The sequence below is a fragment of the Mustela nigripes genome, chromosome 13, assembly GCF_022355385.1.
Source record: "Mustela nigripes isolate SB6536 chromosome 13, MUSNIG.SB6536, whole genome shotgun sequence".
Classification (NCBI taxonomy): Eukaryota; Metazoa; Chordata; class Mammalia; order Carnivora; family Mustelidae; genus Mustela; species Mustela nigripes.
In genome coordinates, this window is record NC_081569.1 from 39,357,164 (window position 1) to 39,494,644 (window position 137,481).

Here is a 137,481-nt window from a genome sequence, read left to right on the forward strand (position 1 = left end):
TTTTTCATCTGTAAAATGGGGATGAGACTAGCCTTCTGCCTTATAGTGCTGAAGATTAAGAGAAATAATGTATATCGAGCATATAGCCCTGGTCAGTGGGCACTAGCCATTATCATCTAGTGGGCTTCAAGTCCCTGAAAGCAGGGACCCCATTTTTTTAATCACATTGTATCCCTAGTAGCTACTGTAGTGCCTGATACATAGTAAGCACCCCTCCCCCATCCCAAAGTGTTTGATCCACATTAAGCCACTGTGTGGGGACCTTGAGTGACATGAGTCCTTAATGGGATCCTCCTTCAAGTATAACCCTACCCTCCTGGAGGCTGTGTTTAAAGGAGAGCCCTGCCACATCGGTCACAGTGTGATTCCTGGAGCCAGGTGCGTAGAAGGGTATCGACCTGAGCAATATGTTCACCCTCAGTGGCAAGAGGAAGGGAAGCCTTTGTGTATTGTAAGGGAGAGAAGTCATTTTATTTGGGCTCCCGCAACATTGTTATTTTGACTTTCACTTATTTACATGAATTCTCTGATGACTGGGCATTAATAGATATTGCCAAGTCGGATTCTCTGACCTCTGTGGGAGAGGCTAACTTGCGCAAACCCTCGTGGACGCACCCTGGGGAGTGAGGCTACTTTGCGGAATCCTTTGGCAGCAGCTCTGGACTAGGGATTCTTTCTTGTTCCAAGCTGTGGCATGTGACTGTGGGCTCAGAGCTGGAAAGGGAGAATCAGATGAAATGTTACATGGTGAATGAACCAGTCATTTTAATTATTAAACTTTGTTCCTCCAGTAAGAGTAACTATTGCAGCTTCTGTTGGTTTAAGACCATCAAAGTCCAAAACTCCAGGATAACTGTTCTATTTTCACTTTTGTCCAGACATTTGGACAGTATTTTATGGGTAATGTGTAATTATTTCTTTTTAAGATTTTTATTTATTTGTTTGACAGACAGAGATCACAAGTAGGCAGAGAGGCAGGCAGAGAGAGAGAGAGGAGGAAGCAGGCTCCCTGCCGAGCAGAGAGCCCAATGTGGGGCTCGATCCCAGGACCCTTGGATCATGACCTGAGCCGAAAGCAGAGGCTTTAACCCACTGAGCCACCCAGGTGCCCCTGTAATTATTTTTCTTTCAGACTTCTGAGGTATTGTCTGGGTTTTGTGCCTCAATCTATCTCTTGACCGCTCTGACTTTTGCTTATACTATGAAGCCTTTATCCATTACAGATGATCCAATGAAAGCAGAAATGGTGGTGCAAAGGTGTAAAACCCCATCACACAGGGTTTGACCTCTGAAAGGCTCTGAGGGAAGAAAGGTGAATTAATCAGCACAGACTCTTTGCGAGAATCTGTTAGGGTATCACCGAAACTCACAAATGCTGCGACAGGCGAGCCGGTGTGCCCAGATACGCTCACTCCTTGGAGCCTCCTAAAATCCACGCTGGCAATCTGTTTCTGCAGCTAGCGATGACGACCCAAATGCTGGCTATCGGGCTTTTCCAGATTGCTTTCAGTGCTCCAAATGCCAAACCGTCAGAGTTTTAAAAATTACTTTTGATTTGACAAATACCACACCATCAGGGCATGTAGACTAGGAAAATGCCAGTTAGAAGATATTTTTGTGCGTGCATTTTTTTTTTTTTGGCCTTGTTGTTTTCTGTGGGTTTGTTGGTGGTCTTATCTGACTGAGTGGTGTGAGAAATTGTGCTGGAGGAGAAATGGACACAGTCTGAACCATGGCATCAGGCAGAGGCTCGAAACCCTGCGACTGTAAGGCTGCGTTTGGTGTGGTTCCACAGCATCATCACCTTTGGGTACCAGGCCAGCTTTCTAGTTATACTGGCAGTTGTGGGAGTAGTTGGTTAGGTTAAGTGGGGGCAACTTTGGAGCCCTCCACATAAGAAAAGTATAAACTCAGGGCAGATTTTGTTTCACTCCGGTGCATAACTACAGTGCTAATGCAGGCTGTGTTTTCCTAGGAATAAACACAGGGGAAGGACATAGGATAAATGAGGATTTCAATCTGGCTGCATGAGACCCAGACCCCAGCATACCAGTACCTTGAGCAGGCTGGAGATTTATTTCTCTTTTACATAAACAAGAGCAGGAAGTAGGCAGTGCAGAAGGTATATTAGCTCCAGGAGGTCACTGGGAATCTCTTTGCAGTTCAAGGCTCCAGCATCCCCAAGGTTGGCCTGTGTCCTCATGGTCCAAGTTGGTGGCTAGAGAGTCAGCCTTCATGTTCAAATGGAGGAAGGAGAAGAAAGGCATGTCCTCCCCACCGAAGAGCACATCACAGAAGTTGCAAGCATTTCTACTTCCATATTGTGGCCAGACCTTAGCCAGACGGCCACGCCTAACTGCGAAAGATACCGGGATGCAAAAGATGTAGTCTTTGTTGCAGACACCATAAGCTCAGCTAAAAATTGGGGGTTCTGAAAGAAAGAGTATGGGTGTTGGGTGTCGGCTATTAGCAGTCTCTGCCGCAGACACTGAACCCAGCCATGAACATCAGAAAGGGCCTCCCGAAAGAAGGGATGTCTAAGCTAAGAAGGAAATATTAGGGACCTGTTCAGATGAAAGAGATGTAGGAGAGGGGGAAGAAAAGAGTGCTTCAAGGGAGGGGGCAGCGCACGTGATGCCATGAGGAAGAGGAAGCAAGACATGTTGGAGGAACTGACAGGTGCTCGTTCTGGCTGAATTATGGAGTGGGAGCAGGAGGAGTTCCTCCCTAGACAGGGCTCAGGCCAGTTCTCAATGTCCAGTGATGTTCTCAGGGGTCTGGCGCTCTTTCTCCCTTGTCTCTTGTTTTATCTGGGTCTCCAAGTTTAGAGTGAGTGGCCATTCCTCCAGGAATGGGAAGAACAGTTAGAACACTCACATCCTTGTTTTTTCTCAGAATAGGAGAATGGAGTTGTTTTTCATTTGGTTGGTTGGTTTGTTGGTTTTTTATTTGTTTGTTTGTTTATTTTTTCAACCAGAAGGAAAAACACAAGCACCTACAGTGGACTTTTTGGAGAGGCACCAGGGTGGGTGGGGGAAGGGGAGGGAGAACATCACCAAGAGGTACCCTCTGTCCATTACTATGGCGAACTTTATAGGTGGGAATCTGTGAACTGGGAAACCGGGGGTCACTTGGAGATGCAAAGGCACCTCTCAATCAACTTGGCCAAAACTGACTAATGCTCTTACCCACAATGCATTCCTCTTCCAGTGTCCCCTATCTCCTGAATGTACCTCCACCCACCCCAACGTTCAAATGAGAAGGCCAAGGGCTAGCTGAGCATCTCCCTCTCCCTCACCTCTCATTCTACCCCTTATACCTCTAGTGATCGTGCTTCCTCGATAGCTCTCATGTCTGCCTCCTCCTCTCCATCCATGGCCCCTAAGCTATTACTCTCTTGTCTTAAGGCAGTGGTTGTCAGTTCAGCTGCCTGTGCCCACTCAGACCCCTCCACTGTCTGATCATGCCACAGCCAGCGTCCTCATTTCCCAGCATCAGAGATGACTGTGATCCCCCTCCCTGAGCACTTACAACCCCATTGGAGCTTTCTCTGTGCCAGTACAGTGCTGAGTTGTTAGGTCTACACTTCTGTTTCATCAGGTGTCATTGTGCCTCCAATCCAGCCCCCCTGGTCAACTTTCACCTCTGCCAGCACTCTGCTCTCCCTCGACTCAGGGCTCTCCTGTATGTTTCAATGCTCCTTCCTTCCGCTGGTGACTGCTGGTCATCTTTCCACTCTCGGCTCCCACCACTGGCCTGGGGAGATTGTTCTGAGACTCTCAGCCAGCTAGGAATCCTCCCCGCACACATTTCCTGTGGTTCTTTCCTTTAATGCACATGCTGCCTTGCAAATTCATGGTCGCTGATTAATGTCTCCCTGGCTGGATCACCCATGGGGTCCACACGTTCCCTGTGCTCTGTAGAGAACCAGAAGCACAAGCAAGCACTTAGGACAAGGGGGGCAGGACTCATTACTGCACTCTGTACTACTGGTCAAATATAACGTGATTCTGGTTCCTTTTCTTATGAAACCCTAAAATCAGGGACTATTTCCTCTCATATCCTTTTTCCCTAAGCAGTTTCCTATGTCGTGATTTGTACCCAGAATAAAAAATGGAAATACTATGGGAGGCAGTAGTGTGCTCGCTTCGGCAGCATGTATACTTGGGAGGCACTAGTGGGGATTGACTATCTGAAAGACAGAGATGGACCTCAAAAGCCTAAAGAGGTCTGCTTCTTTTAAGAAAGACACATCTCCACCCCTAACCTTAGCCAGACAATGAAGGCTTCTACACTGGGTCTCATGGGCCAGTTAAGCACTATTCTCAGGGGTGGGTCCAGATATCAGGGCCCTTGATCCTCTGGCAGATCTCTGGCCTCCAGTTTTGTCTTTAAGGTCTGTGATGTCAAATGTAATGAAGGAATTTTAGTCAGTGCTCCAACTACACTGGTTTCTTTCTGCTCCTTAAACATACAGATCTCACATGTAGCACAGGGCCTTTGCACATTCTCTTCCCTCTGCCAGGAATACCCTCTTCTAGACTTTTGCTTCTTTTGATCCCTCAAGACTTTGTTAAATTGTCGCTTCCTCAGAGAGGTCTTCTCTGACCTCCCGATCTAAACCAGCTGCCCCGGCCTCCTGCATACCCTACCCTCATTAGCATTTAGAGATAGAATCATTCCCTTCCTTGCTCATTGTCTGTGTCTCCCACTAGGATATAAGCTTTCTGAGGACAAAGAGAGAACAGCCCTGGCAAATAGCAGAAGCTCCATAGATGTATGTTGGATGAATGAATGAGTAGGTCAGCCCGTCAAGGACAGGGTGGAAATGGGGTTTGTGAGGGTGTTAAGTATGTAATGGTATGCCTCTTTCCTGCCAGGATGACTACTACTTCATTTTGTCCTTACCTGGTTTCTAAAAACTTCACGATTAAGTGTCTTTCACACACAAGGAGAGAATAAGCCCTCTCAATGGAGTCTTGGGACCAGCCCCTCCTCCCACTTGACCTTTTTCCAGAGGAAATTCCAATTATCCCATTCTGCTCCCATGGTCAGACCTGACTTTTCCGGGCTCATTTGGACATCTCTCAGTAGACAGGAACCTATGTGCACGTCTAGTTGCCCAGATCATACCTACCTTAGAGCATCTCCTATGAGACCCAGCCTGGGATAAGTCACCAAGGGACCTGGAGCATCTGCAGCCGCCTGCTCTTTTCACGTGATTGATAACAAATTGCACTCCTTGTGTTCTCACAAACTTGACCCATGGGGAGGTGCAATTCAATGTCCAGAGACCCCTGGAAAGGGAAGGTAGAACTGTGGAACCATTGGACACAGGGACATTGGTGAGCCTGAGAGGTGGGAAACAATATTACAGCATGTTCATCTTCATTGAAAAACCCAGAATGAACTTTCCCCCACAAGTCAAGAATGATCAACGCTCACTCTCCCTGTAGGGTATCCCCACATTCCTCCCTCGAGGATGAAGTATAGGGCCTGAAGAAGGGTGGCTTTGTACTAGTTATCTCACTGAACTGGCATTCAGCTTTAGAGATATGCATTATGATCTCCAACTTGATAAAGGGAGCGATTGGGGTGAGGAATGCAAAGTGAATTTCTCGGATTCACATGGTTTACAAGTGCTCCGGGCTATAAAGGCAGGTACTAACCATGATACTGTTTGGCACACCTGTTTAAACTGATCACCTACACTACCTGTGTTGGTCAAATCCAGTCTCCTTGAGGCATAATTTATATACCATAAAATTCACCCACTCTAAGCTGGTAAGGCAATGATTTTAGTACACTTGTAGAGTTGTGTAGCTCTCACCACAATCCAGTTTTAGAACCTTTCCACTACCCCAAAATGTTTCCTCATGCCCATTTGCAATTAACCCCCACTCCCACCCTCAGTCCTAGGCAACCGCTGATCTATTTTCTGCCTGTATAAATGAAATCATCCTGCATTATCTTTTATCTCATGAAAAGTTGCATTTGTTTTGTGAAAACGGCTTAGCTCAATCCTCAACCCTCGGTTCCCCGGTTCCCCGGTGTGGTATTAGACCTCCACTTCCGCAAGAGGCCTGGAGGGAAAGTAGTTTGTTTGTGAATTCACATTCCTGGCTTCTGAGGACACAGAGACGCACTGCCAGTCTGAAGGTGAAGAACCAAGGTTGGCGAATCCTACATGTTGATTTCTCTGTTCTTTTGCTTCTTAAAACATATGAAGATGGTTCATCTTAATTCATGGGCATCTAGTCCAAATAGTTGCAGAAAGGGCTTTTTTTTTTTTTTTTTTTTTTTTAAGATTTATTTATTTGAGAGCAAGGGAGCTTGAGAACAAGCAGGTGTGGGGGCAGAGTGAGAGAGAGAATCCTCATGAAGACCCCGGCTGAGCACAAAGCCTGATACAGGGCTCTGTCCCAAGACCCTCAGGTCATGACCTGAGCCCGAATCAAGAGTCAGCTGCTTAATCAACTGAACCAGTCAGCCTCCCCGGAAGGACTTTAATTAATTAGTTTAATTAAATAACTTAATTTATTGGACTGGTTCCATTTTAAATAAAATACAGAGAACAAAATAGTCCAAATTGGGGCGCCTGGGTGGCTCAGGGGGTTGGGCCACTGCCTTCGGCTCAGGTCATGATCTCGGGGTCCTGGGATCGAGTCCCACATTGGGCTCTCTGCTCAGCAGGCAGCCTGCTTCCCCCCTTCTCTCTGCCTGCCTGTCTGCCTACTTGTGATCTCTCTCTCTGTCAAATAAATAAATAAAATCTTAAAAAAAAAAAAAAGTCCAAATTGAAAAATACATAATCCAAAGGGCCAACCTAAAGCCCCATCAGCCTCCTTCTATCCAGTGCGGAAGCTCCTCCCTGAAACAGGAAGTGAGGAAGACAATAGCGAAAGGGTCAGTTCCTCTTCACACCTACCCTCAAATACCACCCTTCATGGCCATGCAAGGCTTGAAATTCTTCTCTGCCCCATACCTGGGAACAGTGCAGTTCACGCCCCCTGCCTTTGGCCTCTCCGTGACCACTGAGACACCTTTCTCTGTGACAAAGTCTAAAGTTATCTCCCTGAGGTAAAGAGGCAAAGGGGGAAGCTCAGTCCCTTTGTTCCTCCTGACCATGCCTCTTGTCCCTCGAGTGAAATTCCCATTCCACCCAGAGAGATAACAAAACCCATTCTTCAGGACTATGTGGTCCGTTTCAGCCCCCTCACACCTCTCTCTCTTCTTACCAGGAATACATTCTGTACACAGGTGGAAAGGTAGCAGCAGGCCCAGGAAGAGGCCCCAGGGCAGGGCGAGGCTCTCCTACAGGTCAGATCACCCTGGGAGACTGTCTTGACCAAGGCAAATCTGAAAACAAGCCGGTTTTGAGGCACCTGACTGGCTCCGTTCCTAAAGCTTACCACGCTTTATCTTCTGATCATGAGTTCGAGCCCCATGCTGGGGGGGTGAGAGTTTAATTTTAAAATTAAATAAATAATTAATGTAAAAAAAAAAAAAGAAAGAAAGAAAGGGGGCGCCTGGGTGGCTCAGTGGGTTAAAGCCTCTGCCTTCGGCTCGGGTCATGATCCAGGGTCCTGGGATCAGCCCGCATCAGGCTCTCTGCTCAGCAGGGAGCCTGCTTCCTCCTCTCTCTCTGCCTGCCTCTCTGCCTGCTTGTGATCTCTGTCTGTCAAATAAATAAATAAAATCTTTAAAAAAAAAAAAAAAGAAAAAGAAAAAGAACGAGTCAGTTTTAAGTTTTATTTACAAATTCCTCTGGTGCAAGGGCTGGGGTGAGGGAGAGAGACTGACTAGGAGCCTAACAACATCAGCAGCAGCAGCAATAACAATAATTATAACTTACTTTTTTTTTTTTAAGACTTTATTTATTTGACAGAGAGAGAGAGAGAGATCACAGGTCCCAGGTAGGCAGAGAGGCAGGCAGAGAGAGAGGGGGAAGCATGCTTCCCACCGAGCAGAGAGCCCGATGCAGGGCTTGATCCCAGGACCCTGAGATCATGACCTGAGCTGAAGGCAAAGGCTTTAACCCACTGAGCCACCCAGGTGCCCCATAACTTATAGTTATTGAGCACGAACTATATGCCACAGTTATATGTATGCTTTATCTGTTTTTTTCTCATATAGTGCTCAAAATAACTCTATAGATTAACGGTATTATAAGCTTCATTTTGCAGAAAACTATTTTACTAGCTTACTTATTAGTTTATTATTAGTACAGATATTATTAGCATAGATATTATATAGAATTATTTTCATTATTAAATTATTAGTAGCGGAGACTTTTTATTGTAACTGTATTATTAGCATAGATATTATCCAGGTGTAGAAATTATTAGTAAAGGAAATAGTATCAGTACCACTATTATGTGCAGAAATTATTTCTGTAGTACAGAAATGTGTATAAAAGTGGTATCATACTATTATGGTATAGAAATTATTAGTACAGAAATTAGTATCAGGACAATTACTATAGTACGGAAATTAATTCTTATTATGGTTCAGAAATTATGAGTACAAACACAATACCCGTACTGTCATTACACTGTAGAGATTATTAGTATGGAAAAGAGCATCGGTACTATTACGTTGGTCCCTTGTTCAGAAAGGAGGTCAGGCAGAGAGCGGGTAGGTAAACTTCTCTAAACTGACAGAGTTAGCTTTGGGCCTAGTTGAATGCACACAGCTCTTAATCCTGAAGCAATCCTCACACCCAGCTTCCCCCCCAAGGACAGAGAGGAGGGTGAGGAGGGACAAACAATCAAACTGCACAGAGAAGAAAGAGCTCCAGACACATTCCGCAGGAAAATGGGTAACTAATTCACCAGGAAAATGGTCCCAAAGCCTGTGTTTGGAAAAAAGAAATCATTTTAAAAGCTAGGAGTGAGGGGTCCCCTGGTTGGCTTAGTTGGTAGAGCAGAAAACTCTTGATCTCAGGGTTGGGAGTTCAAGCCCCACCTTGGGTACAAGAGCTTGCTTAGGGGGGAAAAAATGAAAGAAAGGAAGTTAGAAATGAGTTGAAACAATATTGCATTTAAGTTCAAGCAGCAGGTGTTTCTTGAGTGTGGATTTTACACTTCATTCATATTTTACATTTATAGTTTACAGTACATTCATACAAATATTCATGTTCAATTCATACATATTCATTTTGCTTTTGACAGTTATGTGAATGATATTAGCTTTACAGTTACTTTATTCGTGGGTTTTGCTCAATGAATGAGTTCAGACCTCAGTCCCACAGGTCAGGGAGGAGCGTGGACAGAGCATGGGCTGAGATTTGCTTTGGCTATAGTCGCCGGGATTGCAGACATACTGGTGGGGGTGTTTCGTAACACCTGAGGCTGTGGCGAGCCCAGAGCTGGACTCCGAGAACTGGAAGGAGAAACGGGGTGGACCTCGACCCTCAGCAGAAACAAAGTGGCACGTGTGGCTTTTCTAGCAGAGACCAGTGGGCTTCCCACTAAGAAAAAAGTGTGCGAATGAGTCAGCTGGGGAGCACAGCTGGAGAAGAAAAGCGCTCCGAGTATTAATAAGAGTCTCTCCAGCAGTCCTCAAACTCGACAGACTCAACGCAACTGCGCCAGTTTGGAAGAGGACTTCAACTATGCCATTTTGACCTCAGTCGGTGCTTTCTAATAGAGTTCTTCTTTCCCGCTTATCTTTTTATATTTATTTTCTTTTTTTTAATAAACATGTAATTATTTTTACTCCCAGGGATACAGGTCTGTGAATTGCCAGGTTTACACACTTCACAGGACTCAGCATTAGCACATACCTTCCCCGATGTCCATAACCCCACCACCCTCTCCCGATCCCCCTCCCCCCAGCAACCCTCAGTTTGTTTTGTGAGATTAAGAGTCTCTTATGGTTTGTCTCCCTCCCGATCCCATCTTACTTCATTTATTCTTTTGCTACCCCCCTAACCCCCCATGTTGCATCTCCACTTCCTCATATCAGGGAGGTCATATAATAGTTGTCTTTCTCCGATTGACTTATTTTGCTCAGCATACTACCCTCTAGTTCCATCCACATTGTTGCAAATAGCAAGATTTCATTTCTTTTGATGGCTGCATAGTATTCCATTATAGATATATAGCACTGTTCTTTATCTTTTTATTTTATTTTATTTTTTAAGATTTTATTTATTTATTTGACAGAGAGAGACCAAGCAGGCAGAGAGAGAGAGAGAGAGAGGAGGTAGCAGGCTCCCTGCCAAGCAGAGAGCCCGATGCGGGCCTCAATCCCAGGACCCTGGGATCATGACCTGAGCCGAAGGCAGAGGCTTAACCCACTGAGCCACCCAGGCGCCCCTATCTTTTTATTTTTTAAAGGTAAGCTCTAGGCCCAACATGAAGCTTGAACTCACGATCCGGAGATCAAGGGGCTCATGCTCTATGACTCAGCCAGCCAGGTGGTGCCAGCTCATCTCTGAACTCAGGCAAAGACCCCGCAGGCAAAGCATCCCCTGAGGGGAACCGAAACTACCCCCTCAAGCAATAACGACTGTCCTGAGCCAGCAAGACCCCACAAAATTGTCGCCAAGACAGGGATCGACCTGACCTGTACTGCCCATCTGCACGTACCCACCAGCCTCTGTTCCACATTCTTCTTACATAAGCCTCGACGTTTTCAGAACTTTGGAGATGGTCTTCTAGACCCACACCACTGTCTTCCTGGTGCCGGCCTTGGTGAAACAGATTACTTTCTGGTTTCACAGTCGCTCGTTGCTCTGCTTCTGGATTTTGTCTGGTCTGGTTGGGACGGCCGGAGCCAGGTGCTCTTGGGCCCCTGTGTCCCAGCTACAATTTCTCCTTCAGTGCAGGCGACAGACCCGGGTGGACTCGGGTTGCTCCCCTCTACCCCTCACAGAGGGGGGATCACCTCCCCCCACCAGAGGACTACAGCAGTTTGTCTGTATTTTTCATGCCCTGGATAGAATCTGCTGCAGCCTTCAGGGGAGTGACTAGGAAGCAAATGGAGGAAGAGGGACCATCCCCAGGATAGGAAAGGGGGAGATGGGGAAGAGTGAAATAGGAGAGGAAGGAGGGAGCCGAGAGGGAGAGGACTTCCAATCCGTGCGCTGGTGGTCTGAAAGCACATGTGGGTCCAGCTTCTCTGGTCTTCCCTGAGAGTGCGGACCAGGCAGGAGAGAGTCAGGGCTCGTGAGTAGAAAGGGGACCGCAGTTTGGAAGATGATGCGATGAGGCTGGACGTTCAGAGCAGATGAGGTGGCATTTATGAGGGTGAAGGAGATTCAGAAGTTTTGTTGGAAACAAAAAAGACAGGCCGCAGCATCATGGACCTGAGAAGCAGGTGAGCGGTATTTGTGAAAGGGAAGCTGTTTCTTCCGGTCTGAATTCAGGTTCCCATCCCTGAGGCTGGTTTCCAGACCAAACAAGAGACAGTTCCAAAGACACTTCCCCTTTGTTACGGGGTTACCCTTCCTCAAACTTTCTCTGCTGCCACCTCTCTCACAATGGCCCCACAAGGAGGGGGTCTCTGGGCATCCTAGGGGTGCCCTCAGCAGAATCACCTGGGGCCTTTCTGGACCTTCCTCTGTTGTCATTAAAATTAGTTTTGAAAAAATAAAAAAAATTTAAAAAAATTATACTTACAAAAAAAAAAAACAAACTAAATTTCGTTCTACATCATATTTCTCCAAATATTCCATTCAAATAGATTAAATTCATTTTAAGAAACAAGACAAATTTGAATTTCTTTATGTGTGCATATACAAAATACTGTGTTATACTGCTGATTAAGAAGTTATTTAACTTCGTATATTTAAGATTTTTCAATAAATTAACATTTGGGGGAAAATAAAATAAAATAAAATTAGTTTTGAACTTGTTGAGAAGGTCCTTCCCTGAGCCCTTTGCAGAGAGAAAAAACAATAAAAAATTCAAAAGAAAGAAAAACCAACTAAACACGCTTACCCTGTGTTTGAACCATATTACCCTGGGTGAGGTGAGGTTAGACTCAGACCAAGAGAGAGCAACCAGAACAACCCACAGCTCCCGAGGGGAGAAACAGCTCGTGTCCCAGGGCCACTCAGGGGAAGCACCAGGTTCAGTCACGAGGGAGAAGGGGGAACGGTAGGCAGTCACCTTGTCGTGGTTTCCACAGGAAGGGGCAGGTGACGTAGGGTAAGAAAGTTAGGATTGGTTAGTTTAGATAATTTCAGGCAGCTGTGGAGCATAGGGGCTGTCCCTCCTTGTCTGGTAGTTGGCGTCAGGGCAACGAGGGAGATCAGACAGCGATCTGGAGTGTGAGAATCCGGTAAGGGAGGTGGTTCGGGGGTGGACGTAATTGTCTGCTCAAGAAGGGGAACGGACTGGCCTCTAGCCAGGTGCTCAGAATGGAGTCGAAATGGCATTTTTTTTAAAGATTTTATTTATTTATTTGACAGACAGAGATCACAAGTAAGCAGAGAGGCAGGCAGAGAGAGAGATTGAGAGAGGAGGAAGCAGGCTCCCTGCTGAGCAGAGAGCCTGATGCGGGGCTTGATCCCAGGACTCTGAGATCATGACCTGAGCCGAAGGCAGCGGCTTAACCCACTGAGCCACCCAGGCGCCCCAAGATGGCATTTTTAAAGACCTGTATTATACCTTGTGAACCTGGGAATGAATATGTAATTTCCTTATTTTAGGGGACATAAATGTGGGAACAGAGAAAAGTCTTGCCACTAAAGTCTAAACTGACAAAGTTCTAAGCCATTGCTAGCTGTCCTTTATCTGCATGTAAGAGTTCCTGTTTAAGGGGCGCCTGGGTGGCTCAGTTGGTTAACCATCTGCCTTCGGCTCAGGTCATGATCTCAGGATCCTGGGATGGAGTCCCACATCAGGGCTCCCTGCTCAGTGGGGAGTCTGCTTCTCCCTCTTCCTCTGCTGTCCCCCTGCTTGTGTGCTCGCTCTCTCTCTCTGTGTAAAATAAATAAATAAAATCTTAAAAAAAAATTCTGTTTAAGTCATTGGTAGACAGTTATCTCTACTCATCAGGACATAGCCTGCAAACAACTTCTTTCCAGGTGTTTCTATTACGGAGAGAAGGGAGAGATGGGGGTCAGTCTTTGTAAGGCTCTGACAGGTAGAATAATGGCTTTCCCAAAGATGTCCCTATCCTGATGTAGACCTTGTGACCATGTTACCTCACGTGGCAAAGGGGGTCACAGGTGCAGATGCAATTAAGTTTGCCAAACAGGTGATCGTGAGAGGGGTCCTGTCTAATCATAGGAGTCCTTCGAGATGGCAGAAGAAGGCAGAGAGGATCATAGAGATGCCTCTGAATGGGACCTGACCCGTGATTGCTGGCTTTGCGGATGGAGGAAGGGGCTACATGCCCGAGACTGCAGGCAGTATCTCAAAGCTGAAGAAGAAAAGGAAAAGGAGACTTTTCTGGAGCCTCCCAAGAGAGACACAGACCTGCTAACACCTTCTTTTTAGCTCCGTGAGACCAATATTGGAATTTTGAACAACAGAACTTTAAGATAATAAATTTGTGCCATTATAAGCCACCTAATTCGTGGTAATTGTTTTATGGCAGCAATAATAGTAATAATAGAGAGACTGAGAAGTCTCTAATAGTAATAGTAGAGAGACTATAATAGTAGTAGTCTAATAATAGTAATAGTAATAGTAATAGTAGATTGAGAAGTCTCCTTGAGTGGCACCTTGTCCCCATCAGAACTACTCTCTTGTATCTCTTTTACTAAACACATTCAATACAAAAGATCTGTTTTTTTTTTTTAATTGCTTTATTTGAGAGAAAGAGAGAGAGGAAGTATATAAGCATAAGTGGGGAGAGGAACAGAGGGAGAGGGAGAGACAATCTCAAGCAGACTTCCCATTGAGCATAGAGCCCAACACGAGGCTCAATCCTGTGACTCTAAGACATGACTGAGCTGAAATCAAGAGTCTGACGCTTAACCAACTGAGCCCTCCAGGCACTCTCCACAAAGATTTGTTTAAGCAGGATTGGATTTATTAAGTAAAGACATTCTGTAGCTTATAGAATCTGGGAGGACCATAGACCAGGCTCTGGAGCACACGGCCAGGAACAACACCCAGCCATACCATGGGGCTGCTTTTCTGAGACATTAAAAAAAAAAAATTATTTATTTACTTCGAAGGGAGAGGAAAAACAGAAATAATGTGTGCTTTAATAAGCAGGCCACAAGCACACAGTTCTACCGGGGATGGTCTGGGAAATAGTACAAGCTCCCCAGTTGTCTGACCAGAGGATGGGGGCCTAGGATTCTTTTTCCCACTGCTTCCTGTCCTCCTTAGGTTGAAGGTTATCCCTGAGGGACTCAATAGCCTCAGTTCCAGGTTGTGCCCTAAGCGACAAGGTCTAGCAAATTCCTTTGTGCCAGAGAAAAACCCCCTGACTGGGAAGCAGAGAGACACATCATTTGAGGTGTAAAGTCTTCAGCTTGGCAGAGTCGGTGACCCAGAGCTGTGAGCAGACTCAAACCCGAGCCAAGGCGGTGTGACATCTGCGTCATCTGCCACAATCCCTTCTAGGATTTGCAGCCAGCATCTCGCCACCCCTGGGCATCTCTCTCTCTCTCCACACACCCGTATACACAACAAATACGTAGTCCGTATCATCTATCTGGTACACTACAGCATCTCTCTGGTAAATCCCTGGGTCTTCATGATGACCCTCCTGGGTACATTTCAAATAGCTGTAGTGCTTCAAAGATACTAGAATCATTCCAAAGTGTGTTGGATTTTCCAAGTTCAATTTCCCAATATTATTGAGCCAGAAATCATATCTTTTGCAACTATTTGCACATTTGGTGAAAAATTTTAGATAACAACTCTAAGATGTCCCTGGGGGTACATAGTTTTCCAAAAAAATTTTTTTTGCAGGTAAGCAGCTAAAGAGTCTGGAAACCACTGTTTTAGACTTCTGCAGATGTGTCTCCGCAAGGTGATGTGCTCAGAATCACTCAAGAGATGGATGGAGGGTGGGGAAGTGTGTGACGAAGCTGGGAGCTTCCATCGTTACCCAGAGAGAATCCTGGGAAATAACTTAAAGGAAAATCAAAACGAGAGACTCTATAGATAGAAAATGAGTTCAGCTCGCTGAAGGTCCAGATGGAGGAGTGCTGAATAACCAGGCTGTGCTCTCCAGCATCCCGATTTGCTCCTTCCCAGAGTCTGGAGATGCTGAGTCAGTGGCTTGAAAACCATCCCAACCTGTCATTTCCCCTTTTATATTAACTTGATTTTCTTCATGTTGCCTTCTCAAGCTCTAAGTGTTAAACTTACTCTATGATTAATATAGCAATGTTTTTTAAAAAAAAAAAAAGACAAAATGCTCATTCTGTTTTACGGAATGCATCAAGCAAGGGGACACTTTTTTTTCTCTTCTAGAGAACCAAATGTCCTAGCCAACAGACTACCTGCAGAGGTGAGGCAATGAGTAGTGGCAGCAGGAAATCTAAGTAGAAAAGAGATGGCTTGGATGTAATTTATCTGAACAGAATTTTACAACCCATCAAATTCATTAGCTGTGACCCTACCATTCCCCTTTCAGAAAACAATACTCTCAGACGTTCAGCAGTAAGCAGGTTGGTTTTATGGTCTTCCTTGAATCTCTTCTCTCTAATTGAGAGTTACGAAAGCTTGGAAGGGTTTAGGGGATGTTGGAATTATTTCAACCGAACTTGCAAAAGAGCTTGTCAAGGCTGGTGCAATGTTCACTTCTGTTCACCTACTCAGCTATTTCTTGTTCGTGTGTTGTTCATGTGAACACTAGGCATGTAGGAATACCCTTATTGGACATGTTTTCTTGCTCTGATGTCTTTTTCAAATCTGGTAACAAAGGAGTAATAGGTTGGTCTTTGAAACTAGTCAGGCATGAGTTTATTTTTATTTATTTTTTAAAAGATTTATTTATTTATTTGACAGAGAGAGAGAGAGAAAGATACAGCAAGAGAGAGACCACAGCAGGGGAAGCAGGGAGAGGGAGAAGCAGACTCCCCTCTGAGCAAGGAGCCCGATGCGGGACTCGATCCCAGAAACCTGGGATGATGACCTGAACCAAAGGCAGTCCCTTAACAACTAAGCCACCTACATGTGTAGGCATGAGTTTAAACACAGGATCTCAGTCTGTCTTTAGCTCAGGTCATGATCCCAGGGTTCTGGGATCGAGTCCCGCATTGGGCTCCCTGCTCTGCTTCTCCTTTTCCCACTCTCCCTGCTTGTGTTCTCTCTCACTGTCCCTCTTTCTGTGTCAAATAAATAAATAAAATCTTAAAAAAAAATAAACACAGGCTCCATCACTTATTAGCTGTGAAGCCGGGCTTGCGCATGGTGGGGGTGATGATTCCTTCTCACAGGATTGCTGTGAGGAACCAACAAGGTCACGTGTGCAAAGAACAGACCGAGGCCCTGTGTACCCGAATAGGGGCATACAATAGATGGTGGCCAGTATTACTAGGATCATCATTATCCTTTTGATCTGAAATTTGGTTTTGGAATATATTGCAGGGGAAAATCTTAGGCAAAAGACTGATACAAATCTTTTGGCTGTTTTTTTTGTTTTTGTTTTTGTTTTTTTCTTTAAGATTTATTTATTTGACAGAGAGAGTGTTTGTGAGTGGGCGGAGGGATAGAGGGAGAGAGAGAATCCCAAGAAGACTCCCAGCTGAGGTGGAGCCCAACTCTGGGCTTGATCCCAGGACCCTGAGCAGAAATCAGGAGCCGGCCACCCATGGTTTTACTTTCACTCCTAAAATCGGAAGCTGATACTCTGATTTAATTCAGTGCTGGTAGGTTTCATTCCTGAAACCCTTTCATCAATTTGATTAACTCTTCAGACAATCTGACATTTACAAACACCATCTTATTTCATTCTCTTAAAAACCTACCAGTCAACCAGAGCAAATACTATCATTTCTCTTCCCTCTTAGAGAAGTAGACAGTAGGATTAAGAAGTACTAAGTAACTCTCACCTTTGTGCCTTTGCTCTCCCTTTTATCTTTCCAGGAATGGCCCCTAATCCCTTTTCCCTGCATTGAAACACCACACATTCGCCAGGGCCTATTTTAAGCTTTCCTCTCCTTTTTTTTTTTTTTCAGAGGCAAAGAACTCACTCTTTCCTGACCTTCTAGAGCACTCAACGTTTCAACCATAGAATTTGCCGGTTTAGTACTGTGTCTTTCATTTCTTCTCAATGAGTTCCTTTTTGTTTGTTTTAAATATTTATTTATTTATTTATTTATTTGACAGACAGAGATCACAAGTAGGCAGAGAGGCAGGCAGAGAGAGAGGGCGAAGCAGGCTCCCCGCCAAGCAGAGAGCTCGATTCGGGGCTCGATCCCAGGACCCTGGGGCCACAACTAGAGCCAACGGCAGAGTCCTTAACCCACTGAGCCATCCAGGCGCCCCTATTTGTTTGTTTTTTAAACTCTGCCTAGTAAGACAAGAAACCTCTCATAGCCAGGGAGCATGCAACTTCAATATATTTTGGCTCCCACTACCCAGACCCCTTTTCTCTTCATACTCCCCAGGGCAGAGCTGGACTTGGAGCGAGTGCCTGGTGTATGCTTGATTGACTCACAGAGAGTTTTCCTAAAATCATGGCCTAGAAAATGCACTGCAGGATAAAATTGGAGACTCACTCCTTAGAGACTGCCATCTAAGAAGCAGGACAGAATGTTCTTGCTGAGAAACGAAATGAAAAAGCAAATATAAGGCCGTTGCTTCTCTGTCGCTTCTACTGCTGATTGTGGCAATCCCCATCAGAGCCCTGTAAGTTTATAGGACCAGGACAGGCTTTTCATCACAGAGGCACAGTGTCTGCTTGTCATACCACTGTGACCTTGTGTAGGTGGGGACATCCTTCTGTGGCTTTATGGCGCTCAGCTTTCCTTCCTGCAGTGATGAGAATTAACTTCATATTGTCTAAAAAAAATTAAACAACTCTTAACTGAAGGAAGCTAAATAGCAACTGATATTTTTGGAGGCTCTCTTGAATTAGGACAGCTGAGTTTAATGGAAAAATAAACATGTTGCATACTGAATATCTGTTGCATATGTTGCTAACCAAGTACCAGCTTAGAGAGAGTTTTTTCCCTGTTGTTTCTTCCTTTGAATCACCTTTCTTCCTGGTTGTTTATGTGATTTATTATAAAGCCAAATAGATATTCCTTATAAATTCCAAATGGCAAGGCATTCCTGGGATTCTTTTAGAACATAAAATTCCAGAGTTTTCCCATGATCCCAATGATGAGGGTTTCTATCTCCTGAGCCACTCTTTCTTAGCCAGTGAAGAACACCAGGAAGGCTCTTTGCCAAGTTCCAGTGCACTCATGTTCTCCGGGAGAATGCTGCTTTTTCTTTACTATGCACACACATCAACTAAGATCTTGTTAAAATGCAGATTCTCTTTCATAGATCTGCTGCAGGACTTGTGAATCCACTTTTAACACAGAAGTGGTGCTGGGGTCCTGGTCCACAGACCACACTTTGGGCAGCAATGTTCTAGGGAGAACTGGGGATCAGTGTATGGCAGGTCCCTGAGAGCCTGGCCAAAGATTCTGGTGTGGAAGCAGATGTGGTCCCCATCACTGGAGGTTGGAGAGATCCTCAAGTCCTGGACAGCCCATGCTTTAAAACAAGACAAACTGGGGGACACCTGGATTTCTGAAGGAAAACAGGCAGTTGCTTCTTAGGGGCGTAGAAGGAAACTGCTCCTGGTTGGGAGCTCTACCAGGTGTTGCCTCCAACTTTTCCTGTTTGCTTGCCTCATGGAATCCTCTCCTGAATTGTTGCTCTTTTATCTAAAACATCCATCTAAAAATCCTTGCTTGGAAATGTGCCCTCCTTGTTCTTTGGTGCTTGGCTCTATCTTATACTGATTGTTGCCCTACACCTGGAGCTTTTGGTCCTGCCCGGGAAAAAGGATGGGTGTCTTTAAGCTCTTTCTCTGGGGAAAGATTGTCTAAACCAATAAGCCCTGTCTGTCTGTCTGTCTGTCTATCTACCTACCTATCTCAGCTTTAACTTCGTGTTTGGGCCAGAAAAGGAAAAGAAGGTTATTGTGGCCATATCTTCCTAAATGAATTAAGGTAGAGGCACATAGTATGTGTTCAATGTATACTTTTTTTTTTAAAGGTAAAATTAAAAAAAAAATAAAATTAACCATTAGAAAGTGCACAACGTACTGGCATGTAGGATATTCATGCTGTTGTGAAACACCACTTCTGTCTAGTTTCATAAAATATTTAACACATATCTTTTTAAATTAACATATGATGTATTATTTGTTGTGTAAGTTATACCTTTTGAAAACTGTATGAAAGCAAAGATTATGTGGCTAATTCAAGACATTTCTGTCACTTCTTGAATTCAGTAGGCAATTTATTGACTCTTACAGTTGGAAGAGTTTCAACATATGAGTATCTTTTCACTTTGTTTTTTGATTTGCCATTATTCAGTATTGATGATATCAGCTATTATTTATGGAATGCCTCCTATGTCTCAGATCCTTCACATATATTTTCTTCTTTAAGACTCACAGCCTAATGAAAAAGGTATTATTAACTTTTAATAGAAAAGAATCACTAAGCTCAGAGACTTTAATTTACTTTCCCAAGGCCACACAGGTATCATGTGGGAGAGCTGAGGCTTAATCCAAGCCAGCCTGACTCTAGGACTTGATCTTTTAGTCACTACAAAATAATAATTCCCTATGTGGACACAGACTTATTATTTGTGACAAGTGTGAATTACGGAGTAAGTTAAACTCTCAGCAAGCATGAAATTGGATACATGCAGACTAAAGATTAAATACTTTGAAACAAGGGTTGAGAAGAAGCTAACCAAACAGCAGAAATCTTCCCAAAACTGTTCAAAATTAAAGAGTTTTTTTTTTTTAAGGTTTTATTTATTCATTGAGAGAGAGAGAGAAAAAAAAAAGAGACAGAGCACAAGCAGGAGAGGCAGTGGGGAGGGAGAAGCAGGCTCCCTGCTGAGCAGGGAGCCCAATACGGGGCTTGATCCCAGGACCCTGAGACCAGGACCTGAGCTTAAAGCAGGCACTTAAATGACTGAGCCACCCAGGTGCCCCCAAATTAAGTTTTTGCTGGAAATTATTTCATGTAATTTCAGGAACTTGTATTTATTCACCTATTAAGATTTTAAAATCATGATTTATAACTATTACCTCCTTTCTCTTGCATCACTGGTTACCCTCCTTTTGCTGAATCACTACCATCAGAAAGGAAACCTGCTTCAGTGTCTTGTTTAAAAAAAAACCAAAAAACTAAAAACCAAAAACCTTTGCTGATCCCATCTCATGACTTCTGGCTTTTTTTTTTTTTTTTTTGCTACCATTTTTCTGCTTTCTGTTGCTGCACAACTCCAGAAAGCACTGTCTACTGTCACTTCTTCTTGTATTCATCTTCTGTCTTTTCCTCAGCCTGCTCCGATAGAGTCTGTCCCCACCACTCCTCCCAAACAGCCCTCATGAAGGTCACCAGTGGCTTCCATGTTGCCAAATCCATCACTCACCTTTTGCGCCCTAATTCTGAAGCTTTTCATCAGCCTTTAACCCAACTGTCCCATGCATCAACACCCTCTTTGAAACTCTTCTTTTGCCTTTGGTGTCACCAGACTTTCTTGGTCCTCTGCCAACTACACGGGCTCCTTCTTCTCAATCTTCTTTCCTGGTTCTTGGTTCTTGAGTCTGGGCATCTGGTTCCTCCTGCTCTGCTCCAAGGCTTGGTTCTAGGACCTACACAATTCCCCATCTGTATGTCTTCCCTAGATGATTTCATCCATTCCTGTGGCTTTAAGTACCTACTATATACTAGCGCTAATCCAGTGATATCAAACTCTCCCTCAAACTTAACAGACTCATACTTCCAGCTACCACCTTGGTATGTCTTCTTGGAAATTTAATAGGCATCCCCTACTTAATATGTGTGAAACTGAGCTCCTGATTTCTGCCCCTAAACCTGATCCTTCCACAGCCTTCTTCATTTTGTAAATGGCATCATAATTTACCCAGCGGCTCCGATTAAAAACTACAATGCCCACAACCTTGATCCCTCTTTCCTCCATGTCTAATTCGTGACAGGTTGGCTGAACTCTGCTTTTACATCATATGCAACGTCAATCCACTGCTCGTGGTCTCCATCTCCCCTACAACCATTGTAATCCGGGCCATCATCATATCTCACTGCTACAAAGGCCTTGAAACCAGTTTCTCTGCTTTCTCTTACGCCCTCGTAGAATTCATTCTCAAAATAGCCAACAGGACAAATTAGATCAAATTAGATCCTCTACTTACCACTGCCCTTTGGTTCTCATCTCAAATGAAACCTAAGCTCCTTACAGTGGCTTTCAAGTTCCTACACACAGTGCCTTCTGAATTCATCTACTACTCTGCACCCTTCCTCTCTAATCTCTGATCACACCAGCCCTCTTCTGACTCCCCTTATATGTCAAGACCCTTCTTTAGTGGGTGTTCCTTCTGCCTGCAGTTCTTTCCCCCTGAATCTTCACATAACTGCCTTTCAATCATCTGGGTGTAAAATACCAACTCCTTAGAGCAGTCCATGCTAACCATTCTTTTGGCACTAGCCATGCTCCATGCTGCTCACTATCCTATGGCTTTTTTAATTTTCTCCACGATCCTCAATTCTATCTAAAATTGCTTTGCTCGAGGTGCGCCTGGGTGGCTCAGTCTGTTAAGTGACTGACTCTTGAATTTGTCTCAGGTCAGGATCCAGGGGTGTGAATTCAGCCCCTCGTTGGGTTCTGTGCTCAGCAGAGAATCTGCTGGAGTTCTCTTCCTTTTGCCCCTTTCCATGCTTGATTCCATTTGCCCTCTATCTCTCAAATAATCTTAAAAAAAAAAAAATAAATAGGGCACCTGGGTGAATCAATGGGTTATGCCTCTACCTTCAGCTCAGGTCATGATCTCAGGGTCCTGGGATGGAGCTCTGCATCAGGCTCTCTGCTCCGCGGGGAGCCTGTTTTCCCCTCTCTGCCTACTTGTGATCTCTCTGTCAAATAAACAAATATAATCTTAAAAAAATAATAATAAATAGAATTGCTTTGCTCGTGCGTTTATTATCTTCCCCCATTCAAATTATAAGCTCCACGAAGGCATAGACTAATGTAGTCACATAGACAGTGACTAATATATCCCCTTGGCCTAAAATACTGCCTAACACAGTTCAACAGATGAGGAAATTGAAGCTCAAAAATAAATGGATTTCCCCAAATCATTCAGTTAGTAAGAGAAGAGAGGAAGCCAAAATTTAAACCCAAATCTTTTTATTCTGAATCCTAGAGTCTTTCTGTTACATGATAATTCATATAATTTATGTTCAGCAGACAAATTATTTCTATTATCCGAGTTATGAGGAAAAAAAAAGATCCCCTGGCTTTTTGTTGTTTGTAATGTTTATAAAAAGCCAACTAAAATGAATTTTTTCTTTTCTTTTCTCTTGCTCTAAAACATTATTGTTGTTCACACTTGCACACACGCGTGCATGCACACACATACACCCCTTAAATGAGTATTCTATGTATCTGGAAAATATTTTTGTATTAATAAAATAGGCCTCTCCTTAACTATTTTGTTTTATTTTAAGATTTTATTCACTTATTTGACAAAGAGTGAGAGAGAGAATGAATCCAGGGGAGAGGCAGAGGGAAAGGGAGAAGCAGACTTGCTGAGCAGGGAGCCTGATGCGGGGCTCGATCCAGGAACCCTGCAGTTATGACCTGAGCAGCAGGCAGACGCCCAACCAACTGAGCCACTCAAGCGACCCTTGACTATTTTATTTTTAATGAGTTAAGGCTGACAGGAAAACCCATATACTGATTTTTTTTTGATCAGAGAGTTATTAAAATATATTTGGAACATTTTACTATGCAGTCAATGGGTTTATGTGGGTTTTTTTGAATAAAATTTATTTTTAAATTAGTATCTTAAGTCCCCTTAAAAAAGTTTTATAAGACCTTCTCAAATGGAAGAATTATGGTTTGCTAACCACACATTTTGAATGTGCCTGAAATAGGAATACAGAAATTATGTCCTAGGAAGAAAGGCAGTAATAAGACTCCAAGTAAATAACCTGAGAACTTTTAAAATAAAAGGTATTTTTAAAATATTCTCAAGATTTTTTCTCATAAATCCGGATTTTCTTTTATTTCTTATTTGCATCAAATGAATCCATGTACTTATTTTATTTCCTTAAAAGATTTTCTTAATGTATTTGACACAGAGAGTACACAAGCAGGGTGAGCTGCAGGCTGAAGAAGAGGGAGAAGCAGGCTCCCCACTGAGCAAGGAGCCCACATCAGGACTCTATCCCAGGCCCCCGGGATCATGATCTGAGCTAAAGGCAGAGGCTTTAACCCACTGAGCCAATTTTTCAAAAATTTTATTTATTTATTTATTTGAGAGAGAGAGAGCACAAGCAGGGGGAACAGGAGAGGGAGAACCAGGCTCTCTGCTAAGCGGGGAGTCCGATGGGGGACTCGATCCCAGGATCCTGGGATCATGACCTGAGCCAAAGGCAGAGGGTTAATCAAGCCGCCTAGGCATCTGGGGATTTAGTTTTCCTAAATGCCTCAAACTATCATATATACTTCTTCTCCCCCAAACTTCTCAATACAGTGACATAACAATTTTGGATTAAACTAACAGTCAACGTTTACATTATGTCTAGTGTTCACAGCTGAGCCAGGTATAATCATACAACTTTTTGACTTTTAGTCCTGGCTTTAATAATTGCCTCTTTGGCCACTGGTTTCATTCTTTTTGTACCACCCACTAGTTCATCTATAAACCTTCTACAGAACTAGAGTTCTTCTCACCGTGGTCAGACATATTAAGTAATCTGTTTCTCTCTCTCTTTCTCTCATTTTCTTGGCTGTATCCTCCCTGTGGGCTCTGCTTTTTGCTTCAGTCCACACTGGTGGCTCTTTATAAGACCTGCTGGACATGAGCTCTGTGATTCCTTTTGTTATATTCCCAAGAATTCTTTTTGTTATTATTTTAGAGTGGATGTTTCTTTCCTTTTGGTTTACTTTCTAAAACAGTTAACATTTCTCAGTAGAGTCCTGAGAAAGGGTGTATATGGCGCACGCTTTTGGGAATTAGCATGTATGAAAATATCTTTATTTTGCCCTCAGATGTGATGGATAGTTTAGCGGAGGGTAGAATTCTACAAAGAAAATAAGTTTCTCTCAGAATTTTAAAGGTACCGATGCTTATTTCACTGCTTCTGTTGAGAAGTATGATGTCATTCTGACTCCTGATTCTTTGTAGGTGATATTCTTAGAGTTTTGAATATTTTAGGATCCTCTCTTTATCTTTAGTGTTATGATTTTTTTTTTTTTTGAGAGGAGGAGAAAGAGAGAGAGAAGGGGCAGCAGGAGAGGGAGAGAATCTTAAGCAAGCTGGATGCCCATCATGGAGCCCAAAGCAGGGTTTGATCTCACAACCCTGAGATCATGACCTAAGCCCAAACCAAGAGTTGGGCACTTAACAGACTGAGCTAGCCAGATACCTCAGGTGTTACAAAATTTCAAAGTGAGTTGCTTTGGTATGGTCTTTTATTATTCATTCAGTAAGATAATTGGTAGTTCTAGTCAATCTAGGTAATCATGTTTTTCAGTTATAAGAATTTTTTTTGTATAATTTTCTACAACTTTAGGGGGCTTACTATGGCAGTTTTACTGGTTGTCCCATCCTTCAATATTGCTCATAAAAAATGTCTGTGTTGAGGATTTTTTTAAAGATTTTATATATTTATTTGACAGAGAGAGATCACAAGCAGGCAGAGAGGCAGGCAGAGAGAGAGGGCAAGCAGACTCCCTGCAGAGCAGAGAGCCCGATGTGGGGCTCCATCCCAGGACCCTGAGATCATGACCTGAGCCAAAGGCAGAAGCTTAACCCACTGAGTCACCCAAGCACCCTGTGTTGAGGATTTTTAAAGACTTAATAATTTTCTCTTTTTAAACTGAATAAAAGAAAATCTGATATCTCTTGTGGAGGTTTTCATGCAGATATTATTAATTTCTTCCACAGGAAAAAGGTAGATTCTTCCTTGGAAAAAGCAAGGTCAAACTGATTATGGTAAGGTCAGATACTGGGTATTCTTAGGTTTCAAACCCACTGAATTAGCAATAATTTTGTTTTTGTCATTGAAACCTTTCCAAAACGATCTGCTGACTGTGAAGTACTGGAATTATCAAATTCTGTCTCCATGTACAAAATAAAATAATTGAACCAATAATAATTAGTTATTCTAGTGATTGAATTTGGGAGAAAATAAGGCTGGAAAAGCTAAGGTCTAAATTCTGATGTGAGAGATGTGGGCAAAGATACTGGTCAGGAACAGGACTGCATCCACTCCTGATGCCAAGGACAGGGTAGCAGGTGGAGAAGAATCATAGAAGGCTAAACCCAGGTCAGATGGTGGGACTAGGGAGGTGAAAGTCTTTCTTGTTCTGATGATGCTTCTTGAAATCTTACTTTATATAGTTCATAGGAATAAATCAAACAGCTGAAGGCAGGGACCAGATAATTGTGTGGTGTTGGTGGCAGTGGTGGGCGCCATTGATTCCACAGTCATTCTAGGTGGGTTCATCCTCAGAGATGTCCATTGTGAAGACGACTTCAACTGGCAGGTGGAGGAAGGAGGAGGGAGCAGTGACGCCATTTTCACTTTTCCCATGGCACGAAATACATAGGGCTCTTTCCCTTTTTTAGGGCCTGAGTGGATAATTAATTTGGTTGAATAATTTAGGTGGGGCAGTAAAAAGTCAGATAAATAAGGCAGAAGACATACTGTGACAATCTCGCTCATTGTTCTTAGAGAAGAGAGACTTTGGAATTCACAGTAGGCGCAGCCAAAAATGACCTAGGATATTAGCACCAATATATACACTTGACTAGGACCTTGATAACTACATGCAAATGAAAGGGATGGTTTTGGGGAGTGGCTGACACCGGAAGGAGAATTCGTATTGTTGCAAGACAAGCAACATGAGTAACGGTGTGAAGAACGAGTCAACCAGATTAATTACCAAATTCTGTCTCCATATATTAGATAAAATAGTTGAGCCAATATTAATTAGATCACCACTCTTCCAATTGGGTCATAGGAGAAAATACTAAGAGTAAAATTTAAGTGACATTAGATATAACAAATAATATTAAAATAGTAACTAAAATATTATTTGAAGTTTTTTACATGAATTGATCTCCATTAGAACCCAGTTAGGTAGGCACTACATTACCCCCATTTTATAGATGATGAAACTTGTATCAAGGAGAGGTTAAGTAACTTGCTTAAGCACATACCAATAGTTTCCTGCAACCTCACGGTATGGAGCCTTCTAAGGAAAGAAAATAAGAATGTGTCAGATTTATGATTCTAAGGGGGAAGAGAAGGCTATGTCTTCAGTCCATAGTGATGATAGCTTAATTTCATGACTCTGTGGTCCTCCAGCTCCTGATAGCAAATCCTACAACCCACTTTTTCTTGCCTTGGGAAATCTGTTATATGTGCATGAAAATAATTGAAGTGTATCCAAATATTGAGGGGGAAACAAGGGGGATTATACTTGATATTTCTTTTTTAAGAGCAGTTGCAAAAAAAAAGAGCTGTTGCATAAAAAAATTAATTTTATTTTAAGTAAAGAATATGTATTTCTACTAATTAAGACTTTTGGAAAGTATATATTTCTATATACCTTTTGCTGACAAGCGTGCACTCGTAAAAAACTTGCTTCAGTTTCATTATTTAAGAAGATGTTCAAATCCCAACTCATCTCTGGCTCTGTATGTTTTAAACTAAAGATTCTTTTACCAGATTCATTCGGAAAATTACGCTCAATCTTGACTCTTTGGCTAGTACAGTCCTGGGATGAAGCTGTAAGAAATCAGACAGAATGTTAAAATTAATTTACTCTTTCTTTTTTTTTTTTTTTAAGATTTTATTTATTTATTTGACAGACAGAGATCACAAGCAGGCAGAGAGGCAGGCAGAGAGAGAGGAGGAAGCAGGCTCCCTGCTGAGCAGAGAGCCCAATGTGGGGCTCGATCCCAGGACTCTGAGATCATGACCTGAGCCGAAGGCAGCGGCTTAACCCACTGAGCCACCCAGGCGCCCCTAATTTACTCTTTCAAAAGAGTTTTTTAAATATGTTACTATTCATATTCTTTGATATGTTTTATCCTTGGGGGAAGATAAAGGAAGGAAAAATACTTATTTAGGTCTCACTGTGCCACACATATTACATACTGAAGTTTGTGTTGCATTTTTCCTCTCTAGTCTGACGTCATCATGGAGAGGCCATCTAGCACCTGGTTAAGGCACAGGGTGGCGTATGAGGGACCCATAGTCACATTACCATTTCAGTACCTAATAGCTTTGGAATCTCGGACAAGCCACATCATACCTTGAAGCCTCAGTTTTACTCACGAGCTATTGCAAGGAAGACTTGAAATTCTATAGGTAAAGCATTTAGCACGGGGTCTGACATAGAAACACTGGCTATTTGTACCACCGGCCCAGGGCCAGTAAGGACAGGATTCTGTAAGGACAGGACTGATAATCTTAATTTTTCCTTCGATTAGCTTCACTGTGGTTTGGTGTGGTAGTGCCTATGATAACATGTATGCTGTGCATATTTTCACATAGTGGGTATTGTTCCTTTCTTGTCGTTGAACGGAAGTGAAGGTTGTCTTTTAATTCTGTCTATGAGGGTCACTGTCCCACACATAACGTACTACTGAGCAGAGAAGCTGAAGCAAAAGTGTCAGCTTATGTGGGGCTTCATTGTTTGAGCGTGGCACCATGACTAGCTACTACAAGGTAGATAAACATGTTTGTTTAACTATACTGAGCCGTTGTGGCATGAAACTTCTGGGGCATCTGGGTGACTCAGTCGGTTAAGCGTCTGCCTTAGGTTCAGGTCATGATCCCAGAGTCCTGGGATCAAGCCCTATGTTGGGCTCCCTGCTTTGTGGAGAGTCTGCTTCTCCCTCACCCTCTGCCTCCCACACTGCCCCCCACTCTGCTTGCCAGTTCTCTCTCTCACTCTCTGTCTGTTTCAAATAAATACAATCTTAGAAAAAAAAGATAGCACTTCCTAAGTTAACACTTCTCTAAGAAGAATCTTTCAAAATTTTATGCCTTCTCTCCTGGTTGTACCTTAATTATAGTTACTTTTAAAAATCCTGTGAGACTGATTCACCAACAAATTCATAAGCAAAACATCATTTCTGCGGGAATTAGCCAACACCTGAAGGGAAACTATTAGCAAAAACATGTCAATTACAGTTTACTTAAAACATATGAAAAATCTGTTATTTTTACATATGAAAGACTAAAAATGGGATTTCCTTAATCCTAAAATGTTACTATTATCAACAAAGAAAAGCCATAAAGAATTATATATATCCTTTTAACTGGTTATTAACCTAAATTTTTAGCTGGTTATTAAGAAGATAGTGTTCCAAGGTCTGAACCCCACCTCTGCTCTATGTAAGATTCCTCTTATTTGATGAAACAGTTAAAAAAAAAGCCAGGGGCACCTGGCTGGCTTAGTCAGTAAAGTGTGCCGCTCTCGATTTCGGGGTTATGAGTTCGAGCTCCACATTGAGTGTAGAGATTACTTAAAAATAAAATCTTAGGGGCGCCTGGGTGGCTCAGTGGGTTGGGCCTCTGCCTTCAGCTCGGGTCATGATCCTAGGGTCCTGGGATGGAGCCCCGTGTCGGACTCTGCTTGGCGGGGAGTCTGCTTCCTCCTCTCTCTCTCTGTCTGCCTCTCTGCCTACTTGTGATCTCTGTCTATCAAGTAAATAGATAGAAAAATTTTAAAAAAATAAAAAATTTTAAAAACTTAAGACTATGATTTATCACAAATCACTTTATACTGGCAAAGATTATCAATAATAGTTTCATCACAGAGAATAATTTTAGAAATTTGATGACTGTTCTACTATTCACCAACCAGTCATTAAATAGAAAAATCTTGTGAAGTATATCTTATATACTTCATACTTATATACTTATATACAATAAGTAGTATGATGTACATAGTGATACACTATGAAGATTTTTTTTTTTTTTACCTGATTTATCGCACAGCCAAATTCTGGTCCTACCTGTGTCTTAACACCACCAAAAATCATGAAGATATGATGTACAGGGCATCACTGAGGCCAGAAAGTATGCACTTCTAGGTAAAGGTCAAAGGCTTGTATGGGTCAAAAGTGGTATTTGAAAAGGCTAGAATACTGTTAGGCCAATAATGTAGTGAGCCCTGCAGGATAAAGAGTTAATATTTATCTCCGAATCAGCAATTCTCAACCGAGGCTTGAAATTCAGTGAGGAGTCACGATCCGTTGTGAGGTATGTCACATGGTGTCACACAGTTCTTCACTAAGAAAAATGTGTCCAAGGATTGACCTGAAAGGAATAGTCCCAAATAGGGACCAGGAAGAAGGAGATGGTTCGTACAAAGCAAACAATGAGGAAAAACCAGAGGAAGGATGGGGACAATGTCAGAGAAAAGTTTAAAGCAACAAGTCCTATAGAAAGCCAAGGAAATTTAGTGAACAGAAGGTCACTGGTGATCTCCATAATTATTTTTCATTATGAGATTGCTGCAGTTAAGAAAAGATGGACTGCTGGACAAATGCAAAAGCAGACATGGGTCGCTTTTTAGAGGAGCTGGCAGTACAGGGAAGATGAGAAAAATGATCAATAGGTTTCTAGTGCCAAGTGAACATTTTCAAGATAGGAGAAAAAAGTCTGCTTTTATATACACTGTTGTGGGGCGCCTGGGTGGCTCAGTAGGTTAAAGCCTCTGCCTTCTGCTCGGGTCATGATCCCAGAGTCCTGGGATCGAGCCCTGCATTGGGCTCTCTGCTCAGCAGGGAGCCTGTTTCCACCTCACTCTCTCTCTGACTGCCTCTCTGCCTACTTCTGATCTGTCAAATAAATAAATAAATAAATAAATAAATAAATATATCTTCTATATACACTGTTGCAGTCATGAAGCAATGGAGAACACAATATATCATTTTGTACTAACTAACTCAATCAATTCTACTCTTAGGTTCATCACTACCATCCCCATTCCCTTTTTTTCCTTTAAGATTTTATTTTTTATTTATTAATTTTTTAAAGGTTTTATTTATTTATTTGACAGAGATCACAAGTAGGCAGAGAGGCAGGCAGAGAGAGAGAGGAGGAAGCAGGCTCCTGAGCAGAGAGCCCGATGCGGGGCTCGATCCCAGGGCCCTGGGATCATGACCTGAGCCAAAGGCAGAGGCTTCAACCCACTGAGCCACCCAGGTGCCCCTAAAATTTTTTATTTTTTAAAAGATTTTTTATTTTTTAAAGATTTTATCTATTTGATAAAGAGAGAGAGAGAGAGAGCACAAGCAGGCAGAGGGAGAAGCAGGCTCCCTACTGAGCAAGAAGCCCAATTTGGGGCTCAATCCCAGGATACTGGGATCATGACCCAAGCCCAAGGCAGACGCTTAACGGCTGAACAATCCAGGTATCCCAAATCATAGTTCTTTAAATTAAAGTAAAGCAAAAAAAATCCATTTCCTGTAATGAGCTGTGATCAATGATTCTGGATAGATAGTTTTTTTTGAAATGTAGCCTACTTGGGCAGCTGGGTGACTCAGTCAATTAAGTGTCTGCCTTCTGGTCAGGTCACGATCCCAGAATCCTGGTATTGAGCCCCACATTGAGCCCCACATCGGGCTCCTTGCTCAGTGGGAAGCCTGCTCTTCCCTCTCCCTCTGCCCCTCCCCATGGCTCCTGTGTTCTGTCTCTCTGTTCTAAAAAAGAAAAACAAGGTGGACACCTAACCAACAGCACTACCTAGGTGCCCCTGGTATGATTTTTATTTATTTTTATTTATATTTTTTATTTTTATTTATTTATTTATTTATTTATTTATTTATTTATTTTTTTTTTTAAGATTTTATTTATTTATTTGACAGAGAGAAATCACAAGTAGACAGAGAGGCAGGCAGAGAGAGAGAGAGAGGGAAGCAGGCTCCCTGCTGAGAGCCCGATGCGGGACTCGATCCCAGGACTCCGAGATCATGACCTGAGCCGAAAGCAGCGGCCCAACCCACTGAGCCACCCAGGCGCCCTATTTATTTATTTTTTTAAAGATTTTTTTTTTTTTTAAATTGACAGAGAGAAATCACAAGTAGATGGAGAGGCAGGCAGAGAGAGAGAGAGAGAGGGAAGCAGGCTCCCTGCTGAGCAGAGAGCCCGATGCGGGACTTGATCCCAGGACCCTGAGATCATGACCTGAGCTGAAGGCAGCGGCTTAACCCACTGAGCCACCCAGGCGCCCGCCTGGTATGATTTTTAAGAAGGGTATTAAAGTCAGGCTAAATAGAAGGGTTTATATATGCGACCAGAGCTCTTCCCCTTCCAGCCCTCCCTTTCTTTGCCCTTGAGAGTGAGGGAGTCTTGCAGCAAAAGAGCATCAAAATTATGCTTTGTAGGCCAGCAGAAGCAGCTGCAGGGAGTTTTTTCCTGGTTTATAGGTGCTGTACTCTGAGGAATACAAGAGTCCACTGTCCACCTCCTAGGAAGCCAGGGGTGGGTGTCCTGAGGCTCGGAACAAGGAGTGGCAGGATGGAGCTGGAACCAAGGAAGAGAGTGGAAAAGTAAGCAGAGAGGGGAAGTAAGTCAGGGAGAACTTTCATGTGTTCATTTGAGATGCATGCCTGACACACTGGAAGGCAACCCAATAGGACAGGCAAGAAACATTGTGAACCTTCCTCAGGACTTTTGATGGTGGGTCCCAGGTTTGAATGGGCACTCTCCAGTAATACCTTCACACCCTTCCCGACATAGTGACAAGTTCCATATGAAAGTCACTGGGAAACTAAGTGATACTGTTATCATTATGACATAGGATTTAATTCAGTATATATTTACTGAATGTATTCTGTGTGCCAGGCAGTGGGAACCTAAGGAGGGAAAGGAGACAATAACCATTGAGCCTTTGCAGCCCTAAAGGGATGCTGTTAGTCAGATCTTCTTATCATAGATCTCAAAGCCATATACTCTTCTTATCATGATGGCAGTTTCACATATGTCTGTGATTTTTTTTTTCTTACTGCGTCTCAGGCTGTAACCTCTATGAGAGCAGAGAGCTGTGTCTTTTTCTTCTTCACCATTGTGTCTTAAAGCTAAGCATAGATGCTAGTATTGGAAAGACATCCAATATTGTTGATTCATGAGTGTTACTATGTATTACCCCTTTGTGTGTGTGTGTGTGTGTGTGTGCGTGTGTGTGTTGGGGGGGTATTATTCCATTTTATAAGTGTGGAAACAGCCACAAAATACCCAAGTCCACCCCGAAGGCAGGATTCCAAACTGACGAAGGGAGGATTCCAAAACAGCTCAGGCTGACTCCACCACCCAGGGTCTTAATATCACGTCATGCTCCGTTCCCCGGGGTTGGAGGGGCCCGGACTGGTGGGAGAGACGGACAAGAATGCATGTACTGGGTAAATACTAGCGACATGAAAGAGACACGAACCGGAGGCGGCGAGGCGGGGAAAGGTGGGGGTCCCCAGCTCTGTTTAAATCCCGCGCACCCAGAGGAAACAAAATTGAGTGGATCGGCTTGTGCATCCTGCTCAGACTCAAAATTGAGAGGAAGGTGGAAAGAGTTAGGACGCCCTGGGAAAGGAATGAGGGAGAAGGGAGGAGGAGGGGAAGTCAAGAAGAGGGGTGGCAGCAGTTCCTTCTAGCGTCGTGTCTGTTGCGGCGCAACACAATCCTTGGACCCAGCGGGGGCCGTCAAGGCGATTCTTTAAAGGGCATCTGGCAGCCTCGAGGCTAAGTTCACCTGCCCAGGTGGGGCGTCAGCACGCGAGCAGCTTAGCAGACGGTGGCCTCATAAAATAGCTTCTCCCCGATCTGGAAGGGAGTGGAGGGGAGATAAATGACGCTTTCTTGTGGGAAAGAGGTTTAGTAAATAAGGAATGTGAAGGCTCTGGAGAGAATTACAGTGCAAGCACCATGGCTATTATCCTAATCAGACACCATTTCAACACCTCTCCCTTCAAGTCATCCAGCCCTACAACAGGATTTATTTTCCAATAAGCGAAATCCCCGCCCGCCAACTCCGAGCCGCTTGGATAAGAGCTCTGTGGGAAACAGCAGCGACGAGGAGAGGCTATTTTGGGTGTGGGAACGCGGAGGGAGGAGGGGCGGCGCCGCCAGGCTGGGCGCGGGTGCGCGGGGAAAGCCTCCAGCTCGGGCTGCCACGGCAACCGCGTCCAGGCAACGCGCCCGGAAGCGGCTCGGGCGGCGCGCGGCGGCTCGCGCCCCCCGGGAGCCGCGAACCCGGCCGGGCCGCGCGCCGGGCCAGGCGGCAGGCGCGCGCTGATTGGACGGCGCTCCCCGCGGCGCGGGCCCGCAGCCGGGCGCCCCGCACAGCCCGCGCCAGCGGCCGCCGCACCCAGCCGCGCCGGCGAGGACATGGGCAGCCGCGGCGCGCCCGCCCCCCGCGCCGGTGAGTGCCGCGCCCCGGGCCCCCCAGGTCGGACGGGCTCCGCTCCCCGGCGGCGGGAGCTCCCTGGGACGGCCGGTGACCTTGGGGCAGCCGCCGGGGAGATAGGCTTGGGGGGCAGAGAGAGAGCTGCGCGTGGCCCATGTGACGTGCTGCCGGCGAGAGGGTTAACTGCATGCTGACGCGAGGGGATGAAGTTGGGCACGGAACGCAACTGGCATTGCATTTCTGCGGGGGCCGGGGGGAGTTGCGTGCTAGCAAACCAACAGAAGCCGGGAGGGACTGTCTGGGGGAGCTGGGGTGCTGCACATATTGCCAGGGGGTGGTGGTAAGTCAGCCGTCCCACTACTCAGAGCTGAGTGACCTTGGACAGGTTAACCTCTCTGCCTCCCCCCACCCCTTTCTCATTGAAGGGAGAGGCTTGGGCTCTTTGCGGTTCCACAGTGCTGTTGTTCCCTTGCACTGTAAGCTGAGAAAGGGTCCCAAAGTAGGGTTCTGCAGGAACAGGATCTACAGGACTCAATCATGTTTGTTAGACAAGGGGTTTCCATTAATTGGCTCTCAAAGTGGCAAGAAATGTTGCCGTTTTATGGAAGATAATGGACAGAAAACCGTGGGTGGCCCAGAGAGTGCCTTCTCAAGATGCCCAGGTTGAAACCTCTTGGGTGCTCTAAAAGTCAGGAACAAAATCAGGGTTAATCCTCCCGAGTTGTTCTTTCCTGTAGTTAATCTCATAGGAAACTTTGTATTTGAACAGGTAAAATCAAAACCCAACAGTGGCAGGCAGCAGCAAATTAAGTGAGTCATTTCTTCAGTATGCACGAGGTTTTTGTGTGAGTGTGTGTGTGTGTTTCTGCGCGCGCGCGCGTGTGCGCGTGCCCGGCTGTGCTCACGCTCTCATCTTAAAGTCTGTGTATGTCAGTGATAGGAATTATTTCATAGGAGTAACCAGAAATAACGCTAGAATGATTTGAGTCCACAGGAGTGCAGCTCTCTGGGAAGCAGGGGCAAACATTTGCAGCTTGCTCTTTAAATAGTTGGGTTTGTGAAAGTAAATAGATTCTTTACTGAGAACCATCGCTAGGGTTTGCCCACTGTGTTCTGGTGGGGGCCTTGTCATGGAGTGTGTGTATTGGGAGGAAGGTACCTCTGAGACCCAGTAAGCTGTGACACCTTTTCTATTTTTAGCACTGGCTGGTGCTAAAAAGACACTCAGGCCCCTTTGTATATTCTCAGTACATAAACTTCCCTCTTCCAAGAAGAGGGGAAGGAGAAAGTATCCTGTCCCTCTCATAGGTCCTTGGGGTTGCCTCTTCTGGCTTTCTGCTCTAAATCCTTAATGTTCATTCCAATCTGATTTCATCTGTATAAAAATGTGGGCTGGGAAGACATTTTCAGTGTTAATGAATAAGCTTCTGTAAGCTTGTTTACCTGATGGTTTAATAATCTCTAATGGTTTACGTGTTAAAAATCTGATAGCATTCAGACAGAAAAATCCTTGCTGCAGGAATTCAGCCACTAAGCCATACAAATCTTTAGTGAATCATACTTCATTACACTTGGGAACCTCAGGGACAAACTAGTCCACTTTCTCTCTCTCTAGGCCACTGGCCTTTGTGTCTCCAAACCTGCCTTTCAGTCTCTTGTTTCTCACATCCTACAGCGATACTCCTGAATTTTCATTTTTCTGCAGCTGAGCCTATCTTCTGTCCCTCCCCTAGCACCAGAGCCTGAGTTAACAGTTTCTCTCAGAATAGCCCTCTCCTGTCTCGGTCTCACCGGAGCAGGGATTGGATTTCCTGCTTCTCAGTGCTACCTCCAAACCATTAACCCGTTCACTAACAAAGTCTTCTGTTCACAAGGTCATGCTGTCTGCTCAATGCCCTATACCCTCCTTCTTATGTTCTGGATCAGTGCTTGCTAAACCTGGTGGTTTCTTAGAATGACCCAGAGTATTATGAAAAAAATGTGGCACTTTAGACTCTCTCAAACACACCAAATGAGAATCATCAAGATGGGCAAGACCTACAAATCCTTATTTTAAAAACAAACCCAAAAAGAAGAAGGAGGAGGAAGGAAGATGGGGAGAGAAGACCGAGTTCTGTGGGTGATTCTGATGTATACCCCAGTTTGGCAAGAACTTCCCTTGATGCTACAAAAAAGTAACAGACAGATAAACACGAGCAACTGGCTTGGTTCTCTTCTCTACCTTGTCTCTTGCCCATGACATTGAGGTTTATATTGAGGCTCTGTTAACTCATTGACCTTGAAGTTCCTCAGGGTCTTCAACTCCTATGGCCTTAATGTCCACTTAACGTCAACCACTCACATTTTGGGTTTGTTTCGTTTGGAGAATTTTTTCTACCTTCAAGATCTGGACTTTAGTCTGCTCAGCTGATTCTTTCTACTTACAGCACAGGATTTTAACCATTATTGAGGACTCTGGTCCCTTAATTGCTTGCTGTTCCAATCCCCTTATGGCTCCGTTTCTCCGCTTGGAGTCTAGATGTTGCCAGCCATTTCTGTTCTGTCTGGAATCCTGGAATCTTTATTCTTAACATATTGAGCTTCTCATATTCCAGTCCTCAATCCAAAATCACCCTCATTATCTACTTTTTCTTCTCCCAGCCTGCCAAGTTATCCAGGAGAAAGTCACAAAGACCTGTGGACTGGTTCCACTGCAAATTTATGCTGGCTCTAATTTCACCTAGGTCTTGCTTTTCTATGGGAAAAAAAAATCCATCTTTTATTAACTCACGACTGCATTCCTTTAGAGGTTGTGCCAGATCTTCCCATTTCTTACACTTCCAGTCAGTTTCCTTTCAGCAGCCCTTTTTCACTAAGAGATGAAGGATGTCCACATCCTGGTTTACTGCCCTCTGCCTCCGTATAAGCTGTCATTGTACCTACCTTACCACCCCATACATTTTTCTTTCTTTCTTTTTTTTTTTTTTTAAAGATTTTATTTATTTATTGGAGAGAGAGAGAGCACAAGCAAGGTGAGGGACAGAGGGAGAAGCAGACTCCCTGCTGAGCAGGGCGCCCACTAAGGGGCTCCATCCCAGGGCTCAGGATCATGACTTGAGTCTAAGGCAGACATTTAACTGACTGAGCCACTCAGGCTCCCCCCAAACATTTTTCTTTACCCATCTTTGTCCTTCTTTATTTCCTCTTTCTGTGAGGCAAAAACATGTCTACAAGTCCCCTCCCCATAATTAACCCATATATACTGCACACTCTCCATTCTCTGAACTTCTGCCCTTCCTTCTTGCCTCATGAGAGCGCTTGCTTTGTCTGTTATTCCCTCTTCAGCTTTTTTGGTCCCTCCTTACTCTGCCCAACTCTCACCTGACCGTATGTGCAAGTCATCTTTCTCATAATAAAAGAAACTGCTAGAGTCCCAACTCTGTCCACTAGAACTTTCTGTGATGTTGGAAATATCTTGTACCTGGCGCTGTCCAGTGTGATTGTCACTGGCCACAGTGTGACTACTGAGCATGTGAAATGTGGCTAATGTGACCGAGGAGCACAATTTCCAGTTTTTGTTAATTTTTATTAAGATTTTTTATTTATTTACGACGGAAAGAGAGAGAGCGCGAGCGTGGGCGCACACATTAGTAGGGGCAGAGGCAAAGGGAGAGGGATAAGTAGACTCCCCACTGAGCAGGTAGCCGGATGTGGGGCTGAATCCCAGGACCCTGAGGTTGTGACTTGAGCCGAAGGCAGACACCTTAACCTTAACCAACTGAGCCACCCAGGTGGCCCAGGTTTTTGTTAATTTTAAATTCATTTCAAGAGCACTTAGGGTAAAGGCTCCAGTGTCTGGCTGTGTCGTGTGCACCCTGCTGCGGGGTTCTGCTGTCTTCTGGGTTTCCCTCCTCCGACTGCCCACTCATTTGTCTGGCCCCACCCTCACCTTTGTGCTGAAACTGCTTTCTTGTGGAGCTCCCGCAGTGGTGTCCTGGTGGCAGAGCTGAGGCCTGTTTCTGTCTTTCCCTCCTTGATCTGCCCTGCCGCCTGCTGCCTGGATCTCTCTCTTCCCTTGTCTCCGTGTCACTGGTTATCCACCAGCAGCTCAATCCTCTTTACCTCCTGTTTCCCCCAGACTTCCGGACGTGGGATTCTGGGGGGTCCTGTTCTTGGCGTTCTTCTCTTCCTCTGCTGACCTCCTGCCTTCTCCCTGTCCCAGCTGTCAACTCACCTTGCGGCTGACGTTAGTTGTCATTGGGTGGTTGTCCTGGGCATTACTGGGCGTCGCGACTGACCCGTACCCTGTCCTTTCATCCCCTTCCACGTCTGTGGGGCACATACTCCCATCATTCCTGTTGTGCAGGTGAAGAACTTGGAGGAGAGAGAAATGAAAATAACCTAAGTCAGTGACTGGTTGTGAAGGGGCAGACCTGAGAAAGGAATCCTGGCACTCTGACCGGAGAGCCTACTTTCACCAGGCTTTCCCTATGCCTTCAGAGGCCTTCAGAGCTGCATTTTGAGCCTACCCTCTCCCAAATCCCATTTGGAATCTGATACCCAGAAGCCCAACTGTTCGGTCTCTAAACAGCTCCTTGTCATGGCTTCCTTAAATCACTTTCCCCTTTTTAACTTTTTATTATGAAATAATGCAGATTTACGGAAGAGTTGCAAGAATAACTTAAATAGGGGCGCCTGGGTGGCTCAGTGGGTTAAAGCCTCTGCCTTCGGCTCAGGTCATGATCCCAGGGTCCTGGGATCGAGCCCCACATCGGGCTCTCTGCTCAGCAGGGAGCCTGCTTCCCCCTTCTCTCTCTCTGCCTACTTGTGATCTTTCTCTGTCAAATAAATAAATAAAATCTTTAAAAAAAAAAAAAAGAATAACTTAAATAATTTGCATCTGTAACCCAAATTCTACAAATATTAACTATTTGCCCCACTTGCTTTATCCTTCTCTTTCGTGCTCTCTCTCCACACACATAGACATGCGCGCGCGCACACACACACACACACACACACACACTCATGCATGCACACATACATATGTTGTAGTTTTTCAGAGCCTTTTCAGAGTTAAGCTGTAGACATAATGCCCCTTTACCTACCTCCCCCAGTACTTCAGTGTTGTTTCCTAAAAAACAGGACATTTCAGGGCACCTGGGTGGCTTAGTGGGTTAAGCCTTTGCCTTCCGCTCAGGTCATGATCCCAGGGTCCTGGGATGGTGCCCCACATTGGGCTCTCTGCTCAGCAGGGAGCCTGCTTCCTCCTCTCTCTCTGCCTGCCTCCCTGCCTACTTGTGATCTCTCTCTGTCAAATAAATAAATAAAATCTTTACAATAAAATAAAAAAAAACATAAAACAAAGACATTGCTTGCATAACGAGAGTCCAAAATTGAGACATTGCCATTGATTCCATACTGTTGTCTAATCTACAGACCTTACTCGCATGTCCCCAGTAGCCCTAATAAGGTCCTTCATAGTAGAAGAGGAGGAACAAATCTTTAAATCTTTAGCTGTGTTTGTTGTCATGCCTTTTTAATCTCCTTTCGTCTGGATGGTTCCTCAGTTGTCCTTGGACTTGTTGTCCTCGGACTTGACGCTTTGGAAGGGGACAGACTGATATTTTGTACGGTGTCCTTTAACTGGGGTTTGCCTGGAGCTTCTCACGGTGGATTTCGGGAGGCATCCCACAGGGCAACAGTGTGCCCCTCTCACTGCCTTCACTAATGATTTCCATGCCTGTCACCATCCTCTGTGACCCGCGCTTGGTCCCGCGGCTCATTCTCACTTCTCTTCGCCACCCTCCCACATGCAGCTGACTGCTGAGCGTTGAGGTGCTCCCTTCAAGGTCTCCCTCAACTGCTCCGCTTCCTTTCTGTTCCTACCGCCTCCCTCTGCCCACGATCCCAGCGGCCCTCCACCAGGAGCCCCTGTGCTGGGAATTTCCACAAGGCAGGGCTTCCTCTACTTTGCCCTCCCTCCACACTTTCTCCTGCTGCCCTGTGTTTCCTTAACTCATCCCTTTTGAATGCCCAACAGTTGGCACTGCTCCTGCCTTCGCCCAAAGGTGAGGCCTGGTTTGTGCCCCTCATGCAGCAGGTACCAGCCTCTCTACTCTTCCCTGTCGGCGTGAAGCTCTGGAGTAGGAGCTTTGTCTCGTTCAGCACTGTCGAGGCTCAATGAGTATTTGCTGACTGGACTCATTTCCTTGATGAAATCATTTCGCGAACTGCGCAGAGTGATCTTAGAGTTGTCTGCTAGCATCTGGTATGTGATGGTGGGTGGGAGCCCCATGCCTTGCTCTGGGAGTCAGGTAGATGGGGGGTTCAAAATAGGGCCTTTTAGCAAACCGACAGGTAATTTGAAAAGGTACTAACGTGTTGTAAGTGGGGTAAGTGATTTTCCCCTAATGACACCTGAACCTGGTGTGTATGTGTCAAGACAAAGAAATGGCACATTTGATTTAAAAAAGAGAGTATAGAAAGCTAACATAGCATATTAAAAATGGCCCATCTATTCCTTCACACCCCAAATGAGCAGCTGCATGTGTGAGAAGCAGTTTCTCAGGCTCCCATCCTCCCTGGGAACCCTCGGACCACCTGTTTCTCTCCTCTTCATTGTCTGGCTGCCTCTCCCTCCACGCCTGGCCCACGGCACTGCCTTTCCGCCTTCACTCCTGCCCCCTTTCTCCCTTGTTTCTCCTTCTGCCCGTTCCTTTCTCTTAATAACTCTTCTGCTTTCATCCCTTTCTCTGTCTGCATTATTTTCCTTTTTGATTTGTTGGGTGTGGTTTTAGGTTCCATGAATTTTAAATATAAAAGCAGGTGAAAAAAGATAAAAGAGTGTTTTTGGTTTTGTTTTTACTCTTCAGTGGTCTTCTGTTGATTCCTTCCCCAGCCCCCACCATGACTCAGTGGCTCTTGGTATTTTAAAAACATAGCAGAGATTATAAAATGGTTTATTCGGTTACCTTTCTGGTCCACCAGGAAAGTTCCTGGGAAGGTGCTGGTTGACAGACACCAAAAGGCCTGAATTTCTCAGCCTCTGCTAAAGCAAAATTGGTATTTGAAGTCAGTCATCAGATCGTCGGGTGGTGAGCTGTTGAGATTGTTGGAATGACAGTATTTCGGCTCAAGGCGTGCCTGTGCTTGCTGGCCGGTGGTCAGCTTTCTTCTCATTCTTAAGAGAATGCTTTTGTGCAGATGACATCTTCTCTGGCAAAAGTAGCTACAGAAGCGAAGGCAAGAGATTCTGCTGCTTAGCCGAGTGGGGCTTACATACAAAGCGTGTTTATGTGGGAGAGAATGTGTGGGGGTTGCTTTCACATTATGGAATTCTTAAAATTGTTTAACCGGGAAGATGTTATTCAGAAACCCCTGGTGACTTCAGCTTGTTTTTTTTGTTGATTTCAGATTTCTTTTTTCCACATTTTTAATTATCTCTGGAAGAGCACAGGAGTCCTCCCCTGCTCTCTCCAAAATAGTTATAAAATTAATGCACTGAAGTCAAGTTGTTACTCCAAATAAAAGAGTCTCTCATAGACTCTTGTGTTCAGCCGAGAAGTCCAGCCCCCTCCTGCTGTGTGTGAGAGAAAGGGCAGAAGCTGGAGGCTGGATCTTTCTCCCATGGCCACATTCTTAGCTTTTCAGAGATGCATGTAGGATAGAACCCAAATTCTGTCTACAGACACAGTCATGCCTGCCTTCCAGCGGTCCTTGGTGCATCTGGGGGTGTAGGTAATTTAGTAGGTAGAAAGTTTACACCAGCCTTTAGTAATATATATTTTTTTCTGTTCTAGCTGTTGCCTTTGTCAGGTTCCCTTTTTAACATTCAGTAATGTGTCTTCTCTAATGCTAGAAAGAAAGTTGCCAAATATAGCTGTTGAGCATAATAAAACACCCTGAAAGTAATATTAAGACACTTCTTTTTGGTGTGGGTGCCCGTGCGCACTGCAGGGCAACCTAAAGGAGTCCGCCAGGCTCACAGCTGGAGGGGATCTTGAGTCAGCCATCGCTCTGTCATCTGGGCAGAGCAACTCAGTAATTAAAACGATGGGCCTTACCAAATTAGAAGAACAAGCCAATGAGCAAATATTTCCGAGTGTCTGTGAAGAGGCGCTGTGCTGGGCTTCACAGGGGTTACAGGTGCTGATGGTAGGGTGTCCCTACGGCCCCAAAGTAGCTCAGCTGGAGAGACATAATCCATGAAAAGTTCAAATAACAATAGAAGATTTAAATAGCATTTCAAAAATGGCTGTTATTAATAGATGGGAACAAAAACCAATCTGTTTTTGCAAGGTTCACCTAAAAACGTTAACATCGTTCTAAGGTGGGAGAATGGTTTAAAGCCATACCGGTGGCCATTCCTCGAGTTCTAGGGGTTTGTATGATTCCAATCCATTCCCATCTGGACCAGAGGCCACATATATGTTACAGATTTTCCGGATTGCCTCAGTTATTTAGCGAGCCTTGCACTTGCTGGCAGCCACAATCAATGTTTTGAGCATTTGGAAGGTTTTTTTGTTTGTTTGGTTTTGGTTTGTTGGTTTTTTTTTTTTTTTTTTAAGATTTATTTATTTATTTGACAGACAGAAATCACAAGTAGGCAGAGAGGCAGGCAGAGAGAGAGTGGGGGGAAGCAGGCTCCCCGCTGAGCAGAGAGCCCAACTCGGGGCTCAATTCCAGGACCCCAGGATCATGACCTGAGCCGAAGGCAGAGGCTTTAACCCACTGAGCCACGCAGGCGCCCCTGTTTGTTTGGTTTTAATGGGTCAGAAATACAGCCACTTTCCCCCTCAGCAGAGGGGAAGGAGAACAAGTTTTGCAAAGTAGAATTAAGGTCATTTTCACAAAAGGCATTAGAGATAGTTGCCTTGGGACCCTGTGGAGGGACTTGTGCTGTCCTGTGGAGGGACATGAGACTTTTGGGATGCCATGCTGGGGGCTCCCACCAACGGCAGCCATTGGACCTGTGTGCAACACCTGAGTCCCAACGTAAGGGCAATCCAGGGCTTTGATGAAAGCTTCAGCGAGCGTACTGGGCTCAAGCCTCATGATGTGCCCACAGGGGAATGGGGCTTGGGGAATCATTCACAGGAAACCAGGAGCTGTTGTTTGATGAGTATAGAGTTTTAGTTTGGGAAGATGAAAAAGTTCTAGAGATCTTTATATCTCTAGATATAGATCTTTATATCTTCTAGAACTCTAGATATAAAGATTTCTAGAACTAGATTTCTAGAGATAGAAAGTTAACACTATTGTAGTGCACACTTACATTTCTTAAAGATGATAAATCTTGTGTTACCTGTTTTTAACCACGGGAGAAAAAAAAAAGCCTATAAAACTCATTTTACCTGAACTATAGCGTAACCTTTAAACCCAGAATCAGGCTTGTCTCTTGATTTTGATAACTATACATGGGCAGTTTCTGTTTTTTTTTATTTTGTTTTGTTTTGTTTTTGCTCATTGGCGCTTTCTTTTCCTCAAGAAGTTTGTATTTAGATTTTTGTCATTGTGAAAACAACATACTTATTAAAGTATTTTCAAAATAAGGAAAAGTGGAATAAAAATGTACCCAATGCCACTATTTATATTTTGATTTATGTCTTTATGTTGTTTTAAGAAAATATTATTATAATAGTACTTCTAGTACTGGAACCCCTGCTCTACTCTGCTCAGGACAGTTGAGGGACTTATGGGTTGCTGGAGTATTGTAGAATTGAAAAGAAATGTCCGGGTGTGTCAGGTAAGATTAATTCGCCATTGACCTAAGGTGTCCAGAGAAGGATATTTTGATATGAAGACACCCAGTGTCTTAGACGCTGTGTAAGGCCTTATAACATTCCCTCCTTTGGTGACTTACCCAGATTTCTCCAGATCCACCTCATAACCATAATGCCATTTCCATGCTCAAATGTGCCAGCTCAGTACATTTCTTGCAAGGATGGCTCGTCTATTCACCCAAATGCTGTCCAGGTTTAGGGAGAGGGAGCTGGTCTATTAAGAAGAAGGCAGAGTGTTTTATAAGACTTATTTGTGCCGTTTGTGCTGTTTCATTTTCTTTGCACATAATGTGGTGGCATTCTCTCAATCTGAGCCCTGTGATTGATTTATGGAACGCTCCTGCTGTTATCAGTGGTATCTTTTCGGCCATTTTTATCAATCTAATACTTTGGCTTTGGAATTAGTCATCCCTGGCCGCAGTTGCATGGCCTTCTTCCTCCTCCTTGTACTGAAAACAAATGATTTACCTAGATACCAGCTATTCACATCACAGAGCAGTGCCAGCAGTTTGGCACTCAAGGAGGTGTCCATTCATGGAGGCAGAGCCCTGTGGTGGGTCAGTTCAGAGCTGGGAGGAAGGCAGATAAGGGTGGCCTGTGCTGGGGTGCTTGGGTGGCTCAGTCGTTAAGGGTCTGCCTTCTGTTGGGGTCATGATCCTGGGGTCCTAGGATCAAGCCCCACATTGGGCTTTCAGCTCAGTGGGAAGCCTGCTTCTCCCTCATCTTCTTCCACTCCCCTGCTTGTGTTGCCTCTCTCTCTGACATGTAAATAAATAAAATCTAAAAAAAAAAAAGCATGGCCAGTGCTCACAGAGGGGTAGTAGTTTCCTTGTCCTTGACGGTTCCATCCACCTCCATAGGCCCAGGGTCAGGTGAGCTCCTCACCTTGGGGAGGAAGAGTAGAAAGAGAGGGGAGTATGGCAGAGGGAGACCTTAAAAAATTGGCCTGTCTTTTAAACTCAAGTTAAAATGTTTGTACCATCTATACTGTGGTGCCGAGGAGCAAAGCTCTGGTTTCCAGGCTCTGATTATGGTTTTATATAGTGCTATAAATCCTTTTTCAAATCTTATTCTTTAAAAAAAACTTAGCATTATAACTGGCATATAAATTTTTTTATGTTACTTCATAGTCTTTGTAACCATTATTTTAAATGGTTTTTGATATTTTCTTGAGTGGGTGTGCCGTGCTTTAATTAACTGCTCTTTTATGGTTGGACACTTAACCAATAGCCATTTATAGAAATATTAACATTTAGATAAGATCACATGTTAAGTATGGATGAAATGCCTTAGGGCCAGGGATCTGATGAAGATTAGTTACTGTTCTCATTTCACGGTCCTCAGAAAGTCTAGGGCAAGATTGAGTTCTGAGTGTGTGTGCTGGGGAGACTAACACTTTGACTTCCTTCCACTTCATAGTCTTTACATGATTATTTGTTTGTTTTAAAGATTTTAAAGAGTGAGTGAGAGAGAGCGAGAGCGAGAGCGAGAGAGCACAAGCAGGGGGAGCAGCCGGCAGAGGGAGAAGCAGGCTCCCCGCTGAGCAAGGATGTGGGACTTGATCCCAGGACCCTGGGATCCTGATCTGAGCTGGAGGCAGATGCTTAACCGACTGAGCCACCCAGGCACCCCTGTTTGTTTATTTTTAAGTAGAGGTGGAAAGAAGTAATTTTTTTTAATGATACAATGAAAAATTAAGAAGTAAAACATCATACATTTAGTTGGAAGTGTCTGTATCCATATGTCTGATCCCTCTGTCACTCAGAGACAAATATGACTCTGATCTGGTGTCTTCCATGCTCGTCTTTCAATATTACAGATTTGGCACATTAACTTGACATATTTTAAACCTTTATAAAAAGATCATTAGGTGTCCATATGCTTCTTCAGCTTGCTTTTTGACAATGTATTTGTGAGATTCATTCACATTGAGACTTGTAACACTAATCCATTTATCTCCACAATGGGTGGTTCTTCACCGCATGAATGTGTCACGCTTTATTCATCCTTTTGCCTGATGATGGGTGTTCAATGCACACCCCCCCAGCCACCACCTACTTTTTTGCTCTTAGAAATAATGCTGCCTTGAGTATTCTTGTAAATGTCTCTTTGTGAACATGTTTGAGAGGGCTTTTTTGGTTTTGTTTTCTTAGCAGTGGAATCATTGGGTCACGGAGTTTGCACATCTTCAGCTTTACTAGATACTGAAGATTGCCTTCCAGAGGAGTGGTACTGATTCACATTCCCATCTGGTGTTCCTCGTGTTCCATATATATTCCCGTCAATACCCGATCTTGCCATGCTTGATTTTTGCCATTCTGACGGGGTGAAACGGCATCCCTTGCAATCTGATCTCTTGTGGCAAATTAGATTTATTTTATGATTTGTTTCCATTTGTTTCTACAATGTTAGAAAAAAACTTGTTAAATTTCTTATTCTTTCTTTAATGTATTTATTGAGATTCTTTAAAAGTAAAATAACCATTTAGAAATTTAGTAAAAGACTTAAATATTAGATTATAAAATCAATAATCTCTTCGCAGTGAGCAGAACTACCCCCTGTGTGATTTGGTATCAGAATCCCGGGTGACTACAGCTGCTGACTGAGGACAGGGGACTGCCACTTGACTGGTCTCTGCCGTATTCTGTGGGTTAGGAGCAAGTCATACGTACCACCACTTTCAAGGGGAGGGGATCACACAGATATGGACTCCAGGAGGCAGAGATCATGGGGGCTACCTTACATACTAGTCTGTCCCCCGCAGCAGGTACCATGTTGGGATCCTCATGTTTCAGTGTCAAGTTTCACGTCTCAGGTTTCGATGGTTAGCACTGCTATGGCAATCAGAGACAGATTTTGGGAGACAGACTCACACAAGTCTGGTTCCCATCACAGTGAGAAAAGTAGCTGGCAGACTGGGGCTTGTGCTGCTTCTCGCATGTTCTACTTTTACACACATCCACACAGGAGGCTAAATGATACGCTTGGTGAATTTGGGCTCAGGGCAAGAGGAGTGAGCAGGAATACCTTGGGGGCTAATGGCCTTGGACCATGAGAACTTAATACATCCCTCTCCATCACAGAACCCTTCCTGCGGCCCCAGATTCTCACGTTGCTGGAAACACTGATAAATTTTTCCTCTTTAAACTCTGCTTTTACTGGATATGCTGTGTATACCATCCCTCTTTCTGGTTGCTCATTCATTCTCTAGTCAGAATATAATTCAGTTGATTAAAGTCAACATTAGGAAATGTCTTCATTTCTGTCATCTGTCCTTGAGATTCATTGATCCAGTAAATATTCATTGATCATCAGTGTGCCAGGTGCTTGGAATAAAGCTGTGGACAATTCAGCTCTTCATGGAGCCCACAGTATAGAGCCAAAGACTGACCTTGAACCAGTAATCACAAATGTGATGACCGCTTGCTCTGTTTTACTTGTGAGTGTTAGCAGTATCTTGGATTGTTCTTACAGATCTGCTGATTTTATCCCTTCTTGATTCTTTAGATTTCATTGTCAGAGTCGCACTTTATTTATTTATTTATTTATTTATTTATTTATTTATTTGAGAGAGAGAGAGAGAGAGAAACCACAAGCCGGGAGAGCAGCAGGCAGAGGAAGAGGGAGAAGCAGGTTCCCAGCTAAGCAGGGAGCCTGACATGGGGCTCAGTCCCAGGACCCTGGCATCATGACCTGAGTTGAAGGTAAATGCTTAACCGAATGAGCCACCCAGATCCCCTAGAGTCTCACTTTAACCTCAATTTTGGAAGTAGCTTGCCCTCTGCCCCTCAAACTTTTATACTACCTGCATTATCTCATAAAAGAAAGGAAAGGAAAGGAAAATAGAGACCCAAAATTTGAACTAAATCATGATTTAAAATAACATTTCTGTGTAAATGTTCATCAATAAGGGGCTGCCTAACAATTTGGTATATCCGTTCACTGTAATATTATGCTGGCATTAAAAATCATGATGTGTCTTTATATATGGTTCATGATACAGTGCCAATTAGGGAATGCAGGGCACACATGCTATAGAGTATGACTTTATTTTTTTCAAAAAAGGAAAATGTATCCTGGGGAGAGATCTTTAAAAAAAAAATGTAAATCAATACATTAACATCAATTTCTGAGGCTTAATTTTCACTTTGTTCTTTATGTCTTTATGTAGAGCTTAAATTTTAATCATAGAAAGCATTTTTCAGTTTAAGAAAAGGTATTTCTTAAAATGTTTCAAATTTCCTCATACAAAGATGTGTGTTGCAAATTGTTCTTTGCACATGTGTGCCTAATTGAAAAACACGAGTGACAGCAAGACTTCATTCACTGTAGCTGTACCTTCACCAGTGGAATAGACTTGGCCAAATGAAAGGATTAAAGCAGATGCCCGTCATTTCCCCACTAGTGCCACCCAGGAAACCATAGGATACCTCCTTAAACAAATGGGTACTATTTGCTGGACCATTTATACAAGATGTTATTTTAATTTAATTTAATTTTTAAAAAATATTTTATTTATTTATTTGAAAGACAGAGATCACAAGTAGGCAGAGAGGTAGGCAGAGAGAGAGGAAGGGAAGCAGGCTCCATGCTGAGCAGAGAGCCTGATGTGGGGCTCGATCCCAGGACTCTGGGATCATGACCTGAGCCGAAGGCAGAGGCTTCAACCCACTGAGCCACCCAGGCATCCCTACCGTGTTATTTTTAAAAAGAGATGTGTTTTCTATCATATGTGCATTTGCCAGGGAAGGGAAAGGAACCAGCCCTTCCTGGGAGCTTTTGGAGTGCCCTAAGGCCAGACAGAGTTGTTGATTCCCTGTAGTCCTCCTGTGGGGTAATGCCTGGGTGAGGAAGAGGCAGAGGAAGAGGCAGAGGCCCAAGTTCAAATCCCTGGGCCAGTTCCTGAACCTTTCTAAGTCTGTTTCCACTGTGTAAACGGTGATGGTAAGAGCATTCCTTCGCCAAGTGTGAGGGTGAATTCGACGAATGCCCGAGAGTATGCTCCGGAGTGTCGGACAGGGGTTAGCACTTGTTGAGAGTGAGCAGCTATTATGTATGAGGTCCCCAGGCCAACAAGCTAAGGCCAGCCTGCTAAGATCACAGCTGGGAAGCCAGCCTTCAAATAAGGGTCTTTCTGACCTCACTGACCTCACAGTGCTTTCCAGTGCTGGACAAGTGTACCTGCGGCTGCACAAAGTGGGAGGAGGAGAGGCGGGGAGAGCACAGTCAGGAGGGGGAAGGAGAATGGACCGTGGGAATGCCCGGCTAAGAAAATGGAAGGGGCAAGTTAAAATGCAGGGGGAGCCCTGAGCTGTAGGAAAAGGAAGTGGAGAGGCCAGAGCAGTGGGAAAAGCAAGAGGGAGGAGAGAGGAAGGCAGAAGCTCCTCCCCAGGCCCTGCCCTCCCCAGCGAAGTTCCTGGTCCTGGGACCTCTCCTCGCTTCTGACCCTCCCTCAGCTTGCCTTTCCCCGTTCCCAGCCCTGGTCCAGTCACCCGTCTGCCCCAGCGCTGCCCAGGATGGAGTCCAAGCCCTGAGCGTGGGACAGAGCTACGTTAGAGCACGATTCCCACCCACCTGTCTTTCTAGGCACACCTTCCGCTGTTCTCTGCTCTCTCTCCTTTCCCTTTATTTTTAACTATGAGAAAATAGACTTTTCCCCCTACCACCAGATTACAACCACTTTATTCATAAGTGCTTTGCCTATTTTTTTTTTAAATTCTGACACCTAGCAGAACCCATCAGTACTGTAGTAAAATGAAAAACTAACTTAATTTTTACATGATTGACATTGAATTTTTCTGAAAGTTAAAACTGCCATTAGCAAAAATCATGTGTCATTTCACATTTGATGATACTGGAGGTATTTCTACCCAGTGTCATCTTATTTTTTTTTCAAAAGATGTATTTATTTTAGAGAGCAGGGAGGGGACAGAGGGAGAGAGAGAATCCAAGCAGACTTCCCACTGAGTGCAGAGCCCAAAGCCAGGCTCTGGATACCACCTGGATATAATGACCTGAGCCAAAATCAAGAGCAGATGCTTAACCACCTGAGCCACCTGAGCCACCTAGGTGCCCTTAGTGTCATCTTACTTATAAAAATCTAATGAGAATCCTCATAATCACAATTAATTATTTTGGTTTAGATAAGAGCATTTTCCTTTACTCTTTTGTGAACTCCCAAACTCTATTGATATTGGATGTTGTGGTTTTTACTTTTTTACATTTCTTTCAACTCTTCTCTCCTTGCTTTGCTTACCTGTCCCTTCCTCTAATTTTCCCAAGTTTTTTAAACTCATAAGCTGGGGATTAATATTATATCAGCAAAACACAACAGAGTCAGACCAGTAGATAGTCTAGATCTGCCTAATAATGTTGTAGTACCACTTGTAGTTCTAGAGCTCAGATTTATAAAAGTGCAGGAATGGATGACCACAGGCAGGTCGGCCAGAATTGACAATGGGAAGATCTGGAAATGATCTTTGAGAAGTTATTTAACCCAGTGACTTATTTATTTTAATCCTTATTTCTTTGTAATATAGGTCCCATTGTCTGATAAAGAATCACAACACTAACCAACCAAGCAAGCTCACAAACAAATTCCCACCACATTTCTTTTTTTTTTTTTAATTTTTTATTCTTTATAAACATATATTTTTATCCCCAGGGGTACAGGTCTGTGAATCACCAGGTTTACACACTTCACAGCACTCACCAAAGCACATACCCTCCCCAACGTCCATAACCCATCCCCTTCTCCCAAGCCCCCTCCCCCCAGCAACCCTCTGTTTTGTGAGATTAAGAGTCACTTATGGTTTGTCTCCCTCCCAATCCCATCTTGTTTCATGTATTCTTCTCCTACCCATTTAAGCCCCCATATTGCATCACCACTTCCTCATATCAGGGAGATCATATGATAGTTGTCTTTCTCCACTTGACTTATTTCACTAAGCATGATACGCTCTAGTTCCATCCATGTTGTCGCAAATGGCAAGATTTCATTTCTTTTGATGGCTGCATAGTATTCCATTGTGTATATATACCACATCTTCTTTATCCATTCATCTGTTGACGGACACCTAGGTTCTTTCCATAGTTTGGCTATTGTGGACATTGCTGCTATATCCCACCACATTTCTTGAAGAGGGCACCAGTTCTGAACAGACCACAGTGTGTGTTGTGACCTCATGCCATGTGACATTTCCTGTCCTAGAGAGTGCATAGTGCTTTGTTATAGGTTTGTTACTGAAAAGCAATCTCAGCCAGAGTGGTGGATAGACTCCTTTTCCAGCAAGTTGATTTGGCTGGGCTTCTTTAGCTCAGGCAGGAAAATTCTAGAAGGATGAAATGACCTTCAGAGAAGGGGGTTCCAAAAGTGTCCATTCTTTTACAAATATTATATTGAGTGGCTGTTTGGGTGCAGTCTCAGTAAAGAACTATACTTTTTAACTAAACACTCTCTAATGCCTCATTGCTCCAGTTTCTGATACTGGGATGTAAGTCATGCTCCCGTTAACAGACACGTATGGAGAGTTCTAGGTCACCTCTGTGTCCATTAAGATTTGAAATATGCCCTGAAGGAGCATGTAGTTCAGTAAGGGAGACAGACTATTAAATAGCTAAAAATAATAGAGTGTAATAGGTACTATAAAAACATACCGAGTAAAGTGCTGTAGAAATACAAACGAGGGAGCTCTTTTATTGAACTGAAGGGCAGAGGGGCCTTAAGGGATGAATAGGAGTTTTCTCGGGAGGCAGAGAGAAGAGTGTTTCCCATAGAGCTCACAGACAAAGGTGTGAAGGCAGAAGAGTTCAGGACATCTTCAAGGACAGTGGTGGGTGGAGTGGCAATGGGGAGGGTTAGCATTGGCTAGAGTGGCACCGCGTGCGGTTGAAGAATGGGTTAGGCCAGAGTGTGCTGAGAGCATAGAAGGTAGATGTGATGGTGGAGTCTTCAGGAAAGAAGGTGTAGAACAATCTCTCTATTCTGTACTTTGGGGAATCCTACTCATTTTCATTAGTTCCTCTCCTCCTAGCTCTCTTTCCTACCCAGGGGAAAGTAAGGCCTCTCCTTTTTCCCTCCCTGTGTGTTTTTGTTCATAGCCATTAATCCCATTGCTTCATGGTTGGCTTAGATATCTCTCTTTCTCTGTAGGCTGTGAAGTCCCTGAGGGGTCCGGATTTTGTTGTATATATTTAGGTTACTCAGCTGCATCATAGATGCCAGATAAATGTTTCTTAGATTGGGCTATTCCATAGATTAATATCTCAACTGAGGTACATTACAAATTTAAAATGGTAAAAATTCTATGATTCTAAATCTTAACATTTCCACATTGGCCTGATTTCATGTAGTCTTAATGACAGAGATGATTATCTTAAGAGCTGAAGATCTCCTTTGGCATCATCACTTGTTTGGCATGAATCACTTTTTTTCTTAAATGTAATTTGTTTGAATTCAAAGTTCTTTGTCTAGGAAAATGAAATGTTCACATTTTGAAACTCTAAAAATAAGACACTGGAAGAGTTGATGCCAAAACAATGGTTTCAATCAGAAATGCTCTCTGAATCCAGCATCTAAATGAGAACTAATTACTGAATCAGATCACAGTTACTAGGCATTCATTGTTTTAAGGCAATTAACAGCAGTATTGAGAAACCTAAGTAACAAAATATTTTAAAAACTCTCCAGTTCTGCTCAAATTTCTAATGTGTTAGGATGGCCAAATGTTCCTTACAGGCAAGATATAATATGAATGATGATATCTTATTAAAAAAAAGTTTTAAGGAATATCAATCACATTCTCTTCATAGATAGAGAGGCTCCTCCAAATTAGATCCAATTGATGATGTATTTTTTGATTTATGATTAATTTAGAAGTAAGTGCTCTCTTAATTTGCTATGGAATTTGCTAAAGTTGCTGCGATCAGATTTACTAAGGTAGTTTCCTGCCTGACATGATTGAATAAAGCCTTTAAAGAAACTGTCTTGTGGGCGCCTGGGTGACTCAGTTGGGTAAACAACTAACTGCCTTCAGCTCCGGTCGTGATTCCAGAGTCCTGGGATCGAGTCCCTCATCGGGCTCCCACTCCATGGGGAGTCTGCTTCTCCCCCTGACCTTCTCCTCACTCATGCTCTCTCTCACTGTCTCTCTCTCTCAAATAAATAAATAAGATCTTAAAAAAAAAAAAAAGGAAAGAAACTATCTCATTTGTGTAAAAGTGGTTTCTCAAGCTTAAAATGCAGTTACGGGGTGGGAGGGTAGGAAGTTGCAAGAAAATCTGCTTAACAGTCCCCAGTGATCTATCTAGCAAGGCTTGGCAGTATTAATTTTGATTTTGCTTGATTCTTTTCTCCCTATTTGGAACATTTACTGTTCATTTCATGTATAGGACATAAGACATTTAATAATATAACGGATCGGTGGGTCAGCATAATTTACAATCCACTTAGTGACTTAATAATAAGGTTTAGATGTCATTTCAATTCCAGATATAAACTGTTAAATAATTTAATGATTATTTTTTCAACAGATGTAAATTATTAAAAAGAAAATGGCCCAACGGAACACTGCATTTCCTTCTCTCGTCACTGAGGAAAGGTATAATATATGGAAAATATGCATCTAAGGTATACTTTTCCTTTCCACCAATCCCATGAGGGCTGCTAGTGGGTGTGATGGTTATTATAAATGAAATTTTGTGGCTGTTACATTACCCAGGGATGATTTTGTTCAAGGGCAAGAGAAGTACAGTTGCGTCCCTCTCCAGCATCCAATTTGTAGGATCTGCTCAGTGACAGTGAGAAGTGGAGACTTCATAATAACCTTACAGTACAGCTGTACTTCTGGTCCCTAGGAAAATGCAACTCTGGAGCCTAGAGGGCTAATGTCCCACTAACCCTTTTAAATCAGAAGTTGCAGATTGAGGGTCCATAGACCAGAATTGGCTCATGGAAGTACACTGTTTGGCCTGCATTGTCTTAAATACTTTTTAAATGACTCATTAACATTTGAAAATCAGGTGATTTCACATACAAGTCTGAATTTCCAGCTTTTTAAAAAAAATTTGACATAATCTGAAAAAATAGACCTGCATTCCCAGATGGTCACTCGTGGATGGAGGAAAATTGTAGCTGCCTTTAGTGGAGGAGTGCCCTTTCCGGGGTCTTCTAAGTCCCCCCCATGTGATGGGCATGATTCATTTAGGTCACCTGCCTGACCCTTGTAGGCATTCAGAGTTCGTTATTATGTTAAAGAACTGCTGTAGGGGAATGGGGGAGGAGGGCATGTCAGGAGACTTTGTGAATATGCTTGATCTTTATAGATTTTTTTTTAAAAAGATTTATTTATTTTAGAGAGAGAGAGAGAGCATGCGCATGTGTGAGCAGGAAGTGGGGAGGGAAGGGGCGGGACCGGGGTGGAAAGAAAGAGAAAGAAGCAGGCTCCCTACTCAGTGGGGAGCCCAACGCGGGGCTTGATCTCAGGACTCTGAGATCATGACCTGAGCTGAAATCAAGAGTTGAGATGCTTAACCAACTGAGCGACCCAGACGTCCTGGTAAGCTTGGTCTCCATAAGCTTGGATTGGAATTGGGCACATGTCAGCATGCCCAATTCTACCAGCCTCTTGCTTTTGGAGGTCATCAAGCCTGCTACCCGCACGGTTAAGACTCTGAGTATGATTGTTTCAAGATGCCCGGCTCACCAAGAAAACTTGTGGCAGAAACCCTGCCTCAAGCCCCATTTAGCTTGTAGGGCGAGAGAATTTGCATTTACTTCTCTGGGCAGTCTTGAATCTGGCTTTTTGAAAATGACTTTTTCCCAGTGAACAACCTTGCAATGTGGCTCCCTTCCACAGGCGAGTTAGAACCATGCCCCGACACAGCCAGTCCCTGACCATGGCACCCTACTCATCTGTAAGCCTCGTGGAACAACTGGAAGATAGGATCCTCTGTCACGAGAAGACAACCGCGGCCCTTGTGGAGCACGCCTTCCGGATTAAGGACGACATTGTTGGCAGTTTGCCGAAAATGGAGAACAAAGGGGGCGGCGACCGCTTGGCCAGGCTCTTCTTGGAGGAGCACATCAGAAACATAACTGCCATTGTGAAGCAGCTCAATCGGGATATTGAGGTGAGTGAGGTGTGGGAGAGTCAGGGTGGCTGCCTGCCTTCTGCCCAGACCTGCTCCTCCCCGCGTGGGGGCCTGGGGTCAGCAAGTCGACTTCCTGCTGCCCAGGCAAGTAATACGTTCAGACCAGAGCTTTCTGTCTGTGTGTTCTAGTGATCACCAAGGAAACAGCTTGAGCAAATATCCTAATTAAATTTATTTCAGTATTTGATAGCAGTTACTGTCAGTGTTATTTATGTTTAATCTAAATTTACCTTGCTGACTATTAAATCACTTTGTTTTGTTTGGCTCTCAATAGAGAGAGAGAAGATCCAGTCAAATAGTTTCTCCGTGAAACCCTTCGTATCATTGAAGACAGCTATTAAGTCAATTACTAAGTCAGCCTTTGCTGCTTCAGATTAAATGTTTCTAGGCCATAATGATTATACATAATATGGTTTATTACTCAAACAATTTTGGGATTTGACTTGCTTCTCAGGCTTTCCTTTTATTGCTTTATTTATTTTTTTTCTCTGAAATGAGCCCAGTAAAAGGCCAATATGGTCAAAATTTTTAAGATATCTAAATCTACTGCTGTTTTTTGAACAGTCACAGGGACCACACAGTTTTTTTTCAGGAGCTTAAGATCATTTAGGCTCTGAACTGGTAATGTCCTTCACCTGTTACTTTTAAATATATAAGGAAGAGGAATGTGGATAGATTAAGGAGAACCTTTGATTCAAGTCGGAGAGATTGTATCTAAGTCATGCTTCCTGAAATTTTCAGCATCAGGTTGTGTTTATTTACTTTTAATGGTTCTATTGAGGTATGAGTTATAAGGCACAAAAATCCACCCAGTGTAAGTATACAATTTAGTATTTTTAGAAAATTTATAGAATTGTGCAACCATCAACATGATTCAGTCATAGAACATTTCCATCACCCCCAATATTTGTATAGATCTGTGTTCAGTCAATCCCCACTTCTCCCCAGGGCCCAGGCAACCACTCATCTGCTTTCTGTCTCTAATTGTGTCTTTTCTGGACATTCCGTATAAATGGAGTCTTATAACATGGAATCTTTTGCAACTGGCTTTTTTTCACCTAGTATAACATTTATGAAGTTCAGCCATGTTCTAGCCTGTATCAGTGCAGATAAACCTCCGAGATATGACAGGTTTGGCTCCAGATCACCATGATAAAGCAAATATTGCAATACAACAAGTCAAATGAATGTTTTGGTTTCCCAGTGCATATAAACGTTATGTTTATACTATACTATAACTGTAATCCATAAAGCGTACAGAAGCATTATGTCAAGAAAATGCACATACCTAAATTTAAAAGCACTTTATTGGGGAGCCTGGGTGGCTCAGTTGGTTAAGCATCTGCCTCAGGCTCAGTCATGATCTCAGGGTCCTAAGATCAAGACCCACGTTGGGCTCCCTGCTCAGCTCATCCCTCTCTCTCTCCCTCCTTATGCGCGCTTTCTCTCTCTCTCTCTCTCTCTTTCTCTCAGATAAACAATCTTAAAAAACAAAAACCACTTTATTGCTGTTGAAAAAAAAATTAAAATAAATAAATAAATAAAATACTTTATTGCTAAAAACTGGTAACCATCATCGGATCTTCCAGTGAGTCATAATCATTTTGCTGCTGGAGGGTCTTGCCTCGAGGTGGATGGCCACTGACTGATTGGGGTGGGGGTTTTTGAAGTTGGGGTGGCTGTGGCAAGTTCTTAAAAATAAGACAGTGATGGGGCACCTGGGTGGCTCAGTGGGTTAAAGCCTCTGCCTTCGGCTCAGGTCATGAACCCAGGGTCCTGGGATTGAGCCCCGCATTGGGCTCTCTGCTTGGCAAGGAGCCTGCTTCCCCCTCTCTCTGCCTACTTGTGATCTCTGTCTGTCAAATAAATAAATAAATAAATCTAAAAAAGAAAAAGACAGTGATAGAGTTTGCTGCATTGATTGGTTCTCATTTCATGAATAGTTTCTCCATACACACGATGGTGTTGATACTATTTTACCCACAGTGAAACTTCTTTCTAAAGTTTTATCCATTAGGTTTATGTAATATTCTAAATGTTTTGTTGTCGTTTCAAGAGTCTTCACAGCATCTTTACTAAGAGTAGATGCCATCTCAAGAAACTACTTTCTTTGCACTTCCATAAGAAGCAGCTTTTCATGCTTTGTCATGAGACAGCAGCAACTCAGTCCCCTCTGCAGGCTCCACTTCTAATTCCAGTTCTCTTGCTGTTTCTACCACATCTGCAGTTACTTCCTCCCCTGAAGTCCTGAACCCCTCAAAGTTATCCATGGGGGTTGTAATCAACTTCTTCCAAACTCCTGCTAATGTTGATATTCTGACCTCTTCCCATAAACACAAATGTCCGTAACAGCATGTAGAACGGGGAACCCTTCCCAGAGGGACTTCCAGAAGGCATCACTCTTCATGGTAGCTCTAGTTCTGTGAAATGTGTTTCTTCAATAATATGACTTGAAAGTTAAATGTGCTCCTTGATCCATGGCTGCAGAAAGGGTATTGTGTGAGCAGGTGTGAAAACAACACTAATCTCATGGTCTGTCCCCTTCAGAACTCTTGAGTGACCAGGTGCACTATCCATGAGCAGCAAGCTTTGGAAAGGGATCTTTTTTTCTGAGCAGCAGATCTCAACAATGGGTTCAAAATACTCAATAAACCATGTTGTAAAAGGGTGTGCTGTCATCCAGGCTTTGTTCCACTGACAGAGAGCACAGGCAGAATAGATTAAGGGCCCTAGGATTTTCAGAACGGTCAATGAGCACTGGCTTCAACCGCAGGTCACCAGCTCTCTTAACTCCTAACAAGACAGTCAGCCTGTCCATTGAAGCCTTGAAGCCAGGCATTGACTTTTCCTGTCCTAGATGGCATCTTCTTCCAATGGAAGCTGTTTCATTTATACTGAAAATCTGTTGCTTTAGTGTAACCACCTCCATTCATCATCTTAACTAGATCCTTCTGCATAACTGGCTATAGCCTCTGTATCAGCAGTGTTGCTTCTTTGCATTTTGTATTACGGAAATAGCTTCCTTCCTTAAACCTCATGAATCAGGGGCTCCTGGGTTGCTCAGTGTGTTAAAGCCTCTGCCTTTGGCTTGGGTTGTGATCCCAGGGTCCTGGAATCGAGCCCTGCATTGGACTCTCTGCTCGGTAGGGAGCCTGCGTTCCCACCCTCTCTCCCTGCCTGCCTCTCTGCCTAGTTGTGATCTCTGTCTGTCAAATAAACAAATAAAATCTTAAAAAAAAAAAAAACCAACAAAAACCTCATGAACCAGTCTCTGCTAGCTTCAGATTTTTCTTCAGCAGCATCCTCACCTCTCAGTTTTCACAGATTTAAAGAGAGTTAGGGCCTTGCTCTGGATTAGGCTTTGGTTTACGGGAGTGCTGTGGCTGATTTAATCTTCTGTCCAGACCACTAAAACTTTCTCTGTATCAGCAACAAGTCTGTTTGTCTTTCTTACCATTTGTGCATTCACTGGAGTAGCCCTTGTAATTTCCTTCAAAAACTTTTCCTTTGTGTTCACGACTTGGTTAACTGTTTGACCCAGGAGACCTAGCTTTTAGCCCGTCTTGGCTTTCAGCATGCCTTCCTTACCGAGCTTAATCATTTCTAGCTTTTGATTTAAAAGGAGAGACGTGTGGGACACCTGGGTAGCATGGTTGGTTAAGTGCCTGACTCGTGGTTTGGGTTCAAGTCCTGGTCTCATGGTTATGAGATCCAGCCCCGCACTGGGCACCACACTCATTGTGGAGTCTGCTTAGGATTCTCTCTCCATCTCCTTCTGCCCCTCTGACCCCCACTCATGCTCGCTCTCTCTCTATCTTGCAAATAAATAAATTTAAAAGAAAATAAAAAATGGAGTGAGACATGTGCGACTCTTCCTTTTACTTGAACACTTCGTGGCCATTGCAGGGTTATTCGCTGGACTAATTTCAGTACTGTCGTGTCTCAGGGAACAGGGGAGCCCGAGGAGAGGGAGAGAGATGGAGGAATGGCTGGTTGGTGGAGCGGTCAGAGCACACACACGTTTAATGATTAAGTTCACTATCTTACATGAGTGCAGTTTGTGGGGTGCCAAAAATCACAGATCACCATAACAAATACAGTAATAATGAGAAAGTTTGAAATATTGTGAGAATTACCAGAATGTGACGTAGAAACATGAAGTGAACAAATGCTGTTAGAAAAATGGCAGAGGGCGCCTGGGTGGCTCAGTGGGTTAAGCCTCTGCCTTCGGCTCAGGTCATGATCTCAGGGTCCTGGGATCGAGCCCCGAGTTGGGCTCTCTGCTCAGCAGGGAGCCTGCTTCCCCCACCATCTCTCTGACTGCTTCTCTGCCTACTTGTGATCTCTGCCTGTCCAATAAATAAATAAAATCTTCTAAAAAATAAAAAAAATAAAAGAAAAATGGCAGAGATCTTAATGCTTAATGCAGGGTGCCACAGATCTGCCGTTTGTAAAAAAAAAAAAACAAAAAACATAGTATCTGGGAAGCACAGTAAATTAAGGTGTGCCTGTAGCTTATCTTTTGTTTCTTTCTGAGAAATATCCTGTTGTGTGGCTATACCACATCTTGTGTATCTGTTCATTAATTGATGGACACCTGGATTGTCTCCAGGTCTTAACTATTACAAGTAAAGCTGCTATAAATGAACACTTGTGTACAAGCCTGGGTGGACATGTTTTCATTTCTCTTGGGCAAATTGCTAGGAGTGGAATTCCTGGGTCTTAAAGTAAACTTTGTTTGGGGCTCCTGGGTGGCTCCATCTTTGGGCATCTGCCCTCGGCTCAGGTCATGATCTCAGGGTCCTGGGATTGAGCCCCACATCAGGCTCCCTGCTCAGTGGGAAGCCTGCTTCTCTCTCTTTCTCTCCTCCTGCTTGTGTTCCCTCTCTTGTGTCTCTTTCTGTCAAATAAATAAATAAAATCTTAAAAGAATAAATAAATAATATTTTAAAAAGTAAGCTTATGTTTAACCTTTTTTTTTTTTTAAGATTTTATTTATTTATTTGACACAGAGAGGGAGAGAACACAAGCAGGGGGAGTGGCAGGGGGAGAAGGAGAAGCAGGCTTTCCCCTGAGCAGGGAGCCTGATGTGTGGTTCGATCCGAGGACCCTGAGATCACGACCTGAGCAAAAGGCAGATGCTCAATACATTGAGCCACCCAGGTGCCCTGTTTATGTTTAATTTTTTAACATAGCCAAATAATTTTTTAAAGTGGCTATACACATTTTACAATCCTATCAGCAATGTATGAGATTTCTTGTTTGTCCACATCCTTATCAACATTGGGTATTCTGTCTCTCGGATTACAGTCATTCCAGCCGCTATGCAATGGTATTTCACTGTAGTTTAATTTGTGTCTCCCCAGTGACTAAAGATGCCGAGCACCTTTTCATGTACGTAGTGGTCATTTGCATGTCTGCTTTGGTGAAATGTACCCAGTCTTCTGCCCATTTTTAAAAATTATTTTTTAAATCGTGGTGAGATATTTACTATTTTAGCCATTAAGTATACAATTGTGTACAACCATCGCCACAAGCCACTTCCTGAACTTTTTAATCATCTGAAACAGAAACAGTGTCCCACTAAACAATAACTCCCCATTCCACACCATAACTCCCCATTCCACACCTGTCTCAGAGTAGAACCTCGGTTCTACTTTCTACTTTCTGTCTCTATGAATTTGCCTATCTTAGGTATGTCAAACATGTGGAATCACACAGTATTTGTTCTTTTGTGTTTGGGTTATTTCAGTTAGCTTAATGTTGTAGCATGTATCAGAACCTATTTTTAAATTAGGTTATTTGTCATATTACTGAGTTGTAAAAGTTCTTAAGATAGGCTAGATATAAATCCCTTATCATATATGTGATTTGCAAGTACTTTCTCCTATTCTGTGGCTTGTATTTTCATTTTCCTAATGGTGTCTTTTGAAGTACATTTTTTTATTTTAATAAAGTCCAGCTTACCAGTTTTTTCTTTTATGGTTTTTACTTTTCGTGTTGTGTCTTAAAAACTATTTGCTTAACCCATGATCAAAGATTTTTTCCTATGTGTTCTTCTGAAGTATTAGTTTTAGTTCTTACATTTAGGTCTGTGATCTCTTTAGAGTTCATCTTCATATAAAAAGTGAAGTAAAGGTCTAAGTTAACTTTTCCCCCATATAGATGCCCAAGGAGAAGTTTCCCATTTGTCCCTTTGTCGAAAATCAATTGACCATAAAATATAAGGGTTTCTTTTTTTTTTTTTTTTAAAGATTTTATTTATTTATTTGTCAGAGAGAGAGAGAGAGAGAGAGAGGGAGCAAGCGAGCACAGGCAGACAGAATGGCAGGCAGAGGCAGAGAGAGAAGCAGGCTCCCTGCTGAGCAAGGACCCCGATGTGGGACTCGATCCCAGGATGCTGGGATCATGACCTGAGCTGAAGGCAGCTGCCCAACCAACTGAGCCACCCAGGCATCCCCAAATATAAGGGTTTCTTTCTAGATCCCGTTGATCTCTATTGTTTTCCTATCCCAATACCACACTGCCTTAATTCATTTCTACCTTTATAGTGCATTTTGAAATCAGGTACTGTAGGCCTTCAACTTTGTTTTCCTTTTCAGAATTGTTTTGGCTTTTCTAGGGCATTTGCATTTTTCATATAAATTTTAGGATCAGCTTGTTTTCTATAGAAAAGCTTACTGGAAAATTTTATGATTATATAATTACTTTAATTATTATATAATTATGAAAAAATTTAAGTGTGGAAGAGTTCTTTGAGACAAACTGATGAAAGTAAATCTCTTTCTAAGTTGCAAGCATATTGAGATTTTGATAGAAATTGCTTTGAATGTATAAACCAATTTGGGGAGAATTGCTGTCTTCACCAGATTAAGTCATTAATCATTGCAGAGAACCAACTCTGTTTTATTCATTTTTTCTCTTGCTTTTTCGTTTTCTGTTTCATTGATTTCACCTCCATATGATGTCCTTTTTTCCTGCTTGCTTTTATTTAGTTTGCTTTTCTTTTTCTTGTTTCTTAAGGTGGAAGCTTAGGTAATTGGTTTGAGATCTTTGGTCTCTTCTGATAATGGTGTTTAAGGCTATACCATATCCTCTAAGCACTGCTTTAGTTGCTTCCCATGAATTTTGGTATATTGTATTTTTGTTTTTATTTGGTTGAAAATATTTTTGTGACTTTATTTTTGGCTTGTGTGTTATTTATAAGTCTGTTGTTTAATTTCCAGAGGTTGGGATTTCCCAAAACTTATTTCTTTTTTGGGGCTCTAATTTAATTCCATGTAGGTGGAGAATATGCTTTTTATATACTTTTCGATCTCCTAAGTTTATTGACTCTTGTTATTTAATTGTTAATTGTTATTCAATTATTTAAGTCTCCAGCTTAAATTATCTTTATTATAATTTATTATTTAATTATCCAGCTGTTGAATTATCTTTTTCTACTTTTAATTCTGTTAGTTTTTGCTTCAAGCATTTTAAGGTTCTGTTTTTCAGTACATATACATTCAAAATGATATATTGGCCTTTTCATCATTATGAAATGTCTCTCTTTCAGGGCACCTGGGTGGCTCAGTCGGTTAAACATCTGCTTTTGGCTCAGGTCATGATCCCAGAATCCTGGGATAGAGCCCTGCATCTCTCTCAGCCCTTCCCTTGTGTGCGCGCGCTCTCTCTCTCTCACAAATAAATAAAATAAAATGTCTTTCTTTATAGTATATATATAGTATATTTCTTTATATATAGTAATATTTCTTATCTTAAATTCAATTTTGTCTGATATTAATATAGCTATCCCAACTCTTTGATGGCTACTGTGTGGATAGTTAAATTTTTATTTATTTATTTATTTTTGGGTGGTAATTCTCACTTAGCTTATACCTAAGTGAGGTTCTGGTATACCACATGGTTACCAACTTTCACTGTTCATTGAGATTCTCACATACCTTTACAAAGACAGGGTTTCACTAGAAATTGTACCCTAATTAAAATACATGTCTTCAGGGTACCTGGGTGGCTCAGTGGGTTAAGCCGCTGCCTTCGGCTCAGGTCATGATCTCAGGGTCCTGGGATCGAGTCCCGCATCGGGCTCTCTGCTCAGCAGGGAGCCTGCTTCCTTCTCTCTCTCTCTCTCTCTGCCTGCCTCTCAGTGTACTTGTGATTTCTCTCTGTCAAATAAACAAATAAAATCTTAAAAAAAATATATAAATTAAAAAAAAAATACATGTCTTCAGGGTTCTAAAATGTCTATGTATCTTATGATGTTTAAAGAAAAGATTTATGTGTTTGTTATTCAGGGGATGTAGTGGATCTTTATTGTTTTGATGACTGACAGTATCGATTCCAATTTCTTTTCTTTCCTGTGTTTCTTTTTCTTCTTGTTTCTTTCTTTCTCTTTTTCTTTTTTTTAAGAGAAGGGGAGAGGGAAGGGGAGGGGCAGAGGGAGAGGAAGAGAGAGAATCTTAAGCAGGTTCCATGCCCAGCTCAGAGCCCGACATGGTGCTCCATCTCATGACCCTGAGATCATGACCTGAGCTGAAGTCAAGAGTCATTTACTCAACCAACTGAGCCATTCAGGTGCCCCTCCAATCTCTTTCAGTTACAAAAACTTGTGTTCCTTTTGGTGTTTACCTTTCTTCCATTGCTTACAGATTGGGTAGCTATTCATCAGGTGCCATATCACCTTTTTAGCTGAGAGGATTGGAACACATAAATGATTCCAGAGCACTGAGACTCTCACTCCCTGGAACCTGAAACCTGAGCTGAGCGATCCAAGGAGTGGGAATGCTTGGAGCATCTTCCCTGCAGCCTCTGTGCCTGCAGGACACTGGCCAATGTTCCTGCCGCCCGAACTCTGGGGAACACCTTTTAAGTCCCTTTCAGTCGGCATCCCCAGCTGCCCTGTTGGTCATGTGCCTCCCTCCCTGAATCGTTCCAGTAAGTTCCATCTTTTCCTCTTAGCCCAGAGTCAGGTTTCCATGGCCTGCAACCAAAGAACTCAAGTGATATCAGAAGAGTGTAGGAATTTTAAAAGATCACTGTAGATAATATACATGTTTTTGGAAGGCGGTGTTGGTGTTTAGAGTGATCTTTCCAGTTTTCTTTTTGTGTGCTAAAGCAGTTTTATCCCAGAGGCTGAATGACTTGCCATCCCCAAGTTGGCATCTTTACTAGATTGAGGAACCCTAACTTAAGGATTTCAATTTTGGAAAGGGGTAGAGATATATTAGGGGGCTAATATTCTTGCTGTACCCAAGTCTAGAGAGGGAGACAGATCAAAACAGTTAGGGATAAATCATGATTCTCACATTCCCATCCCCTTAACCAATGCAAAGAAGTGTTTCATAAACAAATACAAACACCCCTATGTTTCATGTCAGAAAATACTGACCTCTCCATCCTTTCCATGCCCCACTTTTCCCTGGAGGTACTCAGCTAACTTCCCTTTGCTCATGTGGGTGGCGGGCAGACTGGAGACTGCAGCCATACTATTCTGGCAGCACTGTTCTTAGGTAAAAGCATAGAATGTAACTGCACCCTTAGAAAATCCAGGACTTGGGGTGCCTGGGTGGCTCAGTGGGTTAAGCCTCTGCCTTCAACTCAGGTCATGATCTCAGGGTCCTGGGATCGAGCCTCACATTAGGCTCTCTGCTCAGCAGGAAGCCTGCTTCCTCCGCTTTCTCTCTGCCTGACTCTCCACCTAGTTGTGATCTCTGTCAAATAAATAAATAAAATCTCTAAAAAAAAAAAAAAAAAAAAGGGACTTGGGGCACCTGGCTAACTCATTCAGTGGAGCATGTGACTCTTGATCTTGGGGTTGTGAGTTCAAGCCTCATGTTGGGTGTAGAGCTTACTTAAAAAAATAAATTTAAAAACTTAAAAAAAAAAAAAAGGAGGAAAAAAAAATCCCAAGAAAACCCTGGCCTTAATTTTTGCTGTCATCGTAAAAGGTGATAGTGCTTTGGCTGCAACTATGGGGCTGGGGAATAATTTCCTCTTTGGTAGATGCTATGTACTAATCCAGTGATCAGAACCATATAATCTCCAAGCTCAGTGGAGCCCTAAATGCTATTTAATAGGTTTTTTTTTTTTTTTATTACAGGAAGACCTCCCTGCCAGCTCCTCCTTTGCCTTGAATTCCCTTTCCCTTAAGGTATCCTGAGCACCCAGCACTTGCTACTGTTACCACAGCATTTACCGAATAGGACTGGCATTGTTTCTTTACTAGTCTGTTTGCCCAGTAGCTTGTTAACTCCTCAGAAAGAAAGAAACCTTGTCTGATTCATCTATGCATTGTCCAGCACAGTGTTTGGAGCAAAATGCCATGAATGCTTATTAAGTGAATAAATACCCAATTCATAGTGAAGCTAGTTGCAGATATGCTGGTAGCAGAAAGAGAAGGAGAGACCCTGAGGTCATCTTTACAGACTGCAGCCTTCTCATATAAGACATCCAAGGTCCAGGGAAGTGAAAGGACTTGTCTGAGATAACAAGGCCAGGCAGTAGCAGTGCTGAGACTAAACCCAGATTGTTAAAATCCAAAAATGTGCTGCTTTTCTTTTCTACTTTGCCTCTTGGAAGCTCTTCTAGAACTCTGATCTTAGGTGGCCAACTCTCAAATATTACAGGGAGATTTTCAGCCATTCTTTGCTTTCTAAGTATCTTTGTCCCTTCAGGAAGAATTTCTTCATGAAAATAGATCATTCTAGCTTTAGTTCTCACTGAGTTCTCTCCCGCCCCATCATTCCTTTGATGCAAGTTCATTAAACTGCTCCATTTTAGTTATTAGCAAACATCGCTACGAATCCAGTTGTCAGTCCTGTAGGCTTTTGCTAATTATTTTTCTTAAGGTGTGTTTTTAAAATGTGATTTTTGAGCACTTTCCAATGTAGTGAGTTTTAAAGTTATTTCAATTCTGCTGTTTTCCCATCTGAAACACGTTGTATGTAATGATTATTCTTGCCAGAGCCAGACAGCACTCTTTTCCATTTACATATATTTTTGGATTTGTGGTTTGCAAATGAAAAGATGATTTCCGTTTTAGAGAGGAAAAACTGAGTAAAATCTGATTCTGATAAAAATGTACTTTGCATGTATGAGCATTTACTTTTTATAACTGGTAATAACTATATATCATTATAAAGTAACAGAAGGAAGTTTGGAAATTTAATAGACTCCAGTATGAAACACTAATTATATGGTTTTACATATATTATAAGCCTAAGCATGTTTACACAAACATAACTAAAATTAGGAGGCTTGATGAGATATCAGAACTGCCACATTGTAGCCAAAATTTGTTAAAGTAAAACCGTGGTGTAGATTGAAATTTAAAAAGTACTAAAAGGAAGTCTTTATGTATAAGTAGTATAAAATTCGGATGGTGGGTATTATGCAAAGGCAATATTTGCATATTTAAAGAAAAGAGGTGTGAAGATATTCAAACAGTATTTAAATGATGTGAGAGATGTATTTTTGTCTGTAGATTCTTTTTTTTTTTTTTCAAGATTTTATTTATTTATTTGACAGAGATCACTAGTAGGCAGAGAGGCAGGCAGAAAGAGAGAGAGGAGGAAGCAGGCTCCCCACGGAGCAGAGAGTCCAACATGGGGCTCGATCCCAGGACCCTGGGATCATGACCTGAGGTGAAGGCAGAGCTTAAACCCATTGAGCCACCCAGGTGCCCCTCTTTTTCTTTTTTTTTTTTAAGTAGACTCTGTGCCCAATGTGGGACTTGAACACACAACCCCAAGATCAAGAGTCACATGCCTTACTGAGTCACTGGGTGCCCCTTGTCTTTAAATTCCTTTTTTTCTTTTCAAGATTTTAAAAATTTATTTTAGAGTGAGTGAGAGAGAGAGAGATAAAGAGAAGGAACATGGGAAGAGGGGCAAAGGGACAGCAACAGAGAGACTCTCAGGCAGAGTCCCCGCTGAGCATAATGCCCAATGTGGGGCTGGATCCCTGATGTGGGGCTGGATCCCAGGACCCTGAGATCATGACCGGAGCCCAGATCAAGAGTCAGACGCTTACCGGACTGAGCCACCTAAGTGACCCCTTGTCTTTAGATTCTTAATGAATTTCTTCAGTGAATTGCCTGATTTGAAAATTATTCTTATTACTGGTTTACATTTGTTTTTTAGTTCAATAAATAAAGTTTTACTGGGTATTTGTTTTGTTAAAATCTGTCCCTATAGATGATTTTGTATCACAAAACTAAAGCTGTAGGCATCTCCAGATTCCTAATAGAGCTCTTCAGATTGAGATATCTTAATACTGTATCTTGGTGAACTTACCTTGATAAGTCTTCCTGATTTTCTGTCATGTAGCTCTAATCACAGCACATAGGAAGAAAAGTAAAGTGTATTGTCCAACCACAGACTGTGTGATCCTCAAGAGCTAGAACTGAATCTTCATTTTTCTATGGTCTAGCGCATAGTAGGAGCTCAAAAGATGTTTCATAATCAAAGGTTCTCAGGATCTTGGCCCTTCCAAAACCCTATAGTTATTGCCCTTATTTGGTCAGCAGAGTCCAGTGTCAAAACAGATGACTCTTGTGTGCTAGTACACAGTAGGTGCTTGATAAATGTCAAATGAAAGAATCTATTGTTTTAATGCATCCCCACCCACTGTCTCCACTGACAGTTTGCCTTACGATGTGGAGTATGTTATCAATTATTTATTCCTTGGAAACATTCCACAGATAATTGTCATCATTATAAATTTAGAAGAGTTAATGTGGTCAACTATGAATTATACATGTCTAGATTATCCATACTGTCTTTTTTTTTTTTTTAAAGATTTTTTCTTTATTTATCTGACAGAGATCACAAGTAGGCAGAGAGGCAGGCAGAGAGAGAGGAGGAAGCAGGCTCCCTGCAGCGCAGAGAGCCCGATGTGTGGTTCGATCCCAGGACCCTGGGATCATGACCTGAGCCGAAGGCAGAGGCTCAACCCACTGAGCCACCCAGGTGCCCCCCATACTGTCTTTAATTTAAGCTTTTCTCAATCTCCGGAGGCTGACTCCTGATAAGCAGTCCGTGGCTCTTTTGTTGCTGGTAAGCTTCCCCTTCAATGCCACTTGGGTGGCTTGGGAAGTGGTTGAGACCCCCATGTCTGCTGAAGGTTTTCACTGTCTTTAGACTTTGGGGAACCAGGCTGTGCTCCCTTGCTGGTTGAAATCAGCAGACATACTCCTGGTTTCCATGTGCTTAGGCTTCATTGTGTGTCTGGCTTGGGGTGGCTTTGACCTAGTGAGGTTATGGGGAACTGTGTCAAGCCCTCACCTATTGATTTGACTGCACATACTTTGTTAGTTTAGTAATTTGCAGGTGGACCTTATCAGCATGTCACAGCAGAGGTGTAGACAGTCATGTTAATGGGTAGTTGGATGCACAGATGGGAGCTTGGTTCAGTGTGCACCTGACACTGTCAGCAGAGAGTCTAGCCTGCCAGACTTCATATGTTTTGGCTAAACAGGGAATTTCAGCCTGCAGCTGTGTTTTTGTCCCATTGGAACAGGTTTATCAGCAGAGGGATTTTCATGTTATCATCTGTATTAGTCAGGGTTCCCCAGAGAAACAGAACCAATGGCTTGTTTACTTATTTATTATTAGGTATTGGCTCACATGGTTATGGAGGCTGAGAAGTCCTACCATCTGCCATCTGCAAGTTGGAGACCCAAGATAACCGGTGGTATAGTTCTGAGGCCTGCGAGCCAGAGAGCTGATAGTGCAGACTTGAGTTCAAGTCTGAAATCATGAGCACGAAAGTGCTAAGGGCAGAAGATGGATTTCCCTGCTCAGGCAGAATAGGAATGCCCCCTTCCTCCTCCTTTCTCTTCTATCATGGCTCTCAAAGGACTGGATCTGAGCGTCCCTTGGCTTGGTCAACTTGACATATGATTAATCATCCCACTATCAAAAATCGTTTTAAGTCTACCCACTGGATTTGGCTTGTGATGTGACTTGACACTAGGGGGAGAAGACAGTGAATTGAATGCAGTTTGAGTATTTGTTCAGTTCTGCTGATAGAGGTTTTTCAGTGTTAATAAAAAAAATTGTTGTTCCGCTGTGTGCCTTTGCCACGAATACATTTGAGCTTGTTCGAGTCCATCTTTGAGGACCTAATCACCTCTGGGCACTGGCTAAATATAATCTCTAAGACTTGAATGTGGAAGACCAAGTTCTAGAACACAGAGCTAAGTTAATCAATCTCTGTTGGGAGCCAGGCATTGTTAGGAGCACTGGGGCTCTAGTAGTGACTAGACAGGCAAGGCCCTGCTCTCAGGCCTGCTGCACATTCTAGTAGTAGGGTTTACAGCCAGTAAACACTAAGTAACCAAGGTAATTTCAGCCTCAGTTCGGTGCTCTGGTAAGATAATATAGAGGAGAGTGTTTGTGGGGCTCTTTCAGGAAGAGGGTGGGTTAGGCAACGTGTGAACTGAGATTTAAGTCATGGAAGGGGCCAGCCAAGCCAAGGTGGCGGGGTGGCGGGGAAGAGACACACAGGGCAGAGTACATTCCAGAGAGAGGAAGCTGCATATACCAAGGCCATAAGCAGAAAGAAACTTGGCATATTTGCTGAGCAGAAAAAGGACCATTGGGATTGGAGTGCCATGGAATGAGTGAGGCAGGTGGGTGGGGTGTGTGGGAATAGGACCAGATCTTTAGCCTTAGAAGTTATGATGGGGAGTTTGGAGTTTGGAAATGGGGAACCATTATTTAATTTTAAGCAAATGAACTTAATTCAAACACTTGGTGCTGGGGAAACATTAGTGAATGAAACAGATAAAACCCCTTGCCCTCCTGTTGCTTACAGACTGATTTGTGTTTCAAAAAGATAACTTTCTGGGACACCTGGGTGGTTCAGTCGGTTGAGCTGCTGCCTTCATCTTGGGTCATGATCCCGGGATCCTGGGATCGAGTCCCACATCGGGCTCCTTGCTCAGTGGGGAGCCTGCTATTCCCTCTGCCTCTGCCTGCCGCTCTGCCTGCTTGTGCACTCTCTCTTACTCTGACAAATAAATAAATAAATAAAAACCTTTAAAAAAAAAAGATCACTCTGGCTACTGCATGGAGAAGGGGTTATGGGGGGGGCACCTGGGTGGCTCAGTGGGCTAAAGCCTCTGCCTTCAGCTCAGGTCATGATCCCAGGGTCCTCAGATCAAGCCCCACATTGGACTCTCTGCTCAGTGGGCATGCTTCCTCCTCTCTTGCTGCCTGCCTCTTTGTCTACTTGTGATCTCTCTCTGTCAGATAAATAAATAAAATCTTTAAAAAAAAAAAAAGAAGGGTTTATGGGGAGCAAGAATGGAGGCAGGGAGATGGGTTGGGGCTGCCATGGCAGGAGAGGGCCAAGGTGTTTAGGATGAGGGGAGTCACAGTAGAGATGGGGAGAAGTGGGTGGGTTCTGGATCTGTTTTGGAGGTAGACCTGACAGGACTTCTGGTACATAGGAGGCAGAGAGACTTTGTTTAGGATGTGGCAAATTTTAGGGACCCCTCCCTTGTATGTCCACATGGAAATGCCCAGAACACAGTTTGATGTGAAGCTGGAGCTCTGTGAAGTTTTAAGTCCTGTTGTGAAGATGAAAAGGCATGTAGAGGATACTGTCTTATGAGGCCGGCCCTGTTGTAGCTGGGCCTTTTTCTGGGTGATACTGGACTTACACTTTCTTTTCCAAGTACTCACAAACCTGGGAAGAGCTGGAGGAGAAACAAGCAGAGCTGTTTCTTTCCAGGCCGTTCCTAGGCAATATTAGCTTCTTCAGGTGGGTGAGGGCTGGGGGTGGGCCTGGATCGATATCACTTTTGGGTAGACAGTGAGGTGTAGTGCGGCGGCACTCATAGGGGAGTGCCATTTCCTATTGTCTTTGCGAAGGGAGATTTTGTAAAGATAGGTCATATCTTAGAATAAATAAATGAAGACTTGGGAATCACTTTTCCCAAGTGTCTCTTTACTCTGTGAAATATTACTGTGTGGTTTTATTCTATGGGCTTATCACTCTACAGTCTGCTGTTGCCCCACTGAGCTCCCTCCCTGAAGGCAGGCCTGGGGCACAGCACATGATGGACACGCAAAAAAATAGTCTCTTGGGACACCTGAGTGGTTCATTTGGTTAAACATCTGCCTTTGGCTCAGGTCATGATCCCCCAGTCCTGGGATTGAGCCACACATCCCTCTCCTTACTCAGTAACAGGCTTGCTTCTCCCTTTCCCTCTGCCTGCTGCTCCCCCTGCTTGTGCCCTCTCTCGCTATCTCTCTCTCTCTGTCAAATAAATAAATAAAATCTTAAAAAAAATTCTCTTGAGTTGGACTGACAATAATGCAATGTTCATGATAGAGTAGGAATGTAACCTTTTTAAAGTAAATGCATCACTTTGATACATTGTTCCAAAATGACATATTAGGGAACATTACTGGCTGTAGAGAGGGTTTGTTTTTCCAAGGCTTCATCAGAGAATTCTCTGATACCTTCTGTTTTTACGTAACTTTTCAGTAACATGAATATTGCATTAAGTTTTGATGTGATTCTTTTCCATATTATTCAAAGAAAGCACTTCTAATACAATATCTTATTCATCTGCTTAGGGATTGTGAAAGTTAAATGGGCTTTTCTTATTTTTAGTATTAAAACACACACACACACACACACACACACTTTTTTGCTGGTTATAGAAACAATGTAAGGCCTTTGTGGAAAATATAAAAAAAGAGGAAGCAAACATAGTCCCCCTTTAGAGAATAGCAACACGTTAATATTCTGTTATTTTATGTATTTTATATACTGCTGGAATTGTGCTGTATATTTATTTTTATATTATTACCCTTTAATATATTTAATTTATTTTTTAAAATTTATTTAATGAATTTATAATATTACCCTTTCTTTTTGTTTGATACACATTTTCTCTTATTTTTAAACATTTCCCATGAATTTCTTGTGTAATAATATATAGATACCTTAGAAAATACTAGGTATATCTTACTAGGAAGATAGCTTTGTGTATCCATTTTTGTCAGCTTTGTTATTATTTCCTTTAAGATTAATTTCAGGAGCTGGAGTCCCTGGATCAAACATTATGAACATTGTGCATCTGTTTGGATGGATGATGTCCTAGAAAGATGTATCAGGAAGGGCCAACTGTACATTTTTAATCTTGACATACATTTTAGTATTATAAATTTAAAATATTTACTTTTTTAACAAAAGAGAAACGATATGATTTTTTAAGTCTTAATTTTCAGTTGATTTTATTAGAAGTTTAAGTTCACAGCAAGATTGAGCAGAAAGCACAGATTTTCCATAGACCCCCTGTCCCCACACTTGCAGAGTGTCCCCCATTATCAGCACACTACAATGGTGAATTATCAATCGCAGTATGACTTTTATTTTCTGTTTCTTTGTTTACTAGAAAGATCGAACCTTTTAAAACCTGTGTTAATTATTTTTAATACCGTTTTGTGGGTTGCTGTTCATTTTATTTGCTTAGTGATTTCTTGATTGAGAGACAACTCAGACGAAGTAAGATTGGTTATAGCCTTTGCCATTTTTCCTTTCAAGATTTTGTTTATTTATTTGTCAGAGATATCGAGAACACAAGTAGGCAGAGCAGCAGGCAGAGGGAGAGGGAGAAGCAGTCTCTCCGCTGAGCAGGGAGCCTGATGTGCTCGATCTCAGGACTCTGGGATCATGACCACAGCCAAAGGCAGGCCCTTAACCAACTAAGCCACCCAGGCATCCCACCTTTGTCATTTCTATGGCATCTCATGCAGCGTTCCTCCAGGGGTCTGTGGGCCTGAACTTCTGCCTTTCTGGGCCCACACCCTAGCTTTGGCTCTCTGGCAGTTGGGCCCAGGGGATTTGTGTATTTAAAAAGCCACCTGGGGATTCTTTTTTTTTTTTTTTTTTTTTTTAAGATTTTACTTATTTATTTGACAGACAGAGATCACAAGTAGGCAGAGAGGCAGGTGGGGGAGTGAGGGTAAGCAGGCTCAGTGCTGAGCAGAGAGCCCGATGTAGGGCTTGATCCCAGAACCCTGGGATCATGATCCAAGCCGAAGGCAGAGTCTTTAACCCACTGAGCCACCCAGGTGCCCTGCCACCTGGGGATTCTTATGCACCCTAAAGATGCTTAAGAACCCCTGGTCTTGAGTATTACAATAAAGGTTTGAAGCATTACATATAAAAGATACTTTATATAAACTGTAACGAATAAGTGTTACTTCCTATGAAAAGGGAACACCAGCGCCTTTTCATCAGTGGGAGAGTGTCAGAACCAGATTAGTCAGATATGAAGTTTTCTTATAAGAATGTGTTCAGATGACTAACGTTTTGTCATTCACAGGTATTGTAGCTGGTTTGCATTCTTCTTAATAGAGCTTTCTTCATTCAGAAAAAGCTGCAAACTATAGCAAATAACAGGTCTAGCAGTTCCAAATTCCTTTCAGTGAAATATTCCATATTACTGTTATTCTCATCTATACAGGCTCCAACTGGTTTCCAATAAGGAAGACACAAAGGCCTCCCATTGCTAATTTCTGCTTTTTACCAGGGAGTTTGAAAATCCAAAATGTATGTAAGTGCAGTTGTCTGCATACTTAAAAAAGAATAGTTGAGAAAAGGCAGCACAGAAACAACTTAGATATATCTGTGCCCAAGTCTCTATGTTGTGCTGTGCACACCACAAGTGTGGCTACCCACTATCCCCACGCAGTGCTATTACAGTGTCATTGACTGTATTCCCAAGGCTGTGCCTTTTTATTTTCCTGACATCCTCATTCTGTACCTGGAAGCCTGTGCCTCCCGCTCCCCTTCATCCCCGTTTGCCCATCCCCCACCCCTCCCCTGTGGCAACCATCAGTTTGGTCTTTACTTATGGGTCTATTTCTGCTTTTTATTTGTTTGTTCGCTCATGTGCTTTGTTTTTCCACTGTGAGGACACAGTGAGAAGGAAAGCACACAGCCATCTGCAAGCCAAGGAAAGGACTCCCCACCCATCCCCCCGGAACAGACCAGATTTCCCAGACTTAGAACTTCGAATAGATCTTTGTGGTTCATAGGCCACTCAGTCTGCAGCATTTTGTTCTTGTAGCCCCAGCTGACTAACACAGGACGCTTAGGAGATCTGGGTACAGCATAAAGTTTCTCCCTCGAACTTAAATTTTTACAAAGCCAGTGGATGATTACTTTCATGAATTGAATTAGTTGCCCACAAGGCATAGTAGAAGAGGTGCTGGAACATCAGAGTCAAATACAAAGGGAGAGAAACCATGAGGGGAAAGATAGAAGACCAGGGGACAGATCTAGGGCATGTGAATAATGGAGCTCCAGAAGGAGACAAAGAAACAGCTGGAGAAGAAACAATAGCTACGTAGGAGAATAATCTGAGACTACAGGTTGAAGATTTCACTGACTTCCAGGTAGAATTGAAATTAAAAAAAAAAAAAAATCCACAATTAGCTACATCCTGGTAAAACTGAACTCCAAAATAGAAGAACAAAATCTTACAAGCTTCTGAGTATAAGGAGCTGAGAAATGTACAGAGGAGAAAGCACCCGACTGGTCAGCCTCTGAGTTCACTGGGAGGAAAGGCCTTGAAGTCCAGAATTCCATACCCTTTCAATGGATTCCCACCCTCCAGGGTGAGAGAAGGAAGGTTGTCAGCTTGGCAGGAATTCAGTCTTCCTCCAAACGCCTGATCTGAGGAAAGTGTTAGGGCGTCTACACAGAGACCCTAAGGTAGGAGAAAATGAAAAGAAGCACAAAGGTCGTCAGTGATCCACAAGACCTGTCGTATTTCATGTAAATGGATATTGAAGGAAGCCTGGGACTGGGTAACAGAAGCACTGAAAGAAAGAGAAAAAATTGTTGAAATAGAAGCGACATTTTACAAGGAAGATTCTAATTATAACCCAACTAGAAGTCCCGAGTGATTTTAGCAAAGCTGAGTTGGGGAAGAAAAGTAAAATCCTTCCCAATAAGCCATCTGGGTTGGAGGGTGAAGGAGGGTGGGCGTGAGGTGTGCTGAGAGTCTCAGGCGGAGGAGAGGGGAGCGGCGCAGGAGCAGAGCCTGGGGTGGACACGTGTGGTTATGGACGTGGGGAAGGGAAGGGAGCCACTCGTGGAATAGCAATGGCCACGAACATTCCCCAGTTCACAGGGGGAGGGAGGACGATGAATGGTAACCTGATTAAGCTGGTCAAAATAAAGAAAAGGAGTGAGGAAGCAACAAGAAGCAACATAATTTGTCTATATAAAGTGAGATGAAATGTTGAAGGAAAACACAAGCCAAGGGCAGTGTCATGATTGACAGCAGTCTGTGGAGCCAGAGTCCCCAGTTCAAATCCCAGTTCAGATCCTTACTGTCGGTGGCTTTGGGCAAGCTACTTAATATCTTAGAGATTTCACCTCCTGTGAAATGGGGGTAATAATGGTACCTACTTCAGGGGGTACTATGTGAGGATTAAATGGGTGAACATACCTACAGCGTGCAGAATAGTGCCCGGCGTACAGTTAGACCAAGCAGGTGTTTGCCCTATTATTTACACAGCGTCGTTGCAATGTTAATATTAGGCGAGAAGAAACAGCACTACATCAGAAGAGAAGGTGATCATGTAATGGTTAGGCCACTTTGATCACAAATCTGAATGTGCCAAATAAGATGGCAGCTAAAGACATGAAATGAAAAGTGTTAAAAATGTAAGGAGAACTTGATGAAAATATTTTACAAGGGGAGAATTCATAAACCGTCTTTCACAGATGGAGAGATCTACCAAAAATAAATAAAATCTAGAGAGAGTGAGTAGTGGAATCAGCAAACTCAGTCTAACAGACAATATTGAACCGTTTGTTCCTTCAGTTTTTTTGCGTGCAACATTTAATAACATGTGCCACAAAGCAAATTCTAATATATTAAAAAATTAAATATATCACAGACCATATTTTTGATCCTCAGCCAGTAATGTAGAAATAAGTGAGAAAAATGACCAACAGACTTAACTGCTTGACAATGAAAAAATACAACTCCAATCCTTAGATACCTCAATATCTTCAGATCAAAGAGGAATTCAGAGCTGAAAACTGAAAGAAGGAAAGCACTTCACAACCAACCCAAGGAAACAGCAAATACTGTTCTAAGTCAAGTCTTCATTCTGAGGAAAAAGACATCATCTAAATAAGGGAACTCAATGCTCATCTTGGGAAATTTCTAGAAGAGCGAGTAGACCCAAAAGGAAGCAAGAAGAATGTAAAAATATGAAGCTGACATTAGTCAAGTAGATGAACATGATTAAATGGTTGAAAGGGAAGAGATACAAGAAATCAAGAGCTTCTTTGCAAAGGGGAAGGAAGGTGGTGGCGGTGAGGGCGGCGTGAGGGGCGGAATAAAAGTGGAGAAGGGGAGACAGGAAGGAAGGCATGCATGAAAGAACAAGGAAACAGAAGAAATGTCGGATGTAACCTGTGCGTCTGTCCGTCTGTCTGTCTGTCATGCTTCAGCCCAATCTCTTTCCTATTCTGGGCGGGCAGCAAGGCAGCCTGTGTTACAGTGTGGGTTCTGAAGCCGGGTTGCTGGGTCAGTGCTGGCTGGTCACTTGCCTTCCGTGGGACTTTGTAGCAGAGCAGCTGCTTGTACCTCGGTCCTGGCCTGTCACATGGGGCTCCCGAGAGCATGGATTTGCTTTGGCACATGGCACTGTGCAGGGCAGCACCAGGCTCCTCTTTCTGGTCCATGCTCAGTAAACAACAGGGTGACCTCCCCATCTGCATTGCCACCACTCCTTAGAGGCATTCCCAGCATGGATGTCCCACGAGGCTGTGCCTCCACTGGGCCACCGGGTCTTCAAGCAGCTCTCCTTTCATTTAATGCTTATCTAAGAGACACCATTCTCCCTTTGCAGCACCAGTACTGTTCTCAGATAAGTACTAGAAGGAGATAAGCATTTGCTGTCTTTGGGGCATGCTGGGCATTGCAAGTGCTTCCTATGCATTAGCTCATGTAACGTTCACCGTGCTCTGAAGAGTACAATCACCATTACTATGAACCAATGAGGAAAAGGAAGCTAGAACTTCGCACACTTCCCCAGGATCGCCACACAGCGAGAGCAGCTGAATTTGGACCTTTTGGTCTGACAACCCCTGCCCATCCCTGTCTCTGCTTGCTCTTCATTTATTGCTTCTTGGTAGATTAGGGAGTGTTCACTTAAAGCAATGACTATTGAAATACAGCCTGGGGTGGTAGAAACAGCTCTGAACTATAGAGCAAATGTCCAGGGTCTGACTAAGCTTTGCCCCATCCTGCAGCAGCAGGGGGGAGTTGGGGGGTGGTGGGCTCCACCAAGTCACCTGACATCCAAGTCTCAGGTTTTTTGTTTTTGTTTTTTTTAAAGATGTTATTTATTTCTTTGAGAGAGCAAGAGAGCATAAGCAAAAGGAGTGGCTGAAGGAGGGGGAGGTGCAGCAGGGAGCCTGATGCGGGGCTCAATTCCAGGACTCTGGGATCATGACTCCAGCCGAAGGTAGACGCTTAACCAACTGAGCCACCCAGGTGCCCCAAGTCTCAGGGTTTTTAGTAGCAGATGAAGGGACTGGGTCTGTGTGAGAGCTCTGAGGTCTCTCTCAGCCCCTGGTTCTCTGTACACACATATATCCCGTGGCTGTTAAAAAGAAGCCTCTTATGAATGAAGTTAAATGGTCTTATTTTTGCCAAAAATAGAAAATGCTTTTGTGGCAACACGTACATCTCAGACAACCTTCTTGGTGGTTTTTTGTGTCGCTCAGGTACTGCAGGAGCAGATCCGGGCCCGGGACAACATCAGCTACGGAACGAATTCCGCCTTAAAGACCTTGGAGATGCGTCAGCTCTCAGGTTTGGGAGACCTGCGGGGAAGAGTGGCAAGGTAGGTGATCAGGTGTGTGGGACTCTGTCTGTCAAAAGCTGTCTTACGTCAGCTCCATTTCACAAAGTATATATTCACAAAGCCCCGGAGCAAATTCTTCGCATTCTTCTAGTACTGCCCCTCCTTTGCCAGTATAATCTCAGGTAGAGCTTACACCTGATTATGAGCATGCCATGATTTCTTATGTTGCTGCAATTGGAGTTGTGTTTGGGGAAGGAAATGATGGGAGAGCACAGCCGACCTGTGTAATTTGGCCTTCGAAATATTATATTTATTGACTTCAATAAGACAAAGTTGAGACTTCTATTTTGTGTGTCTCTTAAAATTTTAATTTTCCTTGTAATTTATTTTTATTTTATTTTCTGAAAATATTGGTCTGCCACAGATTAGAAATTTAGAAAAAGAGATCTTTGACCTCAGATAGTATGCAAGAGGCTGTTCCACAACTGAAAGCGTGCTCTGTGGACCAGCAGCCCTGGAGTCACCCGAGAACTTGTTGGAAATGCAGGATCTCGAAAATATTCATGGGCCTCTTCTGCCCTCTGCTGCTGTTAAGCATCAAGTACAAGTCTACACGGGAGCTGAGGAGCCAATCAGCATTTCAAATCAGGCTGAGGTGAAAATGCAGGTGGTCTGTAAAGGGTTGGATGGAAAAAAGATCAGGACCCATAAGATCCAAAGCCTGTATGGAGTAGAGGAGGCGGTGTCAGGGGTATTCGTGCAGACAGCATGTGAAGAACCTTGAATGTGGGGCGTGTGTGTCTGGGTCTGGTGGGTGAACATCAGTCTCATAGCATAGAACTGTGAATTGGATGTAGGCCTAGTTGTGTGGTTTTCTATTCTCATTTGAGTCAGCTCCAGTCTAATTAGCATGGCCCTTGGTGATGAACCCCACTGACCTCCTTATCTCTCTTAAGATACCTTTCAGCAGTACCTTTCAGCAGTGATCTGCTATTTGTTATTTCCTGACTGGGCCATGCTCTCCTATCTGTGTATCTTTGCACATGCTGTTCTTGCACTCAGCATACCTTTCCCCTCTTTTTTCTAATGTCTAGTCAGCCTTTAAAGTTCAGCTCAAATATCACCTCCTTCAGGAAGTCTTCCGTGATTGCCCACTCTCCTGAGCTCCCCTAGCATTTTGTTCTATTGAATCTCTCTGTTTTCTTTACCGTCTTGGGGCGAGTACCACATCTTTTATTTTTGTAATGTGTATGCATAGAGCAGTCTCTGGAAAACAGTAGATAATTAATATTTGTTTGGATGAATCAGTAATCTAGAAAACCCCTGTAATAGGACTGAAAAACTTGAATCCTTTGTGTGGAAATTGGCTTAAAAGCAACCCCGTTCTGCAACACCTCCCAGAAGAGTGAGGAGTTAGAAGGGCTTCAGAGCTACAAAGCAGAGCAGGGATTTCTGGAAAACTCTTGAGGACCTGTGTGTGCACTTTAGCTGCAGATGAAGATTAAGTGGAGCAACATATGGACGAGGCCTAGCACAGGGCGTGGCGTGGAGTGAACACATAACCTGCGGGAGCACTTATTATCACAAGGGCAGCAGCCATGAAAATAGACTCATGAAGCTGGTTCCAATTAAAAAATCAAGAGATGACCTTGAAATATTTTCAGGAATTTTACATTCTTCCTATGCAGTTTCTTACTAACTTCTCTACCCAGCAGGTTCCTTCTCTGTAATAAATACTTTATTTACTCTGAAACAATCATGAACATTTGTTATGAAAACCCCCTATTTTTCCTTTTTCTGTGGTTCTACTAGTCTTTCCCCTGGAATGCTAATGAGACTGTTTGTTGAAATCAGCTTCTGAGAAAGAAATTTGTTGGCGAAGTTTTGGCTTTCTTGCATTGAATTGGAAGAGTATAACTTTTTTTTTTTTTAAAGATTTATTTATTTATTTGACAGAGAGAGATTACAAGTAGGCAGAGAGGCAGGCAGAGAGAGAGAGGAGGAAGCAGGCTCCCTGCTGAGCAGAGAGCCCTATGCGGGACTCGATCCCAGGACCCTGAGATCATGACCTGAGCCAAAGGCAGAGGCTTAACCCACTGAGCCACCCAGGTGCCCCCCCCCTTTTTTTTTAAGATTTTTTTTGTTTATTTACTTGAGACAGAGAGTGAGAGAGCACAAGCAGTTTGGGGGGTGGGTGGTGGCAGAGGGAAAGGGAGAGGCATGTTCCCTGCAAGCAGGGAGCCCAATGCGGGACTTGATTCCAGGACCCTGGGGCCATGACCGAGCCAAAGGTGAAGTCTTAACTGACTGAACCACCCGGGCGCCCCTAAACTTTTTCTTTTTAAGATTTATTTATTCATTTGAGAGAGAGAGAAAGTGAGAGAAAGCACGGGTGAGCAAGGGGAGGGGAAGAGGGAGAGGGAGAGAGAATCTTAAGCAGACTCCGTGCTAAGTGCAGAGCCCCATGTAGGGCTCGGCACAGGGCTTTATCTCACGATTCTGAGAGCAGGACCAGAGCCAAAGCCAAGAGTCGGATGCTCAACTGACTCTCCCACCCAGATGCCTCAGGGATATGAACTTTTTAAGTGGTCGTCTTCAATTACTAGTCTGCTATCTTGTTTCAGGTTTTATTTTCCAGTGTTTGTGGATCCATGGGTGATGCCACACCATGATAGGAAGGAGGACCTGCAGCTTCCCCCATGCTTCTGTGTGGAGGGGAGAGACACCCTTACCCCACTAAGAGTGGAACCCTCTGAACAGGACTTTCTCAGAGGGTTTCCCGTTCCCTCCTGAAGTGGAACTAAGGGAGTTCAGCATTCACATTCCCACTGGAGCAGCTGGTCTGTTACTTGGCCTGCTGAATCATTTTTTCTAGTGCTCAGTGGCCACTTCCACTTTCCCCTACAAGGTCTGTTTTCCTGGCATCAGAGCCTTAGAGGAGAAGTGGCTGCACACAGAGGCAGATACCCAAGTTCCCTCAAGGTAAGCAAGTCCAGGTGCACAGGAAAAAATAAATTGGACATCATCAGATTAAAAATCTTAGGCTCTTATAAATAATGCTGCCACCAACATTCATATACAAGTTTCTGTGTGGCCATATGTTTTCATTTCTTTTGGATATATATACCTAAGAGTGTAATTGTTGTATAATGTGGTGACTCTATATTTAACCTTTTTAAAAAAGATTTTATTTATTTATTTGAGAAAGAGATGAGAGAGGGCACAAGTTGGGGGGTGGGGAGGATGGAGAAGAAGACTCCCCACCCAGCAGAGAGCCTGACATGGTGCTCGATCCCAGGACCCAGGTATCATGACCTGAGCCGAAGGCAGACCATCTGCTGAGCCACGCAGGTGCACCTGTATTTAACTTTTTGAGGAACAGAACAGTCAGACTGTTTTCCAAAATTGGCTGCACCGTTTTATGGTGTCAGCAGCCCTATGTGGGGGCTCTGATCTCTCCGCTTCCTCACCAACACTTGTCTGTCTCTGATTAGAGCCAACCTCATGGGTGGGAATGTGGTTTTGATTTGCATTTCCCTAGTGACTAATGGTGCTGAACATCATTCAGCATGTTTATTGGTCATTTGCAAGTCTTCCTTGGAGAATTGTTTTTGGAAGATCCTTTGCCCATTTTTAAGTGGATTAATTGTCTTCTTATTATTGAGCAGTAGAAGTTCTTTATTCTAGATTCAGTTCCCTTACCAGATATCTGAGCTGAAGAAGTTTTACCCCTTTCCGAGGGCTTTCTTTTCACTTTCTTGATTGGGTCCATTTGGTCCTTTAAAAAAATTACTTCTGTCTCTTTGTTGATACTCTTTATTTGATGAGACATTATCATTATAGCTCCCTTTACTTCTTAAAGCATGTTTTCTCTATTTCTTTGATCATCCTGCATTTATTATGGCTGCCTTGAAGTCTGTGTCTATTAAATCTGACACCTGTTTCCTCTCACTGGCAGTTTCTTTTCCTGCTTTTATCCTGTGTTTAGTTCACATTTTCTGGTGTTTTTGTGTGTCTCATAACTTTTTATTGAAGACTGGACTTTTTAGGTATTCTAGCACAGCAATCCTGAATACTGACAGCCCTTACCCCCATTTGCTTTTGTTGTTGTTGATTTGTTTAGTGACTTGGCTGGGTTATTCTAGTGATGTCTGTTTCCCCTGGAATATGAAGGGTCTGGTGCTCAGTCACCTTGTGAGGACAGTGGTTTTAGCAAGACTCTCTTTGACTCTTTCCCTGATCGGTCGATTATTTATTTATTTATTTTCTTCCCCACCCCCCCCACCCCCCCGATCTTTTATTAAGCTGGTGGCCTCTGCAGATATCACACCTAGATCTTAGGCTCCATTAATTGCTGGTAAATTGTTCTACTGTTTGTTTGTGTTTAAAGATTTCCTTATTTATCTTCTTACTGAGGTGGGGGAGAGAGAACGAGCAGAAGGGGCACAGGTAGAGGGAGAGAGACTCTTAAGCAGACTCGACGCTGAGTGTGGAGCCTGATTCAGGACTTGGTCTCACAACCCTGATCATGACCTGAGCTGAAACCAAGAGTCGGACACTTAACCGACTGTGCCACCCAGGTGCTTCTCTACTGTTTTTGACGATGCCCTGTGATAGAAATTGCTCTGTGCTCTGATTCAATTAAATTATTGCCTGCCTTTAAGGGCTTAGCTGTGTGTGTGTGTGTGTGTGTATATATATATATATGAATTATTATATATATAGGTAATTATAATATGGAATGTGAACAACTTAATGTTTTAAATGTCACTGCCTTTGGTGCACTATGCCACCATGTCACAAACTATAAGAAACATTCTGCTTAAGCACGTTGCCTGGTCAGTCTGTTGCTAGACCTCTAGGACTCTTGGGCTTCTGACCATGTCCCCATCATTGATCTGATTACCAGATGAAAAGTTACTCTGCCACACAATGGCCACAATTGAGAACTGCACCTGGGAGACAGCTACATCTAAAGACCTGAAAAGGGAAATTTTGTAATGACTACATTATTGGCTCATCTATAATATAAACTTGGGATAAAATAGGGCAAGGGCAACTCTTCAGTTTCATTGTGAATTCTTGTTTAACAAAAGCTGCTGAGGCATGCACACAGTTATATTTAGAACCCTGAGGCTGTTTTTTATGAGTGTTTTTTGGGAAAAGACAGAAATTATGCTTTTAATTCAATATCAGCCAAGATAACTATATAGTTTCCCCCTTTTGTAGCATTTATCTATTTATTTATTTTGAAATAATTTGAAACCTACAGAAAATTTGCAAGATTCACAAGTGTTAACATTTTGTTTCATTTACTCTATTATTCTTTCATATGTAAGTTTTTTCCCTGAAATATTTGAGAGCAAGGATAACTTTGTTTTTAACCTAAGAAAACCAGAGTTGATTCCATTGTGCGTGTTTTCTGTTGGCAGGCTTTGGTATCATACCCTGCATACTCCCCCCACGATCGGTTTTGTCCCCTTACTTATAAAAGTATAGAAGCGACAGGGCGCCTGGGTGGCTCAGTGGGTTAAGCCTCTGCCTTCAGATCAGGTCATGAGCCCAGGGTCCTAGGATCGAGCCCCGTATCAGGTTCTCTGCTCAACAGGGAGCCTGCTTCCCCCTCTCTCTCTGCCTGCCTCTCTGCCTACTTGTGATCTCTGTCTGTCAAATAAATAAATAAAATCTTAAAAAAAAAAGTGAAATGTGCTGGTAATAAACAGTCAGAAACACTATGAAATATATAACATAAAAATGAAAGCTCACTCGCCCTTTTCTCTGTTGTACTCCTTACAGGTAACTAATGTTAGCAGCTTGCTGTCTGTCCTTTCAGACTTTTCTCATACATAGTTACAAGATAATAACTTATCATCATAGTAGTATGATTTGCGCATAACAATTACTTAACAGTGTGATTTTAATTTTACAAAGTGATATATTATGATGATGATGCAACTTCTGTGCTCCTATATAGCAATATATTGTGGGCTTTCTTCCAGTATACACATAGATCTAACATACTGCTTCCTTGGATATGGCGTGTTGTGCTACATGGGGGTACCATAATTTAATCTATGTAACTACTGCTTGGTGTTAATAGAAATTTATGTTGTAGTATTTGTGTTTCCAAGTGAGAAATAGTATTGAAGCCAAGCTATAGCTCGTGAAAATTAGTGAGCCATGAGCATCAGGATAATTTCAAGGCCTTTCTAAATAACTTTTCAAACTTAGTCTGTCCCTCGAACAGCTCTGCAGAGATAATAAAACTGGTCTGATGTAGCAATACCTGACAGTTTCTAACCAGAAAGCTGTTTCTGGATTGGAAAATAAAGCCTTTCTATAATATCTTTCTTTATTTCGTGGTATGTTTAAACCTCGGATAACCCCAAATAAGATTTAAATAATACATGATAAAAAATTAAGAACTCAAAAAAAAAAAAAAGAACTATATTAGGTATTGTTTTTAATCATCATTTGTGAAATGGAGATGATTTGTGAAGATGAAATGAAGTAGTATGTATCAAGGATCTTGCACAGTTTGTGGTTTATAGTAAATATCTTTATGTTCATTCATTCAGTAATATTTATTGAGCCTCTCCTACATGCAAAGCAATGTACTGGGCACTAGGGTTTTTGTGATGAAAAGGGCAGATATTGTCCCTCTTGCTTGCAGTTTATATTCTGTCTAGTAGGGGAGGCAGACATCAAACTTACTGTAAAACAATTATTTAATTTTACTTATGATTTGAATAATTTATTTTTAGTTATTTGGAGTTTTCTATAGAAATGTCATCTATAAATAATGACAATTTTATTTTTTGTTTTTTTATCCTTGTATCCTTCGTTTCTTTTTCCTGTCATTTTGCAATGGCTAAACCCTCCAACACAGTGTTAAGTTGTGATTGGGGGCATTTTCCTCTGGGTTTTTACTTTAATGGAATTCTTCTATGTTTCTCCATTTGGAATGGTAATTGCTCTAGTTTTTTGTTCTTTTAAGTTTTAAAGTTTACTTATTTATTTTAAAGAGAGAGAGAATGCACAAGCAGTCGGGAGGGGCAGAGGGAGAGAGGGAATCCCATGCAGGCTCCATGCTTAGGCTTAATAATGCTCCACACTGAGTGTGGAGCCTGACCTGGGGCTGGATCCCAGGATCCTGAGATCAGGAATCAAGCTGAAACCAAGAGTTGCTCACTCGACTGACTGAGCCAGCCAGGTACCCTTGCTCTAGTATTATTTTTTTTTGTCTTTTTCCTTAAACATAGATTTATCAGATTAAGTTTTTCTACATGCCTAATTCATTAAGAATCTATGAATTTGTATTGGGTTTTCTCAAGTGTTTTTTGCATCTGTCCAAGTCAGATATTCTTCTCTTTCAATCTGTCAATGTGTACTTAAGGTGGGAAGATATATTAATATACGATTTACATATATATGTACTTAAGTATGTGTATATAATTAATTGTCTTTTTAAAAAATTCCACTTAATTTTAATTCCAATTAAATTTCAGTAGTTAACACACTGTGTTATGTTAGTTTCAGGTGTACAATACAGTGATTCAGCAATTCCATACATCACCTGGTGCTCATCACAAGGACCCTCTGTCATCCCCATCACCTATTTCACACCCTCCCCCTACCTCCCTTCTGGTAACCTCTATGGTTCAAAATCTCTTTCATGGCTTGTAGTTAATTTTCTTAATAGGAAAACAAGGGAATGATGACACAAGATTCAAAATGCTTACTTTCATGGGTGCAGTTATTAAAAATAATTAACTGAATAAAGTGAGCCAGGCATGGACCGATAATGAGACTATATTATGAAACAAAAGTTGGAGTTCCAAAATAATAACTATCATAAAAAGTTTTAATTACAAGAAGTTCAGCAAAAGACGTAAGTGGGGCATTCCCAAAGTGTGTAATTGGTGTGTGCCTGATCTCTGGGGGCTCTCTCTGGGAAGGCTTCCTTAAGGAAGTGACTTGTGCGTTTAGCTCTGAGGGATGAACAGTAACTAACCAAGTGAAGAGGTCAGGGATGAACATTCTAGACAGAGAACAGCATGGGTCAAGACCTTGAAGTGGGAAGGAGTGAGATAAGTTCAAAGCCCTGGAATATAATCGGTGTATGTGGATGAAGGGGGGAAAAGGGACAGAGATGTGTGAGATGATGCTGGAAGTTAGAGGATAGGAAGCAACACTTTGGGGGCATTTTTTTTTTCTTCTGGGACATTTTCAAGGACTTTTAGTTTATATTCTAAAATAGTAGCAAGTTAAACCATAGGAATTTATACAGATACAGAATTATACTTAGTTTGCCTTTTTATCCCCTCAGTTTTGTTTCTTTGGGGTTAATATCTAAAATCTTTTTACTTATCCCACTTTGTATTCACTGAACACCAAATCGAAAGGCACAGGGAAATATATTTCTGTTTTGGAAAGCTTATAAAATTGATTTTTCTGCTAGTACTGTGTGATATACCTTGATTCTACAAACTTTCTCTAATATTGGGCATTCATATTCAAAAAGATTTCCAAAACAGAAGAACAAGGCATAATTATTGCTTAATTGTCTATATTGTACTATGAATACTGAAAAGATATAAATGCATATATATATAATGCATTTATATATAAATGCATTTTATATATAAAAGATATAAATGCAGTTTTTTCAGATTGTTTAACATATTTAAAAATATTTTAAGTATTTAAGTCAATATTTACAAAAAAAATTTGTCCCATTAATTTTTTTCTGTTACTTCCAAAAAGGATTATGGCATTTTAACAAAATGAGTTAAACAAGTTGTTCAACTTCAGGTAAATGTGAGTCAGTACCAAGAAAAGACTTTTAAGGTTGGAATAATTGTTCTGTAGCTTACTTTCTTCGGCATATGCAGTATATTAAATTTACCAGTAATCTCAGTTTGTTCACCATTGTTTTGTGCATCCCACTCCCTTCTCTGGATGCTTTTTTTTTTAAAGATTTTATTTTTAATCTCTATACCCAATGTGGGGTTTAGATTTACAATCCAAAGATCAGAAGTCACACACTTTACCAAGTGAGCCAGCCAGGCATTCCTGGATACTCTCTCTTTTCTTTCTAATGAAAGAAATGATTTAGTGACTCTTTCAGGTTAGGTTTTGTGGGCAATGCATTTCTTAATCTTTGCAAGTCTAAAAGTGTCTCTGTCTTTATTTTGCATTTGCCATTATGGTATTTACTGTCGTCTTTTTTTTTTTTTTTTTAAGATTTTATTTATTTGACAGAGAGAGAGATCACAAGCAGGCAGAGAGGCAGGCAGAGAGAGAGAGGGAAGCAAGCTCCCCACTGAGCAGAGAGCCCGATGTGGGGCTTGATCCCAGGACCTTGAAACCATGACCTGAGCTGAGGGCAGAGGCTTAACTCATTGAGCCACCCAGATGCCCCATATCTGCTGTCTTATGATACGTACTGTGGACTATCAGTCTTACAGTAGGTCCTTGGTAGGTTACCTGTCTTCAGAATCTGGTGGCTTTTAAGATTTTCTCTGTAATGGGTTATTAGAATTTCATATGCCCTATTTACTTTATTTATGCCACTTTGTATTCACTGAACACTTGAAAACTCATGTTTTTCTTCAGTTTTAGAAAACTGTCAGCACTCACCCCTTAGGTCATTCTCTCTATTTCCATCTTTAGGGACTTCTCAACACCTCTGTCACTTATGTTAACATCTTTTTATTTGTTATTGACTCCTTGTCTCTTAGCAATTTTCCCATGTTTTGACTCTCTGTCTTTGCTGCCTTCTGAGTGAACTCCTTGCTACTGTGTCCTGACTCACTGACTCTCCCTTCAGTCATGTCCAGTCAGAGTTCGTCAGGTCTGAAGACGCTGTGGTTTACTTCTAGGCTCTCTCATTTTTCTCTTATCCACTTGTTTTTCTTCCCTTTCTGCCTTCTTTTGTTTAATAGTTTAGAGTTCTCTTGATAGATATTATTATTTGATTTTTTTTCAGTATCTTAAACATATTTCTTTTCAACTCATTTGATCCAGGTTTTTTGTTTGTTTTGTTTCTTTGTATATTTGGGTTTTTTGAGCTTTCCGTGGCTGGTGGAGCCCCACTCAAGTCTCTGGTTTTGGTTACCCTGGTTCCTGTGTTCTGTCACGAGGGGAGCCTGTTCTTACCCCGCGTGCCCTCTGGAAACTAAAACTTCTTCTTACATCTACTCATTTTCAGGTCTGGAGCCCTTTAAGCTTCTAGCCCCAGCTGTAGCAAAACATACGCTTTGCTCCATCTTCTGCACCATCTGTCTGTTTTCTGCTTTCTCCCAGACTTTTTTTCCCCTCCCATTCTTTTTTGTCCTTTTGGGTTTATACCTTTTTTATTCATCTGGAGTCATCTTGATGGGTTTTCAGGAGGGAGGCAAAATGAGGGCATGTGTTCAGTCCACCATGTTTCACTGACAGAGCAGGTAGTAGTTTTGATTTGCAACATTTCAGTACAAAATGATTAGTAAATTGGTTAATCTTACAGTTTATTAGAAAGCCCAGCCAAGTACTAGCATGCCCTCTAATCTTTATTGAGGCTTATAAGCTATAGATCGACATTTTATTTTTCAAACTTCTAGAGGGATATATACTTTAACCTTTATCAATTAATATGCTAGTTTTGATAGTTGACTGCAAATACTTTATATGATTTAGTGAGTGGGATCCTTTTCAGTGTCTAAGTTATATAGGGAACAGTTTATAAACCCCATTGAGGCCCCAGTGCAGATATACATCTTAAAGAATACATTCCCAGGGCTTTTAGGAAGATCTCAGACTGCTGATTTACTGACTGTGAGTGGTCACAGGCTTGTTCTTCAGTCTGTGTATTTATAGTAACTTGTTCAGCAAGTTCCTGGTCTTCTGAGTTCTATGTCTGAGTTGCAGTATAATGAACAAGAACAGAATGTCAGATAAGATCTCCATCAATAATAGAAAAATACACACATAAGTTGAGTAACATTATCATGGTAGTGGCATGAGAATCTTTTTTAAAAATTTCTGGGTTGTGTGGGGCACCTGGGTGGCTCAGTGGGTTAAATTAGCCTCTGCCTTCAGCTCAGGCCATGATCCCAGGGTCTTGGGATCGAGCCCCACTTCAGGCTTTCTGCTCATCGAGGAGCCTGCTTCCTCCTTTCTCTCTCTCTCTGCCTGTCTCTCTCCCTACTTGAGATCTCCGTCTGTCAAATAAATAAATAAAATCTTTTTAAAAAAATTGTTTCTAGGTTGTGTGGTATGTGTACTGAAGAAAAAAAAATTTGCACCATGTCCTCATTTTGTATAATTAGCATGTGACAAATAGTAGTCATTCTACAAAGACTTATTGACTGAAGGAATGAATTATGGATTGGGGTTCCAACTCCAGCCTCTCAACTTCTCCTGTGTATTGCCCTGAACCTGACCTCATTTTCATGACAGTGACTCTACCCACATTTCTCTAGCTCTGGGTTCCTCATGCCCCAGCCTCATTTTTGCTTCATGGGGAGCCCAGGGAAAGATGGTAGGATAGTGCATGTTCCGTATAATTTTTTTTTTTTTAAAGATTTTATTTATTTATTTGTCAGAGAGAGAGAGAGAAGAGCGAGAATGAGCACAAGCAGACAGAGTGGTAGGCAGAGGCAGAGGGAGAAGCAGGCTCCCTGCCGAGCAAGGAGCCTAATGTGGGACTTGATCCCAGGACGATGGGATCATGACCCGAGCCGAAGACAGCCGCTTAACCAACTGAGCCACCTAGGTGTCCCTGTTCCGTGTAATTGTAATGCATTCTTTGTACATGGCTGTTGATTGAAATCTTTTCTTTGGAGATGCCTGGGTGGCCAAGTTGGTTAAGCAGCTGCCTTCGGCTCAGGTCATGATCCCAGCGTCCTGGGATCGAGTCCCACATCGGGCTCCTTGCTCAGCAGGGAGCCTGCTTCTCCCTCTGCCTCTGCCTGCCATTCTGTCTGCCTGTGCTCGCTCTCTTCCCCTCTCTCTCTCTGATAAATAAATAAAATTAAAAAAAAAAAGAAATATTTTCTTTGTATAATTGTTTTTCTGATCATAAGATTATATATACTTACTGCAGAAAAGTACAATTTAGAAAAGAATGAATATATTTTTTTAAAATCACACATCCAGAGAAGGTTGGTTAATATTTTGTTTTCTTCCTTTTGAAATTTTAATGACTATATATATGCATCAAGGTTTGGTCAAGAAAACAGAAACCATTCTAAGTATTTTATTTTATTTTTATTTATTTATTTATTTTATTAACATATAATGTATTATTTGCTTCAGGGGTACAGGTCTGTGAATCGCCAGGTTTACACACTTCACAGCACTCACCATAGCACATACCCTCCCCAATGTCCATAACTCAGACACCCTATCCCTCCTCCCCACCCCCCAGCAACCCTCAGTTTGTTTCCTAAGAATAAGAGTCTCTTATGGTTTGTCTCCCTTCCCAGTCCCATCTTGTTCATTCTAAGTATTTTAGCAGGAAGGGGTTTAATCCAGGAAATTAGAGTTTATAAAACCATTGGCAAATTTGGGGAAGCAACAGGAAGGAAACAGCTATTGGCTCCCAGGAAAGTAGCATGTATAAGAATCACAGCAAGGAGCCATTGATAATATTAGCTGTGTGTAACATGGAAGTAAGTGATTTGTAGGTGTGTGCCTGGAGGTGACCGTAAATCTCACATGGGCAGTTTAGCACGTGTCCCCCCAGTGCCTGCTGGCGGGGAGGGGCACAAGTGCCTCTCACTGGCCGGATCTGAATCAGAACCCGGCTGGCAAGGTTGTTTGGAAGTACAGTTTGTGGACATCTGCCCCTTTGATACAGAGACCATTCACAAGAAGCAGAAATGCTCTGTCAGTTCTGAGCAATCCATTTATAGAACCCTTTTCCTTTGTCACCAGTGTCTGTCTTCTACGGCTCTCACCCTTAGCTAATGCTTGTGAATGTCTGGCTATGTTTTATTCTAGGCAAAATAAATCCTCAGGTACATTGTTTGAACTTCTGCCAACTGTGAGGGTTTCCCTTCCTTGATACCCTTGAGGGCCACTCCTGAGTGGGCTTTGAGGTGTCAGCAGTCTTCTTCTGGAAGGTGTCAGCTATTGGCACCTTCCATCAACTAGGCCTGCGTTTTCCTTCTTGGGTCTACCCGGTGCTCAGAAACTCCTCAAGAGGCCATATGTGTGAGTTGGCGGAAGGCTGGCAGTAGCAAGAGTATATGCCACAGGAGTCTGGGCTCATGCAATTTACTTATGTCTTTGGGACCTGTTGAAGCCTGATGTCTCGGTATACCTCCCTTTGAAGATGGCGTGCTGTTCAGATGCCTCCCTTTATAGCTGGGTGCCTGTGATGGACTGACTAGATTGCATGGTCACTTAATGTCTGTGCCTTGGCATGTAGTTTCTACCAGAGCCCAGCAGCAAGCCACCAGCTACTTCGTGAGCAGGCTGGGTGGGTTGGAACAGGGCATGACTTTGCCGCATATTCCCAGGGGGCTATCCTGTTGCCTCTCCTAGTAGGGTTTGACAGAGGTCACCAACAGAGCTTCCCTGCTGCAGATACTCTGAGCACCGTCGAAACTACCAGGTTGTCAGGCCCAAGGAGCAGAGCAGCTCCACTGCAGCTGGGACCTGCTGCACAGGCTTCTTCTGCTCTGGTGCCACTCAGAGCAGACAGCCACATGGGCAAGGTGGTAGAGGTTAGCAGCAATACTTTCAGATGTGGTAGAAGTTGCCTCTGAGATCCAAAGAACACCCAAAGCACTTGAAAGGAGGGGAATGGCACCAAAGAGGGACGGGCCATATCTGGCACGTTATATTAGCCTTTTGTCATCGGGCTCTCATTGCACACACTTTCATACTCGTGGGTGTTGCAAAAGCCTTTGTTGCTTGGATGGCTTCATCCCTACTCTTATTAAGCAACATCTCTGTGGTTTAACTTAAAAGCCATCATGAGGGCAGCTCTCTATATTCCTGTGAACGTCTATGGAAAAGGATGAGTCATAGTACAGTTTCTTGGAGTGGGGTCGTGCATTTTCCAGTGTGTCAAGAAGCTTCAGTGCTTGTTTTTAAACTTTAATAAGAGTTAGCTTTGTTGTTTGCCTGGACAGATGTGACGCCAGCATAGCCAGACTCTCTGCAGAGCACAAAACAACTTACGAGGGGCTCCAGCACTTGAACAAAGAACAGCAAGCTGCCAAACTTATCTTGGAAACAAAAATCAAAGATGCAGAGGGACAGGTATGGCCGATTCCAGGTAGCCTTTTAAAAATAGGTAATTTGTTCTTAGCTGAGAATAACATGGTGTTGAGAAACCAGCCAGGGTGCCCGGAATGTGCGTGTTTTTCCTTACTTCTTCCTCCCTCTCTCTCACTACAGTGGCCCTTCATGGGTATGGCAAGCAAAGCACCGAGAGGTTTTGGTAAGGTCCTACTTGCAACGATTCTTTCCCCCCATTCCTAAAACAATGAGCATATTCCAGAAATTCCAAATTATAGCTCCAAAACCAGTTCTTACATAGGTAAGTGATTGGGCTTTCTTTTATATGCCACATGTCCCAAGTTTGGGTTCAGGAAGTAGTTACTCATGCTGTGTGCTACCTCACCACAGTCCTTCGTGGGAAAGGATTCAGACAAAGCTAGAAGGTAGGCTGGCTGATGAATCTTAGACTATTCCACCTTGAAATCCACAGATCAACTTCATTAAGCAAAACTGTTGGCTTTTCAGTTTGTTTTTTGGCCACTTAAAAGTTTCCCTTTGCCATGAAGGGGCCTATTTTCTAGGACTTGCCTCATGGTTAAAGAGACCATTCCAGTTAAATGAGGCATCTGGTCAACTTATTGGATTCAAAGTGGTTGTGTCCAAAATGTATCCAAGGAAGCTCTAAATCTACTTGTGTGAAAAACACAGATTTTATAAGTCTATGAAAAAAAAAAAACAACCTACAACAAAACAACAAGTCCAACAATTTTTTTTCACAGAATGAGTGAGGACAGAATTATCACATTAAGAAATAAATGCTTAGGAAATACTAAGCTTCCCAGTAGCCATGCCAAGTAAAATCCATATAGAAATCTATAAAAAGAGGCATACTTTTCCTTTGTTCTAGGTCCAATAAATACTTGTTCCATGAATTTCTAAGTAAGGAACATAGAACATCATAACTTTTGCAGCAACTAAATGCATGTCATATAGGACTAGTTTTATATTAAATTTTAGTAGAAAGACAAGGGAAAGAGGTAAGTCATGAAAAACAGGAGTTGGAGGGATATAATTTACAAAATCTTCTGGAGACTTGAATTGATATGGAGGTAAATCTGGATTTTTTTTTTTAAGATTTTATTTATTTATTTGACAGAGATAGAGAGCACAAGTAGGCAGAGCAGCAGGCAGAGGGAGAGGGAGAAGCACACTCCCTGCTGAGCAGGGAGCCCAATGCAGGGCCCCCTCCCAGGACCCTAGGATCATGACCTGAGCTGAAGGCAGATGCTTAACCGACTGAGCTACCCAGGCACTCTGTAAATCTGGGACCTTGATGGTGTTTGTAAGTGACAAGAGTTCCGTTCTCTATGACTAGCAGCCACGTTTGTGGTAGAAATTCCAGGGTAACAAAACAAAACAAAACACTGTATTTTTTTGTCAGCAGATGGGCATAGTGGTCCCGGGGAGGAAGTAGGCTTGCTTATCAGAGAACTATAAAGTTAAGTACTGAGAGCCTAATGAATATTTTGGCAGTGCTCCTGGTCCTGATTTTTGATGAGTGTGCATGATAGAAAATGGAAGTGGAAAGACAAGGTGAGCTTCTAAATTAATTGAGTAAATTATATTGAACCTTAATGTCATGGACTAGAATGTAGCTTATTAAATGCTATCTGAGGTTACCTCTGAAAAGATTAGATGTGATATTACAAGCAAAGCTTCTTTCCCAGATTTCTCAGCTTTTGAACAGAGTGGACTTGTCGATATCAGAGCAAAGCACCAAACTGAAGATGTCCCACAGAGACAGTAACCACCAGCTTCAACTTCTGGATACAAAGTAAGTAGTCAACTAACAGACTTCTTTGGGGGTTGAAGTTCTTGGGAAGCCTATTCCATAGCACAGTTTTTTCCATCTTCACTTTTATTTATTGCACAAAACAAAGTGAAAACAGTCATGAAAGTTAAGAGGAAAATTTTCCTTGTAGCATATTGCCACTTTACATGCATTATTTTTAGCAGTTGGCTTATAATCTGTCTTGTCATGCAGTAAATATATCTTGAGTGCTGGCCTAGGTGCTGAGCATCCAGAAATTAAGAACAGACTCTGTTCTTATCTTTGTAGAGGAGATCCTATCCTGTGGAGCTTGTAGTCTAGGGAGTGGATGAGCATTCATCAAATAATGACTTGAGGGAGTGTGAGCTGTATTACTACTAATGGTGATCATTGCTTTGAAGGCAAGGCACATGGTTGTGGTAGGCTACATAATAGTCCCCAAATATCACCATGTCCTAGTCCCTGTGAATATGTTACCTTATCTGGCAAAAAGGGACTTTGCAGATGTGATTAAGGATGTTAGGATGGGTACTTACCGTGGGTTACCAAGGAGACCCGATGTAACCCCCAAGTGTCTGTAAGAGGGAGGCAGGAGGGGCAGAGTCATGAGAGAAGAGCACAGCATGATGGAGGAAGAGAGGGGGGTGAGGCGCTTTGGAGATAAGGAAGGGACCACAAGCCACAAAACACAGGCAGCCACCAGCAGCTGAAAAAATGGCAAGACAGCTATTCTCCTGAGAGCTTCCGGAAGGAACCAGCCCTGCTTGCACCTCGACTTTAGTCCAGTGAAACTGATTTTAGACCTCTGACCTCCAGAACTATGAAAGGGTAAGCCACCAAGTTTGTGGTAGTTAGTCACCACAGCCACAGGAAGCTGAAACAGTGGCGCCCTGAGAGTGAAGAACAGAGGCCTGGGGGCAGGGCCTCCTTCCTCTGAAGGCAGTGCTTGAAGTAAGAGCTGAAGAATGAATGGAATTCACTAGGTGGAGGGAGGTGAGAACACAGGGGAGTGAGGGCTGCAGCACCCAAGCAGCTGCAGGCTGGCCCCTGGTGGCTGGAACAGAGAGGGAGAGGAAGTGGAGCCTGGGGAGGAGGCGGACCTCTGGCCCGGCCTTGTAGCCACATCCAGGACCTTGGTGTCTGACTTGAGCGCTATAAGGAGCTGGAGGGTTTGAGGCAGATGGGGTGAGAGAATAAGATTTATATCCTATCTTTAAATGGTCTTGGTGGCAACTGGAGAATGGATCTGGCCAAAGCAGAGATGGGGACATCAGCTGGGGGCATGGTTGCGGTAGTTAATTGGGAGAGGTGTGCACTAGGGTGATTGTGACCTAGCCCATTGACACCCTATAATGGGTTATACTTTCCCATTTTGTTACAGTGATGCTTTAAACTGTTCTTGCCCATGGGGAAACTCATCATCTGCCCTTCTGCTCAGTCACAAAACCATCTTTTCCTATCATGAATTTTCCTGAGCTTGGCATTTTCCTGCTAAAGCAGAGCCAGTAGTCACTATATGTGTGTTTGTATATGTGTGTGTATGTATTTGACTCAATATTTATTTTTTAAAGATGATTTCAGGGTAGAACTGTGTTAGAGACATGTGGAAATTTTAAATCATTCCTCTTCCTGGTTCTTACATCTCATTGTACCATACTTAATGCTGTTTCAGGGTTGTTGCTGAGTTAACAGGAATTCTCGTATGGAAAGCATGTTTCTTTTCCTCTAATTATCTGTATTTATATAATCGTTGAGTTATGTCACCACTTCTCATAGATCCTACAAGCTTGCCAAGTACAGAAAAAATCTCTTCAATCCTCTTCCTTCCATCACAGAGGAAAAAAATAAACATCTTGGTATTTTTTCCTCTCCAAATTACTTCCTTAGGAGATATTACTAGTCAGCAGAAATGAACATCTTTATTTTTCTTCCTACAATTTAAAGTCTGGAAGTCTAGAAACAAAAGGCTGTTCAGAGGGGAGAGGGGACAAAGCCTGGGGCAGAAGTTCAGATTGGGGACCCAAAAGGTAAACCCCTGTTTGGGTGAACTAGGGAAAAAGCCCATTCCAGGAAGAGAGCCTAAGGAAATTCACCTGTCTAAATCTTGGCTCTGGGTAGAGGTATAAAAGATATTCCTTGAAACTTCAGGACCACAATTCAGCCTTTATTTATTTATAATATTTGTTTATTTTTAAAATAAGCTCTACACCCAACAGGGCTTGAATTCACAACCCCAAAATCAAGAGTCATATGTTCTACTGACAGAGCCAGCCAGCTGCCCCCACAATACCGCCTTTATGTTGATTTAGAGCTAGAATTCCCATTACCCAAGCAGCTTGAAGAAAACCACAGTGGATAATGTAATCTCAGCATAATCCTGTTTGGCGGTGGCCTGAGATGCATGGTGTAAGCAAATGCAAAATTCAGTGTTCGAGGCTTCCCACAAACAGGTGAAGTTCTAAGGAATACAAATGTGTAATCGGAAATTGTAAAACAAAGGAAGGAAAAAAGCCACATAAGAGAGTCAGAAGAAACAGGAAAAAGCGGATGCAGACAGACATCTAAATATGGCATTATGGGAATTATTGGATAAAATAAGTGTATGTGTATGTACAGACATTTGTATGTTGTGTATATGTATTGTGAGTACACACACACACACACACACCCCTTTTGAAAAGTGTGACTAAGGAATGAGAGATGATCAAAAGTAGTCTGCCAGAATTGAAAACAAACAAAAAGAACTTCTAGAAAATATGATCATTGAAAATAAAAGTTGTAACCTCTGGCCCCGCCAGATTAGGGAGCCTGCATTGTGACCCCAGGTGGCCTTGGAGCCCACCCTACAGTACTTTCCAGCTGCAGAACCCAGCCTACAGCCTCACCCAGCAAGTGGAGCCCACTACTCCCACTTACTTTGTTGAGCGTTGCCTGCAGCCTTGCTCAAGCAGGGAACCCAGCCAATAATTCCTCCCCAAAACAGAACGTAGACTAGGGCCTTACCTAACCATGAAGCCCAGACAGTGATTGCCTGATCGCAAAACACAGCCACCAGCCCCACCCACCGTGAGGCACAGCTGCTGCTGGCTCCACCTGACCAGGGAGCCTGGCCAGTAACCTCCCTCCATAGTACAGCACAGCCAGCAGCCTGCCTAGTTGTGGAGCATGGCCTGAGGCCCTGTCTGATTATGAAGCCAACTGAACTTAGAGGCTAGCCAGTAGCAACATCTGTCTAGGAGGTATATCTTGGGATCCCACTGGATCAGGTGCAGTTGCAGAACTCAGCCTACAGCCTGTAATCATGGAGTCCAAATAGAAGCACTGCCTGGCCAGGGAACACAGTCTGAGACCTCAGCCGACCAGAGGTCATTGCCCAGTGCAGTTAGTGGCTCTGTTTGATCATGTAGCGTAGCCCAGCAACCCTGCTTAAATGTAGAGCCCAGCTAGTAGGCCCATCTGACTGCCAAGCCCAGCCAGTGTTTCCCCCCACCCCCTGACCTTAGAGCAGAAGCAGAAGCCCTGTCCAACTAGAAACCTAACAGACATGTAGAACTTTCTATCCAACAGTAGCAGAATACAAATTCCTCTTAAGTGCCCATAGAATACTCTCTAGGATAGATCATATTTTAGGTCACAAAACCAGCAGGCAAAGGGAAAGGAAGAAGCAGGCTTCCTACTGAGCAGGGAGCCCAGTGATGCCGACTTTGATCCCAGGACCCTGGAATCATGACCTGAGCTGAAGGCAGATGCTTAACTGACTGAGTCACCCAGGCACTCCTGACAAAACAAGTCTTAAATAAATTAAAGAAGATCAAAATCATATCAAGTATCTTTTTTTTTTTTTTAAAGATTTTATTTATTTATTTGACAGAGAGAAATCACAAGTAGATGGAGAGGCAGGCAGAGAGAGAGAGGGAAGCAGGCTCCCCGCTGAGCAGAGAGCCCGATGCGGGACTCGATCCCAGGACCCCGAGATCATGACCCGAGCCGAAGGCAGCGGCTCAACCCACTGAGCCACCCAGGCGCCCCGACATATCAAGTATCTTTTTTTGACTACAGTGGCATGAAACTAGAAATCAGTAATAGGAGGAAAATTGGAAATTTCACAAATATGTGGAAATCAAACAACACACTCCTGAACAACAGATGGCTCAAAGAAAATCACAAGGGAAATTCAGAAAATCTTGAAGTAATTGAAATAATTATGGGATGCAGCCAAAGCACTTTTATGAGGAAAGTTTGCAGTAATAAGTGCCTACATTAAGAAAAAGGAAAGATCTTGAATAAACAACGTAAATTTATATCTCAAGGAATTAGAAAACAAAGAACAAACTAAGAACAAAAATACAGGAGGAAGGAAATAATAAAGATTAGGCCAAAATTAAATGAATAGAGCATAGAAAACAATAGAAAAACAATGGGATGGGGCACCTGGGGGGCTCAGTAGGTTAAGTCTTTGCCTTTGGCTCAGGTCATGATCTCAGGGTCCTGAGATCGAGTCCTACATCGGGCTCTCTGCTCAGCGGGGAGCCTGCTTTCCCCTCTTTCTTTGTCTGCTGCTCTGCCTACTTGTGATCTCTCTTTCTTTCTCTCTCTCTCTCTCTCTCTGTGTCAAATAGATAAACAAGATCTTTTAAAAAAAGAAAAAAAAACAATGGGAAAAAATTAATTAAACGAATTGTTGGATTTTTTTTTTTTTTTTTTAAAGATACACCACATTGGGGCACCTGGGTGGCTTAGTGGGTTAAGCCTCTGCCTTTGATGCAGGTCATGATCTCAGGGTCCTGGGATCGAGCCCTGCATTGGGCTCTCTGCTCAGCAGGGAACCTGCTCCCCACATCCCCTCCTGCCTCTCTGCCTACTTGTGATCTCTCTCTCTCTGTCAAATAAATAAAAGTAAAATCTTAAAAAAAAAAAAAAAAGATATACCACATTGAAAAACCTTTAGGCAGACTAACCAAGGGGAAAAGAAAAAGAAGACTCAAATAAAATTACAAATGAAAGAGGAGACATTATAACTGATAGCACAGAAATACAAACGATCATAAGAGACTACCATTAACAATCATATGCCAACAAATTGGAGAGCTAGAAGAAATGGATAAATTCCTGGAGACATAAAACCTATCAAGACAGAATCAGAAGAAAAAGAAAATCTGAACAGACTAATAACAAGTAAGGAGATTGAGTCACAGTCCAAAACTTCCCAACAAAGAAAGGCCCAGGACCAGAAGGCTTCAAGGATGAATACTACCAAAATTTAAAGCAGAATTAATACCAATCATTCTCAAACACTTCCAAAAAATTAAAGAGGAAGAAACACTTCTAAACTCATTTTATAAATCCTGCATTACCATGGTACCAAGGACAGGCCAATATCCCTGATGAACACAGATGTAAAAATTCTGAACAAAATGCTAATGAACCAAATTCAACAGCAAATTAAAAGGATCTTACAACATGATCAAGTGGCATTTATCCCTGGGATGCAAGGATGGTTTGATATAGGCAAATCAGTAAATGTGACACACTACATTGACAGAATGAAGGATTAGAAAAATCACAATTATCTCAATAATGTGGAAAAGGCATTTGACAAAATTTGATATCCTTTTTGTGATAAAGACTTCCAACGAATTGGTTATAGGAAGAATGTATTTTGACATAATAAAGGGCATATATGACAAGCCCATAAATAATAATCTACTCAGCAGAGAAAAGCTGAAAGCTTCTCTAAAATCAGGAACAAGGTGGGGATGTTCACTCTCCCCACTCATGTTGAACACAGTACTGGAGATCTTAGCTGGGCACTTAGGCAAGAAAAAGGAATAAAAGGCATCAAATCAGAAAAAGGGAAAATTATCCCCATTTACAGATGGTGTGATCTTATATAGAGGCACTCTAAAGACCACATCAGAACACTGTTAGAATAATGAATGCATTAAAGTTGTGATGCTCTCTGGCCGGTCTTCATGGTCAGGCAGGGCTGCAGGCTGAGCTCCACAGTTGCATGGGACTGGGGGTTGGCTTTCTGCCCAGATAAGGCCCAAGACGCTTTTTTTATAGTGGCATGGCCCTGGAAGTTGTACCTGCCACTCTTACATGTGTCCCATTGCTGAAGCTGGTCACATGGCCACACGTAGCTGCAAGAGAGGCTGGGGACATGGTCTTTGGTCAGCCACACATCTGAGGATGTCTTAATAGGAAAGAAGAGGAAAACAGGTAGAGCAGATAATTAGGTTCTTCTACCACGGGGTCCATTTTATTATTACTGTTATTATTTAAGTCATGTGTTCTTTCCTAAGTTTATTCCATTTCATAAAAAATGAATACAAAAGTAATGAAGGGAAATTAGCAAGCATGGAGTATTATTTGGAAAGGATGAGGACCAGAGGAATGGAGGGTGGTTGGTTTTTTTTTTTTCCTTTCAGTTTGCTTTTTGGTTTAAATTAGGAAATATCTCTATGGGGCAAGAGCAATTTGGAGAACATTCTAGAGAAAGGCAGTCAGGCTCTAGTCCTGGGAGAGAACAGGGAGAAGGTGGAAGAGCCCAGGGAAAGAGGAGGCTGGAAGTGTGTCTTCTGAGCCAAGAGCACCGGGCACCCTGGGAAGGCAAAAATGAGCACCTGGTGTGGCTGTGTGTCACTCTGACACCTCCACACCCTCCCCATCAGGTCTTCAGCAGTAGGCAGTATTGTCAGGTACGTGTCTGTTGTATCCTTCTTCCCTGCCTCCCACCTACTCTACCCCCAATTTAGTGCTAAGGGCAATTCGAAAGGGAAGGGAAGCTTGTAATTCGGAGGGAGCCAAGGTTCATGCTGACATATTTCTGAGAAGTTTGATAGAGACTGAAGTTGTATGTTGTAATTTTATGGTTGTTTTACGTCTAACTTGCTGATTTTCTTATTTTAGATTTAAAGGTACGATCGAGGAACTCAGTAATGAGATTTTATCTGCACGGAATTGGTTGCAACAGGAACAAGAACGGATAGAGAAAGAACTTTTACAGAAAATTGATCAGCTTTCCTTGGTCGTTAAGGAAAACAGTGTAGGTATTGATGTATGGCATAGTATAGTAAAGTTACTCGTGGAGACCTGCAATGTTCGTGAATAATCCATACCAACTTAGCATTGATTGATTTAGCACCACATTAAGCTGCTCAGTTGTTTCTTGCCTTAGAATCCTTTCTTTTTCTATGTTTGTTATAAAGAGAGCACTTGGGCTTGTTTTGGTTAATAAAGGCAAAGTAGAAAATTTCAGCACTTTCAGCTAAGGTGAATTTAAGTCAAGACCTTCCTGAACCAAATTGACCACCTGCATTTCTAAGTAAAACTAACTACAAACTTCATTCTACTTTGGTTGAATTTCATGATCTGGAAAACACAGTGTCGACTAGGTTTCTCCCGCTCAGCCCCTCTGTCACACTATAACCACAGAATGCAGAGTCATGGATAGCATGTCAACAAAATCTACCCTTTTCCCCCTCCATTTTCCTTCTATTTTTGCCCCACTCTCTCAGAGAATGAAGGCTTGCAGTACTGCTCAAAAGCCATCAGGAAAGCCTTGCTTGTAGAGTATTCAGAAGCTCTGAAACTGGTTTTTGGCAGCAAATATTTTTTTGGTTTGGTGATTCAGCCTGACCATCTTCCTCTCCCTCCTCTTTTCTTGCACTGCTTCCTTCTGTTGGACTTGGATGAAGCATAAGCATCAGGAGCAATTTCCATGTCTGACTCTGCTGTTTCTCAGGGCTGAGCTGCTCTCCAAGTAGACTGCATTATACAACATCAAGAGAGCTAGGTCATGCAGTAGTCCACTTACAGCTCTGTTTATAGTCTTGACCTCCAAAGCTTACCCACAGATGTAGATTCTCATAAAAACCAGGCATGTTGGAAAGAAAAGAAAATATTTAATATTTCAAATATTTCTTTAAGTGTTCTCCCATATAATATCAGATCTAATGGTTGATTTACTTAGATTCATACTATTACATTTTTGGGCTTCTGTGGTCTTTGGATAACTGTTTATTTTTACATGTGGATTGGTTAATAACTAACAGTAAACCCCAGGATAATAGTAGCTTTAATAAGACAGCATCGTATTTCTCTTTCACATAAAAGCTATCTGGGGATAGGGAATGCAGGACTGATGTGGTAGCTTATCATTCCTCAGCAATCCATGATTCTTCTGGCTCAACTCTGCCAATTCTAGAGAGTGACCCTTGTTCTCATAGTTCAATGTGGCCACTAGTGCTCCAGCCATTACATCTGAATTCCAGGAACAGAAGGAAGCCAAAAGGGATAAGGATAGGCCTCAGCTGCCTTTTAGCTTTTCCTAGAAGCTGCCACACACCCTTCTACTTATATCTCATTGGCCAGAACTTCATCTTTATGGCCAAACTAAACTCAGGAGACAGCAGAGAATGTAGTCTTAATTCCGGATGAGCTTACAATCAGCTGAAAATCAGGGGTCTGTTAAGGAAACAGGAGAGTGGATGGTTGAGCAAGCAACAAGCCACCTTTGTGATCCTCTTCCCTGCAGATTATTGTTAAATGATGCTATGACTGATGCAGGTATAGGATAGACTTTCCTTTTGGAATAACCAAGTCCAATTCTTCTCATGGATCTCAGGGAGCCAGCGAAAGGGACATGGAGAAGAAGCTCAGCCAGATGTCAGCCAGACTTGACAAAATAGAAGAAAGTCAGAAGAAGAATATGGAAGTGCAGAGAACAAAACAGGAAGAAGAGAAAGTGCATGGGCGCATCAGCAAGCTGGAGTTACAGATGAATGAGGACATGAAGGAAATGAAAGCAGAAGTTGATGCTGGTAGGCCAAAAAGCAGATGGCTCTCATGGGCTATTTTCTTTTCTTTTCTCTCCTTTTAAAAAATTGTTAGTCTTTATTCTTTTTTAAAAATGTTTTTTATTTAGATTCAATTAGTTAACATATGATATATTATTAGTTTCAGAGGTAGAAGTCAGTGATTCATCATTTTTCTATAATATCCAGTGCTCATTACATCACATGTCCTCCTTAGTGTCCATCATCCAGTTACCCCATCCTCCAACCCCCACCCCCCTCCAGCAACCTTGTTTGTTTCCGATGATTAAGAGTCTTTTATGGTTGGTCTCCCTCTCTGATTTCATCTTATTTTATTTGTTCTTTTCTTCCCCATGTTCATTTTTTTTGAGATGAGTGAGATCATGTCAGTGAGGTCCACATAACAGTGAGCTCATATGATAATTGTCTTTTTCTGATTGACTTATTTTGCTTGGAGTAATACCCTTTAATTCCATCCATATCATTGCAGATGGCAAGATTTCATTTTTTTTGAGGGCTGAGTAGTATTCTAGTGTGTGTGTGTGTGTGTGTGTGTGTGTGTGTGTGTGTGTGTGTATCTTCTTTATCCATTCATCTGTCAGTGGACATTTGGGCTCTTTCCATAGTTTGGCTATTGTGGACATTACTGCTATAAACATTGGGGCACATGTGCCCCTTTGGATCACTACATTTGTTATCTTTGGAGTAAATACTCAGTAGTACAATTGCTGAGTCATAGGTAGCTCTATTTTCAACTTTTTTCAACTTATAATTGTATTTCTTCAGTGTTGGTTGTGATCTCTCCTCTTTCATTCATGATTTTATTTACTTGGGTCTTGTCTCTTTTCTTTTTAGTAAGTCTAGCAGGGGGTTATCAATCTTATTCTTTCAAAGAACCAGCTCCTCGTTTCATTGATCTGTTCTACTCTTTTTTTGGCTTCTATTTCATTGATTTCTGCTCTAATCTTTATTAATTCTTTTCTCCTGCTGGGTTTAGGTTTTATTTACTGTTCTTTCTCCAGCTCTTTTAGGTGTAAGATTAACTTGTGTATTTGAGATCTTTCTTGTTTCTTGAGAAAGGCTTACATTGCCATATACTTCCCTCTTACAACCAGCTGTGCTGCAGCCCAAAGGTTTTGAACAATTCTGTTTTCATTTTCATTTGTTTCCATGAATTTTTTCAGTTCTTCTTTAATTTCCTGGTTGACCCATTTATTCTTTAGTAGGATGCTCTTTAGCCTCCATGTATTTGAGTTCTTTCCAACTTTCCTCTTGTGGCTGAGTTCCAGTTTGAAAGCATTGTGGTCCAAAAATATGCAGGGAATGATCCCAGTCTTTGGGTACCACTTGAGACCTGATTTGTGACCCAGGATCTGATCTATTCTGGAGAATGTTTCCTGTGCACTCGAGAAGAATGTATATTCTGTTGCTTTAGGGTAGAATGCTCTGAATATATCTGTGATGTCCATCTGGTCCAGTGTGTTATTCAAAGCTGTTGTTTCCTTGTTGATCATCTGCTTAGATGATTTGTTTATTGCAGTGAATGGGCTATTAAAGTCCCCTACTATTACTGTATTATTATCTATGTGTTTCTTTAATTTTGTTATTAATTGGTTTATGTAATTGGCTATCCCCATGTTAGGGGCATAAATATTTACAATTGTTAGATCTTCTTGTTGGATAGATGCTTAAATTATGACATAGTGTCTCTCCTCATCTCTTATTACAGTCTTCAGTTCAAAATCTAATTTGTCTGGGGACACCTGGGTGGTTCAGTTGGTTACATGTCTGGCTTCAGCTCAGGTCATGATCCCAGGGTCCTGGGATCGAGTCCTGCATTGGGCTCATTACTCAGTGGAGAGCCTGCTTCTTCTGCCTGCCTCTCCCCCTGCCTGTGCTCTCTCTGTCTTTCTATCTCTCTCTGACAAATAAATAAAATCTTTAGGGAAAAAAATTCTAATTTGTCTGGCATAAGGATTGCCTTTTTGATTTCTATTTTTTAGATTAGTTCTTTTATTTCTTCAGAAAGGGATTCTCTAGTGTCTTCTTTGCTTTTTTAAAACTAGTATCTTTATAACCATTATTCTGAACTCTATTTCCGACATTTCATTTGTATCCATACTAATTAGATCCCTGGCAGTCAGTACTGCCTCTTGTTCTCTTTTTTGAGATGAGTGTTTCCGTCTTGTTGTTCTGTGTAGAGATGAACAGATGAACGTGAGAAAAAAATACTAAAATGGCAACAACAACCCAAGAGAAATATACACTAAATAAATGAGAAGAGACCCAAAACTGAAAAGAAGAAAATTCTTAAAAAGGATATAATCAGACAGGTGAACAGAACAGAGCACTACACTAGATCCTGAGTGTATTTTGATTGGTTTATTAGAAGAAACTACATCCCAAACTTGTAAAGAAAGAACTTATATACTTACAAAAATAAGATTAAATATATTTAAAGGATAGAATGTAATTGTAAAGATGAAAATGCAAAAAGACTTTAACAAAAAAGAAAGAAAAAGAAAGAGAGAATATGATCAGTCAGTGAAGAGAACAGAGCCATACACTAGATTCTGGGTGTATTTTGGTCTGTTAGAAGAAACTGCATCCCAAAATTGGAAAGAAAGAAAGAAAAAATTATATATATATATATATATATATATATATATATATATATATATACACACACACACACACACACACAAATAAAAATAAAATACAATGAAAGGATAAAATATAACTGTAAAAATGAAAATAAAAAATATTTTAAAAAACGAGTTGATAAAATAAGAAATTGGTAGGGGGTGCCTAGGTGGCTCAGTTGGTTAAGTGTCTGCCTTCGATTCAGGTCATGATCCCAGAGTCCTGGGACTGAGTTCCACATTGGCCTCCTTGCTCAGCATGGAGCCTGCTTCTCCCTCTGCCTGCCGCCACCTCTTCCCCATTTGTGCTTGCTCTCTCTGACAAATAAATAAATAAAATCCTTTAAAAAATAAGGAATTAATTGAAAAAGAGAAAGAAATTAATATTGAGAGACTAAAGAATCGTGGGGAAAAAATAATGAATTCTATATGCTATATTCTCCTAGCGCTGGAGTTTTGCAGTTCTCTATGGTATGTAAACTTGGTTTTAGCCAGATGTTCCTGCAGATCTTCTGGAGGAGGGGCCTGTTGTGCTGATTCTCAGGTGTCTTTGTACCACCGTTGCCAGGGGGCCAGGCTAAGAAATCTGCTCCTGTTTACTCTCTATGGCTTTTGTTTCCTAAAGGCTTTCATCCTTTGGAGGATGAGAATGAATATGGCGGCCTCCCAGTCTCCAGCCCTGTAACCAGAAGCTCAGGGCCCCACTCCTCAGTGTGCCCTCAGGGAAAAGCAGTCCAGTCACTTCCCTCTCCCTGCTCTCTGTGCTTACCCAGCCTGTGACTGAGCGTTTCTGTCTCAGGCACATGAATCCATTTCTGGTCTCCAAGCCTGGCAAACTCTTATGCACGTACCTGCACTGCCTCTCCCAGTGAAGGAATAGGGGTCTCATCTCTATTTGCTGCTTCCTGAGCCTGTGCTTGGAGAGCAGTCACCCAACTATGCCACAGTTCATGGTTTATGGCAACCCTGAACTGGGAGCCCATTCCTGGGCTTCCTGATTTCAACTTCCCGATTTCAACCCTGCTCTGATGCCTGGGAGCTCTGCCACTCTCAGGCTCTTCTGGTCTTCCTGTGACCCCGGGGATCATAAGACCACACCACCCCACCTAGGATCCCATCGCACTTCCCCTCCTGAGTGCTTTTCAGGCAGGGATGTCCCTCACCGGAACAGACTTCTAAAAGTTCCCATTTTGTGCTCTGCTGCTATATCACTTGCCGGTAGTTGGCTGATAGAGGCTCCCAACCCCCGCAGTTATCTTCCCACATACTGCCTTGGATTCATTTCTCTGCACCTCCTACCTTGCAGAAAGTGGTCCCTTTTCTATTTGTAGAGTTGCAGGTATTCTTTTCTTAGCTCTCTGGTTGAGTTCACAGGTGTTCAGAATGTTTTGAGAGCTATCTAGCTGAATTCCTGGGACCAGACAAAACTATGGTCTCCTACTCCTCTGCCATCTTGGACTCCCACTCATGGGTTATTCTCAGTGGGATCTGAAAACCAGGTAATGAGCGTCCCCATCAACTACCTGTGATCCCAGCTAACAGTAATCACAGTGAGATGTCCTTAGGTGATTTTCTAAGTAGCTGTGCTGTACTGAATTAAATCGCTGTTTTAGCTCTAAATACATAGAAAGCCACCACGAGGGACGGGCACACAAATGAACATTGCTCAGTTTGCAGCTGATGTGCACTTTCATGCCATCTGCGGGTTCGTTTCTGTTCATAGCCAGGATTATTATGTCTCAGAAATGAACCTCTATCTTGACGTGGCTTTTGAAGGCTTAATGTGGGCAGCATGCTACCATGGCAGCAAATGATTTTCCTCCTCTCCCAAGTCAACAGGGCCCATTAATTCACATTTGTTTAGAAGAAAGTTGTAAAGCTGATTTCCAGGTCTCTCGTACTGTCACGTATAAAGGACTGGTTAGACTGGCTTACACTGTGAGCTTAGGAATACAGTCCTGGAACCAATACGGGGAAGTTACTTGAAGACATGTTCTAACTCAGCATGAGGCAGGAGTATCCTCAGGTCATGGGTCCTAAAAAGACACTGGTGGCCTTGTAAGCCTGAGAGCTCTTTGTGACTGAACATGTCCAAGTGGAAGCTGTTCGGTTATGGTCAGGAAAGACAAGACAGTCTTACAGGGACAGTCTTACAGTGTGATGAGGGGTGCTGCATTATCTCCTAGCTCCTTCCAGTTCTAAGATTCCATAATTTTCTTCTGCAGAGTCTACTTTGGCCCACATGGAAATAAACGTAGTTCGTTATCCCAAGAATAGTTTTGTTGTCACTACCAAAAGTTTATTATTTTATTTTAAGTAGAAGTCACAGAGGTACCTGGGTGGCTCAGTTGGTTAAACGTCTACCTTCCACTCAGGTCATAATCTCAGGGTCCTGGGATCAAGCCCTGAATCAGGATCCCTGCATGGTGGGGAGCCTGCCACTTCCGCTGCTTGCACACCCTCTCTCTCTGACAAATGAATAAATAAAATCTTAAAAAGAAAAAAGTAGAAGTCACAGTTCAATTTATTCATTGAACTTGTGAAGATCAAAATGAATTTTTTTCTTTGTCTTTGGGGCTATTAGAATATGGTACATGAGTATTTCATCAGTGTTGAACTTCACATCATTCTTGGGGGGGGTTCGTTCCCTTCTATTCAACATGCCATTGAGGTGGTTAACATTCACCTAATCAGAAGGGCAGATAAACTTTTTAAAAATAAAAAGATTTACTTTTTCCTACTCCAAAAACAGTATTTCTTATTTTCTTAATAGGAAATAAGAAAGCACAAAATATTTTTTGAAACCCTCATAATTTCTCTCACCCAGGGGTCATCTTTATATATGTCATTTTATACATATATGTGCTTTTTCAAGTCAAAGCTCATACCATACATTTTTCACCTACTCTTTTACATGTTGTATCTTTCTATTCAATAAGAATGTTATTTTTAATAAGTAATATTTATTCCTTCTATGACATGAATTGTCAATAGAGAATATTTTCTGAGAGAAAATTGTTCCTTTCCTCCTAAAGATTTATTTATTTTTAGAGAGAGAGAGAGAGAGTGAGCATGAGACCATGAGTGGGAGGGGCTGAGGGAGAGGCTCAGCGCTGAGCATGGAGCCCGACATAGGGCTTGAGCCCAAGACCCTGAGATCGTGACCTGAGCTGAAATCCAGAATTGGACCCTCAACCAATCAACTGAGCTACCCAGGTGCCCCTGAGAGAAAATTCTAAATTTACTAATGAAGATGTGCCCTTTTAAAATGTATTTTAAAAACCCATAGAAATACAGAATAATACGAAATGCTTTTTGAGTGGGGAATTTTTTTTTATTTTGCTTTTTATTTTGAAATTATTTCAAATTTAGAAAAACTGTAACAATAGTCCAAAAACTATTCATCTTTCATAGAGACTAACCAATTGTTAACATTTTGGAAATTTTCTTTATCTCATTGGGTGATGAGAGCGCACGCATGCGTCTGTGTGTGTGTGTGTGTGTGTGTAAATACAATATTTTTCCCTAGGTCCTTTGGGAATAAGTTGCAGAAGTTACGATGCCTTTTTACTCCTTTATTATTTCAATCTATATGCCCTTAGGACAGGGCCATTCTCTTAAATAACTATAGTCCAGTGAAATATTGATGAAAAATTTTTCACTATTCAACTTTCACTGTTGTTTCCATTATAGCAGACCTTCCCTGGTCTAGGTTCTATTCCAGAATTATACAGCATAGACAATTGTCATATTTCTTTATTTAGTGTATTTTAATATGGATCAGTTCCTCAGTGATGTTACGTCATTAAAGAATCCAGGCCAAAAAAGAATCCAGGCCAGTATTTTGTGGGATGTCAGTTTGGGCCTGTTTGCTTCCTCTTAATTAGTTTCAGGGAGTGCATTTTGACAGAAATTCCACAGAAGCAGGGTGTCCCTCACTTATCAGGGAACCTTATCAGGGGTACGTGATGTTGGTTTCTCCTGGTATTGGTGAAGTTAGCTTTGATAACCTTGGTTAAAGTGGTACCTGCCAGATTTCTCCGTTGTAATAGTTCCCTCCCCACTTTGTAATTAGAAAGCAATCTGTAGGGAGATACTATAAACCTGTGTAACTATCCTGTTCCCTCTCAAACTTTTACTCCAATAGTCTTAGCATCTATTGATAATTTTTGCCCAAATCAGCTATTACTATATGCTGTAAAATTTGACACAACATTGTTTTTTAATATTAACTCTTGCAAAATTTACCTCTTCTTAAAGGGTTTACGGCCATCTATGAAAGCATAGGATCCCTCAGGCAAGTTCTTGAAGCCAAGATGAAGTTGGACAAGGACCAGCTACAGAAGCAAATCCAGCAGATGCAGAAGCCAGAGCCCCCCATGTGAGGGGAGCTGGGACAAGGACCTCAGAAGTGGTTTTGCTGGTGGGGCGAGAGCCAGGTGCCGCTGTGGCCAGGCGGTCACTGCCTTCAGAAGTGTTCTATTCATGGCGTGCATGTGCCAAGCAATGTGTTTTCATGGGTCTAAATGTTTACCTTAAGTCTCGAAAACACTTCCTTTAAAAGTATTAAGTACAATTTTTGCCACTCTATTTCATTTCTCTAAATTCAATGGAATAGCCTCCCAGCCCCTAGATTGGAAAGGCTTTTGTCCCTCTTCATTTTATGAATGAAAAGACTTAACGACTTTCCTTCAATGCTTGACGCTCTAGCCAAGACTTTACTATTTTGAAAAATGTCATGGTGATTTTTTTTTAATTAAGAAACTAATGAATTGTCACAGGAATGTGTTAGCTCCTCACCCTAAATTAAGAGAATGTCCTGGTAGATTAGAATTCAACCCTTTAGTCCATATTTGGATTTTATTAATGTTATCTGTGCATTTCTTACATGGTTTCCTTCTTGTAAATCTCTGTCTTTTGTAGGGATAAGGGAATTAATTTTTGGAGAACCACCCCCCCACACCACCATTTATGTAATGAAGATAGCTTAAAGATTGATAACTGCCATATACATTGCAAATTAAAATGGAAACTTAAGACAATTATCTAGCTAATACAAGGCACAATATCCACATCAACCACCTACTTATACCAGGTTTTAATATTGGAAACTTTTTTTCAATTGCCTACAGCCTGTATAGTGATAGCCATATATTTAGTAATGGAATGGTGGTTAATAGTCTGTTTATTGCACAATTAATTGTAAATCATAATAGGATGTGAGAATTTTTCAGGCTTTATGATCTCCTCTAAATGTTTCCAAAATTGGCACAAAGTGCTAACTAAGGTTTATATATACTTCTTGTAACTGTATCCTGTGCCTTGGTTTTACCACGTCAATGCACTGTATCCTCTAAAAGTTTTACAGACAAAATAGAAGGCATGATAATACATCAGAATTATGATGTAAAAATGGGATCCTATGTAATTTTTAAATGTTCTAAAAATTTTATCACTGTTAAGACATTAGTTGTTCAGTATTATTAATGAAATAGAAATTCATACTTTTGTATGGACAGAGAATCAAATTGATATTGCATTTATAACACTGTCAAGAAACTTTCATTTTGAGCAGCTTTGTAGATGATGGGTGTTTTCAATCACCATATTTGATTAGTCATTGAAAATTGGCGCCAGTGAAATTGTTCACCTGTGTTCGTACAAACCAATGGTGAGACACACACTGTTCTAAACTGTGAGGGTGCCCAGGAAAAAGAAAACAATTCTTTAAAGAATTTTTTAAAAAATTGTTTTTGTTTGCCAAGGACTCAGGAAAATTAAAGTATTTTCTATTTTTAGGATAAATCATAAATGAAACATGTAACTGGCTATTACTGTTTACCCATATAAAATATGCTGCTAAAGTAATAGTATTTTACAACTTCAGTGGCTGGACAAAAATTCTTTTAAAATTTGGACCTGAGAAATCCTATAAGGAATATGTCATCCAACACGTAGTTCCTTAACTTTGTCACAATTCCTTGCATCTCTATATAGGAAGATGATTTCCACTTAACAGTGAAAAAACAAAGGGGAATGCTCTTTTGCAATCAGAAAGTGAATTTCTTTTTGTGACAGAGTAAGCACATCTGGTACCGTTTTCCCTGTTGAAGCACAAGCCACAGGGCCGAGCATTACACCCCTTCCCTCTTCCATGGTCCCGGGAGGAGGAAGGGTCCGCACGTGGGCTGCCTGGGGAGAGGGGGCCAGGGGGCCAGCTGGCCTCAGGTGGAGGGCTGACGTATACAGGTGACGGCTGGCTGTCCGCTGAGATTGCTCAGGTGCTCCCGATGCTGCTCACCTCCTGTCAGGAGCTCTGGCAGGGGTTCTCCAGCCTGGCAACGTGCTGGAATGCCCCGGGGAACTCGCAGAGCTACTGATGCCCGGGCTGCCCCCTCGGCCAGCAGAGCCGCAACCTCTGGGAGGTGGGACCCAGGCATCCATAGGCATCCAAGGCCCTCCGGGGATTCGGAGGCCACTGAGGCTGGAAGGCACTGAGCCCCAGTGGACTCTTAGGACCAAAGCCTAAATGACGATCAGCTTCCGTGTTCTTTCCTTCACCAGAAATTTGCAATAAAAAAAGTAAAATTTCCAAATCCACGCGGTGTACGATTTTTAAATTTGAAAGTATTTGAGTGTGAGGCAACCTCCTGGGAACTGGAAAGTCACGGGGAGCTGCTCCGTCTGGGGTCTCCGAGGCTGCGGTGCCTTCTCACCTCTGGGCTCCTGCCAGCTGGCAGTTGCTAGGGTGTGCTGTGCACCTGTGCTGTGATGTGTGTTCACTTGTTTCATTGTAGCAGGAAGTACTGTTCACTTGCCTGTTTTGCAGATGAGAAAAGTGGGTCACCTAAAGGTTGGGCAACTTGCCCCAAATCCTGCAGCTAATACGTGGCATTCAGGATTCACACCAGGCAGCCTACTTCCACAGTCCGGGCATCTAACTGGTACGCCACTATCCTACCTCTAAAGATACATCCTTACTTCCGGCATAACTCACTCACTAGGCCACCACCTGCAGCCCCATCTCTATGGGACTTTCCACCATCAGAGCCCCTTTGCTCTTTAATGTCCCAGTTCCAAACACCTTTGAGAGGCATCTCAGTAGCTTCCCTTGGGTCAGAAGACCTCTGGTTTATTGTTGGGGCCAGTTGGTGCCACAGGACTGAGTGGTCCCAGGCATTTCAAGCCCTGTGCTTGGGCTGTCCTACGCAATAGACTACGGTTCTGTGTCCTGGGAGATGAGTTATGCTGGGTGACTGCAGAGCAGAACAGAAGAACAATTCCCTTTAAACTATGCTTATCCCACCTGGCTTTCAGCCTGAAAAAACCCACAAACCACTCAACATCCTAGAAACTCAGTGGGAACTAGATGGGGTTCTGTCACTGTCCTCCTCTAGCTGTGTGACCTCAGGCTGTTCTCTTAACCTTTCTGAATCTCAGTTTTCTCATCTGCAGAATGGAAATTAGAATTGTTTAAAAGAGGCAGCTAGGTTATAATTTTTGAAATGTTGAAGTAGTTAATACGGTATTGGGTATTAAGTGGTCAAATATGGAATATGGGAGAGGAGGTATTGGTGGTGTAACATAGCAAGTATATGGGTGGGGAGTGTGGTCCATGTTTTGGCTCAAAGCATCCCATTACCTGCTGGGATCATTTATGATATCCCATAAATGAAAGTGGTATCCCAGCCTGAGATACAGAAGAGCAGTAGAGCCTGGATGGAGAGATAAGTGGACAGGACCAGAATGGAGACAGTCCCTGAATGTGGGGAAGCTCTGGGCAGATCCTCAGGCTACTCAGGCCCATCCCTGGAGCAAGCATGGCTTCCACAGGACTAAGCCTGGGAGAATGAGCATCCACTGAGGGGCCAGTTTTGAGAGGGCTGTGATGGGTGGGATCAGACCCAGAAGGAGGAAGCAATGAATAAGCAAACTTATATATGTACTATGGAATACTATGCAGCCATAACAAGGGAAGAAATTCCAACACATGCTAAAGCATGGATGAATCCTGAGGACATTTTGTTCAGTGAAATAAGTCACAAAAAGACAAATGTTGTATGATTCCACTTGTATGAGGTATATAGAAGAGTCAAATTCATAGAAACAGAGTAGCATGATAGTTGCCAAGAGCTTGGGGTTCCGTGGGGGTGGGGAGCTAGTACTGAATGGATACAGAGTTTCAGCTAGAGAAAAGGGAAAAGTTTTGATGGTGGTGATGGTTGCAAACAATGAGAGTGTACTTAATGCACTTAATGTACTTAATGACACAGAACTATAAATTTAAAAATGGTTAGGGATGCCTGGGTGGTGTAGTTGGTTAAGTGTCCAACTCTTGGTTTCATTTCAGGTTGTGATCTCAGGGTTGTGGGATGGAGCCCTGTGTTGAGCTCTGTGCTCAGGGGGAGTCTGCTTAAGACTTTCTCTCCCTCTGCCCCTCCCCTCCGTGTGCTCTCTCTCTCTCTAAAATACATAAATCTTAAATGGTTAAACTAGGGGCGCCTGGTGACTCAGTCGGTTAAACATATAACTCTTGGTTTCGGCTTAGGTCATGATCTCAGGGTCGTGGGACTGAGCCCTGTGATGGGCTCTGTACTCAGCGGGGAGTCTGCTTAGGGCTCTCTCTCCTTCTGCCCCTCCCCCAGTCTCTCTCTCTCTCTCAAATAAATAAGTCTTTTAAAAAATATATATGGACTTTTTTACTAATTTAACCATTTTTATTTATTTTTCATTTTTAAAAAAGATTATTTGAGAGAGAGAGCAAGTGAGTTGGGGGGGGGCAGAGGGAGAGAGAGAGAGAAGCAGGCTCCCCACAGAGCATGGAGCCTGGCACAGCGCTCCATCCCATGACCCTGAGATCATGACCTGAGCCGAAATCAAGAGTCGGATGCTCAACCAACTGAGCTACCTCGCTGCCCCAAAATATACATGTCTTACAAACAACAGAACAAAACAAGAGAAATGGATTCCTTGGCTGTCCAGTTAAGCCTTCAAATGAGACTGCAGCCCTGGGAGCTTTACTGTACCCTCCTGAGAGATGTTAAGTCAGAGGTACCCGACAAAGCCATGCCCACACGTCTGACCCAAAGAAACTGTGAGATAATAAGTATTTGTTATTTTAAATTGCTACATTTGGGGGCAATTTATTATATGCAGCAGTAGGAAACTGATGCACTAGCACTGGTAATCTTATTTTTTTCTTTTTAAATAGTCTATACATTTATTTGACAGAGAGAGAGAGTGCACAAGCAGGGGAGGGTCAGGCAGAGGGAGAGGGAGATGCAGTCTCCCGGCTGAGCAGGGAGCCGGATGCGGGGCTCGATCCCAAGACCCTGGGATCATGACCTGAGCTGAAGGCAGAAGCTTAACCAACTGAGTCATCCAGACACCCCCGGCACTGAGTAATCTTGACAGAATGAAATGTGTATTTCTTGTGCTACAAATTACATGTTCACACATATAATCTCATTTAATACATCTTCTGAGCAGGACATGATCTGAACTTATACTGAATGGCATATATACCCTATCCCATTTAATCTTTGTAATTATCCTGTTTGGTGTGTACTATTATTTCCATTTTGTGGATGGAACAGAGAGGGAGAAATTGAATGTTAACTAATATTACAGTTGACTCTTGACTAACAGATTTGAACTGCACAGGCCCACTTACATGTGGATTTTTTTTTATAAATACAGTACTGTAAATGTATTTTCTCTTATGGTTTTCTTAATAAAATTTTCTTTTTTCTAGCTTACTTTGTTGTAAGAATACAGTATATGATACATATAATTTACAAAACAGGTGTTAATTGACTATGTTATCAGTAAGGCTTCTGGTCAACAGCAGGCTATTAATAGTTAAGTTTTGGGGAAGTCAAATGTTAAATGCAGACTTTTGACTATGTAGGGGAAGTGGGGGATGGTTGTTGGTGTCCCTAATCCCCTGCACTGTTCAAGGGTCACCTGAATATAGAAGCTGGAAATGAAACAAAGCTCATATAGCTACTTAACAGAGGAGCAGGGATTTGAATCCATATCCATATCAAAGTCTAGGCTGCCATTTTGCTTCAAGAAAGTCAACACCTACACTTAAGATGATTTGTTCAATATCTAACAATAGTTTGGAAGCAGAATACTGTTTAGCTCAGTGGTTCCCAGAGTGTCCCCAGACTGGAAGGATCAGCACTACCTGGCGGCTTATTAGAAATGTAAGCTGACTGCTCCGTGCAGGCTTCCTGACTCTGGAACTCAGATGAGCTCAGCAATCAGCTTTAACAAGTCCTGCTGATAATTCTGCTGCAGGTTAAATTTGAGAATCGCTGATCTAGAACCACACTGTAATACAGTAGCCCACTTAAATTTAAATAGAATCAGAATTAAATAAATTTAAGAAATCAGTTCCTCAGTTGCTCTAGCCACATTTCAAGTGCTCAAGACCCACACGTAGTTAGGGGTTATGGTCTTGCCCCTCACAAATACAGAACGTTCCTATTACCGCAGAAAGTTCTATCTGACAGCTCTGGTCTCGAGTTCCTGGCTCTTTCAACGGATGACTCTGTCCAAACTCTGTACCTTCGTCTGTCAGCCTACAATGGGATTTGGACCAGAAATTTTCCTGTGTCTCATCCCTGCAATCTTGTGTCAGTTGTCCCTGTTCACGATGATTTTTCAGGTCTTTATAAGGTTTTGTCCTACCTGCTGGTTCTGATCAGCAGATGTTGCTTCTGGGGGTACTGTGTTGAGAAGGATGGGGAGGCTGGTGCCCCCTGGAAGAGCTACGGGGGGGCACTGTGTGTTGCAAGTCTGTCAGGTTCGCATCAGGACGTTCAAGGCATGTGCCTGGCAAAGTGTTGTTGTCCAGGGAAACCTCTTGAGTGATTCTGAGGCTCCCTAGTGAGAGGGACCCATCAGGCCTGGGACTAGGGTGAGGCAAAATGATGCACTTGTCTTGAAAAATTAAAAGGGATGCCAAAAACTCTGTAATTAAGATAATGTGTTAACACAGTATTTTTAAGATCAAAATTAATGCCAAAATAATGCATGATGAACAAAATTTCAATCATATCATGCAGAGCCATCATGGAACTGAGGCCAAATGGGAAGCTGTGCTCCTAAGTACAAGCCGCATGTAATTTTAAATTTTTGACGTTTTGTTCATTCCAGATTTTGTGTGTGTGTGAAGACAGATTTTTAGAAATACCGCACTGACATATTTGTCTTGATGACAAGATTTTGACTGCTCCCCCCCTTACATTTAGCATTTGAAGAGGGTGCCCCATTTCCCTCACCCTAATTGCTGTGCTGCCCAGATGTGTAGAAAAGTTGGAACTAAATTCAGGGCTCAGTTATTGTAATGAGCGTATCTCCAGAGTGTCTGATTGCTTTAAATAGATAGTCTCTGGTCTGTTTTTATCCCTAATTGCCATGCTTCGTTTAATTTTCAACTTGTGACTTAATTCTTTCTGGAACTAGTTTGAGACACAGATAAAAAGATCCGACTCTTCTTTGAGATGAGGAAGGGGAGTGCCAATGTTGGGCACCACTGGGCCTGCTCCCGGGATCCACTGACCTTTGCTACCCCCATGTGGACGGGATTAGAAACCCCCAGGGAATTTGTTTCCGTAGGAAGAACCCACAACCAAGGAGCCCCTCAGTGGAAAGGCCCTTGGAGGCACCGGATCTCAATTCTCTCATTTTCTGGAACAGAAAACAGAGTGCTGGAGAAGTTAGAAGTGGGATTGGCAGGGCAGTAAGTACGGTAGTAATGATAGACACACTGTAACCATAATAGCGATTTAGTACCACCTCTGCACGGGCTGGGCCGTGGCAGTGCATGAAACAGACCAAAATTTATACCTTTATGGGATTTTAATTCCAGGGTGAGGTGGGGTGGGGAGAGAGGATAAGCCAGCAAGAAAATACCAAGTATGTCAGACGATGGTAAGAACTTTGGAGGAAGATACAGCAAGGGCACAGGGTGGGGAGTCCGGGTGGGGGGTGGATGCGTGGAAACAGGATGGCCAGAGAATGCCTTGCTGAGAACCAAAGACCTGACAGAGAGAAGGCAGAGCCAGGTAGATACTGGCAGAAGAATTTACCTACATCTCACCATTTCTAGAAAATAAAGCTACATATAATTCAGGCATTCGGGGTCCATCTGGTTGCTAACGCTTTGTCCCCCCAGCTACGTGGTGAGTAAAGGCTTCCTCTGCTATACCCGCTGAACCGTCTCACCGTCCCTTGGCTGCGCCCCATTGCCATGCAGCCCGGGTGGCCCATTCCCTGTAGTAAATTCCCTGTTTGAAGTACCCAGTGAGGTTTCTGCTTTCCAAAAAGGACTAGGGAGAATACGTTGCCCTGTGATGATGGTGCTTTGTCCACACCTCATACTGCTCATCCTCTGGTGCCCTGTGGCTCTTTGGAACGTCGTCATGGCCTGGGCTCTCCCACAAACCAGCAGCACCAGGAAACAGGCTAATGTTTTGGAGGATGTCCCCCGTCAAGCTCGGCACCCATCCCCACATCCACCAAGAAGTCCCAGATTGAGCAGCACCTTTGTGCATGCCCCAGGCCCCTGCTGGTAAATCAGCACCTCCCAGACCCTCACTTAGGCCCTCTAGAATCCAACCAGGACCTTGCATCTCAATGAAGTCATCATTAAAAAAGCACTCCAAGTCGGGGCGCCTGGGTGGCTCAGTGGGTTAAAGCCTCTGCCTTCAGCTCAGGTCATGATCCCGGGGTCCGGGGATCGAGCCCCGCGTCGGGCTCTCTGCTCAGCGGGGAGCCTGCTTCCTTTCCTCTCTCTCTGCCTCTCTGCCTCCCTGTGATTTCTGTCAAAATAAATAAAATCTTAAAAAAAAAAAAAAAGCACTCCAAGAAATAAAAACTCCCACTTAAAAATGCAATGAGAATGAATGTGTGGTCCTGCCTTTGCGTGCAAAACACAGGTGGGCTGAAGTGGACGGCTGGCCGGGCTTCTCCTCCTTTTAGGGGACAGCCTCTGGTTTCTCTGGAGTACTAGCCCCTTCCCAGAGGTCCTGTTGGGGGTGTTATTCACAGAGCCCCTCCTCCCACCAAGGGGCAAACAACCCCGCTGAGCAGCTCAGACTCTGGCCTGGAAATCTCAAGCCTGAGTTGAGGGCTGCACGGTGCTCGAAGGCCTGTCCCATTCACCTGACAGCACTCGAGAGTTTCCTGCCGATGTCCCTGGAACTGGCCCCATCCCCGTGCTGAGTGTTGGGCACAGCCTTCTAATAACTTCTTTTCTGCCTGGGTTAAGCCAGAATCAATTCAACTGGAATCTCTTACAAATGGAAACCTCAGTGGATACAGCGCGTCTGCGCGGGGGCTCAGCAGCTGCTCATGAAAAACGTCCCGGGGGTTTCAGCGTCAAGGTTAATAAGGGCAACTAACCATTGCCGAGGACGTCCCGCGGTGCTGGGAAGGGTGTATGCATTTTCTTTTTCTTTTTTTAAAGATTTTATTTATTTATTTGAGAGAGAGACAGTGAGAGAGAACATGAACAAGGAGAAGGTCAGAGAGAGAAGCAGACTCCCCGTGGAGCTGGCAGCCCGATGCGGGACTCGATTCCAGGACTCCGGGATCATGACCTGAGCCGAAGGCAGTCGTCCAACCAACTGAGCCACCCAGGCATACCCTGGTGTATGCATTTTCTCATTTAATTCAACCCTCACCAGGACTTAAGGAGGTAGTTACTAATCTCAGCTCCACTCTATCCGTGAGAGAATAAGGCTGAGACATGAGGTAGGTTTTCTGGGGTCACACAGCTAATAAGCATTAGAATCAGAATTCAAATCCTGGTTTAGCTGACTCCAAAATAGAGCTCCTAACCACTGCTCTGTGTTGCCCCACAAGGGGCCAGTGCAATGGATGGTGGCCAAGACCGACCAGGACCTCCGGCCACGACCAGAGGAGCTAAAAGTAACAGCACATCCTTGGTTTTCTCTGGGGGAGGTCTCAAGGGTAAGCCTACATGTTAAATGCTCTGGGACAGGGCTCTGGACACTGGCTGCATATTGCAAACACTTGGGGAACTTTAAAACTCTGATGCTTGGGAGGCCCCCGGGGGGCTTCCTGGAAGCTCAGTCCTGTGGAGTCTCTGTTGCTTTCCACTCAGGTCGTGATATCAGGTCGAGAGATGGAGCCCCACGTGCTTGGAGGGGAGCCTGCTAGGGAATCCTTCCCCCTGCTCTTCCCTGTCCTCCTGCTCTCCTTCTCTGTCTCAAATAAATAAGCCTTTGAGGAAAACCAAAACCAGAACACTGCTGATGCCTGGATCCCATCATTGGTCTGGGGTGCTGCTGGGTCATGGGATTGTTTTCCAGGTTCCCAGGTGATTCTAATAAGTAGCCATGATTGCCAGCTTATTTTTTTTAACTTTAAAGGGGGATACTATAAACTTGCGGGTCCTGTTAAAATGCAGACTCTGATTCAGGGTGTCTGGATGGGGCCCAAGAGTCACATCTCTCACAAGCTGGGGGTGATTCTGAGTACAGGAGCAGAGAGTCCATCCCAAGTGGAAGTCTTACTCGTCAAAGTGGTGGCCAGCTGCAGTGCAGCATCTGGAGCTTGTTAGGCTTGTGGCCTCCTGGGCCCCACCCAGCCCCTCAGGGAGGGATGAGAGCCCAGGTGATTTTTATGCACAGGAGGGTGTGGAAAGCATGGAGAGCCCCTTGCGTATTTAAGGGAGTGCGGGGAGCCTGGTCAGGGGATTCCACGCAGAAGCCTGTTAGCCCCATGGAGGGATTGGAGATGTTTAGCTGGGACGAGAATGGGAAGAAGGCAGGTAAGCGTCTTGACCTTGGAGGGCCACCCCCAGGAAGGGGTGAGGGAGGCAGCTGCTGTTTTCTGAGTGCCAAAGGATGGGCCGGTCGTTCTGGAGGACTCATTTCCATTCATTGAGGAAGACACGGGCTATGCTTCTTGTCTTGTCGAGGAGGACACCATCCCCTGATCAGAGGGATTCAAGCGCTGTAAAGTCAATGACTTGTAAGCTCCCTTGTTACCCTGAAATTCGGAGCCTGTACAGTTGAAGGGGCAAGATTGTCGGGTCACTTGGGGGCGTAGTCAGCGCCCACGGAGCTGAAATGGGACACGTTCTGAGCAACAGGTACACAGTCTTGGATTGAAACTGACAAAAACTAACTTCATGCGGGGAGACGCCCGCATAGGGGAGACCTGTATCTTCTGCAGGGTTGTAGGGGAGGATATTTTGGAAGCCCCGAAATCCAGTGGAGTCAACTCCAAAGTTCTCAGGCTCCCAAGTTCCCTCCTAGGTCGTGCTGTGATTTGATACGAGGCAATGAGGTGTAGTCAGGAGACAGGTGGGCTCAGAGGAGCGAGAAAACCAGTGCTGAGGCCGAGAACTAGGGGAGGGTGTTTATCCTGCACCAGCCAGAGGAGAGAGGCTGGGATTCGGGTTTCCTGGTACGGGTCCTTTAGACAGAAACAGTTCTCTGGAAAGGGCAGAGGGGAGCAGTAGCCCCTTTACTCTCTTGTGTGGAAGGACTAGGGTCCAGTTATTTTAACCAGTGTGAGGTCATTGTGAGGACACATGCCTGTGAATTTACAAGAGACCGAAGGACCCCTCACCCCCAGGCCAGGGGCGGGGGGTGCTGGGATGAGGAGGCCTGGGCCCTGGGTGGCTCCACAGGTCAGAGTGTGACTTTTTAGATTTTCCTTCTTGGGCTTCCTTTTGTATGACTCTGTTCCCACGTGTGTGTGTCCGTCTGTCTGTCCTCTGTGCCTGCTGGCTCCCCAGATTCTTGACGGTTTCCACCCTGCTGCAGGTTGTCTGGACAACCGGGTCCAGCGTCCTCTTTCCTAGGTCCCCTATAGACCAGATGGAGACCTTGGGCTGGTCACGTCCTTTCATCCTGAGCAGACTTCCCTTCCTATATCAAACACCTGGGAGAACTCTTCCTGGATCTTTCTGGATGTGCACAGTCCCCTTAGGCAACGTTGGAATTTCTTTATTGGGTAGAGTGAGACCTTCAGAGAAACCATTGTGCAGGGTTTCCAGGAGCCTGTACGTGTGAGTGCTTAGCTGGGCGGGGCCCCCCTCAGGAGCTTTTCTTGCGCCTGTCAGGGAGGCTCACCCAGGGCTTTCTTCCTGGGCTGTGTTTTGGGGTAATGGCAGTGCACAGAGGCTGTGAGGGGCAGGGGCAGGTGCGGAGCTTCAGACAACCTGAGCCAGCATGTGGAAAGGCGAGCCAGAAGGAAAAGCAGTCAGATGTGCAGCAGCAATGGGGTGGGGGGAGCTGGCCTGGGAGCTTGCCTTGGTTTTCCTGACTGGGGGGGGGGGGGGGGGGGGGGGGGAGGCCAAGGGAAGCCACACCAACTGAGTGACTCCCTACTGTGAAACAAGCCAGGTCCCTCACCTTTATCTCCTCATTTAATCCTCATAAAATGCTAAATTTAGAAGTGAGAAGCTGACTCACAGAGGAGACCTGGCTGGCCCTAGATTACCCACCCAGCGAGAGCCAGAGGTGGGGGTTGCTGGGAGCTTCTTCCACCTCAGGTCGGAGCCCTCCTCCCCTGGGGGCGGGGAGGGGCACTTCCTGCTCAGGAGCCTTGGGGAACTGCTGGGACACCAGGAACCAGTCCCTTTCAGAACTGACAAAAGGCTATTGTTCTCCTGGCCCCTGACCCATTCAGGACTCTCTGGTTTTTACTTTTTTTTTTTTTTTTTTTTGAGCTGGTTCTTCTATTTCTAAGAAGCCGGTCTTTGCTTTCAGTTACCTTCCAGTTGGTTTTGCTGCTCATTTGTCTTGGAGGGCTCACCAGGAAGTAACTTTGCTCAAAGTAAAGTGTTCCAAATACCTTTTTTTTTTTTTTTTGGACTGAGATGAAAATTCCCTGTACCTGTCACTTGCATGTTTTCCAGCCCTCCTCCTGGGGATGTCCGTCCCCTTCAGGTGAATCCGACTGGCATCTGAGGGCTTTCTTCCTTCACCTCAGAAGGGGAGGAGTCCCTGTCTCCTCAGGGACCATTCTTGGCATGGTTCTTCGGTTCATGCTCTCAGCTCCGCTGACCACTAAATCCCACCGGGGCACTCTGAACACTGCTGCTATTTGCCAGGGATCCCACCACAAAGTCTCTAAGAAACCCTATTTATAGGAAACTTCTTGAAGAAGCTACAACTATTTTTCTAAATCGGGGGGGGGGGGGGGGGATGATTGTAATGGCCTCTTAGCTGATCTCCAGCAAGGCCTTGGAGCAGGCCTAGTACTTAGGTGATGTCATTTCTCCCCTCCAAACCCTCCCCTTGGAGGATTTTTCCTCTGAAATATCTACAATGATCTTACAGGTCCTGTGTTTTCTGCCCTGCCCTTTGACCATTTTTTCTTTCTCTTTAGAGCTACTTAGCTCACCTGTGCTTTTTGCTCTCTTCCCCTTAGCTTGTGTGGCAGTCCTCTGAGGCAAGCCTCTCCCTACCTCAGGGCCGTTGTACTTACTGTTCCCCCAGATAGCCACAGCTTCCTTCTTTCTGGTCCTTACTCAAATGTAATTTTTTTTTTTTTTTTTAAGATTTTATTTATTTGACAGAGAGAGATAGAAAGAGAGAGAGAAGCAGGCTCCCCACTGAGCAGAGAGCCCGATGTGGGACTCGATCCCAGGACCCTGAGATCATGACCTGAGCCGAAGGCAGCGGCTTAACCCACTGAGCCACCCAGGCGCCCTCAAATGTGATTTTTTTTTTTCCCTCAGGACTTTCCTGGCAATCCCATAGATTTTTTTTCCTCCCTCTGGCACTTCATCCCCCCTTAATTTCCATTCCCCTTACCCCTCTGATAGGCCCCTTATTACCTGTTGCCTCTTCATTTCCACAAGGATCTTAAGTTTCCTGAGGCAGGATAGATTATTTGCTTACTTGCGGAGAATGGTGCCAAATTTAAAAGGTGCTGGAAAATATCTGTTGATATGAGTAAATGAATGACCGGGTCTCCAAGGCCATGCCTTTGGGCCGGTTATGCAACATAAATGTATGAAGCCACTGGAGGAAAAAACAATAGAGGGTGGGGAATTGAGTCCCAGACCTCCAGACCTCCTGGAGTTCAAATTCTCAAGTTCTCCTTGAGAACTTGAACTCAAGCCCAAGTTCAAAGGGCTTGAACTTGAAAAAAACTGCAGTAACATCACAAAAACTATCTTTCTCCCACTCCCGCTCTGCCCCCAATCCAAACCCCTCTCTGGGGCCAAGACTGGGTGTGCCAGCCTAGCACAGGTCTGGAGCCTGGACTTGTTAGAATTGCTGTCCACGGGTGTCGAGCCTCTGTGGAGAGAAGCCTTGGTTTTCCTTGAGGGCTCTCCTAATTATTCCTGTGAAACTGTCATTTTGTCCGTTCTTTTTTTTTTTTTTTTTTTAAGATTTTATTTATTCATTTGACAGAGAGAAATCACAAGTAGGCAGAGAGGCAGGCAGAGAGAGAGAGAGAGGAGGAAGCAGGCTCCCCGCTGAGCAGAGAGCCCGATGTGGGACTCGATCCCAGGACCCTGAGATCATGACCTGAGCCGAAGGCAGCGGCTTAACCACTGAGCCACCCAGGCGCCCCTCATTTTGTCCGTTCTAAAGACTTTGTTGAGAGGTGCCTGGGTGGCTTGGTTGGTTGAACGTCCAATTCTTGGTTTCAGCTCGGATCATGATCTCAGGGTCGTGAGATCGAGCCCCACATCTGGCTCTGCGCAGTGCGGAGTCTGCTGGTCCTTCTTCCTTCCCCCCTTGCCCTTCCCCATCCCCAAATAAGTGAAATATTTTTAAAAAATCCAAACTTGTTGAGACCTCATGCATGTACTGCATACCTGTAGAAATCTTGCTCCTGTCAGGTCTGTGTTTCTCAAGTTTATTTTTTGAAGATTTTATTTGAGAGTGAGCTGGAGAGCACTGATAGAGAGTAAGAGGGAGAAGCAGACCTCTGCTGAGCAGAAATTCTGAGGCAGGGCTTTATCCCAGGACCCTGAGATCATGACCTGAGCCAGTCAGGTGCCCCCTGTTATATTTTTTGAATCAGACCCTAGGATTCATGTTACTCATTCTGTGGTTTCCTCCCTCCTCCCCAGTTCAAAGATTTAAAGTTGATTTGTAACTTTATTAAAGGCCTGAGATATGCATTCCCGATTCCATCTTATGTCCTGTCCTTCCTTTGCAGATGCTTTCTTACTCATTCCTATTTTTTGTTAGATTTTATATACCAGTTCTTCTTAGGATAAGCATGGGTATAAGCAAAGAAATGAACACTAACTTAGGCTTCCCCAAATTAAACCCATCTAGAAGAAACAATTATTTCCATTCCCCCACCCCAACCCCAACCATCACCCTCCAACTGGAGACTGGGAGAGAAATACATTTGGATCTACCAGGAAGGGAGGGTAGAGGCTACAGAGGAGATTTGGAAAGAGGTGCTAAGAGCAGGACAGTGCTCTTCCTAAAGCAAAATGAAATAGCTCTTCAAGAGTTAGATTCCAGGGGCACCTGGGTGGCTCAGTGGGTTAAGCCGCTGCCTTGGGCTCAGGTCATGATCTCAGGGTCCTGGGATCGAGTCCCGCATTGGGCTCTCTGCTCAGCAGGGAGCCTGCTTCTCTCTCTCTCTCCCTCTGCCTGCCTCTGTCTACTGTGATCTCTCTCTGTCAAATAAATAAAATCTTTAAAAAAAAAAAAAAAAAAAAGAGTTAGATTCCAGGGGCACCTGGGTGGCTCCGGGGGTTAAGTGTCTGCCTTTGGCTCAGGTCATGATCTCAGGGTCCTTGGATCAAGCCCTGTATTGGGCTCCTTGCTCAGTGGGGAGCCTGTTTTTCCCTCTCCCTCTGCCTGCCTCTCTGCCTACTTGTGATCTCTCTCTCTCTGTCAAATAAATAAAATATTTAAAAAAATAACTTCTATAAAAAAAGAATTAGATTCCATCTCTTATTGTAGAAGGTCAGACCTCCAGCAATACACAGAACCTCCCGCAATGACCCGGCCAAACAGGCACTATGCCTGGTGTGTTAGAGGAAGTGCAGCTTGTCCTACATGGGTGTCCGAGGTGTCAAAGGGGCCTTTTTCCTGCTCCTGGTGTGTACATGATGTGGGGGTCCTGCCCCACAGTGACCAGCTGTACTACCCCCAATAAGACAGTCACTCACTGACTTAGTGGCCCTCCCTCTGGTCCCTTCTCAGGGATTTCCTGTTCGTGGTCTGGACAAATACAACCATGTGCCCGAGCCACCAGCTGGGAAGCTCCCAGCAACCGACAGTAGGGATGAGCCCTGGTGGCCTTAGGAGAGGTGATAACTGCTTCTACTCTGACTCCATCTACCCAGGGGATGCCTCCTGTCTTGCAACTTTGAAGATTTACCATACATGTGGAGTCAATGTTTAACTTTGCTTGCTTTACTCTAGTATCTATTCTACCACTTGTATTGACTTTGTGTGCACTTGTCCCTGAACTTGGCATGACAGCTTTGAAGCCCTTTATGACAATTAATGACTGCATGACTCATGCCTGCCCATAAATTCTTGTCTGTGTAAGTGAATGATCATCTCTTCTGGCTTGTTCTCTTCCTGCTTTCCTTAACACGCACACCCCTCGGATATTAAAAAGCACCTTCGAGGAGTGGGTAGCCCACCTGAAGCGGGGCTGTGCATAAATGGTCCAGAAAGAACACTTGAGACCCTTTCAGTGCTAGAAAGGGGCTTTCATGAGAGCATGGGGACAGGACCTGTGAGCAGAAAGAGTGAAGAGTCATTGATTATATGCTTTTTAGTTGGGGGTTGGGGGAATCGTGTAATTCTCTAAGGAATTTGGAAGCCAGGCTCTGAGGACCTTGATGGGTTAGCTGCCGTTAAGGTGACTGACTACTGTCTAGGGAGCCATTAGTCTTGAGACCTTTCAGCTTTGCATCCGTGGGCCATATGTTTGAAAGATCCTGCTGACCTGTGTTGGGGTAGGGGGTGCATTTATGGTTATCAGAAGGAAGTAGCCGTAACCAGAGCAAAGCTATAGTGGTAAAACATTGAAGTCCTTCTGGGAATGGTAGAGTGTTAGAATCTGTATCCCTTCAGAATCCTTGCTGGAGACTAGGAGCCTTAGCAAAGTCTGGCCTTTGTTCCTTTCTCCGCCCCCCCAAATTGTTCCCCTTTCCCCCAACAACTTTGATCCTGAAATCTTGAAGGTTGCTAAGGTTGGTCAGTCTTCTCTTTGTAACTTCTTCCTGCTGAGTAGGGGCATAGAGAGGTCCTTACGGGTCAACGTTAGTCAGTTTAGAACTGCTGGATCTAGAGTTTATCTTGACAGTCTCCTGGAGTAGGAAGGAGCCTCTCTTGGCTTGAAGGTATGGCAGTGAAGGCATTTGGGCACTGTAGAGACATTGGTGGGGGGTGGGGTGGGGAACCCAGCAAAACATTGGGTGAATTCTTCTCAAGGTCTCCCAAATATCCTGAGGTTCATGAACCTGCCAGGATGGGACATTCTTTACTCACCTGGTGAGGCTGCTGGGAACTCTGTAAGGAAGGTATTGGGCCAACAGTTCCAAGGGGCTCTATAGGCTCCAGAGTCCACCTTAATTCCTTAAAGCTGTCTGGTCCTGTCTGAGTCTATGCACGTCTCTCAAAGACCTTCCATTCTTGGTAAAGAAACCAAGGTCTCCAGTACTATCCTGTTATGAGGAGAACAGACTCCTGTTGAACTTAAGCAATAACTCCTATTGCCATGGAAGCAAGAATACTCAGAGTTTCTGAGTTCAGAGGGTTCAGGTAGGGAGAAAAGTTAAATGTTTCAATTTGTCCACAAAGGAATATTTTACCATATTTTCTGTATATTCTACATATCTTTAGATGAAAGCTTACTTAATCTGGAAGAGCAAATATTAGAAAACCAACAATATTTCAAATCAGAATTTAAAAAAAAAATTCTTTTTCAGTTTATTGTGTCCCATGTTGTTCTTACTTTGTCTGAATGCAGTTTTCCCCACTAGTTCTGGAAAGTTTTTATTCAGCTTCATCTTATGATCTTAAAGATCTCAAATACCCACATTGTCAGAAGTTCTTCTGCAGAATCTCTTTGAAGACCACACATTTTGCAAGAGCATCAGAACAATAATGAAATGACCAAAGGCTCAAAAAATGGCCACAGTTAAAGATCTGATATAAAAGCTCATTATAATCTTTTTTTTTTTTTTAAGATTTTATTTATTTAACAGACAGAGATCACAAGTAAGCAGAGAGGCAGGCAGAGGGAGGAGGAAGCAGGCTCCTGGCCTAGCAGAGAGCCTGATGCGGGGCTCGATCCCAGGACCCTGGGATCATGACCTGAGCCGAAGGCAGAGGCTTTAACCCACTGAGCCACCCTGGTGCCCCAAAAGCTCATTATAATCTAACTGGCAAGGAAATCTGGTTATTTCTGTAGCATGTAACAGTTCAATAATCAGAATATGACCTCCTACCGGGGCATATCAAAACTTAAAGAATTTAATGTATTTTCTAGAACTGTTATAGCCTTTACCTATACAATACAAACTAAGTCTTACTTGTTTGACAGTACTTTTCAAGTAGCTTAATTATAAAATAAACCTAATTAGTCAAGACTTTATTTACAAACCAAATATCTGAAGTTTGTTAAAACCCTCCAAGTTTAAAAGTACATGCCTGAATAGGATTATAGATCATTATAAAATCTTAGTTATTTAACCAAGGTGACAATAAGATTCCAAAGGCAAATGGGTTATATAGTTGTTAGCAAAACCTAGCTCCTTTTTTTTTTTTTTTTTTAAACTTAGCTCCTTTAATATTGAAGTTTTTAACTTTTACTTTTTGGGGGGGGCAGAAAATGAGGGGAAGGGGAAGGGGCAGAAGGAGAGGGAGAGGGAATCTTAAGCAGGCCTGGCATAGAGCCTGATATGGGGCTTGATCTCATAACCCGAACAGAAATCAAGAGTCGTTTAACTGACTGAGCCACCCAGGTCCCCTGAAGTTTTAAGTAATTGAAGACCTTATAAAGACAAAATAGAGAGGTTTATTTAAAAACAATTTTTAAAAAAATTTTATTTGACCGAGAACACAAGTAGGCAGAGAGGCAGGCAGAGAGAAGGGCAAGAAGCATGCTCCCTGCTGAGCAGAGAGCCCGATGTGGGGCTCGATCCCAGGACCCTGAGACCATGACCTGAGCCAAAGGCAGAGGCTTTAACCCACTGAGCCACCCAGGCGCCCCAAAACATAGAAACTTAAGTTCTCTGGGTGACAAAAGAAAAATACCTTTTACAATTTCATACCAAGTGCCAATCAACAATCCAAGAAAACTTGGTCTTTTTACCAGAGAGTAAAGCAGACTTTGAATCTCCTTACAGTGTACTTTTAAAATCCACTTATTTCACCGTTAGTCCTGACTGTGGTAAGTCCCAGTTGGTTGGAGGGGGGGGGGGGGCAAGCGAATGTGGGGAGCTCTGATCAGGTCAGGCTGGCAGCCTGGGTGGTGAAAGCATTCACCCAAGGCAGAACAAACAGGAGAAGTTGATTGACTATACCTCAGGGGAGTAACGGGCAGGACAGCAAAGGAGAACATGCCTGTGGGGAGGCAGTGGTGAGGGGCCACAGTTGAAGGGCAGGGGGAGGTAGTATGGGGATGTGTGGAATTCCCCCTCCCCCGCTTTTTTGGTGTGTGGGGGGGCAATCTTAGGCACTGTGCCTGGTTGTGATTGGCCCGTTAGGCCCTACGGCTATTTCCAGGTGGGTCGCTTAATGAGCCTGTTTGCATTCAGCTCAGTCTTTGTGGGCCCTTTTGCCTCGCTCTACACAGACCACATATAAATCTTTAGAATTCTGCATTCAGATTTTGTCCTAAGCCTTTATTTTTTTCCAGCTAAACAACCAGTCTCATTTTAGGACAGAATTTACTTTTTCAAAAAAAAAATTTTTACTTTTTCCTGCTCAACAAAGCTTATTCCCATTCCTTAAGTCTTATTAAAAACACATTTTGTATACAGAGTTGCTTTTATTTCCGTCAGTCTTAATTAATTACACTTATTAGAAATTTAAACCTTAGTTTTCCCAGGAGACTAAGATTTCTAAGTAGTAATTGTGAATGGTTATATCAGAATTCTTTAGATTGCAAGTTCATAAACTTTATAATTTCTAAAAACAGGTTTTCCCTTTAGTACAGTCTTTTGACAAACCATAAAGCATGTTTACCAATGGACCTCAGTATCTGCTTCTCTGCAGTGGGAAACCCAAAGCAGATAAATCTTCCATTAAGATCTTACATTAAGTAATTCGTATCTTTTCTCATTAGGCAAAGACTTAGATACCCAATGAATTCCATCCAACCCATCATCCAAGTAAAACTTCAAACTTTCAGGCCACCAAAGATTTTGACAGCTACTTTTACAGTTACCTGTGAAAGTCTGAGACCAGATTAACCATCATTTTAAGCCATCTTGTGTTAACAAATTGCAAGAACTAACATGAGCTTCTTTGACTTTTAGTAAACCTTGGTAGAATAAAAGTTTTGTAGTTAAGATAGGTCTTTGGAGTTGTTTTTTTTTTTTCTTTTTTTAATATAATTTTTTATTTTTATAAACATATATTTTTATCCCCAGGGGTACAGGTCTGTGAATCACCAGGTTTACACACTTCACAGCACTCACCAAAACGGTCTTTGGAGTTGTTAACATTAAAACAACAAACTCATTCATTTTCATATAGAAATATATTGCACCTGTGCCACTCAAAGTCTGTCAGTTTGTTCTTCCTAGTCCATTTACACCTGGAGCACCAATGGGGAGATCTGAAGTGGGCAGTTCAGGTCCAGGAAGGGGGGTGTTCTTTGCTCCTTGATGGTGAGGAGCAAGAGCTGATAGGGCTGGAGACCCCAAGGATGGCCTAGGAGATCATCATGCAAGCTGCACACAAGGTGGCACAGAATCTGAAGGAGCAAGGTGGAGGCAGGGGAGGGGAGGTGCCTACAGCAAGGATTGCGGCCGATGCGCGGCCGATGGGTCCTGGTCCTAAGGCTTCTCAGCTTGGACGGTCCAGTGGACACACGTTCTTTTTCCAGCAGCAAGGATAACAAATTGGCAATCCATGTCAGGCTGGAGGAAACTGGGAACTTCCCCAAAACAAAAGTTTTGGCAGCCGCTTGGGAACATTCCTTAAAGTCCCTATCCCGAGGCAGACTAACCATAGACAACTCGCTCTAATTGTCATAACCATTAAGCTGGGAAATGCACAAGGGGAAGATCCCACCAAGAACAAAAGTAACCTGGGTCGGGACATCTGGGTGGTTCAGTTGGTTAAGTGTCTGCCTTCAGTTCAGATGATGATCCCAGGGTCCTGGGATTGAGTCCCACATCAGGCTCCTTGCTCAGTAGGAAGCCTGCTTCTCCCCAAGCATGTACTCACTTGCTCTCTGACAAATAAATAAAATCTTGAATTAAAAAAAAGTAACCTGGGTCTGTGAGGAGGCCGATTTAGGTAATCCTCAACCAGTATGTTGGAGTTCATTAGCCTGGTTAATGGCCAGACATACTCTGCAAGAGGCCCGTACTTCGAATCCTGCTTTAGGGCCGTGAAGGCCTTGCCCTGTTTCCTGCAGAAGAACTCGAACTGCTATACTGACGCTTCATGCTGCATTAGGGGGCCACTTTTCTTCCTCTCCTAAGGAATACTGAGGCCATGCAGTGTTACAGAAGAAAATGAGTCCTCTTTTTTTCCCTTAAATCTGGCAATCTGAATTGTTTCCAGTGGGTCAAAAGGCATCCCAAAGGACAGTCCTTGGGAGCTGAAGAAGGTTCATTACCAAGAAAATGCCCCTTGCCCCAGCCTTAGCCCTGCCTCCTAGGTGGTACCCACACAGGTTAGGTCAGGGATGCCTAGTTTCGAAGCAACTGAAGGCACCCCTCAAATGAAATGGCTGTGAACACAGTCTAGCCCTGGAGGAGGGATGCCAGCGACCCCCAACTTCTCCATTGCATTCTAGACCATGTATGTGTGCTGGCAAATACTGTGTCAGCAGAAGGACCTGCTGATTTTAACCCATGGAAAATACTAGGGAAGTTTTACAAGGGGAAATTACTGTTGTAATTCAAGTAATCAAGAGGGTACACTGATGAGAAAGTAAAGCTAGAAATCTACCATGGTCTAAACATTCCAACACATGTAGTCTTTACAGCCAGCTTCCCTAGGAGCTGGTCCCTGGGTGGATGTTAATTCAATCAGGCATTGGTGTTTTGTTTTTGTTTTTAAGATTTTATTTGTTTATTTGACAGAGATCACAAGTAGGCAGAGAGGCAGGCAGAGAGAGGGAGAAGCAGGCTCCCTGCTGAGCAGAGAGCCGGATGCGGGTCTTGATCCCAGGACCCTGAGACCATGACCTGGGTTGAAGGCAGAGGCTTAACCCACTGACCCACCCAGGTGCCCCCATCAGGCATTGGTTTGAGCTAGCTCTGAGCAGAGACCTCATAGCCAGAAGCAGCCAGACCAGGGATGAGGAGGGGATCTCACACAGGAGTCTTGGCGATTGGCAGCTGTCTTATTATGTGCTTGTCCGGTGCCCAAGAAAGGTCAATTTTTATAAGAATAGGAATAGAGCATCAAGTTTGTGGGTCTCCTTACCATTGCAGCCAGTGTACTAGCTTCTAGACCAAAGGCAGGCTTTTATTCCTCCCCACGGACTAGCCACCGGCTAGAGGATTGCTGCCCGAGCTATCTACACGAAGTTGTTCTAATAAGACTGCACTTGAAAAGCCCCTGGAACAAAAGCAAATGGAGAGAAGGAGGGAGGTGTAATTCACAAAGTTTGTACCGAGGTTCAAAGATGGGAACACCGGCCCCATGTTGGACACCAAAATGGTGTGGGGCCCTGAGAGAATTATCAAGAAAGAATTCTTGAGATCTTTTACGTGCAAAACGGTGCTTTTATTTTAGCTTGGGAATGGAACCTGTGGGCAGAAAGCACTGCCCTGAGATTGTGAGGAGTGATGGATTATATACTTTTTAGTTAAGGGATTTGGAAGCAAGACTTCCAGGACCTGGAGGGGTACTGTTAAGATACTGGTGGCCCATATGTTTGAAAGAGGATTGCTAACGTATATCTTGGGTGGGGGTGTTTACAGTTGTCACAGACAAGTAACATTAACCAGAACAGAGCTATTAAATGGTAAAACATTAAAAGAAGTCCTTGTGTGAGTGTTAGAATCTGTATGCCTCAGGAATCCTTGGAGACCACAAGCCACGGCAAAGTGGGGCCTTGGTTTCTTTTTCTGCCATCATACCTATCTACCTTTTCTTCAGGCAGGTACCTAAATAAACTCCTTCAACTCTATATTCTAGCTCCCTGGGGCCAGAATCCAGTACATATTTATCCAGCGCCTTCTGTGTGCCACATACTGTTGTAGGGCCTGGGGACACAGTAGTGAGCAAAATGACCTTTCCTTGCTCCCACAGAGCAAATGGTGCAGTGGGGAGAGACCATAAATGCAGTCTGTGTTGAAAAGGACGATGGAGGTAAATCAGGAGAGGGGAGGAGGTGGTGTGTGGGTGTGTGTGGGTGCGTGCGGTTGTAATCTGAAAGTGGGTGACCAGCAAAGGTTCCCCTGAGAAGAGGAAAAAAATGAAACAAGATGAAACTAGAGAGGGAGACAAACCATAAGAGACTGTTAATCTTAGGAAATAAACTGAGGGTTGCTGGAGGGGAGGGGAGTGGGGGATGGGGTAACTGGGTGATGGACATTGGGGAGGGCATGTGATATAATGAGCACTAGGTATTCTATAAGAATGATGAATCACAGACCCATACCCTGAAACAATAATCTATGTTAATTAATTGAATTTAAATTTTAAAAAAGGTGATGTTTGAGTCCTAAAGCAGAGAGCCATGCAGAGAGGCAAGGATGGCTCAGGGCATGATACAGACGAGTATAAAGGCTGTGGGGGAGGGGGATGTGGGTGTCCCAGGAACGGCTAAGAGACCCATGGCTCCTAAGAGGGGCAGAGAAATGTGTTGAGAGCTATTGGGGGAGGCAGGTTATGTGAGGCCTTATTGGGCCTTGTAAGGGATTTGGCGTTGGCTGAGTTGGCACCTGTCATGAGCAGAGGAGTGACATACCTGTGTTACGTTCCCTGTAACTGCTGTATGGAGAATAGCCAGGGTCAAAGCCAGAAGCAGGGAGCCCCATTAGAAGGTGGCGTGGCCTGAAGGTGGTCATGCAGAGAGGTCAGGCAAGCTCTCTGTGACCTTCAGGGCACCCTTGGATGATGGCTGGTCTGCTGTTTTCAAACCATCTAATGGTGAAAGTTCTAAATTGGGTGGCTCTCATTTGTTTTTTGTTGTTGTTGTTGTTTTTTTTTTTTGTTTGTTTGTTTTTTTTTTTAATTTGAGAGTGAGAGAGCGAGAGAGAGCATGAAAGTGGAGGTCAGAGGGAGAAGCAGACTCCCCATGGAGCTGGGAGCCTGATGCAGGACTTGATCCTGAGACTCTGGGATCATGACCTGAGCCATAAAATCTTTAAAAAAAAGAATAGATTCCAATAAATGGATGTTTGGTTCTATTTGGAATGATGAAAGTACTACTGGTGAATTGTGTTATATTCTGTAGCAGTGTCTTACTTATACAGACTGTTTTTTTTTTTAGGATTTTATTTATTTATTTGACAGAGAGAGATCACAAGTAGGCAGAGATGCAGGCAGAGAGAGGGGGAAGCAGGTTCCCCGCTGAGCAGAGAGCCTGATCTGGGGCTTGATCCCAGGACCCTGAGATCATGACCTGAGAGCCAAAGGCAGAGGCTTAACCCACTGAGCCACCCAGGTGCCCCTGAGTTCTTTTTTTTGTTGTTGTTGTTGTTGTTGTTGTTTTTGATGGCTTTATTTTCAACTCACTCATGACATAGATACAGATACCATTATCCATTTTACTTTAAGCAAAGTAATGCACAAGATAACCTAGAAATCAGACAGAACCAAATGGTATGAAAGTGAGAGACGAGACTCCTTGCTCCTCTCTGCCTTGTCTCTCAGTCTGTGGATAAGGTCTCCAGCACATGAGACCATGGAACTTCTCCACCCAAGCAGGGTCAGCACAACATGTTTTGCTCTGTATTTCTTTGCTTCCTGATTGATTCTTGGTGCCCTTGCCATACTCCTACATGGGATATATCCCCCTTCTTTTTATTGTCTCCACAGAATTCCAAGCTATGGATGTTATCTTATTTAAAAAATTATTTAAAATTTATTAAAATTATTAAAAATTATTTAAAAACATTTTTAAATAATCTCTACGCCCAGCATGGCACTTGAACTCACAAACCCCAGGATTCTCACCCTCCCCTGACTGAGCCAGCCAGGCACTCCTAGATGTACCCTATTTTAAATAAATTCAAATCTATATTTAATATTAATAATCAATCTCACAAACATTATAATATATAACAAATATATTAATATTTAATATGCTTAATAAATAAATTTAAATTTGTATTGTTTATATTTAAATTTAATTTAAATAAATTTAAAATTTAAATCCATTTAAAATAAGATCTGAATCTTGGGAGATAGAGTTAGTGTCATTTTCTCATTTCATGGGAAAACTCCAGTTCCCAGAGACTAGCCCTGTGTTTTGCAAGCAAGGATAAGTACTGGGTCTAGGTTTTCTGACCCCTTTCTTCCTTCTATTTTAATCAAGAGCATTAGGAGTGAGAGGAACAGAAAGCAAGTTCACTTGTTCCCAATATAGTGCGGGATGGGCTCTCAGACTATCAAGGAGCCACATGGGGAAATCTGGGGCCTCTCCTGATGGCCATCCACCTATTCCTGTCAGTAAATAATCTGCTTTTTATCTTATCTACTTGCTAGGTTTCTTACTGGAAAAACTCTGACATTAGGGGAGCAGTTAAGCTGTAAGGTTGGAGATCCCTTAGAGTGACTGCAATAGTCACAGTCCTGAGCCACTTCCCATTTGAATTTCCTTTTTTTTTTTTTTTTAATATTTTTATTTATTTATTTGACAGATCACAAGTAGGCAGAGAGGCAGACAGAGAGAGAGAGAGAGAAGCAGGTTTCCTGCTGAGCAGAGAGCCCAATGTGGGGCTCGATCCCAGGATCCTGAGATGACCTGAGCGGAAAGGCTTAACTTCCTGAGCCACCCAGGGACAACCCCCACTTCCCCCAGCCCCATTTGAATTTCTATTTGTCCTTTCCTCGGTAGGGTAAGAGTGCTGGCCAGGATGGCCTACCTTAGCAAAAGTGAAGGGCACACCTGGCAAAGAGGTTCTTCCCTTTTCATACACGTTTTGTATTTTCAAAATTGGGTCCTAACTTTCTGATTGTAAAAATTGTGTTCATTATAACACATATATATGTACACTACATGTGTATATAAAATAAATTTTTCCACGTAATTCTTTTAATGCAGTGACACACCACTAACCACGTATATCTGTCTTTCCAGGCGTTTCAGTGTGTCTGTGTGTGAAAATATGTGACTTTCTTATAAAGATGAGTTATTAGGGCGCCTGGGTGGCTTGTTAGTTAAGCAACTGCCTTCAGCTCAGGTCATGATCCCAGAGTCCTGGGATTGAGTCCTGTATTGGGCTCCCAGCTCCATGGGGAGTCTGCGTCTCCCTCTGACCTTCTCCCTTCTCATGCTCTCTCTCTCTCTCTCTCTCTCTCAAATAAATAAATGAAATTTTTTTTTTTTTTAAAAGATGAATTGTTAGTCCTATTCTCTTACACCTGTCTTCACTGACCACATGTCATGGCTGTTTTTCCAGGCTGTCTTCCTCTATGCTCTGCTTCATTTTTTAAACTCCAGATTACTGTTAAAATGTTCTCATGACTTCCTAATCTGTTATAGTCTGAAAGTACCATAATGTATTCATGGCTATTTTAATTTTTTACTCTTTAAAATAGAATCCTGGGGCACCTGGGTGGCTCAGTGGGTTAAAGCCTCTGCCTTCGGCTCAGGTCATGATCCCAGGGTCCTGGGATCGAGCCCCACATTGGGCTCTCTGCTCAGCGGGGAGCCTGTTTCCTCCTCTATCTCTCTGCCTGCCTCTGCCTACTTGTGATCTCTGTCTGTCAAATAAATAAAATCTTTAAAAAAATAAAATAGAATCCTAATGAAGATACATGCATACATTTTAGGTGCTCAATTTTTTAATTCCTCATAGCAGGAGAAACAGACCAATCTTTCAGGCTAGAAGTCAGGGGAGCCAATCTTCCTTTCCAGCTCTGCTATCTTAGCTGTGGTCTTGCTCTGTCATGTGATAGTAGGCCATTCCCTTTACTGCTCTGGAATTTTTACCCAATTGCACAAAATACTTTAAAGGTGTCCATAATAGAGTCCTTGCTACATGGATGGGATCTGATCCCAGACCACCATGATGACTGAGCAAGACATGTATCTGGTCTCCAAAAGCATTCCTTTTTTAAAAAAAAATTTTTATAAACATATAATGTATTATTAGCCCCAGGGGTACAGGTCTGTGAATCGCCAGGTTTACACACTTCACAGCACTCACCATAGCACATACCCTCCCCAATGTCCATGACCCCACCACCCTCAGTTTCTTTTGTGACATTAAGAGTTTCTAATGGTTTATCTACCTCCCAATCCCATCTTGTTCCATTTATTCTTTTCCTACCCCTTAAGCCCCACACTTTGCATCTCCACTTCCTCATATCAGGGAGATCATATGATAGTTGTCTTTCTCTGATTGACTTATTTCACTCAGCATAATACCCTCTAGTTCCATCCACGTTGTTGCAAATGGCAAGATTTCATTTCTTTTGATGGCTGCATGGTATTCCATTGCATATATATATATATATATATATATATATATATATATACACACACACATACCGCATCTTCTTTATCCATTCATCTATTGATGGACATCTAGATTCTTTCCATAGTTTGGCTATTGTGGACATTGCTGTTCTAAACATTAGGGTACATGTGCCCCTTCAGATCACTATGTTTGTATCTTCAGGATAAATACCAAGTAGTGTAATTGCTGGGTCATAAGGTAGCTCTATTTTCAACATTTTGAGGAACTTCCATGCTGTTTTCCAGAGTGGTTGCACCAGCTTGTATTTCCACCAACAGTGTAGGAGGATTCCCCTTTCTCTGCATCCACGCCAGCATCTGTCATTTCCTGACTTGTTAATTTTAGCCATTCTGACTGGTGTGAGGTGGTATCTCATTGTGGTTTTGATTTGTATTGCCCTGATGCTGAGAGATGTGCAACATTTTTTCATGTGTCTTTTGGCCATTTGGATGTCTTCTTTGCAGAAATGTCTGTTCATGTCCTCTGCCCATTTCTTGACTGGATTATTTGTTCTTTGAGTTTGCTAAGCTTTTTATAGATTTTGGATACTAGCCCTTTATCTGATATGTCATTTGCAAATATATTCTCCCATTCTGTCAGTTGTCTTTTGGTTTTGTTAACTGTTTCCTTTGCTATGCAAAAGCTTTTGATCTTGATGAAGTCCCAATAGTTCATTTTTGCCCTTGCTTCCCTTGCCTTTGGCGATGTTCCTAGGAAGATGTTGCTGCAGCTGAGGTCAAAGAAGTTACTGCCTCAAGGATTTTGATGGATTCCTTTCTCACACTGAGGTCCTTCATCCATTTTGAGTCTATTTTCGTGTGTGGTGTA

The 137,481-nt window shown here is 43.1% G+C and overlaps 1 protein-coding gene across 2 annotated transcripts; it reads left to right on the forward strand.

Moving 5' to 3' along the window:
- Positions 1–33,492: 33,492 nt before the first annotated feature.
- FAM81A (family with sequence similarity 81 member A) lies at positions 33,493–114,592 on the forward strand. 2 transcript variants are annotated; one of them, XM_059372039.1, is made up of 9 exons: positions 33,493–33,569; positions 52,847–52,914; positions 54,172–54,445; positions 77,246–77,364; positions 91,452–91,581; positions 93,270–93,376; positions 100,286–100,421; positions 102,003–102,198; positions 109,095–114,592. In XM_059372039.1, exons 2-9 carry the CDS (start codon positions 52,868–52,870, stop codon positions 109,217–109,219), a joined length of 1,134 nt encoding a protein of 377 aa, XP_059228022.1. In that variant the 5' UTR covers positions 33,493–33,569; positions 52,847–52,867; the 3' UTR covers positions 109,220–114,592. The 2 variants fall into 2 exon arrangements, with proteins under 2 accessions (XP_059228022.1, XP_059228023.1); XM_059372040.1 differs by having other exon boundaries at positions 33,538–33,569; positions 52,847–52,943.
- Positions 114,593–137,481: the final 22,889 nt, after the last annotated feature.

Coding starts and splice junctions, on each gene's coding strand:
- FAM81A (XM_059372039.1), top strand. CDS start 52,868: ATGGCCCAACGGAACACTGCATTTCCTTCTCTCGTCACTGAGGAAAG. Junction 54,446..77,245: donor AGCTCAATCGGGATATTGAG/GTGAGTGAGGTG, acceptor TGTGTCGCTCAG/GTACTGCAGGAGCAGATCCG. Junction 100,422..102,002: donor TGGTCGTTAAGGAAAACAGT/GTAGGTATTGAT, acceptor CATGGATCTCAG/GGAGCCAGCGAAAGGGACAT.